Below are 117,212 nucleotides of genomic sequence, written 5' to 3' on the forward strand. Positions count from 1 at the left end.
AAGATAATGCTGTGGACATTTAAGTACCCAGTTTTTGTGTGGACATAATAGAGGTATATACTTAAGAGTGGGATGAGTTGATACAACAACTCTATGTTTTACATTTTGAGGAATTCTCAGTATATGAAGGTTTTAGTTGCACCATATCTTTTGCAACATTTTTTAGATTATATCACCCTAGTGGGTAGAAAGTGGTATCTTGTTTTGATTCGTATTTCCCTAATGATTAGTGATATTGAATATCATTTCATGAGTTTCTTGTCCATTTATGTCTTTGGAGAAATGTCCGTTTAAGTCCTTGCCCATTTTTAAATTTTTTTTTCCCTTATGGTTGAGTTTTAAGCATTTGTTTACTTGGGGGTACTGAGGATTGAATCCAGGCCTTGAGCATGCTAGGCAAATGCTCTTCCACTGAGTTATATCCTCAGCCTATGTAAGTGTTCTTCGAAATTCTAGATACAAGATCCCCATCAGATATATGATTGAAAGATTTTCTACCATTTTTCAGGATGTCCTTTCATTTTATTGTTATCCTCTAAAGCATAAGTTTTTTAATTTTTATAAAGTTCAATTTATCCATTTTTTTCTTTTTGTGTTATATCTAAGAAGGCTTTACCTAACCTGGGGTCACAAAGATTTATTCCTATTTTCTTCTAAAATATTTGTTAAAATTCTTATATTTAGCTTTCTTTTTTTGGACATATTTTCTTCTTAATTTATTTCTGTTTTGAAAATATTAACTGAGCACCACTTATTAGAAGTATTGAATATAAAGCACATGGCAAACAAAATAACAAAAGATAATTATGACTACAGTATAAATGACAGCAATACGCACAATCGTATTATAAATCATGATGTGATACTTTAAAAGAAAGAAGTACTGACAAAGAACTTTTTTGCCAAACTTCTCCTAGAGAAAAATAGGTGCTGACTTTTGATTTCTTTTTTGTATGTGACATAAGGGTCCATCTTCAGTCTTTTTGCATGTAGATAGCCACTTGTTCCAGCACCATTTGTTTAAAAAGGATTTAAAAACTGGTAAATTCTTTCTAGTGAAATAGAACCCATATCAAAAATCAATTGACTATAACATTTTATTTCCAGACTCTCAGTTTTATTCAACTGTATGCCAATATTTTTATACCTTTCTACCCCTACCACATCCTCTTAATTATAATGGCTTTATAGTAAGTTTTGAAATCAGGAAGTGTGAGTTCTAATTTTGTTCTTTTGTTCAAGATTGTTTTGACTATCCCAGGTTCTTTGTATTTCCAGATGAGATTTGTCAATTTGTGTAAAAAGAAAAAAAAGGCAGGTGGGGTTACTATAGGATTACATTAAACCTGTAGGTCAGCTGGAGAGTGTTGTAATCTTGAAAATATTTTCTAACCTATGAATATGGGATGTCTGTTTATTTATTTTTTGTTAGGGCCTTTCAAGATTTTTCGACAATGCTTTACATTCTCCATGTACAGTCTTACACGTGGGTGATTAAATTTATTCCTGACTTTTTGTATGTGTGGGTGGGTGGGGTGACCAGCTCACATTTAATTGTGACATTTTAAAATTGTACAAGTATTTTGATGTCTACCCTCCTAGCCCATATTTAGTCTCTTAAAATGATAGGTAAACATCATCAATAACAGGTTTAATAAGTTTACCCCTTTAGTTCCTATTTGCAGCACCTAATATTCCTTTGAAATACTAAGCAGACTTCTCTGTCAGTGACCAACAATAAATTTTCACCCTCCGGATTTGAAAATTTCAGGTTCTCTGAACATTCTGTGTTACAGTGGCACTTGTCCAGAACTGGCACCTCCACATAGGTGGGAAGTTTAAATGTACCAGTGAAAAAAAACTTTTTCCCCTTGAAGGGGAAAAGCTCAGCGGAAGAGTATTTGCCTAGTATGCTCAAGGCCTGGGTTCAATCCTCAGTACCCTCAAGTAAAGGCCAAGGGGAAGAAAATTACTCCTCAAAACCCAGATAGTCTGGCTATGAGGTCTTTCATTCTGTTCCCACCTCTTCAGGAACTTTTTTTTTCCTTTTTCTTATTTTTCTTGTACTTTTTTTTTTTGCAGCAGAACAAGAGAGACCAAAACCTAACCTGAGTTGTATGAAAGAAGATAGTGATGGCTGTAAAGGGAGTAAAGAAGGAACAGTTGAGATATTCCTTTACCTCCCACATCCAATTTATGAGCTTCACAGAAAAACAATAAAAATAACAAATCCACAAAATACAACAGCTATAATTACAAAATCCATTCATCTAAGAGTGCTGGAAGGCAAGAAGGAGAGTTGGGAGGATAAATGGGACAGGGAGAAAAACAAAGTATTCTTTTTTGTGGGGGAGGGATGCTGGGGATTGAACCCAGGGCCTTGTGTATGGGAGGCAAGCATGAAGTCAGGAATTGGTGTAAATATACTTTATATACAACCAGATATACGGAAAATTGTGTTCTATGTGTGTAATATGAATTGTAATGATTCCACTGCCATTTATTTTTTTAAAATCAATAAAAAACCCCAAAGTATACAAATCAGTCCAGGCTGGCAAATGCTAGAAAGTACCTGCAGAAAAAAACGTTGTCCTTTCAAGACTCAGGGTGTATTAAAAATCCACATACTGGTGCCAGGAAGATTCTGCCTTGCGTGCACCAGAGACAAAAATTCTAATTCCTCAAATAGAAGGGCATATACAGAGAACTCTTGGCAGAGGACATAGAAAAAGAGCTGCCACAGCCTCCTTCCAACCCACTCATCCCCTTGGGATGGCTGGCAACTCGGTGGCCTTCAGCAGCCTTCCTTTTGGCAGGAAATGAATGTGGTGAAGACAACTTGTTTGCAGAGGATAAGTTGCTCAGGGCAGACTGCAGGTAGACTGTCTTGTGGAAGGGTCTGGTGCTTAAGAAGACCACCAAGAAGAATATGTGCAACTGGAAAAGGTATGATTTCCCAGGGGTCTTTGCTTCATTGGTGCTGATGCTGGATAAAGAAAAGAGGATAGAGAAGAGGCAGCCTCTGAAAATATATGAGGACTGCATTGCTGTGAGGAAAGCCAAGGGCAAACCACATTTAAAGTAGTGAGGCCAATTGCTTTCTATGTTTGACAATAGCTGGTGCATTTCAATTCCTTTATTGAACCAACAGTATTCAAAGCAATATGGTGAGAGGGACATATGCAACAAACTGACCAGCTGACCAACAAGATGGATGGGAAAGAGACTCACAAACGTCCCCTGGATAAGGAAAAGTGCCTGCAGCAAAAGGTTGAAGAGCATGTCTTGCTGACACTAGGGAAAGGATGAGGCTTCCTCCCTGATACCTCCAATGCTAGGTCAGCAATATCTTGAAACCAAATGACATTTTACAACTTTGCTAAGCACAAACAGGGAAAGCACCCAAAGAGCACTGAAAATTGATGCAATGAAGAAGTCCAGCTATGACCAAACATTTCCATGTAGTTCAGGATCATCAGTAATTCAGGCTGTTACTGACTGAAGCACAAGACTAAACACATGATAAAAACAAGTGGAGACTGAACCAGAATACTCCAGTATTTCAAGCACAGCAGTGGAAAATTCTACTAAAAATATGTGGCTCACTCTCTTGCTTCTGCTCTATACTCTGAATTCTCCTCTGTGCCAAGACACTATTTGCCTTCTTGAAGTTTGCTCCTTTCTCTTTTGCTGGATTAGAGCATCTAATACAAATATCCACCTTGGAGTCTTTGATCCCCCTGCCAAGATCCTGGAGAAACATTTTGACACTGTCATCCATTTCCATTCATACTGTCAACTACACAGAAGAGCAAGAAGCATCCCAAAATCTCTCATCGTGAAGGATCTTTCCAACAATCCCCATATGGGCCAACGAGATGAAACCAGAGTTTTGAGATAAGACTAGATTACCCACTTTGCCAATTTCTTTCTTGGTTCTTGTCTTGCAAATTTGATGAATAAAACCCATGGACAAGAGCTAGGATTGTGGTAGGATTGTAGTAGAGCCCTTGCCTGATATGTGTGAGGCACTGGGTTTATTAGGTCTATTAACAACTAATAAAGGTCTATTAACAACTAAAAAGTATTTTTTTAAAAATCCATGGATAATCGAAAGGAAGATTAAACAGAGGAGGATTTATTTAAGTGAGAAGAGATAGAACTCCCACCATGTGGGAGGGATCTGGATAGCAGAAAATTTATTTTATTTTTATTTTTATTTATTTATTTTTTTTTGAGAGAGAGAGAGAGAGAATTTTTTAATATTTATTTTTCAGTTCTCGGCAGACACAACATCTTTGTTTGTATGTGGTGCTGAGGATTGAACCCGGGCCGCACGAATGCCAGGTGAGTGTGCTACCGCTTGAGCCACATCCCCAGCCCCAACTCCATTTATTTTTAAAAAGTCATTTTTGTTTGCTGTATAAATTGAATTCTTTTATTATTGCCTTTTAGGATTGTTCATTGCTGGTGTACAGCAATACAACTGCTTTTGTATATTGTTCTTATATCCTGCAAACTTGTTGATATATTAGTTTTAGTGTGTATGATATGTGTATTCCTTAGAATTTTATGTATACAAAATCATGTCATTTGCAAATAGCATTTACTTTTTCCTTTCCAACCTGGATGCTTTTTCTTTCCCTTGCCTAATTGTCCTGAGTGAACAATGTCAACTAGAAGTGATGAGAACAGACATCTTGTTTTGTTCTTGATGAAGTATTTAGGGGGAGAGAATATCAAGTATGATAGGTGGAGAATTTGTTGTTTTTTGTAGATGCTCTTCATCAGGTTGAAGAAGTTTCCTTCTATTCCAAATTTTTTGAGCATTTTTACCATGAAAAGAATTTTATCAAATGCTTTTTTTGTGATCAAGATAGCCATGCAGTTTTTGTCCTTTAGTCTGTTACTATGACTTATTACATTGCTTGATTTGGGGATGTTAAACCAGCCTTGTATTCCAGATTGCAAATAAGCAATTATAACATCTGCCACTTAATACCTAAAGCAAGCACAAATCTTGCTTCAAATATCTTTACATTCTCTTGAGTTATCATAACACTTAATGTTTCCCAAAAGTCCCCCCAAATTTTAAAATTTCTAAAAAATAATAACTGTCCTCTAGTAAATCTAATATCTCACAAAAACTGGAGTTCAGGAATATAAGAGGAAAGCAAGGTCTCTTTCTGATAAATTTTCCTATGGTAGAGAAAAATAGTATGCAGCATACTTTAATCAGCATTCAATGGATTGAATGAGAGATGACTGGATTGAGAAATCTCAGGCACCAAGAGAATCAAATCAGAAATTGTATTGTTATCGAATAAACCATTAACAGATTTTAAGCACTTACTAGTATGAAATACTATTAGAAAGATACAAATATTAGGTCCCTGTTCTCATGGAAACATACTACCCTAGATTAAAATATAATATAGTGAATGAAATGCAACTCAGGGATTTAATTGTTCCATAGTGTTATAGTTTAACTATTCTGAAATGTTAATGCTGATTTAAAAGTACTGTGTTCTGCAGAAGCTGAGTTTATTATGCAGGTGCAGGGGAGGTGGAGAGAGAAAGCACATATGGCAAATTAACAGCTGTGGGATCTGCTGCAGCCCGGCTGGCTGGGCAAAATAGCAAATAGCAGGGGCGGAGGGTGAGAACAACTTGTGTACATGGATACAGCAGGAGTGGGAGCCCTTTATTGTAGGACAACAGAGGTATTTATACATTTCACACAGCTTATCTTAATTAACATAAACTCGATACAGCAGTCAACCAATTAGGAATCTCCACACTTAATGGCTCCCTGGCACTTCACAAACCACTTCCTCTGGCAAAATGCCAGGTGCCATCCAGACTTGTTTACAGACTCTAACAGGATCTAGATATGTATTAAAATCTTCATAACAAAAAATGAAAAAAAAAAAGAAATTTTTAAAAATTTTAAACTTTCTCTTACATTTTATTCCTAGGCATCTGATAGAACAATGATGCCAATATACGTGGTTATACAAGGTTTGCTTTAAAAAAAAAAACAGCTTTATTGAGGTATCATTAATATACAATAAACTGGGGCTGGGGATGTGGCTCAAGCCGTAGCGCGCTTGCCTGCCATGCGTGCGGCCCGGGTTCGATCCTCAGCACCACATACGAACGAAGATGTTGTGTCCGCTGAGAACTAAGAAAAAAAATAAATAAATGTTAAAATTCTCTCTCTCTCTCTCTGTCCCCCTCTCTCTCACTCTCTCTCTTTAAAAAAAAATATATATATACAATAAACTGAATGTTTAAAATGTACAATTTGTTTTTACATTTGTATAGATCATTATAAAAATTTTCATTTTCTAACTTTTTGCTAGATAATGGAACCCAATTTTTGTACAATGACTTTGTATCCAGCAACCTTGTTGGTCACTTATTAATTCTAAGAGTTTTTAGATTTTCTTCATATAATCATGATGTCTATCTTCCTTTTCCAATCCTTAAATTTTTCATTCTGCCTTACTGTACTTGCTAAGACTGCCAGTAAAATGAACAGAATGGTCATACTGGGCATCCTTGTCTCAATTTTAGTCTATGGAGAAAACTGATTACAATTTCATCATTAAATCTGATATTTGCTCCAACCAGGCAATAAAATCCTACATGAAAACTTCTTTGTCTAAACTTGTCAAAAAATTCTAGACAAGCCAGGTGCAGTGGCATATACCTGTAATCCCAGTGACTTAGGAGGCTAAGGCAGGAGAATTGCAAGTTTGAGACCAGCCTTAGCAAGTACTTCAAGTACTTCTGGGTTTAATACCCACTACTCACCCCCACCAGCCTCCCACACAAAATGCTGGATTGACTCAATACCAGATAGAAGTAACTGTTGGGGTTAGTTGAGGCATGAGTCTGAGATGTCTAAGTTGGAAGAACTGGCATAGTGACCAAAAAAAAGTACTTGATATACTAGTGTGTAAGGGATGGGAAAAATGAATTCACACCAGAAAGTGATACCATGTTATTACTTTGGGGATACAATTTAAGATAACCAACAGAATTACAGAAATGATAAAAATGTCCCAAAGATACAGCTATTTTAAACTATTACTTTTTTTTTTTCTTTTTGGTACTGGAGATTGAACCCAGGGGCACTGAGCCATACCCCAACCTTTTTTGTATTTTATTTAGAAATGTGGTCTTGCTGAGTTGCTTAGCCCCTCACTAAATTGCTAAACCTGATTTTGATCTTGCAATCCTCCTGCCTTAGCCTCCAGACCTGCTGAGAGTGTACCATCATGCCCAGCTTAAGCTATTGTTTAATAGAATTTTTTTTGTTAGAATGTATAGTGTTGTATTGCATTCATGGAGAAGATAAAAAATTGAAAAGCAACAGTGGACTGTCTGCCTTTTCTTGAGGTATTGCATAAAGGATATAGAAAAGTTAAAAATGAAAGGTGACTGTTATTACTAATTTGTCTCTATTTTAAAAATGTATAATGGTTAAAACACATGGTGTTAAAGCTGAAAGGAATTTACAAATGCAGAAACTGAATTAGCCAGGATCCTGACAGGGAAATGTAAAAGACTTTTAATAAAGAACTATATACAAAGGAATGAGCATGGTTTAAGAAAACCAACAAGGAGTAAATGGTGTAGTATGCCACCTAGCCTAGCCTGGAGCTATTCCTAATCATAAACCCAAAGAGGTCAGGGAGAAGGTCTAGTTATTAGAACCCAGAAAGGGTTTAAAGAGGAACAACTGATAGAATCTATGACCTTAAAAGGGATGCAGCCAATTCACAACAATATGGAAGAGAAACACCTTCCCATTCTCCTGCTGATACTTTCTATTGTAAAGGTCAGGCGGGCAAGCGTAGGAGGAAGAGACCACCAAGAGACTGTCTCATGCAACAGCAAAGGGTTTATTGGGGGTCCAGCATGCTGGGGCTCAGAGCTCACTTGAATAGAGCAAAGAGCCCTGAGCACAAACAGCTTAAGCAGAGCTTATATACTTTCCTTGGAGAGGGCAGGGAGGGAAGTTACATTTTGCAGTTTGGCAGTTGGGGACAGCACATTCTGGGAACAAGATTAGCAAACAGCTTGCAGTTGGGGACAGCACATTCTGTTAAGCATATAGAAAAACGGAGTGACAAGTACCTATTTTATTAACCTTTCACTATTGACCAAGCCCCACCAAAATATGAAGGTCAAAGGAGCCATGGATGCTGATCATACGGGTATGATCTGTTCTAGGATACAGAAGAGACAAAAGTAGAGATGGATTTAGAGGGGAAAAGAGAAGAAATCTAGCAGTTACTAAAGTCAATGATAAAGTCAGGATTAAAACCTAGATCTTGAGTTCCAATTCAGTACTTTTTCCACTAGGCAAAGTAAATGTCACTATGAATACACAATTTCTCAGTTCATCAACTAGTTTCATTGAGGACAGACTAAGCCTCTCTGTAGATGTAGTACAGAACAGATTTAATTACAATGTGGTAGTTGTGATAGGGGATACAAAAAAGTAAGAAGATTTTTGGTATTTTGGCCTCTATCTTCAAAAGAGTAATAATATTGTTGAGAAGAAACTTACACATATGAAATCACCAGTAAATATTTTAAAACACAAATAAATTATAGAAAAATCATTGTAGGGCAGGGCGTGATAGTGCATACCTGTAATTCTAGCAACTTCAGAGGTTGAAGTAGGAGGATCTTGAATTTAAGGCCAACTTCAGCAACTTAGTGAGACTCTAAATAAAAAATAAAAAGGACTGGGGTGGTAAAGCATCCCTTGGCTTATTCCCCAGTATTGGGGGAAAAAAAAGAAAGAAATGAAAAATATAGATAGAGATTACCTTATTCTGCTTCTTGTTTTATATTCATAGTTAAGGGCACAAAGTTAGTGCTGGTTTCAATACTGGGTAACTGGTTTTAAGCTCTCAAAGTCTATTCCTAGAAAGCTACTTTAGGAGAAAAATAATTAATATTTAACAAGTACTTTCTGTGTGCCTCAAACTTTAGCATGTCATGTAATGAGAAAATATATTTTAGTTATTAATCCTAAATCTTAAAGTGAGGCAAAGTTCAAAAATTAAGTAACTTTCTCGTGGTTAAACTAGGAGCTAGGATACGATACCAGGAGTATTGCCTAGAAGTATTGCTCTTTGTACCATATTCACATACCAGAAGCAGCTTAAAAGCCGAAATCTTGGAAAGTTAGGAGCCTAATGTTCATGCCTCACAAGGAACATTAATTCATTGTTAAACTTGAGCAACTCACATCACCTTCACTAATCTGTATAAATAAAATAAAGATGACAAGGCCTGCTTTTGTCTCTGGGAATCACACAATGAAGTCCAACTATATTTTTGTATGTATATATAATACTGAGCCCAGTGTCTTTTATACCTATTTCCCAAGTCTTGGAATTTTTATACTGTCCATTTCACTTTGCACCCTTATCTTCTTGCTCCAAGGCAACATCTCCAGTGAGCACAAAATAAAAAGAGAGAATGACAGAAAAAGTAAAATGAAACACTATCTTCCCTTTCACATTTGGTACAAATTGTATTAAATTTAAGAATAAGAGACTGATATCATAATAGAATGAAATTTTTTTATTTTATAAATGAAAAGGCAAAATACTACAACTATCAAATTAACCCTGAAGCCACGCTGAATTCATATCTTGCAGATGAATTTTCTCAGTTCATCAACTAGTTCCATTGAGGATAGACTAAGCCTCTCTGTAGATGTAGTACAGAACAGATTTAATCATAATGATGGCAAAGGCTGGAAAGACTAAGCAAAGGAAGTGACTGTATCTGTTTCAATTTCTTTTTCTTCTTGGAAGCATACTTCATGGCCATGTGAAACTTGACTAACTGTCCTAGCCAAAGAAGGTTAAAACTTTGTCTCAGAGAATCGTAGATTATTCTTCTTTCTTCATACTGCAATATCCATGTCTCATGGAGAGGTCTGGCTAAACTAGGATATTCTTTGCAATAGCATTCAAAGTCCTTACTTTGGTCACATCTGTTACCTTTAGAGAATATTCTGAATTAGAAAGTGAGGCTCCCATGGCAACAGAGGAATTTCTGCAATAGAAATAATAATGGAACAGATAAGTTGTTCAGTCAGTACTCCAACTGGCACTTCACTTTATGGTTATTTCATGATTCAGAAACATGGGAAGGTAAGGACTCTGAACTACCATATTCCGTAATAATAATTTTCATTAATTAATTACTTGAAACACCTAGTAGCTGAATCTAAAAAACAGTATACTTGATTTTATATCTGGAAATGTAAGTTTTAAGCTTCTTCCTTCTCTTACATGCATTTTCCCAAATTATAAATAGAAAGATTCCCCTAGTAAGTTATAGGAATCCTATATATTTAAAAAAATCACATAATAGTTTCAATTTCTTAATGGTAATATAATTTCAAAATAACTGAAAGAAGAGAGCAAAGGGGAGGGAAGAATGACTAAATGGCAATGACTGGCAAGACTATCAAAGACTATAAAAAGGTTTAATATGTGCAAAAGATCCTGCTCATTTAAGACAGAACAGGAACCATTTTAGAAATGTTTTTAAACTGCAAAAATGATGACAGTACTTATGTATTAATCACAACATGACATTCATTCATTGATCATGGCATCAACAAACGTTTTTCTATTTGGGTAGTGAAGATTAATCTCATCCCTTCTTGTATGAGTCCAAGAACATTTTTACCGAAACCTCATTCCTGAGTCTCTGGAAGTCCGAGCAGAACAGTGGAATTCTGTAGCACCAGAACCCTCAAGGATCCTTTGTAGATTTCTGTCTGTTATGCCACCTCCTATTGAAAAGAACAAGTAATAGATTAAGAGAACAGAATCTTGCATAAAATTTAAAGAATAACAATGACTGCTTATTCTATTTGAAAATCCCATTCTGAAATTTCTCGTTGATTCAAGAATTACTCTTTCCCTAGGCTAGAATGAAATTAAAAAGTAATGAAAGATGTATACTAGACTCTGGAGAATTGTTAGGGATAGAGCCTATGTGATGAAATTACATGTATTGGTTGGTTTATATGAAAAAGCTAGACATTATTAAGTTTAAAAAGACTGCTCTGGGTCAAGGAAAAAATCATTCATTCCAGCCCTGCTCTTCCCTCAAACAAAATCAAATTAAAATGAAAGGTAAGGATAGCTTTGAGAAAAAAGATACAAAAGCACAACCGGAGAGATGCGTCTAAAGAGAGAACCCGTAAGATTTTCTCTCTGGCCAAGACTGAAAGCACATACCGTGACTTCATGGGAAATGTCAATAAGGCAAAGTTTTACACAGTTTACTCATCACAATATTAACTTTCTGTTTCATTTCACAGAAGAATCTGACTCCATTTTATTATGATTACATGTTTTGATAAACAATCTTTAAAATATTTATTTATAAAAGTCATATTCTGAATTGGTACCAATAATTGCAAATATGAAGTTAGCTTATTCATCTTTATATTCATGTCTTCTGATATAGCGAATGTATTCAATAAACATTTCAAAATGACATTGTACTTTGTACCTCAAGCTATTCAAGTTGCTGAAATAATCTGTTTTTATATTTATATACTCTTTCAAACTTGTTAACTCGGCTTTTTTGTTTTTTGTTTGTTTTTGGTTAGTGGTCTATTCATATTGCTGAACCCTAGGAATTAGCAAGAACACAGACTAAGAAGTCAGTTGTAAAGGAATACTGGCTTCACTTCTGTAGCTATTTGGAGTTGGGTGATCTTAAATAAATTATTTAAATCCACTTAGCCTCAACTTTTTCACCAACAAAAAAGGATAATACAGGGCTGGGGATATAGCTCAGTTGGTAAAGTGCTTGCCTCAAAAGCAAAAGGCCCTGGGTTCAATCCCCAGTACCACCAAAAAAAAAAAAAAAAAAAAATCACAAGGAAGGATAATACTGCCTACCTCATGCGCTTGTAAGAATTAAAAGACAAATTATTTCCCTCTAACAAATAAAACTGAAACACAACACTCAATACATTCTCCAACACATAGGCTAACAGAGCTTTACAGTTAAAAGATACCTCAAAGAATAATTAGTTCAATATTCCCTTCCTTATAAATGAGAAAACCAGACCCTAAATATGTTGCAAGTTTCATTATATATGTCTTACTTATCTTTATATTTCCCAAGGATGAAAACTCATTAGGCTTTCGGATTGATTTATCTAAGAATTTTTTACATGAAATGTAAAAAATTTTTACATGTACTTATTTACATGAAATTCTGTGGGCTCCCCAAATAGAAGGATTACTTCATATTCATTCTATTTTCACATCTAACAATACATGTATAATTATAACTGACATAATTAATACTTCCTTAGTAAGGTTTGTTAATCTAGTCACAAATATTTCTGTACCTAAGACTATCAATTTCTAGAATAGTTGCTCATTTAACTCTATATCCCACATAATTCCTTACACAAAGCAGATAACTTAATAATTACATATTCATCAAGCACTTGTGTAAAGAATTGTCTAAATCTGGTTATTAGTTGTCAAGGCTAAATACATTTAGCCTTAAACAGAAAAGCATCAGACAGACTCAGTAAGTTTCTTTAATATTCCCTGATTAGTCTATAAAGGGTCTCAATTTGACAGATCATATATGCTTTCTATCTGTTTGTTTCAGGGACTTACTGCAAGTGAAAAACTTCCTACTAACTGTTAATATCTTTACCTGGCCTATTTTAAATCTTGCCCTTTATCTGGTTATCACCATTTTGAACCCTGGTCAGTCTTGGCATTACTGCTAGTAAGAGTCTAGAGACTGAATGCTTTCTGATGTGATCAACTGTGAAGTACCCATTATTCTTACCCAAATATTTAACCAGAATCTAATCAAGTCTTATGATTTAACTACCAGTTTATAGGGAATTTAGAAGCTACAAGAGCAAGCATTAGCTTTGATATTGTTTACAGTATCAAAAATAAACAATTCAATAAATATAGAAAGTAGAACACTCTACAGGGTAAGTATCCACTTTTTAAAAGTCATTTTTTTTAAGCTGGGCCTGGTAGTGCATGCCTGTAATCCCAGTGGCTCGGGAGACTGAGACAGGATGATTATGAGTTTAAAGCCAGCCTCAGCAATGACTAAGCAACTCTGTGAGACCCTGTCTCTAAATAAAATACAAAAAAATAGGGCTGGGGATGTGGCTCAGTGGTTGAGTCCCCCTGAGTTCAATTCCAGTATCCTGCCCCAAACAAAGTCATATTTTTAAATAAGAAGAAAAGGAAAAACTTCTATATTAAAAGATACTATAGAAAACAACCAAATGTAATGCTTGTTCCTTGACCAGATCCTGGTTTGCACATATCAGTTATAAAAACCATTTTGGGGAAAACTGGAGAAAGGCAAGTATGGACTGGGTATTAAATGTTATTAAAGAATTAGTGTTCATTTTGATAGACATATTATGTAATACTGAAATTGTGGTTATAGTAAATGGGTCTTTTATAGAGATGCATAAAGAAAAAAATGTCATGATGTCTTTAAAATATCTCGGCGGACAAGAGGTATGGTTCAGTGGTAGCACTCTTGCCCAGAATAAGGCAGGTCCTGGGTTTGAGCTCCTGCACTAAGGGTAGTGGTGGTGGTGTTGGGATTAGTTCAGGATTAAAAGAAAAAAAGATGAGACAAATGTGGCAGAATAGTAAAATCTAGGAAGTGACCGTGACTATTTATTATGTTATTTTCTGTTGCTTTTATTTTGAGAAAATAATAAAAGAAAAAATTAAGAGCCTTTATATTTGTTTCATGCTGATTTGGGGTTGCTTATTCTAATTCTTTCAAAATTGCCTCATCTGTTCATTTCTAATGAGTCATTATGCACTTAATTGATTTTATGGTTATCTTCAGGAGAGATGCTCCAATTATTTTGTTTAAAACAAAATATTTTGATGATCAGAGACTTTTCAGGAATTGAGGAAGTAGTATTAGTCCAACCTGGTATACTTCACCAGGGATGAACATACACATTCATAAAATTCTATATACTATAGGGAAGCAAACATGGGAGAAACCAGTCCTAATCTATTTCCTTATTTGCTCCTCAATGAGGTCATCCCTATTAGAGTGTTCTCCTTCCCCTAAAGTTTTATTCTAGCACATATCTCCTAATCTTGAACATTTTAATCAAACTATTTATTCTTCTCTCTGAACATACTTTCAGATTTTCGTGCCCTTTTTGCTTTTCCTCCACTATAGTTTGGTGTTAGACTAGTAGACAAAGAGATAAATAAATACCTGGCATTACCACAATCCTGCCTTTTGCCTGAAAAAAAGAAAAAAATAAATAAGTAAATTGTAATATCTTTCTCTTTTTTTGGAGGGGGTACTGGGAATTGAACTCAGGGGCACTCAACCACTACGACACATTCCCAGCCCTATTTTGTATTTTATTTAGAGACAGGGTCTCACTCTCAGTTGCTTTGTGTCTCCCTGTTTCTGAAGCTGGCTTTGAACTCGTGATCCTCCTGCCTCAGCCTCTTGAGCCACTGGGATCACAGTTGTGTGCCACCATGCCCAGCTATATCTTTTTCTTAATTGTGATAATAAGGCAGTAAGAAGAGAAAGATTTGAGTCAAGTATATTATTTTTTTTGGGGGGGGGATTTATTTATTTTTATTTTTTATTTATTGTTTTTAGATATACATGACAGTTGAGTGTACTTTGACATACTATACATACAGGAGATACAACCCCTTACAATTTGATCCCATTCTTGTGGTTGAACATGGTATGAAGTATATTCATACTGGTAGTATAATTTCATTTTTCTTCATGTCTGAGTAATATTTCATTGTTTCTATATACCTCTTTTTTTTTCCTATCCATTCATCTGTTGAAGGGCACCCAAGTTGGTGCCATACCTTTGTTATTGTGAACTGAGTTGCTATAAACATTGATGTGGCAGCATCACTGTTGTATGCTGATTTTAAGTCCTTTGGGTTTAAGCTGTCAAGTATATTATTTTTAAAAATTACTATTAATGTCTAATTGTCAATAGATCTTCTCTTGGGGGAAGAATCTTGGAAAAGTAAGATGTCCAGCATAATAAGTTCTATCAAGAAAGATTATTTTATTGTATTACTTTATAAACTCATACTATTATGAACACAAAGAATAAGAGGTTCCAAAACAAATACTGAATAATCACACCACCTGAAGAAAAGCCTTACTTAAAAAAAAAAAACCTTATACAATGGGATGAAAGTAGTTGAATTTAAACAAGATTTTATTAGAAAAGAAAACATAATTTTAAGTTACTGGGGGAAAATCCACTTAAATCCTGTATCAACTAAATTCTCTAGGTCCATTTAACTGAGACTACAGGAATTAATTTAATTGCTGACCATTCTGGAAAATAGGACCGAAATTATTATAAAACAATCATATCTCCCATATTTTCTCCTAAGGGCCTATTTGTCCTGCCATATAGTCACTTTTTCCACCATAAGAATCTTCTCTTCCTCCTTTTTCACCTATTAAGATGGTTTATAATATAACCTCCAAATTCTAACCATCACATTGAGTTATATTTCTTTGATAACTTCCACATACACATAAGAATATATACACTTAGGTATGCAATCCAGATTCATTATTTCTCCTGCTAATCTGTATTTAATCAGTTTAACTTGCAAGCCCCTGGGAACTAAACACAAAAGAGTACAAGAATTTTTGCCTTCCTGATATGGAATAAAGTTTCTACTTTCATCTTGCACATTTAAGGAAGATGGAAAACAGATAAATACATTTATGTACTAAAGTTTCAGGTAGCAGTAAGTACAATAAGGGAAAAATAAAGCAAACTAATAAAATAGAGAGTAAACAGAAGGGGCTATTGCACAGAATTTAATAACTGTTAGAAAAAATCAAGTGGAAAAAAGATGTTTCATACTCTCAAATGTGCTAAAAGCAAATCATTCATAAAACATTTACTCTTTAGAAAGCAAAAATAATTTGAAGAGGGAAAAAGTCACATTTACCTGTTTTTCCAAATGAAGACTTTCCAAAATAATGACAAATGATATTTTAAAGATATAAATTCTTTCACTTTTTTTTTTGCCTTCCATAAAAGATTATATGCCTAAGGCTATCACTATGATTTAACAATGTAACATACTTACTAAGGGTCAGACATTATGTTATTATCTGAAGCAATCTCTCATAACTATTCTGGGAGATGGTTGCTATTATAATACATCCTAATTTTGCAGATGAGGAAACAAATGTTTAGGATGGTTAGTTAATTTGACTCATATCATTGTTAATAAGTGACAAAACCAGGAGGTAAACCTGTAAACCAGGATTCTAATCTTAAATCCTATGGCTTAACCAGTATATTATACTGCAAGGTAGTAACTTCAAGAAGGAAAGGTAGTAATATGAAATATCTAACCCAGCTCCCTACCAACCAATGATTAACATCTCACACACATACACACACACACACACACACACACACACACACACACACACTTTGAAATGTAATATAGGATCATGACAATTATATATTATTCTCTATTCTTAGTAACCTTTTAAAACTATTTTAAAATGCTTCACCCTTCCCCAATGCACCAAGGATTAAATATAATAAGGTTTTCAGAACTTTGGATATCATTCTTCTCTTCATCTTCAACGATTCGGTCACTTTTCAGCATCTTGAGTTATGCTTGCTTTTGTTTCCAGGACTTTGCATATATAATTTTTCCTGCATGAAACAATTCCTCCACTCTGCCTACTTTAAAATGTCCTACTTTAAAATGAGTAAGACATTGCAGTTTGGCTACCTTTTCTTCTGGGAAGTTTCCCCTAATCACTGCCAACCTCCCTGCTGCAAAAAATCTGGAGTTAATTGACTTTCTCCAATGTGCTCACATAACACCTTTTGTTATAGGTCTCTATTAAAAAGTACCTATGATCACTAGATTGTAAGAGCAGTGACTAACACACACACACACACACATACACACACACACACACACCCCTACCTCGTGATCACCACCAAAGTACAAATAACCTGCATCTAATATATACTTAATAAATAAATATCTGTAAAATCAGTATGTTCCAGAGTAGCAGAATCACACCAAATCCATAGATGAAATTGCTTAAAGTTATTTTTATGGCTATAGATAAGTAAAAATAATCAGATATCTACACAGAAATGCTAAATAATATTATTAATAAAACTAGTAATAATAATGGAAACTAACATGTAAACTGCATGCCTGTAATCCCAGTGGCTTGGGAGGCTGAGGCAGGAGGATTACGAGTTCAAAGCCAGCCTCAGCAACTTAGTGAGGCCCTAAGCAACTAGCAAGACCTTATTTCAAAATAAAAATAAAAAGGGCTGGGCATGTTGTTCAGTGGTTAAGCACCCCTGGGTTCAACCCCTGATACAAAAAAATTAAATTTTTTCAATTTCACACATAAAGAAATGAGGATTTTAGGCTAGTAATCTATTCAATGTCATGCAGCAAACAAGTGTCAAACCTGAGTCTCAAATATAGAATTCTCTCATCTCAAAGTCGACATTCATTAGGTATTAGAATGCCTCTGGAATGATGTCAGAAAAACAGAGACATACTTCAATTACAAAAGCATATCTGACTACTCTAAAAATGAAGACAGTTCGTCAGGAAAACTGGGGCAAGAGAAAAATATATTTCTTCCTATACTGATAGATGGAGAAAAGTGAAAGAAGAACATAATTTTAGTTTTAAAATTTACTACAGATAATAATTATTTCATAAATTTATGGGATCCTCTGGTATATGGGCTGGCAATGAAAAGATGTGGCTTAAAACTAGACAATGCTGATGGCACAGAAAAGATAAACTTTGCTATGGTTATCCAAGTTAAATCAGATTTGTAGACACTGTCTACAATTTGATCTGAAGAAATTTGGTTATTAAGTCCACTTGTGAAAGCAGTACGAATCACATAAATATATCACTGTCTGTTTGCTTTTTCCTATACAGTAATCATAAAGTCGGTAATATTTAATTTCACATCCTGACAGAATGTTAGAAGTAACCACAATGGTCTTAGGAAGAAAGAAAAGAAATCGTCTGTACCTGATCTATGAGTCGCTTTATTAGAGGTAACCCTTCTAATGCTGAACTGTCACATCCACTGGTCAGTACTCGTTCAAATCCCAAGGATAAGAGAGTCTCTAGAGCTGCCATTGGATCATGAACCATGTCAAAGGCTGAAAGAAATAAAATTAATTTGAATTTTAAACACATATTTTCAAATGCAGTGTTATTTAAAACACAGTACAAATATGGTGGTATGCTGGACCTAACTAATTCAGGCTTTAAAGAGCCAACTGTCAAATAATCAGGAATTTTGCATATCAGATCGTTAGTCCACTGGCATCTTGAAATTACTCAAGTACTCAAACCACAGAAATCAGAAAATGCAAATTGGAGCTTTTTTTCCCAAAGAGCCAATTTACCAACATACAGGCAGTATATACTGCATGACCATTTTACTAGGATACATTTTAATAGGTATATTTACTTAAATGCAAAAGTGAAAAGTTTCAATTTTCAATAATTATAAACTTTTTCCTTAACAAATTTACTTAAGATTTTATTTAAGAAAGTTATTAAATGAATTTGCACAGGTAAGCATTCAGATATTCAGATATGTAAAATTGTTAAGTGCAATAGATAAGTGACCAAATAAGGACAGTTGCTTTCAATAGATTATATGAAGTTTCAATTTCTCTTTCTCTCTCTCTCTCTCTCTCTCTCTCTCTCTCTCTCTCTCTCTCTCTCTTTCTTTCTTCTCTCTCTCTCTCTCTTTTTAAGTACTAGAGATTGAATCTAGAGGCACTTAACTACTAAGTCATATCCCCAGCCATTTTTATGTTTTATTTTGAAACCGGGTCTAGCTAAGTTGCTTAGGGCCTCACTAAGTTGCTGAGGCTGGCCTCAAACTTGTGATCCTCCTGACTCAGCTTCCCCACTTGCTGGAATTATAAGTTTGTGTCATCTTGCCTGCCCAGTTCCATTCTGCTTTCTAAGAAACCTCTCTCCTCAGAACCCTCTGAGAGGAAAATGACCTAGAAACCTCAAAACAGAAAAGCTACTTCAGCAAAATCTAACTAGAAAGATTTTCTTCTTTTGGTGGCAGCACTTTCTCACCTATGATTATACTCTCATAGTCTTATTAAATAAATGAATGAAAAAATGTAGAATGAGTGAGAAAGAATGTGGAATAGAGGAAAATGTAAAATTTACATAAATTTTTGAAAATATTACTGGATAAAAGAAAAAGTCACTGTCTTAGTTTAAGAGCAGAAAAATATATGTGACTAGTTTACTTTCTAAATTATTTGGCATGTCAAAATTTTAAATATATATTTTTTCAGATGAATGTCCACTAATTTAAAATGCTTTTCATGTATTAATAACTTTTTATTATGTGTGTTAGCCTCAAGGTGAAGATTTTTAAACACCCTAACATCTTTAAGTTATTGCTAGTTTAGAAAAAGAATTGCTATAACATCAAGTCAAAGAAAACAGTTTTCTCATAGTGTTATACATTTCAAAAACAAACAAGAATAACAAATACACTTTATACTTAATTTCTATAAATGGATACAGATCCTGATATTCACTTTAAGCCTAATCTCTGAACATTTACTTAAAAGGAAAAAAAGCACTGAAAAACTTCTCAAATATATCAGGTAAAAATATAAAATTACAGTTTTTTTTCCTTTGATTAAAGGCTTTTTTTTCATGTGCAAGGGCAGTGCCCTCTAAGGTAAAAGTGACCCTTATATCTCCATTTCACCAACATTTAGCCAAAGTACACTGGAATTATAATCACCTGAATTTTAAATAGAAAACATTTTTTAAAATGATGCAGACAAGATATTTAACATGAAAAGTAATTTCATATATCTTACTGGACATCTGTTTGTTGACCATTTAGCACCTATTTCTTCTTTCCTCTTTCCAAAAAGTATCTAATTCTTCTTCATATATTCTCCCTCTTTCCCCACATGAATTCTCTAGAAAGTTGACCTCACCCATAGCTTCATTTTTTCTGGTTTATGCCAGACAGTACATTTTATTTCACCGGCTAACAATGATTTATTCTTTTTAGGACTGCACATAACCTAAGATAATCTAATTAAAATGAATCTCAGAATTGTTACCCAGATGGATACATGCCCTTGTAGGTAATAATTAGTATCTCCCTCGTCTCTATTATATTCTACAACCACCTACTTTGTTTTTTTAGTTGTCAATAGACCTTTATGTATTTATATGTGGTGCTGAGAATCGAACCCAGTGCCTCACAAATGCTAGGCAAGTGCTCTACCACTGAGCTACATACCTACTTTTAATAATTTTTATAATTGGGCCTTGAAATTATGTAGACATTGTATATCTATAAATTTACAACTTTTCATTCTAAGATCTGAGTAACACTGTAGAACTGTGATCCATAAAAAGGTTGTAGCTTCTAGTGAAGTTAGAAAACTGACACTATTCAACAGAGCTTATAAAATGGAAACTACTCACCTCGGTGGAAAGTAACTGGCAGAGGACGGCAAATAGCTATAAAAAGAAAGTCACATAACAAGATGAATAGAAAAGGTCAACATTCCTAAGAAGTAAGAGATAGTGAACTCAATGATAATAAGATGGTAGCCTTCAAATTAAAAATCCTAATTTTCTAATAAATTCTTGTTTTATGTAAAATATAATCATCTACAACTCAAAGGCATCAAATAAAACTGCATGTTTGGCAACTATAAGGACAGCATTATATCTATTATTTGCCCCTCTAAAGATTCTTCAAGAAATAATGTTGGCCAAGCAGCATAGTAGTTTGCTTCTATTCTTTCCAACTCTCTCTATCCTCATTGAATGCAATAACTTCTGAAGGTTTTGGTGCGGTGGTTAAGAAACTAACAGTAAATATCACTTAAACCTAATGAGAACAAGACCAGAACCAGACCTACAGCAACTGAGGAAAATTAGCTGGGTTTTGTCACAGATACTCTCCACTATCTCCACCATAAACATTTAAATAAGTACTGTTAAATTAGGTGGGTGCCTGCAAGTATGACTGAAAAGTTTTGTGATATTTTTCTGTATCAGGAACATAAATACAACCATCAGTAGAGATTTATTCCTCTCATTATACAAATTCTTACCTACAAGGGACATGCACAACTCTTTGTCAATGTGTCCATCTTCAGTCAATGCCCCAAATACCAAACCATCAGCACCATAAAGCTTGGCAAGTCGAATGTCAGCCTTCATCACCTCAATTTCACGATCTGAATATAAAAAATCACCTCCTCGTGGCCGAATCATCACAAAAACTGGGATCTGGACACTCTGTTTCACTACTTGAAGGACACCTATAAAAACAGAAAGCAGACTAAAATTTAAACATGAGCTTAAAAGCTCTAGGTAGAGCCAGGCACTGTAGTGCATGCCTGTTAATCCTAGCAACTCAGAAGGCTGAGGCAGAAAGATTCCATGTCTGAGGTCAGCCTCATCAATTTAGTGAGGTCCTAAGCCACTTGGTGAGATTCGGTCTTAAAAAGTTAAAAGGAATATAGCTCTGTGGTAAAGCGCCTCTGGGTTCAACTCCCTATACAGAGAGACAGAGACAGAGAAGAAAAAAAGCTCTAGGTAGTCAATAAAATAGTATTGGTCAAGTACATCTGTTCTGTGTATTATTTCTGAAAGAAAAGGAAGAGTTGACTGAGTATATAGAAAGGTCTTGCCTCAGTAGTACAGTGGGCCATAATAAACTCTTAGAGTGATCACTGCTCTAGAATTGTCTAACAGACCTTAACAAGACCTAGAAGTTCAAAACTGTTTCCAAATAAACTATCTGTTCAAAAATATTTATAGGAACATACAAATTCCCAATAACAAAGTAAAATTCATAACATATTTCATGCAATAAAAAATGACCAGGCAAGAAAATAAGACAGATCACTAAGAGTTAAATTAATCAAATGAAACCAATCTGATATAGATGTTAAAATTTGTAGCCTTATTACAGGTCTTATAACTCTATTCCATATGTTCAAAAACAGACTAGATTTATCCTTCTTCCTTTAATAATAAAAAACGGACAAAATATTTAAAACAACAGTTTGTAAGACACTAGACATCAAACAACAAAAGATGATGATTCCTGAAAGAAAACAAGTAAGGTGAGCTCTATGATTGACCCAGTTTAATGCCTCAGTTTCAAGGCCTCAGCTCAGGGAGGAGGAGCCTAGGTGGAGCCTAGAATATTTAATTTCTAGATGAAAAAACTACAGTGCATGAGATGAACAATATACTAGGCAAGATTAACAGCAGATTAAATATTGCAAAAGATAAGTAAACTTAAAAACAAAACTATAGGAACTGTGTAAAATGAAATACAGAAAGGAGATATATATATATATATAAAAGGATATATACATCAGAGAGTTATGGGACAACTTCAAAGTACATACTTACATAAGTATAACTGAAGTCTATGAAGGAGGGAAGTGGAAGATTAAAAGTACAAATGTACAGGTCCAAGAAACATGAAAAAAATACAATCTAGTACATCATAATCAAACTGTTCAAAACTAGGAATAAAGAAAACATTTTAAAAGCAATTTAAGAGATACATTATATAGAGAAAAATGAAGATATGGATATAGATTTCTTATCAGAAACAACACAAGCAGCCGGACCTGGTCGTGTACGCCTATAATCCCAATGGCATGGAGGCTGAGACAGGAGAATTTCGAGTTCAAAGCCAGCTTCAGCAAAGTCAAGGCACTTAACAACTCAGTGAGACCTTATCTCTAAATAAAAAATACAAAAATGGGGCTGGGGATGTGGATCAGTGGTTAAGTGCCCCTGAGTTCTATTTCCAGTACCAAAAAGAAAAGAAAAGAAATAACACAAGCAAGAAGACAAAGAAAAAAAAATCTTCAAAGAACAGAAAGAAAGAAAGACCCTGTCAACCTAGAATTCTACACCCAGCAAAAATATCTTTCAAAAATAAAGTAAAGCTGTGTGCAGTGGCGCTTGCCTATAATCTCAGTGATTTGAGAGTCTAAGGCAGGAGGATCTTAAGTTCAAGGCAGCCTCTGCACTGAGACCCTGTCTCAAAATGAAAAATAAAAAGGGCTATGGATGTAGCTCAGAAATAAAGTGTCCCTGGCTTCAATCACTAGTACAAAGAATAAATAAACAAACAAGAAAGAATTCTTTGTATTCCCAATAACTCAGGAGTCAGATGCAGGAGGATTGCTTTATTACTTTTATATCTTTAAAAGATAATTTTTTCAAACAAAAAAATACAGCATGAGGTTTTTGATAAATGTAAGTAAAATGTATGAAAACAACAGGACAAAAGACAGGAAGGAAGAAACAAAGACAAAAGTCAATATATTCAGAGTGCCAATATAGAAAGATTTTTTAAAGTCTGACTTTTTTTTTTTTAGAGAGAGAGAGAGAGAGAGAGAGAGAGAGAGAGAGAGAGAGAATTTTTTTTTTTTTTTTTTTTAGTTTTCAGCGGACACAATATCTTTGTTTGTATGTGGTGCTGAGGATCGTACCCGGGCCGCACGCATGCCAAGTGAGTGCACTACCGCTTGAGCCACATCCCCAGCCCCAAAAAGTCTGATCTTTGATGCTACTGCAGAATAGCTGAATCTGTATTAATAGCAACTACCAACCTTCCAACTTTCTGATGTTTGAGAAAAAATTTTTTAATCAAATCTTTTTTTGTTTGTTTTAGTTGTAGATGGACACAATATCTTTATTTATTTTCATGTGATGCTGAGGATTGAACTCAGTGCCTCACATGTGCTAAGCAAGTGCTCTACCACTGAGCTCCAACTCCAGCCCCTGATCAAATCTTTGATAGTGTTATTTACAATCATAAACATTTCTAACTAGTACAATATTCACAACATAGTAACATGACATTAGTAAAAGACCCCAGTAAAACTGATAAATAGTTGCCTCTATTTATTCTATTGCCTCTATTTATTCTTTCACACAGAAATTCCTGTGTGAAAGAATTGGGTTATGAAGTTGACCAAATTACTCTATATGCACAAATGAGTATATCACAATGCATTCCAATTTCATTCATAACTATAATTTACCAATTAAAAATAAATGAATAGAAGGAAAACTAACAGCCAGGTGTGATGGTGCATGCCTGTAATCCCAATGATTTGGGAGGCTGAGGCAGGAATACTGCAAGTTTGAGGCCAGCCTCTACAACTTAGTAAGACCCTAAGGAACTTAGCAAGACCCTGTCTCAAAATAAAAAATTAAAAAGATCTGGAGATATGGCAGTGGTTAACTGACCCTGAGTTCAATCCCCAGTACCAAAAAAAGGAAGGAAGACCAAGAAAGTAGAGGAAGGGAATCAGAAGGTGGGAGGAGGAGAGGGAAGATGGAAGTCCTGGACACTGAAATGGAGCAAACTATGCATATGTGCTTATGAATGTCGAAATGAACTCCACTATTATACATAACTATAATGCACTAATAAAAACATTTTTTTAAAAAGCCTCCTACAAGAAGTTTGGTGAAAAACAAGACACTTACCCATGCTGGGTGTGGTTCCGCCCTCCAATAAACCAGAACATAATTCAATCCGACCAGCACCTGTGATAAAAAAGCATTGCTCAACAAAGTTTTCTTAAAGCTCTTATTAAATAGCAAACTGTTTACAACATTTATTCCCAAATATAGAAGAGTGTTAGAAACTGTCTACGAGGAATCAAATTATAGACTAAAACTCTATTTTTAATTTCAACTGTATTGTGCAACCCAGCTGTGTTATGATGGTAAAATTTAAGAGTTTTTCAAGCTAGTTCTCTTAAAATTTTAAATTTTAGAGTTGCCATGCCCAGGGAAATGACTTAGAATAAAGATATTACCAGACCATAGTAAAATGTTGGCTTTTTGTTGATAATACCATAATCTTTTCCAAAACAATCTATTATTCTAAGCTTTAAAAAACAGTTATGCTACCCCAATGATTCAAATGTATGAACTGCCAAGATCATTGTAATGTCATGTGAAGATAATTAAAAAAAAAAAAAAGTTATGCTGGGTACGGTGAAAACTATAATAAAGAACTGAAACAAAAACAAAAAGAGTACTTCTCAGGAGGCTAAGGCAGGAGGATAGCAAGTTTAAAGTCAGCCTTAGCAACTTTGTGAGACCTTCAGCAACTTAGCAAGACCCTGTCTCAAAAAAATAAAAATAAAAAAGTTAGAAGGGGATATTGCTCAGTAGTAAAGACTTCCTGGGTTTATCACCAGTCTCCACCTCCCCCCTCAAAGAGTCCTTATCTTCTAGAGATATATTCTTAAATATTCAAGGATGAAATTACATGATATATAGGGTTTTCTTCAAAATAATCTGTGGTTGGGAGAAGTTCAGCAGGTATACAGATCAAGGGTCAACAAACGATGACTTGCAGGCCAAAGGCCAATAGCTTATTTTTGTTATTCTTAGCCATAAGAGCAAAGAATGTTTTATGGGTTTTAAAAAATAATACCTTTATTAACATGTAATCTACATGCCATATAATCCACACCCCTAAGGTATACAATGCAGAGTTTTGCAACCATCACAATGAATTTTAAGACACTTTCAACATCCTCCTAAATAACCCCCACCCTTTAACAGTCATCTCACCTTCTCCCCATGCCTTTCAGCACTAGGCAATCATTCATCTATTATCTGTCTCCATAAATTGCCTATTCTGGACATTTCATATGATTGGAAATTGTACAATGTGGTATTTTGTGATTGGTTTCTTTCACTCAAAATGTTTCAAGATTCATCTGTTATAGCATGTATCAGTAATTTATTGCTTTTTATTGCCAAGCCAAGAAGTTTTTACATTTTCAAAGAATTATCATTATTTTTTAAAATTAACCTTTATTTGTTTTTATGTGGTGCTGAGGATCAAACTCAGGGCCTCACCAGTGCTAGGCAAGCACTCTATCACTAAGCCACAAACTCCCACCCCCCACAAAGGATTTTTTTTTTTTTAAAGAGTAAGTGATAAAGACCAATGTGGCCAGCAAAGCTGAAAATATGTACTATGTGGCTCTTCACCAAAAAAGTTTGCTGATCCCCGATATATTGAAAGAGTGGCCATGTGTTAAAAATGATTGAAGTAATGGATACACAGGATTCATTATTCTACTCTATTCTTGTAATGTGTGTTTGAAATTTTTCCATAATAAAAAATTTAAAAATTGTTCTGATTCTGAGATAATGGAAATGTCTGTGCTTCCTATTTAAACAAGTTCAGAGTACAAAAGAAACTTTGGATACAAATAAATAATGTTTCTCAAACCATCTTAATTTTTTCCCCCCAGTGTTAGGTTTGAACCCAGGGCCTCATATATGCTAAGCAAATGATCTACCATTGAGCTACTCCCCAGACCCTTGTGAAAGCATCTTTAAACCAAAAGTTAGAAGTTTTAGATAAGTTCAATAAAATATCAATGAATAAGCATTACTGTGGACATCTGTCTCAAAATGTGACCTGCTTGAAAAGGAGGGAAACTAGATTATAATTTTCTAGTAGGTTTTCTAGTTTGTTGTTTTCAAGAGGATTATCAGCCCTTGGAGATCACAAGGGCTTCTGAGATCAGTTTACAGGATTTATTTTCAGACTCTTAAAAGGGTTGCCAACTGTTATTCATATTCTAATTTTTCTTACCTCCTCTTTCTGCATTCACAGCTGACTCTACTGAATCAACACACACTTCCATGAGAAATCCATTTGTTGCTCCTAAAATTCATGGAGAACAGAAATTCGTGAGGATACTGTCCATGTGGACCAATCCCCCACAAAGATTTTATTTATTTTTTAAAGCTTTCTTTGATTTTATTTATTTTATGTGGTGCCAAGGAGCAAACCCAGTCCCTCACACATGCAAGGCCAGTCAGTGTTCTACCACTGAGCCACAACCCCAGCCCAAAACTTTTAATATTTTTTAAAGTATTTTATTTTTCTGACAATGGTAGGGAAATAGATAAGTACAATAGGGCCTATGAATACAGTAAAATTCCATGTTTATTATTAAATTGATATCTCTAGACTGTGAAATACATTCAGAGTCATATGCATTAAAAATCATACTAAGGAAAATATATGCTGAATCTAAATTAACTTCCTAAGACAGATTTCATCATTATACCCCAGCTCAGATTCTTACAATGCAATGCTCTCATTGTCTATAAAATGTTTAAACATCTTTATAAGGAAAATATGTTTAAAAGTGGGAATGGACTTCAAATCCTGATCCCATTATTTATTTATTGTGTGATCCCTGACAAGTTAACCAAGTTTCCCATAAAACAGGGTAGGCTTTAGTACCTACCTCACAGTAGTGAATATCGGGAAACAATTTACATAAAAGGGCATTCAAAAAATATTCACCACCACAAATAAACTACACATTATTTCCTCTTTATGCCTGCAGTCCCCTCCAATCTCGACCCTTGGTATTGCTTATGCCATCTCCTTAGCCTACAAAATCCTTTTAGCTTCATCTTTAAATGACACAAGTTTCCAAGGCATTTATCATATTTGTCACATTTCCATGACTTTTTTCTCTCTCCCAAAGTAAGGAAATACATCTTTTAACTCACATAACTTTGTGTGTTACACATTCTTCTTATTTATCTATTTTTGGTACTAGGGTTTAAACCCAGGGGTGCTTTACCACTGAACTACATCCCTACTCCTTTTTTTTTTTTTTTTTTTTGAGATAGTCTTTCTGAGGTGCTGAGGCTAGCCTTGAACTTGGGTTCGTCCTACCTCAGACTCTAGAGTTGCTAGGATTACAGGCATACACCTACATTCCTCTTTTTTTTTTTTTTTAAGAGAGAGAGAGAGAGAGAGAGAGAGAGAGAGAGAGAGAATTTTTAATATTTATTTATTTTTTTGTTCTCGGCGGACACAACATCTTTGTTGGTATGTGGTGCTGAGGATCGAACCCAGGCCGTATGCATGCCAGGCGAGCGCGCTACCGCTTGAGCCACATCCCCAGCCCACATTCCTCTTTAAAAGACTAATTACAATTATATTCTACCACTTCTTTATGCAGATAAGTATCTGATCACTCTTAGCTGACCTAAAGTTCCTAAGGTTTTTATGTAAGAAATCTTTATCATCACTGACAGCAAATATATGCTACACAACAATCCCTCAAATATTTATTAAAATAACTAACATATTCATAGAAAGTCATATATTGATACTAAAAATATGATATAAACAGAGTTTTGAGTTTTTCCTGTAGGTTAAGCATATAATTTATTTTTTAATTAAAATATTGAATGCATACTTTATACAAAGATGTCTGGAATAATGTTCATTACATACTGGTAATGGTTACCACTGGGTGGTGAGATTTGAAATTCTTTTTACTTTTCCATGATGCTTAAATTTTTCTACCCAATGTTTTTATAATAAAAAATAAAACGATTTTACTTTGAAAAGCAAACAAAACAAAAATCTATCATCAGCTAACATCACATTTCAATTGTATCATTTATTTAAAAGATTATGAGTCCCTAACTGTGAAAGAGTTAAGTGTTAATCTATTCTCTTAATCAACAACATTGCTTTAACTCCCTAAGTCTCCTAATGGCTACCACATCATTGTCACACAGATGGAACTGGACAATGCTGCAGTATTACCATTAGCCTCACACCAGAAATGACCCTGCCAGGAAGGGTGGAGATGCACACAAAAGGCTATGACAGCAGGTAGAGTAAGGGAGGTGTACTAAGCAACAGTTATTTGTACAGATCAAAGGAAAAGATACTTGTTTGAAGCAGTAGTGCTCAAAATGAGGTAGTTCAGGACCTCTGAAATTCTTTTAATTTGTGGAGTTAAAATCATTTTTTATAATAAGACTTTAGTTGCCTTTTTCGCTCACTCTTACAAGTGAAGTTTTCAGGGGGGATACTTGACACATCAGATTGAATGCAAAAATAGGTATGAGAATCCAATTGTCTTCCATGAAGTTGAGTTAATATTTGTAAAAGAGTTTTGAAAAATCTGTAACATAGTCACTTTCTATACTTTAAGAATATTTAATTTTCATAAAAGTTACGTTTCCATGTAACGGGTTTATTATAGTTATTTTCTAATTAGTCTGTCGTTTTTAAAATGTTTTAATTTCCAGTATGATCGAAGTCGACAGCTATAACCCATATTAGAAACCTCCAAGGAGCTCTATAATTTTTAGGATAAGGGAATCCTGAAACAAACAAACAAAAAAAAAAAAATGGAGATAGAACCAAGAATTCACGGAGTAGGAGGAGAAGACACCTGGAAAATCCTGCAGAGCCCGCTCGGTTAGCCAGCCCTGGAGCGGAGGGAGAACTAGGGATTTGGGGCCACTGCCACCTGGCAGCAGTGACTCTGGGAACAAACGGCACGGCCGCTGTGGCAGCTACAAGCTGCTGAGCGGCCACCACAGATGAGGCCTGGTCCGCTCTCCATGGGCTCTCACGGCGATGGTGAGGGGGAACTGGGTGACGAACGGCTGGGACGAGCTAACCAACTCGCATTACTGTCGCACGACGGAGCGTGCTGGCGCCGGGATTCGAACCCATATGGGCGGCTCCAGCACCAGCTCACGTTTCCACACCCTTAAAGCCGTAAGGCTAGGACACGCCGCGCCAGGGACTGGGGAAACGTCTCCGGGAGAAATGGTGACAGGCCAGGCCCCAAGCCGGCCGACCGCCCCCGGCCCCACCACCTTCCGCACCCGCCTTCCCCGACGCTATCCACGCTGGTTTCCGCTCGGAGGACGCCCCCTGCCTCTTCATGTTCTACACGTTTCTCCCCCGGGTGCCTTCGGTTTCCACTACGAGCCGGGGTTGCCGCGCGCGTGACCGGATAAGCGCGTCCTCCACGGCGGCGCGCGCCGTGCGCGCCCCCAGCCCCGAGCCCCAGCAGCCTCTACGGAAGCAGAATCGCCAGCACACGTGCAGTCGCCAGTCTCGCGCGAATAAGAAGCTGGTGTTGCCTGACCCGGAAGTGCTTCTGCTTTCTGTGGCGGAGAAAGGAGACTGTGGAGCGCTGGCTTGTGCTGCTGGCTGTCGTGCGCTGGTGTAACTATGCAGCGGTTGCTCTTTCCGCCCTTGAAAACCTTGCTGGGGAGCCAGAGTGTCCGGCTTTTGGTTCCTAGGGCGGCGCCTAGAACACAGGTACCGCACCTCCTCGACTCCGGAAGCGGGAATGGGGTGAAAAGGCCAGAATAAAGATAATAGAGCCCCAAGTCATGTTACTTTAGCTCCTTCCATTTCACTCTGCCATTTTGTGTATTCAGAGTACCCGAGTTCGGATCCGGACATACTGCTTGCTGCTGTATGTTATCGGCCAACTTACTTTTCTGTACCACGAAGTCTTTGTAAACAATACCTACATCTTAAGCTTGTTGTGAGGATTAAATGGTTTAATTACACATCAAACATTTAGTACATGGTAACAGCGCAACATTTTTACATGCACACTTAATTTTTGCCAAAAAAACCCCAAAACAGTAATCATAACTCCAATCTACACAGAGGGAAATTGAGGCTTAATTCAAACTACTCGTCTAACGGTGTTTAATTAGAAGTAGGAAACTGAACATGGATCTTTTTACTCATAGGGATACAGCCAGAAGAGGGCATGAATTCTCTTAACTGATCATCGTGGGGTAATTATTTTGTGTTAGGAAGGGGGGGGGGGAGAAAGATAAATACTGCAAGATTCCTGCCCTGGAGGAAATCACAGGAAACGGTGTTAGATATAAAGGTAGCAGGAGGGAAAGAGCAAGCCTGACCAGATTCTGCCTTCCAGAGCTCATTGTAATGAAGATATATTAAGATGTTTTAAGGGCTGTGATAGGAGAGGTACAGTATGCTATGGGAGTGACCCATTGCAGAAAGTCTGGGAGCACTTCCCAGAGGAAATGACATATAAGCTGAGATCTGCAGTAGTTAAGCAGTCAGAGGAGACTTGACTTGTAGGAGACTCTTGTTGCAGAGGAGAAAGAAAATAATCCTTATCTAGGTGTATAGTGAAGTCAGAGGCAGGGGCATATGCAGAGAACTATTAGAATGAGGCAGAAAAACCAGTGTTCCACTTAAGAGATGATGATTTACCAGGGCTATAGCTATGGAGATGTATGTGGTCTTACAGCTTACTTTGGCCCAGTCAAATTGGGATTGAGTGTGGCTAGCAGCTGTTCCTCATTTCTTTAGTTATAATCTATCCATCTTGGTCCTTAGTGTGGTTGCAGCTGTGGCATCAGACGCCCTCTGAGGTCAGGGCAGTACAGCACGGTCTCTGAAGTGGCTTTGCAATCTGGAAGGGAAACAGCGTCCCTTCCCTCAAAGGCTGCTGATCGTGTGGTGGGCCGATGGCTCCTGGTCTGCAGTGGAACAGTGGCTGGAGCAGTTATTCTTGGTGGAGTAACTAGGTGAGTAGTTTGCTCATAGTGAGTCAGGTATTTGGGTTTTTAGTAGACACACAGGATGACTGAGGGGAAAGGGACCTTAGGGATCATATAGTCTAGCTCTCTAATTTTACAGATGCAGAAACTGAGGTCTTAAAGAAGGAACATGTCTGATGGTTTTCCCTGCCATAAAACAGGTCAGTGTTTTATTCGAAGGAGCCTATCACCAAGACTAATTTAGGTCTTAACTGTTAGGTGCGCATTGTTTGTATATATTTTCCTCTCTCGTCCACATTCAAATTTATCTCAAAACTTTTCACTGTTTGCTTGTGTGAATTAAACCCTTAGGAGTTCCATATATCAGAACTGGTTCATATGCCTTAGTAAGTTCTCTTTAAATCTATGAACAAACATTGTAGATTTAGACTTTCTGTTCCTGATTTGCAGGGGTTTTTTGTTCTCAAAGAAGCCCACATCATTTGTCCTATGGTTATCTATAGTCTGGATTTTGCTGACTGTTTGTGGTGATGTTTAACATGTCCCTTCATTCCCTATGTGTCCTGTGGATGACTAGTTGCTTGATCAGATTCAGATTGAGGATGAAGGGGCAAAATACCAAAATACTTTATAGGCGATTAGAACATTCATGAATAATAAAGCGTTTGTGTAAGTATATAATAAGTATAATTATTTGCTTATGGATTTAGACGCATTTGATATGTTTTAGTCCCCTGTGATGATGGTGTTGATGATTTGCTTAAGCTGTCCTATAATGATAGCAGGTGGGACTCTTAAAAGTGTCTTTTTGATAGTTTTAGTTACCTTTGATAGACTCCTTGCTTTCTGATAAGAGAAAATATTCCAGGCCCATTTTGTATAGTTCTTGCTCCTGGTCTAAAATCAGACATTGAAGAACCCTGCCTGACTCCTTTTGGTAAAAATATTTTCTGGTTTTAATAAGTGTGTATTCCTCAAATTCTGTCCATATTCCCAGTGCCCTTATATCACAATGCCTGATATGTTAATAAGCTATTATGGGAAACTACAACAAATTTGAATATTATTGTCTTTAAATTCACAGAAGAACCTAGACCTGTATGCCTATAACAAATTTCTTTTTCCTGTGTAAATAATGTTCATTATGACTGAGGATGTAGCTCAGTGGTAGAGTGTGTGCTCAGCATGTGTGAGACCCTCTGTTCAATCTCTGGCACTAAAAGAAAAAGAAAAAAATGTGTTGGTTATACATTTAAGATATATTTCTTTGGTCTGAAGATTGATTTGGGCTGTCAAGGAAGGCTAGTGAATGAATTAAGGGCGGAGAGTTCAATGAAAAGATTGAGAGAATAAGAGGGTAAAGAAATGGGTACCTGATGGGAGCTGTTTCTTACAAATTCTAAGCAGTAGAAGAGAAAGGTGTCAAAAGAGGAAACAATGAAACTGTGGGTTTACTTTTAGTGGGGTTAATGTTAGATTTGCTTATTGCTATAAACTCTTTATGAATAATCTAGCATCATACCCACACTCAAAATTTTATTTCCTATCCTAAGGCTGACAGAGTCTGGCCTCTCAATGGTAGACTGGCATTTAATAAAGGAGATGAAGCCACCTACAAGCCAAGAGGAATGGGAAACTGAATTCCAAAAATACCAGCAATTTCCAGAATTTAAAATGTAAGTATTAGAATCAGGTAAACATCCCACTAACCCCATTCTTTTTTTTTTTTTCCCCCGGTACTGAGGTTTGAACTCAGGGTCACTTAACCACTGAGCCATATCCTTAGTCTTTTTTGTATTTTATTTAGAGACAGGTCTTGCTAAATTTCTTAGAGCCTTGCTAAGTTGCTGAGTCAAGCTTTGAACTTAGGATTCTCCTGCCTCAGACTCCCAAGTCATTGGGATTACAGACATGTGCCACCATGCCTGGCAGCCATTCGGTTTTTTGCTGACTTTAATTCAGTAGATTCCTTGATCTTTGGTTCAGTTACATTTAGTGAGTTACCTAATCTAAACTTTTAAGTCCAAACTTATCCTGAGGTTGCTGATGAGGAAGCAGGCTCAAGTTTGAGAATCTTTCTGCATTCCATAGGTAAATAAAATCAGAGGGATGTTTCCTCTTTCTTCATTTTTGACTTCCCATTTCACTCAGCTTGAATCACAACATGACGCTGGCAGAATTCAAGTTCATCTGGTACATGGAATACTCACACCGGATGTGGGGTCGCATTGTAGGCCTTGCATACATCTTACCTGCTGCTTACTTTTGGAGAAAGGGCTGGCTTAACCGTGGCATGAAAGGACGTGTTCTTGCTCTCTGTGCCTTAGTCTGCTTTCAGGTAAGATGAATTTAAGATTGGGACATCAGAGAGGCTCCAAGGACCTTCCTAGTTGGTATTATTTTTAAAGAAGTAATCCTTGAAACACCGCAACAGTATGGTTAAGAGTATGCATTTTGTATCACAGGCATTAAACCCTGGCCCTGCTACATAGTAGGGCACATTGTCTGACCTTTGTAAGCTATGATTTCCTTATATGTAAATGGGGATAATAATGAGGCCTGTCATTTAGGTTTGCATGGATGGTGTACATAAAACACTTAGTTGAGTGTCTAGAATTGGCTCAGTAAATACCTTTTCATGTGCCACAAAAAGTAGAGTTTATTTCCCATTGTGGTTCTCCTACTGAGTTCTCTTCTCTTCCCTTTGTCTTGCTTGCTTGCTATATTGGAAAGTGGGATCCCCATGTTAGAATGGCTATAGAAGCAAATAGGAAAACATTTTATGGGATGAAGGATCTTAGAATACAGATGTAGCTGAGAGATATTTAAGTATAAATGGTGTTTAAAATCATATAAGTGGAACTCCTCCTAAGGAAGAGAGTGTTGAAAGACCCCCACAGTTAAGAGGTTAGGTAAAGCCGAGAGCCAAGAAAATGAATCATGAGAGAAGACACTTAGAAGTATTTGGGTAGAAGTGTAGAAGTCCTAAGGGATGGTATGAGAGAATCAAAGAAACATCATCAAAATTTGTTCAGGAGAAAGCTATTGGTTAATTTAACTCAGAAGTGGTAAAAGTACAATCCAATTACAAGGGATTAAGGAGGTAATAGAAACAGAGGTAGACACTTATAAAAGTTTACTAGTTAACTCTTAAAAGTCAAGTGGAACAAAATGAAAGTAAATATTTTAGAATTAAATAGACACTAAAAACAGACTCCCGGGGAGGGAGAAATTTAAGATGTTAGGTAGGTTTATGGGAAGAAGAAAGTGGAGGCTGGTGAATCACAGTGTGTGTACCTTCATCTTCTAAATGTCACACAGATGAAATCAAGGTAATTAGAATAGCCAGGTAGCCTTAAAGGGGAAAGAAATGTCCAAGAACATTTCCTGAAGAGTATTTATTTAAAAGGAGTAGTAGAATCCCCCTTCTTTGATCTGGCTTCTACTGGCTTGAGAGTGTGGGGCTAAAAGGGCTGTGTCTTACCAGATATGATTGAAACTGACAGTTGTTTGATTAATTGAAAAAACCAGTTAGATTAGAAAGTTATAAAATATGATGTATACTGTAGATTTAAACATGTACTTTCATTACCAACTTTTTTTTTTTTTTTAATCAAGGGCCAATGCCTTTTGACTGGAATTCAATTTCAGAGCTCATAAACTGGGATCTTCCGTTTCATTTTACTTAGAGTGGGAATTTACATATTTACAAGCAGTTAGATTTGTATGACTTACTCCAAAACTTTTATAATTGTCTTATTATCACTTAACTTGACAGTAATTGTTTTTGGCTGTTGCCTTTTTTTTTTTTTTTTTTTTGGTGAGGGGGTACCAGGGATTAAACTCAGGGGCACTTGACCACTGAACCACAGCCCTATTTTGTATTTTATTTAGAGAAAGGATCTCATTAAGTTACTTAGTGCCTCGCTTTTGCTGAGGCTGGCTTTGAACTTGCAGTCTGCTTGCCTCAGCCTCCCAAGCCGCTGGGATTATAGGCATATGCCACCGCGCCTGGCTACCTGTTGCCTTTATAAAGTTCTTCCAAGGAATATAATCTGGTTTTTATGAATCCTTTTTGTTCTGTTTCACTGATTTGTATAATGTTAAACTCCATCAAGTATTTGTAAGGTTTTTCATACAGATACACTTTTGTGTACTTTGTTAGATTTGGATGATACTTCATTAAAACATTAAATGATGGTTAAGCACTAATGGTGGTATTTGTGGTCTTGGAATGCTGGGTATGTAGCAAGGTATGGAAAGGAAGGGTCAGGTAGGGAGTCTTTCTGATGCTGCACTTAGTAAAACTGTACAGTTTCAACCTTCTTAGATTTGCCTCTTCTTTGGGGGGTTCTAGGGTCTGTTGGGATGGTACATGGTGAAAAGTGGATTAGAAGAAAAACCGGATTCTCATGATATCCCTCGGGTCAGTCAGTACCGCCTTGCCGCCCACCTAGGATCAGCCCTTGTTCTTTATTGTGCCAGTCTGTGGACCTCACTCTCACTGCTACTCCCTCAGCACAAGGTCAGTATATGGATTATTACCACATCTGCATGGATGCTGACAGGGTCAGGAAAATGGAAATTTTGGTTCTAATAGGAAATTGTAAATCAAAATTTAGATTCACTTAAAATGACATCCATCAATTTACCAAAAACTAGATTGTTTTTTTTGTTTGTTTTTTGTGATGCCAGGGGTCAAATACCACTGAGCTATGTCCCTGGCCCCATTTATCCATTTTTAAATGTACAATCCAGTAATGTTAAATATATTTATAGTATTGTGCTACCAGTCTCCAGAACTTATTTATACCCCTTAAATAACAACTCCCCTCTTTTACCTCCTTCTAGTTCCTGACAACTATTTTCTATTGCTATTAATTTGACTGTATACCTTATATAAGTGGAATAATACATGTCTTTTGTGATTGGCTTATTTCATGTATGACTGTCCTCCATGATATAACATGTGTAAGAATTTCCTTTTTAAGGCCTAGTCATATTCCATTGTATGTATACATTACATTTTGTTTATCTGTCTAAAGACACTTGAGTTGATTCCACTTTTTAACTATTGTAAATAATGCCACTTTGAATGTGGGTATGCAAACATCTCTTTGAGATCCTGTCAGTTCTTTAGGATGTATATCCAGAAATGGAATTGCTAGATCATATAGGAGCTGAGTAGTGTTTCAACACTGTCTGTTGGAAAGATAAAAGAATGAATTTGGGGGAAGAAAATAAGTACCAACATTAAGATATATCCCAGCCACTTTGACTGTAAGAGCTATAGATGTAGGCAATTTATTTTAGAAGTCTGACTTTCTAAGTCAGGAATTATTCAGATGTGGAATGCCTACTATGACAGTGTTTCAACCATCTGACTCCCCTGTGGGGTTAACTCCCAAGTTAACATCTCCAGTCCTTACCTGGGATCCAGGTCACTAGTTTCAAATACCCATTGGATGATTCTACGTAAGAATCTTATGTCACTTCAAACTTTACTCCAGAAGGGATAGAGTGTGGAAAAGCAAGGGAGACCAGAACGAGAACTACATCAGAACTTTGGTGGTATACAAGAGCCATATTTTGCGTGTTAAATGGGGACCTATTATTCAAGTCTAACACTATATTAAACCTTAGTGATTTTGGCTAAAAGGGTGTTTCTTTTTACTGATTTCTTTAGGGAAATTTGTCGCGACACACGACTAAGTCATTCAGGTTCACTCCAGATGAACTGGGCTGGCACGAAATAATCACACCAAGACAGAGAAAATACCTTTTCCTTGAGATTCTTCAGCAACATCCCCTCTCCTCCACCTCCCACAAGGGAGGCAGACAAAAAAAAGAGGAGTAGGACATTCTGAAGCCCCTTTTTATTGAAGGGAAGACACTCTGAGAAAGTTCCACCCCAGTAAGGGGGTCAGGTTTCAGGAGGTTGAGTCTAGCTTGGCGATGTCTTATGGTCAGCAGATTGACATCATGGAAGGCCACACCCATCTCATGTGCTTTGTGGGGATCATAGGCAGAGCAAGCCCAGAGAGGTATCATCAGTCCAGTCCACTCATGTACTCATAATTCACACACAAACAGCCCATGGCTGGCTTGCTACAGAAATACAAGTTTTTACATTTTATGCTTTGATTTTAAAACAAGGTCGGACTCTTTGGGAGACGCTCATTTATGATAGAGGTCTTCAGATAGCACATTCCTAGAGGATATTTTTTTTTCTAGTATTTAAAAACAGTGATTATTATATTAGGTTTTGAAATCCCAGATTCACCTGGATAAACTGTTCATGAAGAGAAGTTTGAGGTAAAATAGAATCATCAGTAGGTATTTGAAACTAGTGACCTGGATCGCAGTTAAGGACTGGAGATGTTAACTTGGTAGTTATCCCCACAGGACAGGGGAGTCAGATGGTTGAAACACTGTCATAGTAGGCATTCCACATCTGAATAATTCCTGACTTAGAAAGTCAGACTTCTAAAACAAATTGCCTACATCTATAACTCTTATTTCCTGATAACCCATTTTTTCTTTTCAGTCCCTATAATCTGGCTTCCACACTCACCATTACACATACACCCACTTAGACATATACCCACACACCATCTACTGAAATTGAACTCTTAAAGGTTACTGATGATTTCCTAACTATCAAGTATTTTTCCCTTTTTATTTCTTTGTATTCCCCTAATTATAGAAATGATTTGAGATGGTGGTCAATTAATTTTATAGTGCTATGCTGGAGAGTTCTATGGGGCTATTTCAATTTTTAGTTAACTAATTTAATTAAAATTAACATTATTAAAATAAACTTTTCACTTAAACTTTATGTTAAATAAAATTAACTTTATTTAATACTGGTCATGTTTCAAGTCTTCATTAATCACAGATGATAAGACATAGCCATCATCATATAAAGTTCTACTGGACAGTGTTGATATACTGTCCTACCATACCTTACTGCTAACATAATTTTTTATATTCTACATTGTAAAGCACTTGAGGGCAGCACTCTGACTTCTTTTTTGTATCTTTATAGTTACCCATTCATAAAGTTCTTTTTTTCCTCCTGTTTTTCTTTTTGTTGTTGTTGTTTTTGATTTTTTGGTACTGGGGATTTAACCTACAGGTTTGTACTCTTGAGCTACATCCCCAGCCCTTTTTGTTTTTAGTTTTAAGACAGGGTCTTAAAAGTTGTTGAGGCTGATCTCAAACTTGTGATGCTTCTCCCTCAGCCTTCTTAGTAACTGGAATTACAGACGTGCACCACTGTGCCTGGCTCATGAATTTCTTAATAAATATTTGTTTATTTGTATCAGGATTTGGCTATAGTAAAACTAAAAAACAAATTTTGACCTTACTATAAACACTGAATGTGAGAACTTCTACTCTAGGCATTTTATATAATTTTGATCCTGACCTTATTTGTAAAATACTAAGTATCACACAAAACATGAAAAGCCATGTCATTTGAACCATGGTAAAGCATTTTCCCCTGATGAATGTAAGTCATTCAGTCCTCAACAGATATGTAGTTGAGTACCTTCATGCCAAGCACGAGGCTAGGGTTACTCTACTCAGACAGACAGCAGTTCCTGCTCTCACAAAACTTTCAGGATAGCAGGGAAGACACATGGCAAATACATAATTAAAATTAAATATGATGCTTGTCAGAACAGAATATCTGCTTTGAGTATTTAGCCTAGTAGAGGGTCAGAAAAAAAATCTGACCTTAAATTGTCACTTGGGTTTGACCTTGGAAAGCTTTGCTGTCTTTCATAGTTCCTGCAGTTCAGTTTATCTGAATGATTTTCTTTCTTTAGTTGCCTGAAACCCGCCAGCTCCTGTGGTTGAGACGTTTTGCTCATGGAACAGCAGGTCTTGTGTTCCTTACAGCTCTCTCAGGTAGGATTCTTCTCATCAGAGATGGCCTGTTTTCATTATACTTTCAAGTAGAATTCTTGTCTGATGCTTTGCCCCTTCTTCCTGCATCATCTTACTTCCTTTTCACACCTATCTATCATACCCACCATCTTTATCCTCTATTTTCTGTTCCTTCCTTCTTCCTTTTCAAAAATCCTGCTATCCAGTCAGTTAAATAAAAATATTGTTTATCTGCCTAGATCCAGACTTCCCAGGTTCAAATTCTGGCTTTACCATCTATGACCTTCCTAAACTTGGCAAGCTGTGGAACCTCTCTGGTCTTCAGTGACCTCATCTATAAAATGGAGATGATAGCTCTAATATGAACAATATATTTGAAGTACATACAGTAGAACCTGGCATATAGCAAAGTCTACAGAAGTGTTAGCTGTTAATATTATGGAAGCATCATTGTTGTTATTGTTACAGTACACCAAGATGGCTCAGACAAAAGGCCTGCCCTCTAAGACAGTCAAAGATGGAGAGTGCTCTGGGACAGTGAGACCAGTACAGTTTTTAATTCTTTAAATCACACCTCCACCTTTACCTCTCTCACTGTAGAACTGTACTATTTTAACAGAGGAATCAGTAGCCATCTATGGTTATGAAAACTTAAATTAATTAATATTAGATAAATTTTAGAATTTAATTCTTGGGGCTGGGATGTGGCTCAAGCGGTAGCGCGCTCGCCTAGCATGCGTGCGGCCCGGGTTCAATCCTCAGCAGCACCACATACCAACAAAGATGTTGTGTCCGCCGAGAACTAAGAAAAAATAAATAAATGTTAAAATTCTCTCTCTCTCTCTCTCTGTCCCCGTCTCTCACTCTCTCTTTAAAAAAAAAAAAAAAAAAAAAAAAAAAAGAATTTAATTCTTTTTTTAAAAAATATTTTCTTAGTTGTTGATAGACTATTTATTTATGTGTGATTCAAACCCAGTGCCTCTCACATGCCAGGCAAATGTGCTACTGCTGAGCCCCAGCTCCAGCCCCGGAATTTAATTCTATAGTCACACTAGGCACATTTTGTGGGTTGGTTTATTTTAGAGATGGGGTTTTGGTATGTTGCCACACTGGCCTTGAACTTCAGATCCTCCTGCTTCAGCCTCCCAATAGCTGGAAGTATAGTTGTATGTTACCATACCCAGCCATTCACTGGCTATTCTTTGAGTACTCAATAGACATGTGGCTCACATCAATTGCATTGGATATTGTAGAAATAGGATACTTTCCCTTATCACAGAAAGTTCTATTGGAAAGCCCTGCTCTAAAATGAAAATAATATTGATTGAATATTTTTTTCCAACATGAGAGAATAAATTTTAACTTTATGAATTGTATTCACAAAAATGAGGACTGTGATCCATGTTTCCCTAAATCATCTTTTGATCATGAATAATGGATCAGTCATCCACTAATTCAGATGCCCTCTTTATGTGTTTATCCAAGATTTAGTTTATAAGTTTTGGGGGTTTTCAGATCTCTTATGTTTATCCAACAAACATTTATCAAGCACTTGGGGAAGACAGATAATGCAGAATAAAAACCATGTGTCAGATAGTCTTCAATGCTGTGAATAAGAAAAAAAAGAAAAAGGCAAAATGAGGAGATATGTGAGGTAGGAAAGCACAATTTTGCATAGGATCATCAGAGGAGATCTCTTTGGTAAGGTGACATTTGAGCAGAGACCTGAGGAAGTTAGGGAGATTATTGGGAAGAACATCTCCAAAAAGATCAGCATACTCAGGTGGGGACAGGGAACGTATCAGAATCACTAAAGGAATCCTTCCAAGTTGATATGCCTCTCCAGCCAGAACTTGAAGTTCATTTCTGTAGGGGAGACATGCAAGAATCTTGGGGCAAAAGCAGGCAAAGGGTACAGAGCTGCTGTTCAGTTCCTGTGGTGATTATAATATATTCCCTGTTTGAGCTCCTATTATAGGTCTTTCTGTTATTCTACGACTTGACCCTTTATCTGACTCTGGGATAATAGGCTTTTTTCTGTATCAGAATTAATGTTTGGTTTCTTCTTCCTCTCATTTTAATAAATCTCATTTACCTTGGAACACAGGGGCTTTCGTGGCAGGACTAGATGCTGGACTTGTTTATAACTCCTTCCCCAAAATGGGAGAGTCCTGGATCCCGCAGGACCTCTTTACCTTTTCCCCCATCCTGAGGAATGTTTTCGAGAATCCTACCATGGTGCAGTTTGATCACCGGGTTCTGGTAAGTGTAGAGATGGGCTGCAGAGCACAGGGAGTCTTGGGAAGGCTTTGGAATGTCTGTGAAGCAGTGACGGCAACAGTCAGAAGATAGGGAAGAAACTGTATTTCCTATTCTTTTTGGAAGAAATTCTGGAACCAGTTTTCTGATTTTTTTATCGTAATTACTCACACCCCTTCCAGATAAATTCTAGCTTTCCAAATATTGCAAGCTTCTTAAAGTTCAAATATGTTTTTTACTACCTGGAAAATGATAACCTCCCTCAACCCTGAATATACCTACAGACGTTTCAGCAGTCATGAGATTGAGAGGGCAGAGACTGTGATTGCTGAGTGCATAGCTGTCAAAGAGCCCCAAAGAGCAGAAGCTTCATCAGCACTTTTTGGCTTAAGTTATGATAGATTTTGAAGGCCTGCCATGGACCATATTAAGATTGGCTTGGCAGCCTGGGCATGATGACTCGATGCATTAAGGAGAACTGAGAAGCAGTTACTGTGGCATTGATGCAGGCCTGAGTGCCAAGGAACAAAGCTGTATGATGGGAGATGGATTTAAAAAGAATAGTGAATCTGATCTGAGGGAGGTTTTAAAGGAACAGAGTTAAGATTGGCTTTTAGGGATAAAGGTGAAGAAAGATCAAAGGCAATTCCAAAGTTTCTTCTACAGCATGCTTAAAACAGGACCCACAGAAATGGAACCATTGGAGTGAGCATGGAGCTAGAGATAGGAGATATCATATGATAGAGCCATGTTGATTGTGAGGTGATGGTAGTACATCCAGAAAGAGGTCTAGAGGACTCAGATATCCAAGAACTCTGGGGCTAGAGCATGGTACCTCGTGTGGGTTCATTCCCCACCTCCACACAATATTTTGGCATAAGTAAAAATCTGGTTGTAATTATCATTGTGGACAGCTCTGAAAAGGAAAAGGAAAATAGATATAGAAATAGAAACATCTTAGATGTAGGAGGACGACCTTATTCAGTGTTGGACCTTTGTTCTGAAGGATAGGAATGAAAATGAGACTTTTGATCTTGTTTAGTGCCAGCTGGCAATACTACCACCTCTTCTACTCACGGCCCTGGAAAACAATAACCCTCATGTGTTGGGGTCAGCCTACTTTAAATAAATATATAGGATTAGTGATAAGATTAGGAATAGGTTGCAAAGATTATTTAAAAAGTGAGGGCCACACCTGGGGGACAGCCACATGGGAAAGTGCATAAGTGTGTGTATGAAGTGATGCACCCAGAAACTTGGGTGTAATCCTAGGTAACACTAACATTTAAGTTGTAAGCAGAAGAGGACCATGGAGGAAACCTGAGGAGGAATGATGGAGGTGGAAGTAGAGTGTGGTTCTCTGTGACTCACACAGGAAGTATTTCATGGTTGCTTAGTGGTCCAGGAGAGACACATAATGTAAGTGAGACTCTAGCACTTGTGATAAGAGTCTTTTGTCCCCACAGGGAATCACTTCAGTCACTGCCATTACAGCACTCTACTTCCTCTCCCGAAGGATCCCCCTTCCTCAGAGGACCAAGATGGCAGCAGTGACTCTGCTGGCTTTGGCATATATGCAGGTATAAAGTACTTTTTGGTCTGGGTATCCTCAAAACAGTTATAAAGGAAGGTGATAGACTAGAAGAAAATATTTTAATATTTCTAGCAGATTTAAAAAGATTGATAAGAAAATAAGTAAAGGATATCTATACCCTGTTCCCACAAGAGGAATGATGAATGGCTAATAAACATGAAACATTCAGTGATTGGAGAGGAGCAAATTAAAACAATGAGTACTATTTTGTGCCTGTCAATTTAGAAAGAAATGAAGTTTTTTTTGTTGTTTTTTTTAAAAGGGAAGATAATCAGTTTTTGGCATGGGTGTAGGAAAATGGATACCTTCAAATATTCTTAGTGAGCACCTGAATTTGTAGTTTTTTTGGTTTTGGTACAGATTGAATGAAGGGGCACTTAACCACTGATCCATAACCTCAGCCCTCTTTTGTATTTTTATTAAGAGACACGGTCTCACTGAGTTGCTTAGGGCCTCCCTAAATTGCTAAGGCTGGCTTTGAACTCGTGATCCTCCTGCCTCATGCCTCACCTTCCAGTCCACTGGGATTATAGGTGTGCACCACTGCACCCAGCTTGTATAGTTTTTTCCAGAGGCATCTTGGCAATATCATTTAAAATGTTAGGCATATAATCCTTTGGACCTGAAAACTGACTTCTTTGTGTCTGCCATAGAAAAACCCCATTGCACAAACGTCTTTGTATAAGGAAGGAAATTCCTTATAGAATTGTAATGATGGAAAAACTGGAAAACCATGGTACCTCAGTACCATGGAATACTGTACAGCAGTTTAAAATATCTCGAGACAGATTGTTAAGTGGGAAAAAAGTGACAGAACAACATATTAACAGCACAAAACTATCTCTATAAAGGTATAAAAGAAAATACAACTGTGTAGAAACTGGTAACTACTTTTTAGGAACTACAAAGGAGTAGAGGAATAACTAAGGGAAATTCTAGGTTTATTCTCTTTGAATTTCTTTCATTTTTAAGTATGCTTGCTTGTGAAATTTAAAAATATGTATATTTTTTAATGTTGTGATGGGAGAATGTGGAGGTTTATGTATCTAGTTATCCAAGCCCAGTCATTTTCAGTCTTTGTAGTTACTACTTTTCTTGTATTTTTATAACAGGCAGGCTTGGGCATTAGCACTCTGCTGATGTACGTTCCAACTCCTTTGGCTGCCACTCACCAGTCAGGTTCCTTGGCTCTGCTCAGTGGTGCTCTTTGGCTCATGAATGAACTCCGAAGAGTCCCAAAATAATTCTCAGAAGATCAACTTCCTAGGCTTGAAACTACTTGAGAGAGATCATCAGAGAGCACAGAACTTGGCTTTTCTGCAAGGATGATTTTGGATGCCAACTGGTTTCCAAATTGGTCATTTAAAACTCTGCCTGTTTTGAGACAGTCACTGGATCAAAAATGTCGTTAAGTATGATTGCACCAAATGTTCCTTTTTAAATCTTACTTTTCATATTGAAAAGTAGGATAATCGTGTAGAGAGAAATATCTTGCCATTTGTGGCTTCTTAACAGGTTATGTTTCAATTTTTCTTGGTTTTGGTAATCTTCTGGTTATAGGTACATGATTTCTGTGTCCTTGTGTTCCTATGTCCTGCCCTCTGGTAGAGGTCAGGCTGGTGGAGATGATAGTCATAGACTCTAGACTCCAGCTAAGGGGTTAAACTGCTACTGAGTGCTGGCCTATTGCTAAGGCCCAACATTGTCAGCTGTGTTTTTAAAAGAAGCCACATACCTGGATTTTTATGTGAAACTTTTTAGTTAAGTGTTGAAAAGTCATTTTAGGTTTTCAGAAATGTTTTGCAGGCTTAACAAGTTTGGGATCCATCCATGACCTGAGGTTGCCATTTGCAGTTTCTGAACTAGATGATCTCGGTTCCCTTTCAACTCAAATATTCTATGAGTTTTAATGGGACCTGTATTGTACCATTTTCAAACGTTTTTAGCAGAACAAAGATAGGCAGACTTTGCGAAACTCCTGGACCTTTGTGGGCTTAAGCTATTACTTAGACTTGGTCCTGAACTTCTCTTGCATTAGAATCTTTTAAAAACCTCAAAGCCCAAGACTAATCTAAGACCAATTAAATCCCATCTTCTTAGAGTTTTTTAACTTCTTCAGGTGATTCCAATGTGCATATAAGCTTGGGAACCACTGACTTAGGTCCTCATAGCCTAGTTACCTTAGGAAGTTCTGACTAGCTTATTCTCATTCCTTCTGAATTTCCACCCTGCCCCCATCTCATTTAATCTGCTATGTTGACCCTATTAGTGTGTGGGTGTGTCTTTTTTGGCTACTGGGGATTGAATTTAGGGGCACTTAGCCACCGAGCCACATCCCCAGCTCTGTTTTGGATCTCACTGAGTTGCTTAGAGCCTCACTTTTGTTGAGGCTGGCCTTGAACTTGAGATCCTCCTGCCTTAGCCTCCTGATCCTTCTAGATAGAATTCTTTAATGGGAACTTCGGTCACTGGCCCAGATTCCCATACAATTATCTCCTTGTCAGCAAACCCAGCTTGTCCTTAGTTAATAACTGAGACACCAGAAGACAGAATGATCCAACTCAAAGAACTATATGCTAATCTTTTACAATTTACTACAAGAAAAGTGACAACCCAGGAGTAGTTCAAATCTCAGATGTTTTACTTCATTTTTCTTTTATTACAGATGATGAGTAAATTTGGAAAAAACATATCTGATATTTAGCTATATAACTGCATTGTGCTATTTATAAACAGAGATTACCTTGTTTTTTGTATTTGTGATTCTCAGCGCCATCAGACAATGAACCGAATATTGAATGAATGAATGAATGAATGAATGAATGCGTGCATGAATTAATGGGAGACAAATGATTACTGATTAATGTCCCAAATGCCTCTTTGGAAATAGTCAACACATATGTATAGGATTAAATGAATTTCCCTAAATATTTTAAAGGTCTCAATAATTGTTTTTAAACCTGAAGAAAATTAAAGGACATATGTTCATCAGTCAACCAGAGTATTGTGTCTTTAACCCATATTGACATATGCTGTCCTTTGTGGTAGGGATGATTAGCAGCTGCCTAAAGTGATGTTGGTTGCAAAGAACAATGCTGCTGATCATGGTTTTAGGATAACCAGTTTGCCTGCAGCTATCCTGTGGACCTGGGACAAATGATGAATCATTTGGGCATATATAACACATATGCCCGTGTCCCTGCATGGGGTGACTGCATCACCGCTCTAACACATATTGTACATTTTCCTCAACACTGACTGTCTTAATGAGAAATTTAAGAATTATTCAGCAAAACTTTCTTAGTTAATGTGAAGCATTAGAAAAACATAGTTTTCACAGCCCCCCAAATCAATGCAATATAAGCAGCCTTTGTTTTATTCATGTGGAAGGTCTAATTGTGGATCATAATAAAAAGATGCTTTGGGGCACACTCTACAGAGGCCATTCCTCCAGGTAATTAATGGAGGTAATATAGCATTTACCTCAGAGCTTCAACTAAACGGGAATTGTGCAATGAGAATTTTAAATACAATGAAACAACAGAAATCTAAGTATTTGGGGCCCTGCTGACAGAGAAAGGCTTATGAAACTAATGAGGGGCAGAGTTCATAGGCAGGGCTGCTTAGGAAAGTACCATGACTACCTGAGAGAGTTACTAGATTTGAATCTGGAATGTCCCTCACAGCCCATGATTAAAGGCTTGGTCCCTAAGATGGCACTCCTGGCAAGTGGTAGGCTCTTTGGAGAAGTGGGGCCTCATTCAAGGTCCTTATGTCTTTGTGGGTGTGCCCATGAAAGGAACCGTGGGACTTGAGCTCCCTTGACTGCTTGCTGGTAATGAGGTCAGCAGTTCTGTTCTACCACATACTCTTGCCATGATGTGCTCAAAGCAAAAGGGGCTACTCCAATGTGGACTGGAATATCTGAAACTGATCCAAGACAACCCCTTTATAAGCTAATTACCTCAGATATTTACTTATAGTAAAAAGCTAATTAACACAAGTGGTGGGGGAAGAATGGTGAGCCACTGGAGGGACTAGTAGTGGCTGCCCTACTTACAAAGGACAGGCTCAGGAGCAGACATGTCTTCAGGTTGCCTGAGGTCACATGTGCATGGCTATAAACATCCTGTGATTGAGAACATTTTTTAGCTTTGGTATTTATGAAAATGGGAAGCAATGATTGATTATATTTTTAAAATGAAAGCCCTTATAGTATGAGCAATAATTCAGTTTTACAGATAAAAGGACCCTCTTATTGCTCAGATTTCTAAGAAGCAAAATGGTCAGCTGGTATATTATGCCTTCTTTGTCCCTTTAATAACAACAGTATCAACAAACTGGGAAATAATGAAATATTAGAGCAAAAAGGAAATGTGTAAAAATGCAAGGACAGTCTGTTAACATATTAGAAGAGGAGAAAGTAGACAAAGCAGGCTTAAGATAAAACTTTAACAAGACACCTGCAAAATAAGGAACCAGAAGATTAATGGGATACAAGGTTCTACAACTTTTCAATTTAGGTCAGATCCAAGTTAATCGAGACAACCAAGGAGAACATCACCTAAAAAAGGTATATATATCAGCAAAAATGCTGCTATTCTACATTAATCAGAAGTATCAAAACTTGGTCTTGAGTTTTCATTTTTTTTAATGGTGACTTTTTTTTATAACACTCTACAAAATCTTCACAAGTTTGACAGAAGCATATTACCCCAATGGCAAGACTGAAGCTAGCATTTAATGTAAAAGCCTAATTTTGGAGAATTTTTTAAAAAAACTTTGTTGTAGTTGTAGGTGGACAGAATACCATTATTTTATTTGTTCATTTATATGTGGTGCTAAGAATCGAACTCAATGTCTCACACATGCCAGGCAAGCGCTCTGCCACTGGGCTGTAGTCCCAGCCCTGAAACATCCATTGCTACTTCCTACCCTAATTCTTAATTCCAGCTGAAATGAAGTTGTATCACATACCAGAGCAAAAAGGAAAATTTAGACACTAGTTCTGAACTAGTTTGAAAAGAAGTTTACCAACCAAGAAAAATAATAAAATAAAAACCACCCAGTACTATGTTCTTTGTTCCATAAGGAAGTCTGGAAACTGCCTAAGAATTACAACCAAGTTCTTAATGAGGTAGATTTGGTAGGCATTTATATCTTCATTTGGATTGTAATCATCATATTAATTGCTTGGATGCTGTGGTTAATAAAATTGTGCAAAGTAATCAAATTGTTTAAAAGAAACATCTAAATTTTAAAATATTTAAAGAAAACTAAAAATATATGCAGTGGAAACTTAGCACTATTTCTTTGAAAGTATATTTCTGAGAGTGAGCAAAGAAGTAAAACATGAGTATCAGAAGCCTTTATAAAGATCTGGCACAGGGGCTGGGGATGTGGCTCAAGCGGTAGCGTGCTCGCTTGGCATGCGTGCGGCTCAGGTTCGATCCTGAGCACCACATACAAAGATGTGTCCGCCGAAAACTAAAAAATAAATATTAAAAAATTCTCTCTCTCTCTCTCCTCTCTCTTAAAAAAAAAAAAAGATCTGGCACAGTTAGTTGCAGCCAGCTGTACTAAAATAGGTTCTACTAAAATACATTTGCAGAGGGCTGGGGATGCAGCTCAGTAGTAGAGCACTTGCCTAAAACATGCAAGGCATTGTGCAAGGTGCCCAGAACTGGAGCAGCAGTGAGACCGACTGCAGAAAGATTCCATCAGTGAGCATTCTTTTGTACCTGTCAAAATGATTGGCAGGGAAAAAATGGAGAAACTTGGTATCTAAGAGGCTACACACTGTGAATTTACCCATGACTGTTGTGGGCCTCAATTTAAACATCAAAAAATCAAGGGGGGTTGCCCGGAAGACCTCTGAAATCCCAGCTTCATCGTTCTCATCATCTGATGCCTCTGCCATGTTATGATGCAACAAAAAAACAGCAGATGTTGGTACCATGCTCTTGTACTGCCCAGCTTCCAGAACTGTGAGCTAAGTAAATCTCTATTCTTTGTAAATTAAAAAACAAAAACAAAAAGCCTTTCATCTGTAATTTATTTATAATGATTGCTACTGGAAGTCCCATTCCCATCAACCTTAATGTCAGGGCTATGGGTAAAATGGGATGCTCTTTAGAACAGCCTGGTCCTCTAAACCAAAGGCCAAAATCCTCTTCCTGAAGTCATGTGACTTTTTTTAAACCTTGTCTCCTGACTCTTTATCTTGTCACCTTGTTTTACGAATGAAAACTGAACCAGAGAAAGCAAGTGAAATTGCCTGGAGTAATCTGAAAGTAAACTAAAGATAGGAGTAGCATCCAAACTGGCTATTCATTAAATACAATGTTCCTTCCCTTAAATCACGCTGTCCATTTGTCTCTCACCCAACAGAAAACAAAATACAAAACTAGGAGACTGTGGGTTAGCGGGAGGCATCTGTTCAGGTAATGCCAGTAAGAAGCAAATATGGATGTGACAGCAAATGTTAATGTCGTAGGTCAATCATCTCAATAGTTACTAACTAAGACTTAAACGTTAAAGGAAGCTCTTAGGCAGAGAACAGGGAGGGGTAGAATACTTCAGATGACATTTGGAGAAAATAAATAAATACGTTAGTAGAAAGTGAATAAGATTTTCTAGGCCAAGGAAAAGCAATTCAAGGAGATGAAGTACAGAGAGAGGGTATAATTTGCCTTAGAGTTAACTGCAACTAAATGTAATGCCACAGAAGTGGGTATTAAACACATTTTCAATATGTTCTAATGACAATTCATGGAAAAGTGACAGGTTATTCCATCATAAGATGAATAAAACATCAATACAATAAGCCACTGACTCCAAAGTTGACATCTGTGACCTGTCTCAGTAATAACAAAAGTTCTAAAACAGCTCAAGTTCATTATTGCTATTACAAAGAACAACTGTAAGATTCAAAGGAACCACTGGAATATGAAATTTATGACACCTTAATTATCTTCACAAGGAAACCACTCAAACATGCAGAAGTACAAATAAGAATCCTGAAAGAGTACAGGTTAAAAGAAGATAAAGGGTATGTATGGCAAGATTGACTTCTGCTCCTATAAGCAAGAATATTTCACTGTGAGGAAGCAGTATATAATTGGCCTTCAGCAAAGAATAAATGGCTTCTGTTTCTAGCTAATGGATTTCATTTAAAATCTACTAATTGGGAGCAATGGAAGAAGAATAGGAACCAATACCAAAAGCAAATACTCAGTTCTTCTGAAGTATAGTATAATAATTTTTCCTTCTTATTTTTGTACTATGGAATTTCAGGAAGTCTTATTCATGGTAATAAGGATAAGCCTAGATCCCATAATTTTAAAATAATAAAGAGGCTATAACGCACTGAACAAAAACTAATAGAAATAAATTAAGAATAAGAAATTTTTTTATATTCAAAAAAAAAATAAATGTAGGTATCCTGAGATTCTCAACTATAAAAAGAATATAGTAATATCAATCTGTAAGGTTATGGTAATGATTAAAAAACATACATAAAATTTCTTAAGAGTGTCTGGTAATACTAAGTGCTTAATAAATGGCAGCTGCTTATTTTTACAACCAGGATGAAGAATAATCTCACTATTAAGAGCTTTAAGGGCTTGGGATGTGGCTCAAGCGGTAGCGCACTCGCCTGGCATGTGTACGGCCCGGGTTCGATCCTTAGCACCACATACAAAGATGTTGTGTCTGCCGAGAACTAAAAAATAAATATCAAAAAAAAAGAGCTTTAAAATTGAACTAGTCACTATGTTCCTGCTTCAACTTCAGTTTGAGCACACAAATATGATTACTGTTCAATCGCATAGATTTTAAATATATCATTGACTAGATCTCCCAAGAAAACCAAAAGTAGTATTTGGAATCAAGGTGGAGTTACAGTTAACCTAAATAGGCACTGGCTAGCAAAAACATTTTGACATGATTTTTAAGGAGCATCTGTAAGGCAAGGGCTCATTCACAGGGCATAAAAATAAGAAATAAAGAAAATCAAGGCAATTAAGAATTCTTAAAAATTAAAGGAAATTGCTGTGACATAATCCCTAATGAAAGAAAAAAGATATTTTCAAAGGAAAATATCTTTGCTAGATTCATGTTTATCTAATTAGAAAACAATTCAAGACTTACCACCCTTTCACCTACCAATCAATCATAGTATACTTATTTGTAGGAGAATCTTAATTTCATCTTCTCTGTTCTGTGAAGCACCTAATTCCTTACTACTCCTAGTAGGGAATTTAGTTTAAGAGATCCATTTCCATTCTTTAAAGTCAGAGACCATTTTTTTTTCTCTTCATTTAATTCTAGAAATCAAAGGCAATGAAAAGAAAGTTTCTTTAACCCCAGAAGCATATCTGTGGACTAGACACTTAACAGCTAAATATAGAAGGTAAAGCATAAAGAAGACTCAGTGGGGAAAGGCAGGAGGTGATGAAAAAGAAATGTTCCTGCAACTGAAAGGCTAAACATGGAGGAGAAGCGAAGCTCCTGAAGGACAGTGGATGGAAATGGAATTGTATGGCTTTCCCTCTCACTAATGGAAATTCTATTTGTGACTGAGCCACTCTTAACAGAGGTTCTGCAAGCTGCCATATGGCTCCTGAGCAGATTAATCTATTTTTCCCAAAGCGTAGAATTTGCTTTCTTTCAGATATTCTGAGTCAGGAATTGGGAAAATTTTTATTTTTCAAAAAAAAAAAAATAGTAAGAGCTTTGAGTTTATTGCCTTTGCCCACTCACATGATGACAACCTCAATATATTCCTTCCCAAACTAGATATTGATCTGAGTAATAAAATGAAGGAACTCTTGAATTCTCCCTATACATAAAAATATACCTAGGGGACAATGATTCATGAAACCAGTCAAATTCAGGTCCTCATACCCCACTAGTTTCTCCATCTTAGAAACACACTTAAGACTCAAAAAATAAAATTAATGCCCAAACAGCCTGTGAGGCACATAGACAAGAACAAGAGAAAAAAAAGTTTCTATCCTGGTCAGACCAGCCATCAGATAAAATATTATAAAATCTTCAATGGGCCATCCATTTAGAAGAGGTTCCAACCCTTTAAAGTCATATTCTAACATCAGCAACATTGTCAGGAATCTTGGATCATATCCACAATGGCTTCTTTGTCAAGTAAGCAAGGAAGTTGTATCATTTTGGTTGCCTGGAAATTCATATCTGGTCCATTAAATTGCAAAGATCTTGGATCCATATTAAAGGTTGTGGATCTCCACATAAACAATATCTCTGTTACAGAGAAAGAAGGGGCTGCTGCACTTGCTAGAATGTCCCCAGCTTTGTATCAGATGCTCCAAGTTTGGTTTCAACCAGGCTTCCAGTGTGCCCAATGCCAAACTTCATGCTTTAGCAAGGGGAAAAATGGCTAGGTCCAGGAACACACCAGACCTCTGAGAGCATGCTTGGTCCCCTTGTTAGCACCAATGTCTTGTCACTTAGTTCCTCACAGACTAAATAACAACTTCTCTCTGAGAAGAGGACCTGGGTACTAAGAAGGAATTAAAATGGAAATTAAAGTAGAAATTCCAAGGTCAAAGCAGCATCTGAGACCAGTACAAAAGTGAAGAAATTCAATGAGCAGCAACTCTGGGGTACTCAAGTTTCTCCAGTCCTGGTCCATCCTCATGGGCCCACCTGTACCCCAATCATCGGCACCACCTCTTCAATCCACAGCAAGTCCAATGGAGCTGAGGCTCGAGTTTGTCGGTGGTGAATTCGGCGGAGTCGTAGAAGGTACAGGATGATGGCCAGTAGCACCACCAAGATACAGGCAAAGAAGAGATAGTGATTATAGACAAAGGAGAGACGGAACCAGCTACCATGGGTTTGTCGGACACCTTCCTGGCGAAGATCCCTAAGGAAAGGTGGAAAAAAACTGTTAGTTTCAACGAAAAATGTTTGTTCTGATCTGAAGGTGTTACCCCATATTCCATCCACAGAAACATTCTACTACAATCCAACCAAGGAACCAGAGTGTCTAGATCTTTTTTTAAAAAGTTGCTACATTTCCTTAGGAGCTAGCGTACCTAAAGAAAGCTGTTTCCTGACCATTATATTACAACCTGGGGGAAAAAAGTAGTCTAGTGGCCTGGCCAGAATAGAAGCCACTCTTTAGTCATTCAGATACTAGATCCACTTTTTGTTTTGTTTACCCTGTAGTGTTCTTCTGTTTGTTTTGTTTTGTTTTGTCTTTTAATGTGAATCTCCAAACTGAAAGACTTCATATACAATATGGATATCTGCCTTTTATGGACAAATGAGACCAGGCAAATGCTCAGGTAGCAGACACCAGCACTTTAGTTGGAGCACAACATCTGGTTCCCACAACCCCCATGCAACCCTCTTCCTTCAATTCTATTAACTGTCTGATTCTTCATGGCATTGAATTTAGAGGAACAAGCACCAAAGATTAAGAATTTATCTGAAATAGTCCAAGGGAAAGAGTACCTAAAAATTGTCCTTACAGAACATGTTGGTGAACTAATAAAGCTGACTTTCTGAAATGGCAAAGATAGGAATGGACTCTAGCCCAATAATTTCCAATCTTCTTTCTGTTTCAAATGCCTTATTAGATTAAGGAAGTGGGGGGGGGTATAGTTTTGGGGATGTGGAAATTGGGGGGAGGGTCACTGAAGAAATTTATCCTAAGCCAACAACAAACATTGTCTCTAAGCTCAAGGTACCAGCTTGGTTGGTCTCTTTACCTGAGTGGTAAGAATCGAGTTTTATACAGAATGGCTCCCAGCGTCCACTGAACCTCTCGGTCATACACCAGCTGGGCTGTCCTCAGGTTTGAGTAGTCGTAGGGAAAGTGGAATCCTTCATGCAGGACTTGGTACATCCAAGCTGACTTAAAACACTGATATCTGAGTTGTGATAAAAAACATTAAATAAATAAATAAAAAGAATTCTAATGCTTTCCTTTACGATAAGCCATGTATGCCCACTGGATGTCAATAGATCTACCTCTTCCAGATTCACCTTCCTCACCTCTAGGTGAATCCAAATTTTAATTTATCTTACTACAAATGATGCTGTGGCTGGGTTTCTCTTTGTTTGTCTTCCTACCTTTCCTCCTTCCTTTCTTGCTTCTTCCCTTCCTCCCTTCCTTCCCACCTTCATTTTTTCTTTCCTTCCATTCCCATCTTCAGAGAAGCTGTTGAAATATCTACAAATGTAACTGTATGCTCTCTAGCATTTGCTTCAAAATAATTCAGTTGTAAGAAGCAGGTAGAGGAAGGAAGACAACATTGGCCAGGAGTTAATAACTGTTAGTAAAGAAGTGGGATGATAGATGCATGGGAATTCATTACACTATTTTTGTTTGCATTTAAAAGTTTTGAACATTTATAAAATGGGAATACCAATGAGTCAAATTGGCACAATGCCGAGAGTTATTAAAGCTGGGTGAAAGTTACATGTTACTATTCTAATTTTCTGCATGTTTGATAGTTTCTATGATAAAATGTTTAGAATAAAAAGAACTGCCCTTTTGATATCAAATCACTTGGAGAAAACTCTCTTTATTTTTTACTTTTACTTACTTAGCTATCAATTAATTTATTTAGCAGAACTGTGCATTAAACTGAGGGGTTCTCTACCACTGAGCTACTTCTCCATCCCTTTTTCTTTTTTATGTTGAGGGGCTCACTAATTTGCTGAGGCTGGCCTTGAACTTAAAATTATCCTGCTTTCATCTCCCAAGTTGCTGGGATTATAGACATGCACCACTACACACTGACAGAACTCTATTTAGTAACCCCTGGTTGCCTTTGGCTTTGCCCTAAAACCTCAGAAAATCAAAATCTGAAATAATCAAATTCTCCTTCAACATAAAATCCAATCTATACTATTGTTTGATGGCTCTCCATTATAATCTGCCATCCATATTCTAAGGCCATATCTAAGATGAAATAAAAAATTACTTACTTGAGTCGATGCTCATCTGCATGTGAAGAAAAGAGGCCATTCTTGAACCTCTGAGTTAGTACTGACCAAGCCATGCCACAGTAATCCTGGAACAACCACAGAGAAACAGTACAGCATGAAATAGGAGGCAGACTCCCTAATGTCCCCAGGCACCATTGCTCTACTCCTAGAGTTACCTGTGAGCTACTAGCTGACCCAGGAAATGGCAGATTCATTCACTGAACACTGTGCCAAACCTCTCTTTATTCCCATTGCCTCCAAGTCTAGTATAAAAACAGTCTGAGCTGGATCCTGAGCCTCTTAGGCTTCATAGAGAGTTAAGGTTAGGAGAAGGAAGAGCAACATCAAAAGCCAAAGGGAGCTTCACTCTACTCTGCAGAGCTGACATGAAGAAGGAAGACAGCTGGAGCAGAATGGTCAGAAACCTATCTGGAGGCCTGCCTCCACGTTGTGATTCTCACCAAAAGAATTATTTCTTTTGGTTTGTTCAGGGAACAAACATTTGCTGAATGTCTACACTGTGTTATGTGCTATCCTAAGTGCTAAGGGATTGAGCAGTGGAAAAAAGAATTCCTGTCCTCATGAAGCTTACCTTTTAATAGTAAGAGAAAAACAAACATAAATATATACATGCATGCATATACAGTATGTAAGATGACATAAATGCTCAGGGGATAAACAAAGCAGGAAAGGGCAGAGAGTCATATGGGAAGAGTTGTAATTTTGGAAAGGGTGGCCAGGAAATTTGGGACTATAACATCTAAGAGTAAAAAATGTCAAGGAAAAAAACAAATAACCCAATCAATAAATGGGCCAAGGAACTAACAGACATTTCTCAGAAGATGATACAATTAGAGAAATGCAAATAAATACAGAGTTACTCTAAGATTTCAAGAAGGGGAATGGGAGTAGGAAAGATAAAGGAATAAGATGGACATTATTACCCTAAATACATGTATGAAGAAACGAATGGTGTGACTCTACTTTGTGTATAACCCGGACATGAAAAATTGTGCTCTATATGTGTATTATGAATTGTAATGCATTCTGCTGTAGTATATAACAAATTAGAAAAAATAAATTTTTTAAATGTCAAGGAAGCAAAATCTTCCCTTTTACCTTGGGAAGGGAATTTATTGACATTAGCAACTTGGGTAAGCAATGACTTGAGCCCTATGGTGTTCAAGAGAATAGGATTTGAAGAAGTTTTGAGATAAGAGAAAGACTTAGGTCATGGACAATCAGGGACTCTTTAGCTCTGGAAAGGGAAGGTAAAAGAGTGTAGTCCCAGGGTCTAGAAAGGAAAGAAAAATACAAACCAAGTGTTCCACAATATTCCTTGGGAACTATCTTTTGGGGATATAATAGCACAGATACTGCAGATATTATTATTTTGGAAGTCTTTTACTAAGACAATCCTTGAGAATTTTAAGAAAGCAGAAAGAATAAAATGTACAGGAAGATGGATTCTTATATATTTCTTTGACAACAGAGATAAAGCAGAGTTATACAAAAATCAAAGATAGGATTCTACTAGTTTGGATGTAGAATGTCTCCCAAAGGTCTATATGTTAAAGGCTTGGCCCTCAGGGTGGCACTTTGGGGAGGTGTTGGAATCTTTAAGAGGTGGGGCTGAGTGGAGGTCTTTAGATCACTGGGAGAATGTCCTTAAAAGAGACTGTGGGACCCTGGCTCACTTCTTGCTCTCTCTGCTCCCTGGCTCATGATGCAGTTTACTCCTTCATATGTTCCTTCCATGATGTGCTATCTCACCCAGGCTCACAGCAAAGTGGCCAGTTGATCTTGGACTGGAACTTAGAAAACTGAGCCAAAACATACCTGTTCTCTTTATAAATTATCTCAGGTAGTTAGTTTTAGTGAAGTTCACTAACAAAGACTCTAAACTAAGGCAGGGACCTACAGAAAGTTGGCTAAACTTTTACCTACCCAGGTATCTAATTAAGCCTATAAGATGCTTAAATCCTATATATGTGCATTTTAAATCTGAATAATACTTCTATCATCATTGCTTTTCACATCTTTCTAATAGTCTCTAAGTGACCCCATACCAATCTGTCCTCTTAATAATTCCAACCAAGAAAAAGAAAATGGACCTGCCCTGGATCCAGTATGACATCATCTCCGAAAGCATATTATATCTGAGACACTCAGCAAAGGGAAAAATAAATACAATGACACTTTCTGGTCATAGGCATTAACAAGACCATTAGAAAGTTGGAAGAAAAATCATTAGCAATCACAACAATTTTATATCTGGCTGATAAAATGTCCATGGAAACTTAAACTCAACTAATTAATTAATTTTGCAGTGTTACAGATTGAATGTAAGGCCTTCTGTATGCTAGACAAGTATTAGAAGGCTATTTAGCATAGCAGGTCCTTAACTTCTCTGAGTCTATCTTTTCCTCTAAAATAAGGGCTCATGGGGCCCCACCTAAGAATCAAATAAGCTTTCGCATACAAAGCTCTTTGCACAGTGCCTGGCACAAAGTTAGACGCCCAAAGCATGGCTGCTGCAAACATGAGTCATTTTATCATTAATGATCTACCTGAGCAGCCTTGGCAAATGTTGGCCCATGGTAGCGGCCACCAATGCGCAACACATCCTCTGTACAGTAAAAAAATTCAGAGAAGCCGTAGAACTCGCTGTTGTTGAAATCAATTGGTGACTGGTAAATGCCATTCAGGGAAGCTTTGCTGGTGTTGGAGCGAGCCAGCAGGGGGCTCAGCATGGCCCCACAAGTGGCCCAGTCCCCTTTTCCTCGGATGTGTAGGACCTGGTTATTTCTTTCCACCACGTCAGTGAGTCCCACAGGCAGGCAGGGATCCAGAAATGGATTGTCAGGACTCAGGCCCGTCTTCTGGCCAAGCAGCCTGTCCACATGACAAAAACAAAGCATGAGACTGCTGAGCTCAAACACTCTAAGAAACAACACTCATCACGTACATCTCAGGACTGTTTTTCATGCCATCCCTAGAAATAAGGATGCAGTGGACTATTACCATGCAGGAACATCATATGTAAATTTAATATAAACAAATTAAATTCAGAAAAAGAAGAAGGAAAAAATATGCCAGTGATCAATTTTAGTCAAGCCTGTCATCAGCATATCTCATTCCCAGAGCACAGAAAAACTGGAGATAGGAATCTGTTGTCCTCCATCTGGACTTCATTTCCACATGCCTCCCCCCAATACAAGGATCTTTCCATGCTGAGTGTGGTTCTGATGTTTAAAAATACAACTGCAAGGGGGCAAAGTGGGAAGGGCTGGGGGAGGGTTTCTGAGGAGAGGACCACAGCAGTGGGATCATGGCAATGACTGGCTTGGAATGAGCAGTGCTGGAACAGAACAGACAGAACACCAGCTCCGGAGAGCAACCTGCAGGTCTGGGAGTCTTTGTGTGAATAGTGGAGGGACAGGATTTGATTCCCTCCATAACCATCGCATGATTCTAGTTCTTTGGTCTATGCTTATCTAGTAACTGTATTATCAATTACTATAGAGATTAACAGGCAGAGCTGTCCAAGGATGGAAATTTCATGGAGACCAAATAAAATTTCCCAGTGCAGTTAATTTTTCATTAGTTCCTAAACAGGTAGATGTGAAAGAATGAGTTTCCTGGAATGAAGATGCACCCACAAGTATAAAGACTGAAGGAGAGACTGGGAAGGCGGCAACATAACAGAATACTTAGGAACATATGGAATTTATTTTAAGACATGTAACCAACTGAAGAAAACTCAGAAAATTTTTATTCAGAAGACAGAACCATTAAGTTTCACCATCCCAGGAGGCATAGGTTTCTCTAGTAGATTGGCAGCCACAACAATATATACCTTTTACTCCTCAATCTCACATGACTTAAGACACTTGACCAGAAAATAAACAATGCATAAGAAGAAGAAGAGGCAGGCTGGCAAGAAGTTCTGAGGCAGCAGAGAGCAGCAAACAGGAAAAAAGAACAACAAAGCGGGGGGTGGGGGCACAGTGGCTACTGAAGTAGGAACAAATCAAAATGGGTATGAAACCTTCATAACAAATATTCTTGAAATGTGATAGTGCCCAGAGGAGAAATCAGTACCACAACCTAAGCAACACCTGTGTGGACCTAAGAGCACATTCAGAACAAAACACACTGCCTGATGTGACTGCAGTCAATCATCCTGGGCACCCCAAACTCTTGCTGACTGAAACGCAGAAAATTTAGAAAGATTTAGGAGACAATATTTTCTTCAACATGCTCTAAATATAAGATAATTGGTTGTCAGGGAGAAATTATTACAAATGGGATACTACAGTAGTTTTTCAAGCTAGTTTTTCTAGCTAAATAAATGAGTGCAAATAATTTTATGGTGGAAAAGAACTCTGTTGTATGCTTTCTTTTAGTATGCATAATAATAAATAATTTTAAATACTCCAAACAATCACTTCATAATTGTTTATTATGGTCTACTTGGTTCATCTGGTTCTCAAAAGAAGAACTGGTGATCTGTCCAATGCTGGAAGAAAAACTGGCTATTTGGGGACTTAACAAGAAATCATTTTAAAAGTTAACTGTAATTATATATGCTTTTTACATTTTGTGCACACTACAAACCTGACTCTCATATGAGATGACTTACTCCACTGTAAGTCAACAATCATGTTTTGAGCACCAGTATGTAAAAGGAACTGCTGGGAGGTACATTATACTACATATCTTAAATTAGACCTTTATTAGCCTCACTTATCCCATGATACCATGTCTGGAGGTAGAACACAGCAAGAAACCATAACAAGCTATTGTACCTTTTTATGAGTTCTAATAACAAAGAACACAGTGCATCCTGGAACAGGCCAGGTGGGGCTGCTGATAAAAGGTGTCTTAGTGAGAGATCTAGCTCACTGGCAGGTATGATTGGAAAGGAAAGAAAGAAAGGATGTGAATATTTTTGGCCTGATGACATTGTTTTAGAAACTTGGATCTCATGTCCAGTGTACCTGTTTTTGCTAAGAGTTTCATTCAGCACTAGGTCTTCATAGCGCTGCCGGGCAAAGTTGCCTCCAAAACCCAGAAAGGTTGTGACATAAACCCTATACACATGTTCGGTGTGTTGCACATCACAGCCCAGGTTGAACTCAGCCAGCAGAATCTTGGCAGCTTCTTCCTATAATACAATGTTCAAAGAAAAAAGGGAATTTTAGTTTTCATTGCTTTCTAATTTAGATAAAGACATAAAATGATAAGACTGCACCAAAAAGTACAAATTAGAGGCCAAGTTGGAGACTAAACACCAAGTTTAGAGATTAAAACACTATCTGCAGTATAGGAGGTAGAATTATTACAGTGGATGTCATTTTCTGATATGTACTTTGTATTTTCTAATTCTCCACAATGGCAATGGGCTATTTTCATAATAAGAAAAAATCCTTTAATAAAAAAGGAATTTAGAGAATCATCATGAGATTTATTCTATGGTCTTTTCTAAACTACTCAAGAAGAACTAATATTCTTTGTGACAAGTTTGGGCACTGGAAAATTTCAATCTTATTTTACCTCCAAAGAAAAAGCGTACTCTTCTTCCTCTCTCCCCCCACCCCCCCTCTCTTAACCTCAAGTGCAGAGGTTAACTTAATCACATACCTCAGCAGATGGCACATTATCATGGCAAAGCCTCTCTTCTGCTTTATTTGGTCCCATTTATGCTCATATCCATTCCTATTCCTACTCCCTGTAATAGGCAACCATTCTAATGTGCTTAATGTGTAATTTTTGTTTGTGTATTATTGAAAAATGGAGATTACTGATTCTGATTATATTTGATTGTGAAAATGCTACTACACCCAGCAATTCTGCTCCTAAATATATACTGAAGTGATCTGAAAAGTATGTCTACATAAAAATGTGTACATAAATGTTCACAGCAGTATTACTGATAATAACCAAAAGGTGGAAGCAACTCAATGTCCATCAGCTGATGAATGGATAAACAAAACACGGCATGGGTGTACAACAGAATGTTATTCAGCCACATAAAGCAATGAAGCACTGACACATGCACAACATAGATGAACCTTGGAAACGTTCTGCTAAGTAAGAGGCAGACCCAAATGGCCATAGTGTGTGATATTATTTATATGAAAGACCCAGAATAGGCAGATCCACAGGACACAGGAAGCAGACTAGTGGTTGTTGGAGATAGGGAATAGGAAGAATAGAAAATGAGTGCTAAGGAATATGAGGTTTCTTTGTGGAATCCAAAATGATGATTAAACAACTCTGTGAATGTGAATAACTCTGTGAATTGAACTGTTATAGTTTGGATCTGAAATGTCCCCCAAAATCTCTTGTGCTTTTTCCTTCCTTTTTAACTAAGCACTACGATCCATCTTTAAGAGCCATTATATTTCTATGCATACATCTAATTCATTGCTTGCTATACTTTATGTACTAGTATTACTTTCTAAACATGCACAAGAAAAGCCATTTGTTTAAGACTTTTTGTTTCACAGTGCCACTTGTTACCTATTCCTTAAATCAGAAAAATGTATTCATTTTACCTATAGAATACATACTAACAAATACAGACTAAACAGTTTCTTAACGAAGTTATTTCCCCAATCTCCAACTCTAGCAAAGAATATCTCTGTGGACTCACATTTCCAATAGTCCTATGGAAATTCTGACATGCATGTTTCTTGTATATCTCACACTCAACACACCCAGAAATAAACTCATTGGTCTTAGTACCAAATAGCTAGAAGACCAGACAGATGCTCTCACCCACACCTCTCCTGACTTTACTGTTGGTTCAGCATCGACCCTGCCCTTTCCACATGTGCCTTCTCTCAGCAGTGGAGTTCCTCAGCCTTATAGTTATTTATCTAGGACCCTCAGCATCGATGGCCTCCTTTAGTCACACACCACTACAACCCATCACTCCTTGAAATCTGTCTCCTCCTTTCCATTTCTACTTATACTGCTTAGTTCAACCACTTACCACTTCGCACTTAAGGGTCCCTGACCTACATTTCTTTCTCCTACTCACACCAAAATTATTTTCCTAAAAATCAGATCAGGTCAACATGGTTACAAAACTCAGAGCTCAGATGAACCCCCAGAATTTGTTTCATGATGAAACAGGCCTATATGACTGCTCTACTCAAAACTTTTGCTAGTTCCCCACTCTATCTACAGAAATAAAAACCAAGTGCCTAGGATGACACCCAAGACGACTCATGGTATAATCCATCTTATCTTCCCATTATCACACCTGAAATCCCATGCTGCAGCAGGCTAGTCACCATTCCCTGGACATTCTGGTTCTTTGCTGCCTTGTCTGTGCCTTTGTACATACTGTTCTATCCATGTAGATGGCCTTCCCTCAACCTCCATTATGCAAAAGCCTACTATCATGCTATACCCATCCCTCATCTTTCATGTGGCCAACATGGCTCCATTCAAGCCTTGAAAATGGGGCTGACCCTGCCAGTCCCCATATGGCCACAGCTCTGTTTAAACCAGCGGGCCTCAACCAGGGGTAATTTCCACTTCACCCCCTCAAGTAGACATGTGGCAATGTTAGGAGACACTTCTGAATGTCACAACTGAAGGAGCAAGGGTTGTTACTGGCACCTGGAAGAGGCCATGAATGCTGCTAAACATTCTAGGATACACAGCCACCCACAACAAAGAATTATCAGCCCTAAAAGTTAATCGTGTCATGGATGAGAAACCCTGGTTTGGCTAAGATCATTAGTTGTCTCCAATGACAAATTCAAAGTTTTAGAAGGAAGTATAACAAAGATGTCCTATTTCTTACACATAATAGATGCTCAAAAAGAGAAACTGTGTTCTCTTTTCTATGATGAAACATCTCCCCAAAATACATTCTCTGCATTCTAAATTGGGTAAGGAATAAAAAAGGACAGGAATAGAATCATTAGTAAGAAGAAAGGAGATAGCATTTACTGAACAACAGACATGTATCAAATATTGTCTCTAGGATTTACATGCATTGTATTTACTCCTCAGGCAGCCTTGGAAGATGCTTAATGGTAACTGCTAAAATGTATCAAACACTTATCATAAGCCGGGCAGTTTGCTAAGTGCTTCACACATTCTTACAACTTTATGAGGGAGATACTATTTTCATGCCTCCTTATACATGAGGACACTGAGGCTCAGTGAGGTAACTTACTCAAGATAACTGAGCTAGCAAGTATCTGAACAAGTATTTGGACCCAGGCACGTTGGCTTAAGTCCAAAGACAGTGTTCTTCATTTTCAAATATTGGCATTTCTAACTGAATTTCCATTAAATGCAAAATACCTGTTTTGGAGGAAGGAGAGAGGTTGAGGTAGGAACTTCATAAGCAATTTGAAGAGAGGCTCCTCCCATATCTAGTATCCCTACAGTCCTTCTGCGTCCTACTGCTGATTCCTGGGAAGCATCAGCATCTAACTCTGAAATAATAAGAGAACAGTTACAAAAACCCAAACTTAAGTTGAAAAGGAAGAGAACCCCTCAACATAGCATTCTCTTAAAAACTTTAAAGCAAACTAAAATAAATTAATCTATCAACTACATATTATAAGAGAAGAGATATTTCAAGTGACTTAAACATAGTTGGACTATTTTTACATAGTAGATTATACCCTAAAAACAAAATATAAACATCTTAAACTGCATTCTAGTAGTCCTTATTATTGGTATTATTATTTGAAAACTATCAAATCCATACTATAGAATAAAGCAGTATGTTACTATCTTCAGGGACAAAAATTTAGCGTATGAGAAAAAAAGAATACAAAGAAATTAAATACATTAAATATTTAAGTATAAAATCAAATGAAATAACCTTATAATTTTAAATATGAGTTGGAAATATCACTATGAATTCATGATTTATTTTTCTCTTTCTTAAAAAAATAGGTATTTCCTACCTCTATTCACTGAAAAGTTTATAAGTAATGATTAACCAAGAGCAATAAGCACTTCTGGTATCTAAACCAAAATCTTCAAATATCATTTTCTATCTAAAAGAAACCAGATTTCCTCAAAAAAGTGCCAATGCCAGATCTAGGGTAGAAAGTATACAAAACAAGCATGGAAAGCTTGTTAGTAAGGGAAATACTAGAGTGTTGGAATCATGTTAAAAGGATACAGGAGGTTGGGGATCTAGCTCAGTGGTACAGGCAAATGCTAGCTTAGGCAGGGTCCTAGGTTCAATCCCTGATACCACAAAAAAAAAAGGAGATACGGGAACCTGGGTCCAGCAGTGCACAACTGTAACTGTAATCAGTGACAATGGAAGTTGAAACAGGAGGATCACAAGTCCAAGGTCAGCCTTGGCAATTTAGCAATACTCTCAAAATTAAAAAAAAAAAAAAATTATAAAGAGTTGGGGATGGAACTCCATGGTGGATTGACCCTGGGTTCAATCCCTAGTAACTAACACACACACACATTCACACACAGTACACACCCCGTACAGAAGCCAACCTAAAGATGCTTTTAAAGAGAACAATGACATGATGGGCTGTCTTTCTTCATTTATTTATTTTGGTGGTGCTGGGGACTGAACCCAGGGCCTCACATGGACTTCCATCACTGACCCACCACATTTCCAGATCTGAGGTGATGAGCTCTAATAGATCAGATACATTGAAATCCATAGTTTATGACAATTAAGACTAAGGATAGAGCTCAGTTGGTAGAGCTCTTGCTTAGCATGTGTGAAGCCCTGGGTTTAATCCCCAACACCAAAGGAAAAAAATTCATTGATTACCTTTAGAAGTTGCTAGAACACCAAGTCATTATTCAAAAACTTTATAAATAAAGGAATCAATGATTTAGTCTAACTTTCCCATAAAACTGTATTTCAAGATAATGAAAAGATATTGATGAAGAAAAAGTTCATCATGTAAAATCTCAGCTGTTAAATGCAAATAAAATGACATGAAACCGCTATTTTGCAACCTCTAATGAAAACACTTATATAAGCAATGGATAATATTGGCTATAACAATCATTAGGTGAAAGGCAGATGAGGAATTTCTATAACAGATCAGGCTGACAATATCTCATTAGTCTGAATGAGACGAATGGTGGAAGAACCAGACATGATGAAATTCCTGATGTGATGTTGTAGGAAGCACAGCACCATCTTTGATTTTTTTTTTCTCTGATTTATTCTTAGTCTAATCAAGCTTCTGTTCCTAACCACCAATAGACAGGACAGACATGGCAGGGGTGAGAAACATTTCACAAAGATGCAGTTAACCAATCCAGACGTGGAAATTCATTCAATCAAGTGACCCAATTTTGTTTTGTTTTTAATGAATGGTTTGCAAAAAGGTGGAGGAGTGGATGATAAGGTTAATTGTTATAGATTAAAAGAGACTACAGAAGCATATTAATCAAATGCAATATTTGACCCTTGATCAGATTCTGATTTAAGAGGTCAAATTACAAATAAACATTCTTGAGAAAATCAGTAAAATCTACCTGGGTATTAGATGGGTACTGCACCCTATCAGGAATTGTTACTTTTGTTATGTTTTAAAATGGCATTGTGGATATGTGTATTTGTTTTGTTTTGAAACTTTTTCTGTCAGACATACTTACATATGTGAAGACAAAATGATATGGCTAGGGTTTGCTTTTTAAAAACACAATGAGGGGGCTGGGGTTGTAGCTCAGTGGTAGAGTGCTCGCCTAGCATGTGTGAGGCACTGGGTTCGATCTTCAGCACCACATAAAAATAAATAAAATAAAGTAATTGTAGCTATCTACAACTAAAGAAAAATATTTTTGAGAAAATGTGTTATGTGGAGGAAGAATGGAAACAACAAATGATAAAATTTTAGTAACTATTGTCTGGGTCATGGGTCCATGGAAGTTCATTTTATCATTCACTCTCCTTTTTATGAATATTTGAAACTTTTTATATTAAAAACATTTTACAGGGGCTGTGGTTGTAGTTCAGTGGTAGAGTACTTGCTTCGAATGTGTGAAGCACTGGGTTTGATCCTCAGCACCACATAAAAATAAACAAATAAAATAAAGTTATTATATCCATCTACAACTAAAAAAATTTTTTAAACATTTTACATTAAAAAGAAATAAAAGAAGGCAAATTTGGACTGGAAAATAAAGCACCTTAAGTTTTAAAAAAGAAACACAACTGAAAATTAGTACTTATAAACAACTGACAGATTATGACTTAAAACCTTCAGCCCTTAATGAATTATGCTAAGAAGAAAATTTTACTCACCATCCTCATGGTCAAATCTTCCCAAAACAAAGTTGATTCCAATCCATGCATAAACCCCTAAGTAAAAAATACAAAAACTTAATTCTCTACTGCTACATCATGTATACACCTCTCCTTAGGGCAGCTCTTTCCCTATTTTCTTAGGAAAAAAAAAATAATCACAGTATTTTATTCCATATTCTCAGTGCATGAATCTTAAACCTTTGCTTTGTGATTTCCCCCCCTTTTTTTTTAAAGAGAGAGTGAGAGAGGAGAGAGAGAGAGAGAGAGAGAGAGAGAGAGAGAATTTTTAATATTTATTTTTCAGTTTTCTTGGCGGACACAACATCTTTTGTTGGTATGTGGTGCTGAGGATCGAACCCAGGCCGCATGCATGCCAGGAGAGCGCGCTACCGCTTAAGCCACATCCCCAGCCCCTAATTTCCCCCCTTTTAAAAGTATCTGTATCTTCCAAATTCCTATAATTAATAAGAATTAACTATAAAAATGAGTGTTGAAAATGTAAATCCTAGAGTTCTGAATCTGGGCAAAATGGAGTAAGCACACCTCATCCTCTCTCTCCACTGGATACAAATATACACTCTGGATGGAGTCGATGGAGCAGCTTTGTGAGAACTCTGAAGGTAAAAGATAGTGGGTACAATGAGAAAGAGACCAGAATTTAAAGTACCCCAAACCAGTAGTGGTTCTCCCATTTTTTTTCTCCTTAGATATTGCTTGACCTGGACTCAAAAGCAGCTTGAAACATGAAAGTATGTACCAGGTGTGGAAAAAAAGAACTTTAAAAAGCAGAAAAGGGGATTCCTTAGGTTCAGAGAGAGTAGGGAAAATCTGCTGTTTGCTTTTTTTTTTCTTTTACTGTGTTTCCTCCTAACTCAGGCAATCATGCAACAATAGAGGTGCACACATATGAAACAAATTCATATTGCTTATTTTTCTCTCTGTGTCCTCCCATCACTTTGCTCTAGAAGCACATGCAATTACAGGAAGTGCTTCACAGAGTGGACAAATTAAAAGCCTGATTTTCTGACAGAGGACCATGAAAATGAGCTCCAAGGAAGCATAAAGTGTCAGGGACGTTGTGAGAGTAGCAAGTAAAGTTGTGTATGAAATACACAGGATAGGCCACTGTGCTAGACTGCTGCTGGCTGACACACATGGGACAAATCCAAATAGCAGTGTCAGAGCTCTGAATATTGAACTAATTGGGTCACAGCCCATAGAGGGTAAAAAAGAATTTGAGCTTGAACTTACCAAGTTGACCGCCTACTAAAATTTAAAAAAAAAAAAAAAAAAAAAAATCAATGTTTTCATTAGGATTTAAACAGGACTCAAAGAGTCTCATAATATTCAAAATGCCCAAAATACAATAAAAAATAAATTGGCATAAAAAGACCCAAGAGGGCTGGGGTTGTAGTTCAGTGGTTGAGCGCTTTCCTCACATGTGTGAGGCACTGGGTTTGATCCTGAGTACCACATACAAATAAGTAAATAAAATATTGTGTCCATCTACAACTAAAAAAAAAAAATTAAAAAAAAAAAAAGAGATCCAAGAAAGTCTCAACTCATAAGGGAAAGAAAAGTCCAAAGATGCCAACCCTGACATGACATGTGCACTGGAATTATCAGCCAAAAGCATTAAGGCAGCTAGATAAACAAGAAATATGAGTAGTCTTACAATGAAGAGAAAGACAGAATGTCTCAGAAAATAATAGAATATTAAGAAGAAAATGTAAATTTTAGGACTGTAAAATGCCAATTCTGAAATTTAAAAAGGAAAATCTTTTCCCTCCTCCTTGTTAAGAAATGAAGACAATTCATCATACTGCCCACATCTGGACAATTTTGCCCCAAAGTACAAACCAAATAACATAAGTATATAGGGTAGTATAAAAATTGCACAGTAACTTCAAATAAGAGAAAGTCTATAACAAAACAAAAGTAACTCATCCTGATCTTTCTCTGAAATTAAAATCCTCCCTTACTTTAGTCTAATAATTTGCTTTCCATCTGAATTTGGAAAACTCAATACAACTCCCAGAACTATATATGTTTTCACAAGTACAGTTAATTAACCAAAGATTCATTTGGAATTATCATTAAATGCTAATAAAGTCTAAGCACAGTGCTTAGTACTAAATTAAAACCAGATATAAAGCTATGATTTTGAGAAACAGCGGTCTAAAACGGATACTGATGCAGAATATAAAATAAACTGTATAGCACAATAAGAAAATTTTAGACAGGAAGATAAAAATCAGATATATAAAGCAGTCCTAAACACCAACAGGAGAGCCTCGGCTATGACTGGCTGAGAAGTGACGCAGCTGTACTCCTTGAGGACCATACCTTCCTGTTTCCCAGAGATCACTTCCGCCTGAGACTGCGAAAAGAGGAAGTCAAACTCCAGTGGTAAATCTTTCACTAAGTCAGCCAAGATAGCCAACTGCTTCCTGCAAAAAAGAACAAAAATCCAAAAGTTAATCATTAATTCTCTTCTCAAGAGGCTGAGGTAGGAGGATCACTTTAAGATTTCTGAGCCCAGGAGTTTGGGGTCAAGCCTGGGCAACATGAGAAGATTTCATCTCTTAAAGAAAAAACAAAACAATAAAATCTCTCTTCTCACACATTGCCTCAACTTGTCCTTCTACTTAGTCTTGTATGATGTTGCTGTTCACCCATCTCATCCACAGCCCTGCTTCTTTTTGGTACCTCCTTGATTTCAAAAGTTTAAACTGCATCCTAAGTTAGCCCTCACATTAAAGGCAATATAGAAATAGTAATACCTTCTCCTTATTTAACATTACATATAACATTAAATGGTGCTAAAAGATGAGACTATGGATCTCTGTCCTGGAGAGGGTGAGTATGAATAAGCTACAGGAAACTGTGGCAGTTTCATGTGGAACCAACTTAGATGCCTGCCAGTAGATGCATGAAGAAAGAAAATGTGGTTTTTATACACAATGGAATATTACTCAGCAATAAAAGAGAATAAAATCCTGACATTTGCAGGTAAATGGATGGAGTTGGAGGAATATAATGTTAACTGAAGTTAGCCAATCCCAAAAAACTAAATGCTGAATGTTTTGTCTGATATAAGGAGGGTGATTCATAGTGAGGTTGGAGGGGGAGCATGTGAAGATTAGACAAACTCTAGATAGGGCAAAGGGGAGGGAAGGGGAAGAGATGGGGCAAGGGTTGTAAAAAAGATGGTGAAATGAGATGGACATTATTTCCCTAAGTATCTGTATGAAGACATGAATAGTATGAATATACTTTGTGTACAACCAGAAATACAAAAAAGTGTGCTCTATATGTGTAATGTGAATTTTAATGCATTCTGCTGTCATATATAACAAATTAGAATAAAAAATAAAATTTTAAAAAATAGATGTAATTACATTTTTCCTAACTATTATGAAATATATTAAGGACCAGCCTCAGATCTGACACAATACAGAAATAAGGCTTACACTACCACCTAAGAAGTACTGTTAGTTCCACAGGTTTTTATATAATCCTTAATATATTAACTTTTTAATCTCCTTTTCCATATTTCATCGATTTTTTTTCTTTATAAAAATCTTGTCGCTGGAAAACATAGATCAGGTTCAAAATACAAAGTTCATAACATTTCCAATTGGAGGATGACATTTGAAACAGTATCTATAAGGTTGTTTTTCCTCTCTTAAGAATGTTATCATTATTATAAGGCAAAGAAAAGCAAAGAAACAAAGCAGATAATAATAATGTGAATATAGGGAAACTGCTAGTGAAAAAAATGAGACCAATATCTTGTGTTTTCAAAATTATTCATTACAAAAATATTCTAGACTCAGATATTAAAGGATGCTGTAAGCACTGAAGTGTGCAGAATTATACTTGAGTTAATAATCATCTAATATAATTCATTTATAATTTCTTTAAAAAGTTCACTGTTAAAATATGTTAAATTCTTTTTTTAAAATTAATTAATTAATTTTTTACATACATGACAATAGTGGAATGCATTTCACTCATTATTACCCAAAATATGTTAAATTCTTATAAGAAATTCACATGGGAAACGAGGAATTATTTGTCCCTCCCTATTAAATATGCTTCTAAACTAACCAAATGGGAGGACTTGCTGGGTTTGGTACTGATATGAAGAATGGGCACCAACCCACACTGCTGTTTGGAATGTAAATTACCAACACCACCTTTCTAAAGAGCAATCTAAGACTATTCCAAAATTTTACATGTGCTTAACCTTTGATCCAGCTGTTATACTTTTAGAAATTCATCTCAAGAAATAAAGATAAGAATATAGCAGCATTATTTGTTTGTAGCAATGACTAACTGGAAATAGCATAATAACATAGGTGTTGGTTAAATAACTTATGGCACATCCTTACAATGTAATACTATACAAATGTTAGAAGAAATGAGATCAATATATATCTATACATATTCACACGAAAGGAAGTTCAATATATTTTGTTGAATTCTACTAGGGTACAAAATAGTACATATTATCTGATCCCATTTATGTTAAAAACAAAAAACACTCTTCCTATATTGTATAGAAATAAAACTCTCATTTTCTAAAATTCAATATTATTTTTGCTATTTAAAAAACTTAATAGCAAAATGTTGGTAACTGTTGAAGTTGGGTGGTAGTTAAAATGGACTTATTGTACTGTTCTCTCTACTCTTATATGCATTTGAAATTTTCTATAATGTTTTTATTAAACCCTGTATTACCTTTGTAATTTTATTATGGGTATTTCTACTAGAAAATAAAAGGGAAGTAGAAAAAATTCTATTAGGTTCTTAGCAAAGAAATAAAACCAAGTACTAATAAATTTAAAATAGTCCTCATGATTCAACTCTACATTGAATATTACCCACAAATGCTAATAAAATAGCAAAACATTAATCATACAAAACAGGATCTTGCAGTGATATCCACACTTGTGTCAATAACTAGCTTGACCTTACAGGCAGCAATGATCTCATTAATCCCAAGACAGATGTATGAATTATTGAGAGAAGTGATCAGAAAACAACAACAAACAAAAAGAAATTTTTTTAAAAGTTCTTAAAAGAAAATAAATATTAAAATTTAGAACTTTCACACTGATAGCTAACATCACAGATAGACAGTAAAGTTAAGCTACACTGTGGGTTTTGTCTCAATGGAAACTTCTTTGACCAAGGCAATACTGATGCCAGGAGAAGAGGCAACTGTCTCCTTTGCTCCAGACTTACAAAAGGTGGCCAAACCACCCACTACTTTCTGCTACCTAGCCCTGCTGGCTCTGCCTTTTTGATCTCTGAGTCAGCATTTTTCTCTGGCCTTCCTCCTACTTCTTTGGTTGTGAGACCTCTGGTCATTCTCAGATTCTGTGATGTGGCATTACCATTTTGTGTCACCTAGACTCTTTTCACGGTTTCTAAATTTTTAAACAATTTTAATATTACCTGTGTCAAAAACAAACATTCTAAATTGCATGCATAGGATAATTACAGCTTCACAGGAATTACATATAGATGTACGAAGAAATTGGGACAAAATGAAATAGTTTTGACAGTAAGATTGTAAAGTTTTTGTTTGGTTTGATTTACTTTAAAGATTTCCTTTAGTGATGTAAGGTTGTAGCTACAATATTTAAAGATTATTTTTATTTAAAATTAAATAAAATAAGATGAATCTCTTAAAAGACCAAGATTTATGGTGAAATCTACAAGGAGCCAGAAGACCTCTCGAGTTGACAAAAAGTTATATAAATAATCTGCTTCTCAACAGTAAATCAGACAGCAAACCACTTATTATGAGTCTAAACAAAAGGAAAGAAGTCCACCCAAAGGAGTGTTGACACATGTTATGTAACCTGGCAGGTCCAACATAAGCAGCATGAGCCTTACATGTATGCTGAGGTTTTGTTGTTGTTGTTTTTAGAAAAGAAAGGCCAAGTATAAAATTGAAATTTGTGGAAAAGGGAATCGCTATTTACAAACAGAAAATATTTAAGCTAATGATAAAAGCCTGCCGTCCATGAGACTACAATATTCCTGGAGCCTGGGTCCTAAAGTTAAGGCTGGCAATGATGGCATTAGTATGACACCAAAAGCACAGGCAACAAAACCAAAACAAATAAGCGAGACTATGTCAAATTAAAAAGCTTTTGCACAACAAAGTAAACAATAAACAGAATGGAAAAATACTTGCAAACTACATATCTGGTAAGGGGTTAATCTTTATTAAAGTGCTCTTAAAACTCAATAGCAAACAAAACAAAACCAACTAATAACCTGATTTTAAAATGAGATAAGGACCTGATCAGACATTTCCACAAAGACAAATGAATGAATAACTGGCATAAGAAAAAATGTTCCAAGTCACTACTCAGCAGGGAAACACAATTAATACCACAATAGGACAATCACCTCACACCTGTCAGAATGGCTATTATCAAAAAACAAGACAACAAGTGTTGGTGAGGACATAGAGAGACTGGAACCCTGGTATACTATTAGTGGGAATGCAAAGTGGTGCAACAGTCATGGGAAACAACATGAGGTTCCTCCAAAGATGTAAGAAGTGGGGGTGCTTCATGATTCCAATTTATCACCATCACCACCACGCCCAACTCTCAATCCAAATTAAGAATCACTATGGCCCTCTCAGATACTGATCCCAAATAAGCAAATGACATGAAGATGTGAACAGCTGATCATCAACAACCAGCCTTTCATCAAAACTGGGTATAGAGTGGTTCTGCTCTATTTCTGAACAATGAATCTTCTCATGCCACCTGTCAATTCTGCGTGTTGTATTCACATCCATCTCCAGACCAGAAACCAAAGGGCAGTGAGTGGCACTGGCCTTTCATCCCTTTCATCACCCATTTTTCTGTGTCTCTCAAGACCCAGCATCGCACCTCTCAGGGAGAAGCCTCATGCCTGCTGTGCAGAGGATGTAAAGGGGGGTCTCCTTGTGCTTCGTCACAGGCACATGAGCAGCAGCAAAGCTCAGCAGAGGACGAAGGTAGTCACTGGCATGTTCTGGAGTGTCTGCCATTGCAGAGATTCCTTAAGTAATAAAAAAAAAAAAAAAAAACACTTTCTTTAAAAAGTAGATCACATTAGCTTCAGAAAACTGATACCCCATAAGGTTCTGCTTAAGACCCCATGTTTTTATTTATTTGAAAGGAGGGCTACGATGAATAAAATATTTCTCTCACTACCCAGACTCCCACAATAAAAGGAGGAGATTTTCTCCCCCCCTTCTCTTCTCTTTCATGCCTACAAAAGATAAAAGAGATCAACAAAAGACATTCTGATTAGTACCTGGCTTGATTTTTTTAACCACAGGTTGGCTATTGCGGTCTCTCATCTGTTTGATATCCAGCAAGTCATGGGGGTTCCCATTATGTCTTGGCCAGAAATAAACAAAAATCCGGGAGCCACTGCTACCACAGTCCACCACAAGTCCATAATTCAGATTTGGATCTTCAGTATCTGTAGCTTCAAGTTCTCCTACCCGAGCCAAATACCTAAACAAGGCAAAAAGAGAGAGTAGCCAGGTCCATGAGAAGCATCACCATCTGTTCAAGAGTCTTCATTAATTGCCTAAATGAGCTAAGCACACAGGACTATAAGTCCTAATGAAACAATGAAACAATACTGGCCATATTTACTATTGTATATTCAGTGACAGCTGGTTGACTTGCCTAGAGGCCAATAAAATTAGATAACTAATGCTACTCCCCACCCCACATGTTTAGGGCAGTTCTACAATTGGCTGGGCTAACAAATCTTTTACCAAACACTAAAGAATTTGTAGGTCAGAATAAACTATTGAGTTTTGTTGTTAAAAGCCACTAAATTTGGAGGTGATTTGTTGTACACTTTAGATAACTATGTTAATCATTTCTTTTCTATTTATCTTTTGAATATATAATCACTATTTATCTTTTGAATATATAACCATCTATAAAATAAGGAGAACTAAAAGGATCTATCAGGGGCTGGGAGTGTAGCTCAGTGGTACAGTGTATGCTTAGCAAATGTGAAACCGTGTTTGATCCCCAGCACTGCAAAAGAAGAAAAAAAAATAGTATCTATCTTCAGAACACATACCAAGCAGCTAGGCAGTGGTTTGCTGCACAGCTGCTGCTATTATGACTGACTGGATAAATATTAGGAGAGCAAACAGCAGAAGACTCCCTGGAGAAAAGGGCTGAAAAGTCCAGAAAGAAAAGAAGAATTGATAAAATGCTTCTGAGCACTGAGGCTTTGATTAATACTAAAATTCCCTCAGAACCTGAATGCCTGAAAACTATAAGTATAGCTAACTCTCATTCAAAGGCTTCAAATGACAAAGATGACATACTGTGCGGGTACACAGATCATAATTTTGAATAAGTATTACTATGCATTGAGCTAAGACAATTATTATTATCTGAATACATCCCCTGAGAGTTAGGCTCTATATTTTTCCAAGTATTATACCTAAACTCCCTTCCTTATCTATGCCTTGCTCATCTAACATTGTCTTTGGAGTTAACTCCAAATATATAGATCCCTAACAAATATATTTTGCAAAGCTTTAAGGGGAAAAAAAGATTCAAAGTTATAAACACAAAAGGGGTCCATGCAAGTGACTGGCTTGAAGTGTAGGTATCATTAGCTTCATTGTAAATCTACTCCTAATCAGAACATATCACATCCCTCAGATCAATCTAGCCTGTGTTTATTGGTGAGTCCACATTGCTTTTCAGACCATATAGATTCCTTGCTGTTGAAATAAAGCAAACTTAAGGGGGGAAAAGGAGCATCTAGAGATAGTTCTATAATCAAAAATAGATACTGAGCACCTATTCTATCCTATAATGCAAAATACATATTTTAAAAATGAGAACATACATTTGTGCTTTAACATAATGCCATAAATTACTGCATAAGGCAAGGTAAGATAGAAGTTTTATCTGGACCTAAAATAGGAGTTTCTGGAAATAAAGCAGGTGGTACAAATCTGTTACACATAAGAAAGTTTACAATCCTCAAGTTCCCATTTCACCAAGAACCTACCCAAACTAATCAAATTACTGGGCTTGTCCTGGGTTCAGAATCCAATGATCAATTCACAACTCACTCCTGTCACATGAAAGCTGGTCAAAGTCTAGACTCAAGTTACAGAACTCTTGCAAGTGCTGACTGCAGGATTATTTTAGATTGAAATGAAAACAGGAAAGATAATGCACCTCCATCCCAAAGTGGCTTCTTATTTCCCATCACAGTGGTCTTTTTACTTCACATGTTTCACAGGTCTTTGCTTTCCTCCTATGATAACCACCCTCTCTGTCTCCCTTTGCCAAGATTCTAGATCCTACCTCTTCCTGTTATTGAATTACTTTTCTGTAGAACATTGGTTCTCAAGCTTTAGAGTATCAGGACTCTTTTATATTCTTAAAAATCATTGGACACCCAAGAACTTTTATGTGCATCTATCTGCATTTGATATATTATAAAATAAAACAGAAATTTTTTAAACATTTGTTCATTTAGATAAAATAAAAACTTCATTACATATTAACATTTCTATGTAAATAGGCTACATTTAAAAAAAGCATTTGCAAGATTAGAAGAGTGGTGTTATTTCACAGTTTTACAAATGTATTAAAGCCTAGATTAAGAGATAATAGCTAGATTCTCATGTTTGCTTCTGTATTCAATCTGCTAAAATATATTGTTTTGGTTAAGTATTTGAGAGAAAATCCAGCCTCCCATATGTTGATGGAAAAGAGAGGAGTATTAAAAAAAAAAAAAAAAAAAAAAGTTTAATTCTGGGGCCTTTAGGCAAGTACTCTACCATTAAGCTACATCCCCAGACCAAGGAGGAGTATTTTAATAGCACTTTTGAAATCACTGGGAATATTCTTTTGTTACTATCCTATAACTCAAAACAGGTAGAATTTCTTAAAGATTAGTTGCAGTGGGAATCTAAAACCCTATTCAAGAACTTTTCATTTGGTTTTCAATCTCTTGGTTTATTGGGGCACAGTGTCTCAAGATTGCAAGTTCAAAGCCAGTCTCAGTAACTCAATGAAATTCTGTCTCAAAATAAAAAAAAAATTAAAATAAAAAGAACTGGAGATGGATCCCAGTGGCAAAGTGTCTCTAGGTTCAATACTCAGTACCAGGGGAAAGAAAAATCTACTGTTTTATCTTGCACTTTGTTTTTGTTTTAAATATTTTTTTAGTTGCCAATGGACATAATACCTTTATTTACTTATTTATGTGGTGGTACTGAGGATTGAACCCATTGCCTCACACATGCTAGGCAAATGGTCTACCACTGAGCCACAAACCCATCCCTTAACTTGCACTTTGTGTGGCTTTTCCCTAAGCATGATTTTGTAACATCATATACTGGAAAACATTAGTTCACCAAAATATGCAAATCTTCCTAATGTTGACACATAGCATTCTATAGTGTCATAAACTACATTCATTAATATAAGCACCAATCTTGCTCAAAAATTTTTCAACTCTTGGAAAGTTACCAAATTCAAAACTGCAGCCGTAGTTTTCCAAAATTCTAATTTTTCCTTGCAAGTTCAAATTTTATCATTGGCAATAAATTCTGACAGTTGTTTTCATTTCGATAAGATTTACTTCATACACGTTCTTTCCCCCCCCTTCCCCCCTCCCCCTCTCCACCTCTCTCATTGGTAGTAGGGTTTTAATTCAGGGGCAATTTACTACTGAGCTATATCCCCAGTCTTTTCTATTTTTTATATTGAGACAGAGTTTCATTAAGTTGCTGAGGCTGGCCTCAAACTTGCAATCTTCCTGCTCCAGCCCCTGAATCACTAGGATTATAGGCATGCATGCACCCATGCCCAATTACTTCATTTTCAAGAAAATGTCTAGGAAACCTCCAAGTCTGAGAACTTTAATTTTTCTGACATTCCTTCTTTCAAGTATAAATTGTGTTCCATAATAAAAGCAACTAGGTTTGGCTCATAACCAATTGCATAAGCGATTTTCATCAAGACAACTATTGTATGCAAAACTGCTTAATACCTACTCTCATCTCACCCCAAAATATACTACATGGAACTGGATTTTTCCCATTATTATCGTATGACAATGAAGAATACAATAACTACTAGTATGATTTGGTGCCTCTACTTTGATTTTACTCACCACTGCTTTTATACCATCAGAACAGATGCCAGTTGAAAAAGGCAAATACAATGGCAATGGTCAAGGGGTGGAAGCAACCAAAGTGTCCAGCAAAAGATGAACAGATAAACAAAATGTGGTATGAACATACAAAGGAATGTTATTCATCTTTAAAAAGGAAGGAAATCCTTTCATACACCAACGGATGAAGCTTTAGGACATTATGCCAAGGGAAATATGCTAGTCATGAAAAGATAAATACTGTACGATTCCACTTACATGATGTATCTAAAGTAGTACAATTAATAGAAACAGAAAGTAAAATGGTAGAGACAAGTGGCTGGCAGAAAGGAGAAAAGGGAAGTTGTTTAATAGTGTAAAGTTCCAGATTTGCAAGATGAAAAAGTTCTGGGAACTGTTTCACCACAATATAAACATACTTAACTCTGCTGAACTGCACACTTAAAAATGGTTAAGATGAGTAGGGCATGGTGGTGATTAAGAGGCTGAGGATGTGGTGCAGTGGTAAAGTGCCACTGCGTTCAATCCTCAATACAAAAAAAAAAAAAAAAAGGTTAAGATGATAAATTGTATGTTTTTTACCACAATAAAAAAGTAAATAAGATCTTAATATTATTATGGGAATAGTTTTGGCCTCACAAGCTCCTTGAAAGGGTCTCAAGTACCCCCAGGAGTCGATAAACACTTGGCAATTTTATTTTTCTTCTTAACATCCATCAGCTTTTCTAACTATTCCTTCCCCTTTTCCCAGTCCTAAGGCACTTCTATTTAACAATGCTGACTCTTTTAATATCCACAACAATTTGAAAAGGCCTGTTTCTTCTGTTCAAAATGGCAGCATGTCATTATTCCCTTTTAGTAGTCAGTTTATATTGCAGTATGAGCCCTGAAGATTTCTTTCACATTTGTTAGACCCTCTCCTAGAGGTTTCTCAAGATCAGGTACCTTATCTGCAGAATCTTGATATTTGCCACAGTGTTCCTCACATTTCTCTGCCTAAGACTTATCAATCAATACTCATTGTGTCCTAGAGCTCACAACATGATGCTGTTGGTTTCTTGGTAACTCCTCCCTGTCTTTGAACAGCTGGTATATTCAAAATCGATTGGTCTTTTAGAACATTTCAGTGACTTTCCAAAGTATCCTGTTACACTTTCTGATTTCTGCCAAAATAAGCAACTTTATACCTCTAACTTTATACCTCTATACAACTTAACTTTGCTTTCTCTTCCCTTAGAAGTCTTCATGTATAATGGCAAAAAAAAAAAAAAAATCAGCTGTCATTAGATTACAAGGCAGATAGAAAGAACCAGATGGCATTTCTGCTGTGTCCCAGATGATTCTTTTGATAAGTCACTGCAGGAAGCAGAAAGTCTCCATTTTTCTTGTTTTGTGTACAAATGAGTAACTGAAGAACAATTTTCCCCTTTGGGAGTTAACAGAATTACCTCTTTCTGGAACTCTGCCCTCTTTAGACCCTTTAGTCTCCTTATACTTTACAACCACCCAACAGTCTTCATCTCTGTATGGATCACTTATCCTTTCCTGGATTTTTCTATTTATGATTTGCAGCCCACAACTTGGCCATTATAGTCAATTATTTGAACTGCTGGACCCTCTTGCTTTCCTAATGCTGCACTAAACCAATCTATAAAGAAGACTTATAGCCCAGGAGAAAAGTTCCAAAAGCTTTGCAATCCCTCACATCCACCTTCCAAAGAGAGGTCTGATCCACCATCATATACTCACCCTCCCCCATGTCATGTACATATACATACATGCACTCTTTCCCTTTGAGAAAAACAATTTTCCATTAGTCACTGCTGAGTAAATTAAAAGAAAGTTATCCATCCACAAATAATCACCCCAAGTAGAACTGGAAAACAAAAGCTTTTCGCTGCCATTATCCTAAAAACATTAACAGCATTAGTGTTGTAACTGACCAAACCATTACCTAGCTTACAAAATCAACATTAATTATATCACTTTCAGCGTTCCAATAGAACTCAGTGATGTACCAAAAGTCAATAAATGAGTACCCCATCAGTGTGGGTCTACCAGCTCTTTGTTAAATGTTATACTTTTCAACCACTATTCAGGACTTAGAACCAAATATAATGACATTAGTACTAAAGTAACTGCACATGAATGATGACAGTAATACACATCCAGAAAAACATCTTGTAAGGTTACTGCTTACCTCCTAACAAGATTAATCAGAGCAGACAGGAACATTTATAATTTAAAGCCCTGCTTATAAACTCTAAAAACACCATTAAGATCAAGTAAATGAATGAATGTGAACAGATGCTTTCTGTCATGCCAGCAAAAAATCTCTAAATTGCTCTACATGAGAACACTTCCAGGTGCAGTGGTGCATGCCTGGAATCTCAGCAACTCAAGAAGCCAAGGCAGGATTATCCAAGGCCAGCCTCAGCAACTTAGTGAGACCCTGTCTCTAAATAGAAAAATAAAAAGGGCTGGGGATGGGGATGTAGCTTGGGTGTTAGAGAACCCCTGGGTTCAATCTCCAGTACACACACACACACACACACACACACACCAAAAAAAATCTTAATTTTTATCTGCGTATCCTAAGCTTATCATTTTTATCCTAACCAAAAGTAATGCCCCTTTCTGACTTTTTTAAAACAAAATTAAAGAAGGCTGGTACTGAGCCAATCACAGACATAGAACCTCTCACTCAGTTATTCTCAGATAGATAGCAAAGGAAGATGAAGGTACAATTTTTCCACAGCTACAAAAGAAAGTCTTCAGACCAATAGTTCAACCAGACAAAATTTTACTCTCTAATGAAGACAGTAGTGAGGCTACTGAAAAGTAAACAATATTAAATATTAAGGCTTGGGCTGGGGATGTGGCTCAAGCGGTAGCGCGCTCGCCTAGCATGCGTGCGGCCCGGGTTCGATCCTCAGCAGCACCACATACCAACAAAGATGTTGGGTCCGCCAAGAACTAAGAAAAAAAAAAATAAATGTTAAAATTCTCTCTCTCTCTCTCTCTCTGTCCCCCTCTGTCTCTCACTCTCTCTTTAAAAAAAAATAAATAAATAAATAAACATTAAGGCTTAAAAAATGTGCTAAATATACAGAATATTTGGTAAGAATAATTTACTGTTTATTTAATATATATTACATGTGTGTTGTATATAATATCACTATATATGTATGTAATATATATTTACACACACACTAAAAGTGCCCCTTACACTAAAAATAAATTTTAACAATTAACCCAGCACCTAGGGCAGTGCCTTAAATATGGTAAACCTAGCACTGTCCAACAGAACTTTCTGATATGATGGAAATATTCTCTATTTACACTGCCCAATAGGATAGCCACTAGCTACATGTAGTCACTGAGCACTTGAAATGTGTTTAATGCAAGTAAACTGAATTTTTTGTTTATTTCAAATTCACTAATCACCTGTAGGTAATGACTACTTATTAGATAACCACAGCATAGCTATTTAATAATATCTGTTGATTAAGTGAGTAAATGAATGAATATACAAATGATAAATATGTTATTAAGTCTGAATACATCATTGGATCATGTCTGGATTAATCTATAACACATGCTAAATAAATAATTGATTTAAATACACATTAACACAAAAAAATCTATTTTTTAAATTTTTTTTCTTTTAATATTTTTTTAAGTGTCAATGGACCTTTATTTTACTTATTTATATGCAGTGCTGAGAATCGAACCCAGGGCCTCACACATGCTAGGCAAGCACTCTACCACTGATCCACAACCCCAGCCCAACACACACACACAAAAATCTTAAAAACATAACACTTCTACTTATATGGGGGACAGGGCATGTATGAGAAATCTTTGTACTTTCAGCTTCAAGAAGCTGTAAAACTAAAACTGTTCTAAAAAGTAAAATCTTGGCCATTATAGTCAATTATTTGTATTGAAAAATACAAAACAAAAAAGCTTTAGATTTCTAGGCTTACTGATGCCCCAAATTGCAATTCTGATGCAAATCTCTTGCTTCCTTCTTCAGAAGCAATGTGGTTTTTGTTCACAATTAAAAATATATATATATGATTTTGAAACTACTAAAGGAAAAAACACACAGGCTTCTAAAGTCATGAATCATATTACCTGAGAAGAGATTTGCTAAATTTCACCAATATCTGAAAAGAATTCAAATAAAAATGTTTTTAATACAAAAATAATTAAATTAAAATATTTTTAAACATTAACTTCTTTCACACATATTAAAACACAAAAATGCAATGTGCAAGAGAAACTATCACATCTAACTAAATAAATGCCTTATTTATCAAAACCACAGAAGAATGAATGCAAAATTCCTCTGGGCACATTTTCATGATCTAAGGTTTTCAAACTTGCATCTGTGAAGATATTTGTAAGCGTGTTCCTGGAAGCATAGCACATTCCATGCATCACCACAAAATACTGATAAAAATTTAATCATGTGAATTCAGAACAGTTTAAGCAGGAAAAAAATGGTTATATTTGTAGTAATACAAAAATCAAAACTATAAGCACCTGCCTTAAAAATATTTTAAGCTGTTGAACTAAGGTGATAGGTATTTCCATTAATTCCTAGTTACCTGCTTGATCATTTGATCATAAGCTAGTGTTCCCAGTGCTTAAGCAGTAGCAGATGCCACAAAAAATAAATTAGTCAATCAATGTACTAGACAGTCCTAGATGTTATCCTCTTTTAAAAATACAAATGACAGGAGTAAGAAGCAGCTATTTTTACTCCAACTTCATACATAAAGAAAATGAGATTCCAGAACTTGTAAGGAGCCCCCTGTCACCAGACTAGCAAATGATTAGGGCTAATTAGCTCTAAACCAATCTTCTTTCCCCTACACCACAATACCTCCTCCTTACAGCAAATGATTCTCAACCTAGGCTGCATATTAGAATTCCCTCAACAAAATGCCCTACTATTTTCATTTGGTAATGGTCCTCAAATGATTTAGATATGCAAAGATTAAAAATCAATTATTTAATATCAATATTAACATAAATTATTAGACTATGTTTAACTGAATACATAGAACTACTTACCACTACAGAAATTGTCTGTAGAAATTGGGTTTCCTCACCCTCAGGATATCAGATATTACTAACTGTTACCATCAGTGTGCCTACAGCTATTGACACACCTCACCTCACCTGCATATTCCAATGTGATATTATTCTGTTACATTAAGAGAGAACCATATGAATAAAACTGTGTGTACAAGAAAAGTAAGCAGGTTTTATGTAATATAGACTATCTTATCAGTAAAATACATGTACTTTTAGGACATGAGCTTAGTGATATCAAATTTGGTTCCTCATGGGCCTCTTCTGACAAATTTCTGATTCTTAACTTTGTTCCCGATTCCTACCTATGTACACTTTCTAATTCTTTGCTCCTGATTCTACACAGCTGCATATAAACTATTATCTCACTGGGAAATAATTATTCCTTCAAGTCTGTCTCTGTAATTAGATCATGAACCATGAGTTCAGAAGCCACGTTTTATTCATCTTTGTACCCCAGTGCCTAACAATTTCATGCATATCAAGCTGTCAGCAAATGTTTACCTCCTACATGATTCATGAGTGAAGTTTAATGAGATATGGTAATCTGTGACAATATGTACATAACCTTTCATTAATAACTGACGCAGTCTGGCTGGGCACAAGATCACGAGCCACTCACAGCTTTGTAGATTCAAACAGCAATTCTTTATTCCCGAACTCACACCGGCCCTCTACAAACATGTTCTGGGGAAATCCAAGTTCTGCAGCCAAATCCACCAGGCTTTGAATCCCAAATACTTTCTGAATTCCACGAGAACTCAACGGGGAACTCAGGCAGCAGGATATGCCCTATTCCCAGCAGGAATAACCTTAAACCTGGAACCGCCCTAAACCCAGATTGTCCTAAACCGGGAACGCCCTGAACCAAGGAGCGGGATACTCCCTAAAACCTGCAGGATACACCCTAAACCTGGATCCGCCCTAATCCAGTAGGATCCTCCATAAACTCGGATCCACTCTGATCCTTGAGCAGGGTCACCTTTCTCAAACATACATGCAATGTCACTTCAAATGTCCATTTCCACGAGTCCTTCCTCTAAGCAACATGGGGTACGCTGGCAAGGGAATTTCGATGCGTCATTCCTACTTGGCAATGGCTCTCAGCAAATAACAACGAGTCCTAGGCTACGTGGCTGCTGGCTGCTGGCTACTGTGCAAGAGTCTTACAGGATATTAACACTTGGATAACGACATTACAATGTGCAGTCTGTGTGCTCCTCAGCTCTGCAGCTGTTTCAGTTAATTCAACCTAATAAGTATTTATTGAATCTGGTCACTTGGCATACTGTGGAAAATAATAACTATCAGATCAGGGTCCAGTGGCATGGCTCAGCAGTGTAGTGTCAGCCTACAATGCACAAGGCCCTGGGTTTGGTGCCCAATACCACACACACAAAACAAAACAAAACAAACAAAAAAACCTACTGAATCACTCTTCCTCCCACTTGTGGTTCAAATATTTTTACTTCTCTCAATCCATGTTTCTGCCACCCAAGTTCTGGACACCATCATCTCTATTGAAGTATTCCAATTAGTCTCTCTGTTTTATCTTTTATTCCCCTCCAATTCATTCTTCACAATGCCACCAAAGTGAGCTTTCTTCAAAAAGCAAGTCAGATCAAAATACTCTCAAAAATCTTTTAGAGCCTCCCCTCTATCCTTAGGATGATATCTAACCCCCTAAAATGGCTTAGGAGACCCAGCCTGATCTACATCTCCATTTATACAGCTCACTACTCACTCCCTAATTGTCTCTCTGGCCATATAAACTAATCTATATGGAATTCCATAATTAGACCATGTTGTTTTCCTGTGAGAAAATGTACTTAGGTTTGTCAAGAAAATCCCAATAAGCATTAAAGAAACTAAACTTATGGATTTAGGTCTCCAATGTTAACAGGTTTCTTAAAGCCAACTGTTGAGTACTATAGTCACCCAAACAGTGCTTCCTCTTCAGGAAAGGAAGATTCAGACAATACAAATGAATAGCGCTGCTACAGAAGGAAAGGTGGGAAACATGAGCTTCTTGAGGAAAGGTACCAAAGTCTCCCTGTCCTCATGTCTATTATCACCTCCACACAGTGGCTGCTCAATAAAGTTTTATTTAATGAATTAATGACAAGAATTAATAGAAAACACATACTGGGGACAGATTCACCCAAAAACGAAAAGAAGAGTAGGCATGTGTCTCAATTCTGACCAAAAGAGATTCAAGGAAAGGGTTGCTCAAGGTTTATGGGAAGGTAGTTCATTCTCAGAAGAGGGCCATGGAGCACCTGTTCCTCTCGCCCACAGGACATGAGTGAGGATGCATGTTGCTTTGCTTGCTACTGACTGCTGTTTTGCAACCATTAAACTAGCTGACTTTGTGGAAAATAGAGAGGAGACAGAGATTCCCATCTTGCTAGCCAATGTTGAACTTGTGGTCCCTCTATCCCTGGACTTCTGGTTTTGTAAGCCAATAAACTTTTTTATTATTTAAGTCAGTTTTGGCTGTTACTTGCTGCCTGAAGTCTCCTGATACATATCTGAGGAGCAATAAGGAAAAGAAAATTCTAAAATAAATTAGAAATTCATTTTGAAGATGATGAACACAACATGCCATCATTTAATTTTGTAGCTTCTGCAGAAACTAACCACAAAAAAAAGACAAATAAATAAATCACTGTTATAAAAGAATGCAAAAAATAAAAAATAAAAGAATGCAGATCTTCTGTGCAATTGGTATGGCACTGAAAGAATGTCAAGTAACTCAGATGAGTTTTCCATGAAAAAAGGTATTCAGTTTTCACCAGGTAGAATTAACAGTAGATTAGACTACAGAAGAAAAGTGCTAATGAACTTGAAAACACAGCAATAAAATATCCAAATCAAACACAGGGAAAAAAAACCCTACTGGGGGGGAAAAAAGATAATCAGTGAGCTGTGGAAAATATTACATGGCTCCATATATATGCAACTGGAGTCCCCAAAGGAGAACTGGGAGGAAAGAAAAATATATTTAGAAATAACTGGCAAACTTTTTCCAAATTTGATTAAAAACTACAAATCCGTAGATCCAAAAATCCAAGGACCACACTTTATCTTTGTATCACCATGCACACAGCAAGTTCTCAGCAAATGTTTCTCCCAAATAAGAATCACAAATTATTTAGGAAACTATAACAAAGCACATCATGATCCAATTGCTTAAAACCAGTGATAAAAAGAAAATCTTAGCCGGTCACAGTGGTGCACACCTGTAATCCCAGCAGCTTGGGAAACTGAGACAAGAGGATCACACATTCTAGGTGAGCCTCGGCAACTTAGTGGGGCCCTAAGCAATGTAGCGAGATCCTGTCTCAAAATAAAAAAGGGCTGGAGATATGGCTCAGTGGTTAAGTGCCTTGAGTTTAATCTCTGGTGCCTATAGAAAGAAAAGAAAATCTTAAAAGGCTGGGCACAGTGGTGTACACATGTATCATAGTGACTTAGGAGGCTGGAGCAGGAGGATAGCAAGCTTAAGGCCAGTCTCAGCAACTTAGTGTCTCAATATAAAAAAAATTAAAAGGACTGGGGATGTAGCTCAGTGGTAAAGCACCCACCCCTGGGTTCAATCCTCAGTCAAAAGAAAGATGGAAAAGAAGGAAGAAATAAAGGGAAGGAAAAGAAAGAAAATCTTAAATGCTGTCAGAGGAAAAAAAACATATACAGAAAGATGAAAGACAAAAATGACAGCAGACTTCTCCACAAGAAGAATGCCAGCCAAAAGTCAAGAGAGCATCATCTTTAAAATAATCAAAGAAAAAAACCAATTGACCTAGAGTTCTACAACCAATGAATATTTCTTTTAAAAGGAAAACAAAATAAGGATTTCTTCTGTCATACAAAAATTGAAGAAATTCATCACCTGCAGACTTACTCTGCTAAAAATTGAAAGAAAATTCTTTAGAAAAAAAGGGAAATGACACCAGATGGAAATACAGATCTGTACAAAAAAAATGAAGAACCCAGAAATAGTAAATACATGGGTAAATATTCAAGTCTTTTTTTTCTTATTTTTAAAAATCTCTTTAAAAGATAATTGACTGTTTAAAGCAAAGATAATAACAACATATGTGGAAGTTATACGTAAGAAATACAATGTACGACAGCTGTAGCACAGAGACTCAGGGGAATGGAGGAATGAAAGTATACTACTGTTAGGTTGTTATAATATTTGTGAAGAGGTGTGATATTACTTTAATAGACTCTGGTAAGTTCACGATGTATACTATAAAACCTAAAGCAATCACTTTAAAAAAGAGTTATATCTTTTAAGAAAACAAAAGAGATAAAATGTAATCAGAAAAAAATATACACTCAATTTTAAAAAAAGAAAAGAGGAAAGGGCTGGGGCTGGGGCTCAGTGGTACAGCATTTGCCTGGCATGTGTGAGGCCCTGGGTTCGGTTCTCAGATGCTGAGGGCCATTGCCAAGTAGGAATGACGCATCGAAATTTCCTTGCCAGCGTACCCCATGTTAAATGGAAATTTGCTGTGACACTGCATGTGTCTTTGAGAAAGGTGACCCTGCTCAAGGACCAGGGTGGATCCAGGTTTAAGGTGTATCCTGCAGGTTTTAGGAAGTATCCTGGTTTAAGATAATTTGGGTTTAAGACAATCTGGGTTTAGGCAAGTTCCAGGTTTAAGGTTATTGCTGCTGGGTATAGGGCGTTCCTGCTGCCTGAGTTCCTGTGGAATTGAGAAAGTATTTTGGGATGTGAATTGACGGGCAGAACTCGGATTTCCCCAGAACGTGTTTGTGTAGAGGCCGGTGTGAGATCGGGAATAAAGAATTGCTGTTTCAATCTACAAAGGTGTGTGGTAGCTCGTGATCTTGTGCCCAGCCAAGACTGAGGCACTCAGCACCACATATAAATAAATAAAATAAAGGTCTATCAACAACTAAAAAAAAAAATTGAAAAAAAAAGAGGAAACATGAAAAAAATGTGACAAATAGAAAACAAACAGCAATACAGATTAAACTCAATTAATAATTAAGTGTAAGTGGCCTAAACACCCCAATTAAAAAGCAGAGATTGGGGCTGGGGTTGTGGCTCAGTGGTACAGCACTTGCCTAGCACATGTGAGGCCCTGGGTTCGATCCTCAGCATCACATAAAAATAAATAAATAAAAATAAAGGTACTATGTCCAACTACAACTAAAAAATAAATATTTTTTAAAAAGCAGAGATTGTCAGACTGGATAAAAAGTGAGGCTGAACTAAACAGTAACTAGGAGCAGCCCACTTTAAATACTAAGACAAATATAGGCTAAAATTAAGAGCACAAACTAAAGATCAATCATGCTAACATTAATCAAAAGAAAGCTGAAGCAGTTGTAATAATACCAGATTAGTAGCTTTCAGAGCAAACAATATAATCAAGGACAAAGAGAATCATTTAACAGTACAGGGATCAATTCATCAAGGATGCACAAAAATCCTAAACATTTATGCACCCAGTAAGTCAGCCCACCAAAACAAGAAAACAGAAAGATGCCTTTCATGATTAAAAGGCAGTATCAGCATTTCTGAATTAAAACTGAACACAGACAAAATGGAGCCTAAGATTTTTCTTAAATAATAAATAACATGCAATCTTTACTATTAAAAGTACAATATCCCCCCAAAGGGCCAAAGGTAGTAGTATGTTAAACAGCTTATCAAAATGTCAATGACTTCAGTGCCAACGCAGCTCAGTGATGTAAAGCTGACTCACCTTTCATACTGCCTATCTCTTGGTAATGATGCACCCCAATGTCGAAAGTCCATGATTAACATAAGTAAAAGGAGACAGGATATGAAGAAGAGCCCCAGGAATGCTACCCGCTGACGGAGAAATGGGCTCACTGTGGGCACAGTGAAGTACCAGGAAGCTGGGCAGAGGTAGGAAAAACTGATCCTGAAATGAGAAAAACATAAATTAAGCCTGAAAAGTCTCCAAGATTGAGTGCTTAAAATGGGTTTTAAATTGGATAAAAGCCCTCCTAATAAAGAAAAAAAAAGCCAAGAAAAAGTCTATTGTTTTAATCTCAAATTTTAAAAAAGGACCTATATTGTTCATGGTGCTTCTATGCAAATCAGAAAAGTCTTATCTTCTCTTTCCAAACTCTGTACTTTTGTGTGCAATTCAAAGAATTAATCTCATATTAATGAAAAGATCACCAAGCTCCTGTAGGAACTTATAACACTGGAGAATCAGACCAACTACAACATTACCACCAGGGACGCTGACAAGAAACTGGATAGTCAGAAAAATTACTCAACTTACTTTTTAAATGTTTTAATAAGTTATATATTCACGTGGTAAATAAATAAATAAAACAGTTCAAAATTTAGTGAAAAGTGAATCTTTTGATCTGACTCTACCACCTCTCTCTCTAAGAGGTAACCACTGCTACGGCCTTTCAATGTATCTTTCCAGGAATAGTCTATGGCTACACAGGCATAAATACATAGCAATACATGTGGTAATATCTGTGTGTGTGTGTGTGTGCCCATTCCCTTGGTCTTACAAAAATGGTAGCACAAAAAATGGTTCTGCTTCTTTCCTTCACTCTCTTTTGCAACCGTCCCATATTGGGTTATGTAGATCTACATTTATCTTTTTTTAAAAAAAAAGTTTCAGAGAATTATAATATATGGATAACTGTGTTCAATTGTGAAGTTCACTTTCTATAGTGATTCAAAAAACAATGCCAGTTTAACTTCCTCAAGGTACATTTAGCTTCACTCAGATGGAAATCTGAAAGAATATTACAATCTAGCACTTTTCAGAGCTGAGAGAACAAACTCCCTCTACAATCCTAGCGTCACGGGATGAAAATTCTCTATTGCACCTGCCTTCAAAAAAAACACAGCTTTGACCATCTTTGCATACTCTTGGACAGGAAGCAAAGTCCAGGTGCAGCCTCAGGGCAGACCTCATAGATAATTGTCTCAGGATCCCCTCCCCACGGTCCTCCTGCCATCCTCCATTGAAGTCCCCAATCAGGGAGAAAGTGTGCAGCCTTACCTAGCCATGGGTTCCCTTCAGTGGTCTGTCACCTCCTTTTTCTTTTGACCTGAGAAGGTGGATTCCTTGTCCCAGGCATCTCCTATGTCTGCAGCCTGGAAAGAGTTGGTTGGGTTTCAGGCTTACCTCCAGCAGTGCCCACGAGACTAGACCCTCACGAGAATTCCACATCTCCCACCCATTCCCCGGCTCCCACTCCGTGTCTGTCCTCTCTCATTCCTCAGGCCCAGAGGACCCCCTATCCGGGTAGATCTGGAAGTGGAGCGTTCCCGTGGGCCAGCTCCGTCTTCGAGGAATTTGCAATCCCCAAGAAGAGAGGGTCCCCATTTCCTCTCCCCGTCTCCCCCGGTCCTGCAGCTCTCCCGCATTCCCACTCACGGGATCGAGCGGCCCGCCGGTCCCTCTGCACCGCTCGGATCCGCCGTGTCCACAGCTGCTCCTACAGCCTCCAGCCCAGCCGGAAGAAGGGCCCGTGCCGGCGGCGGCGCCACGTCCCCAAGGAAACCGCACGGAGCCAATGAGTGACATGGGACCCGGGAGACGGGCCCGCCCCCTACGCAGCCAGAGCGAAGGGCGAACCCGCTGCGCCGGCAGCACGTCCATCCGCCAGAATGGCCAATCCCCAGGAGCGCACAGCATCTAATGCCCGCCCCGGGATTTCCAGCCACGTCCAATCGGAAAGGCGTCGTGTTGAGTCTCCGCCTGGAAAGGCGGGCGATGGGCGCACAGGTGAAAGATGCCGGGAGATGCTGTGTGGCCTGCCCTCACGGTGGCGCGAGTTCACTACGGGTCACTCTCCACAGCTGTTCCTAGGACCTAGTGCTCGGGTTGGTGGGTCTCAGGGTGTTCGCGACAGAAGTGCATCCCATGCCCACAACCCATTGGAGGTTTCGTGCCCACCATCCTTCCCTGACAGAATGGCTGTTCTCCCAAACCTTCCCTATAGCCCACCAAAAGTGATGTCCTGTCGCATGGGAAAACATAAATCCTAGACGATGTCTTCATTAAAGTACTTGTGGTCATCCATTCAAAATGCTTTCAATACGTGTGCCACCCATTACGAGCTTTTGGGTCTCTGCCCTCCTGGAGCTTAAGAATCTAAATGTTTTTAGTCTTCTTTGCTTTCCCCAGTCCTCTCTTATTTCCCCGAAGGAGTCGCTTGGACAACATAAAGACTTAAGATTTTCGCAACCTGACATTTGAAACCCTAATTGTGAACTTATTTTTAGTAGTTATTGAAAGAATGAAAATATTTAAAGTAATGCACAATGTCTTAAGTCTTCCTAAATCAAGATTTTGGTTAAAATGCTTTTAGAAATATTAAAAGCAAGAGTGAGTCTTTTTTAAAAAAACTAAAGCATAAAATGGTTCTAAATATAAAATAAAGTCATGTAAAATAAAAAATTTTAAAAAAAAAGATTTTCGCAACCTGTCACGTTTTCATCCTTCCATGACCCGGCCCAATCGCATCTTCTGCAACCCGTCGCCTACCTTCAATAACTCTCTCCACGCACCCCTTCTCTGCCTGTTAGCCAGACCAACTCAGCTTATCCCTTGTCATTTGTCTTAAGGGTCATCTTCTAAAAGACTTACCTGACCTACACTTCTTTTATACATACCTATGGTTCCCCTTACCACTTTGAATTACAATTATATCTATGTGTCTGTTTGTCCCGATAGCCAGAATATCCTTAGGGGCAGGACTGTCTGCCTCTTCATATTCCCAAAGCTGGCCACTATCTGGCATATACAACAGGACTAATGTATAATAAATGAAGAAATAAATGTTTTGAGGGGTGAAGAGCACTCAAATGAGAACAAAGGGTATTTTACTCAAATTTGGCCATAATCAGGAGTCTGTCACTGTCACTTGAATTTGGCAGAGACTCAAAGGCTATCAGGGAAGTGAGGGAGCTTAATAGAGAAGGACAGGTGGAGGGAGGTGTTCATGTATAACTTTAATTGGGAGCATTAGTATGGGGAAGCTGAAAGCTAACTAGGAGCAGGCATCTTTGTGATTGGTTAGGGGGAGCATATTTGGCTGTCTCTAGTTGGTCCTAAGTTAGAGGTGAGAATGGCAAAAAATAAAAAGAAAATAGAGAAGCTGACAGTCATTGATCAGGTTCTGCTGCCAAGTGTGTGGGGCAGGTTCTAGTTGCTATTTATAATCTGCCAGTTTTCTAGTTTGTAGATTCAGTCTCTCATGACTATTGCTTTTTCCCTCCACTACAGTGTTAATATAAGTGGTTTGCTAACTTGTCACTTCTTCTTCTTCTATTCTCATTTCTGTTTTTTCTCTGTCTCTAAATCCTCACTCTACTTCAAGTTGGGATTGACCACAAAATTATACAAATATCAGATATTTTTATTATTTGACAGCCCTGCTCAATGATTAAAATAAGGTAGAAATGGAAAGAACTCAACAAATATTTTGGAATTTTTTAAAAAACTTCTTGAAATTGTCTTCTGAGAGTTCTAAATCTATGTATATTTCAAACTTTGATGTTCTCCAAAAATGTGTGCTTTTGAGCAGAAATAGAATTACTACTATCACTATTTCATAAACTAATAGTTTATGAACTATATTACAACTTATAATTATAACTAATTATAACTTAAAACTCAAAAGTTCATTGAAACAATCTCTAAAATTAGAGGATGTAAATAACTACTGTCATAAAACAGAAAAGAAACCTACATTTTAACCCCCAAACTTTCTCATTGGTATTTTCTTGTAAAACTTTCTTTGACAGTTTCATTTGGACAATGCTTCCTTTAATAAACCCATATGCCCTCAGGCATTTGTTAAGCAGGATTCTTTACAAAAACTTGCAATGCTTATCTGATTAATAGCTCTCAGGGCTAAGTTCTGAGGTTTCCAGTCAGCCGGTCAAATTGAGACCATTTCTCTCTTTTTATTTGCTATATCTCAATTTCATGTTGAAGCAAATATAGAAGTCCATATTCCAAAAAACATTTTAACTGCTCTTTAAATGCTTGTCTACAATTACATTCAAATTTTTCTCCAGATGCACTTGATGCACAACCCTGAGCAAAATCAGCCAAACCTATTCATACTAGGTTTCAGTAACATGCATTACTTCATTTCCCCTTATCAATGTTCCTTCCTCCTACACTTCAAGTAAGATGATCTTCACTCTTTCACGCTTACTTGTCTCTCTTCATGTGTTTTTAAGACACCTCATTATTCAAAACTAAACTTATTCTCTCTCCATTCCCACCACATCCATCCAAACCCCCTCCATCCATATTTCCATGTTTGACAAAATATCTTGATTCACCCAAGCAAAAACCTGTGTGAGAGTTATTCTGGAATCCCTTTCTTCTACTTTCTTTCCCCATTTCCATCCAGTTGGTCACTAAGTGTTCTTAATCAAGTGCCTGAAATCTTTTTCAATGTCTTCTGATGAAGTCTTCCAACCCATGTTCCCCTAAGTGTCCCTCCATTCATGGAAATCCATTCATGCTGTTTCTTGACTTAAAATCCTTCAGTGGACTATATCCTATTATTCTAATAGGATATAGTCCAAATTCCTTAGAATGGTGTAATAGATTTTGCTGACTGCCTGCCCCCAAAACCAGTACTCTCCCTTCTACCCTGTTGATTTATCAAATAACCACTTTCTTATGCATGGCTGTGTGTTTGAAGAATGCTGAGGCTCAACTCCAGACCCAGGGAGTAAGCTATGATGGATATAAGTCTATCATGGTGGGCCCATACCCTAATCAAAAATTAGTTTAAACATGAGCATATGGTGGAATTTTAGCTATTGATACTGAATGGAAGTCATCTTTTGCAGGGAATGATGGAGGGGAAGGAAACTTTATAGGAAAGGTTTTTTCTAAAAAAGAGGTACAAGTCAATAAAATTTTTACAAAATGAGAGAGAAATAAGAGAAGGCTTCTTTTCTTTCTTCCTGGTATAATCTTAAGAATATTGGGCCTAAAGCTGCTATAACCATCTTACAATCCTGGGAAGACAAGCCCAGGAATAACAGAACACAAACACTGTACAGACTGAAAACTTAGGTCCTTGATTACATCATGGATTAAAGTTAGCAAAAGCTAAAGTGTTTAATAGTATAGCACACACTGCTAAAAGGTAAAAAGCACTTCATTCTTTCAGATGCTGAGGCCCAGAATCTTGGATTCATCCTCTCTTCCTCTCACACCCACATTCAGTCCATCAACAAAGCCTATTGGCATTAAAATGTATCCAGAATCCAGCTATTTCTCTCCAACTTCATTGCTACCATCCTGGTACAAACTGCTACCATTTCTTCCCTGGATTATTGCAGTAGCCTCTGAACTGGTCTTGTCCCCTCTGCAGTCTGTTCAGAATTTTGTGATCAATATGAATCTTTCAAGTCCAAGCCAGATCATGTTGTTCTTCCAAACCCTCCAGGAGTTTCTCATTTCATTCGAAGTAAAAGTCCTCATGATCTACAACCTGCAAGGTGCTATGTCATCTGCTGACCACATGAACTCTTACCTCTCTGACCTTATTTCCTACTGTTATTTCCTTCTCTCAATTTACTCCAGTCACACAGGCTTCCTTCCTCACTTATTTCCAGAACATGGCAGAACTCCTTGCCTGAAGTCTTTTGTGCTTTTCTTTCCTTCCCCAGAGACTCTATGTGTCTGTTCTCCCTACCTGATTCCAGGTTCCTTGACAAGAATGTGGTACTATGTGCTACCACATCATGAGGATATTTAGGCAGCTCCCTGGAGAGATCAACATGGAGAGGAACAGAGACTTCCTGCCAATAACCAGCATCAACCGCCAGTCATGTGAGTCAGCCCCAGTTGAGCCTTCAGGTGTCTGTAGCCCCAATCAACTGTATCAAATTTTTCACCCACAGAAAGGATAAAAAATGTTTATTGGTGGGGGTAGTGTTCATGATAATAAATATTAATATCTATTTTTAAGTCATTATGTTTTATGGTAATTTGTCATGGAACAATAGATAACTAATGTGCAACCATGCAGGATTAAACAGAATAATGTGTAAATTTGGCTGGCAATAGAAAGCCCTTCAAAATAATTAGCCGTTAGTTACGGTTGTTGCCTAATGCATGCGTGTCTTTTTTCACCAAAGATTGCAAGTCTCTTGAAAAGGAGGACTGCAACCCATTCCTTCCTTTTGTTGTACTCTCTGCCTCTTCTCATCCCTCTCTCCTACTTAACACAGTGCTGGGCACACATATAACTGAAGCCTTTATCGGTAATTCTTAAGTTGGCTGAATTAAATCTAAAGGTGATTTTTTTTTTGTCTTGTCACTGTGAGGATAACTTCCCACTTCCTAAAATATTTGATGATCTCTTTTTGTGTAATTGATGTGTTTCTGGGCTTTTATGTGCTAGTTTGTAATGAGGAAGCTGTAAAGGCAAGGAAGATGAAGTGGTGAATAGGAAAGAACTGACTGGCTAAGAGAAGGCAATGAAGAAGTGAACATTGGACAGGACAGAAGACCAAGCAAGAGGGGCAGGGATGTGTCTGTAACAAAAACGCAGTAAAAAAAAAAAAATAGGAATGGGGGTTGGGAGTGTAGCTCATTGGTAGAACTCTTGCCTAGCATGCATGTGGCTCTGACCACCACAGAGGGGTGAGGGCGTGGGGGAAGGACTGTGACCTGGAGAATAGCCAGAAAAATCACAGAGAGAATATGGGGATTCAAGACTCATGGGTTTGAGACCTACATGTGCTGACATAATTAGTTTTTTGTTCAGATGGTGGTGTTGTGATTGTTGATGTCCATGACCCTGGCTAGTTGCTTTGATTATAAACATGTCCCATGTTTATAAAGGATTTAATACCACAAAGTATTAAAAGCATAACCAAACCAAACATCATCCCCTGCTGATAGCTTATCTTCTTTGTATGTCAAGGACAACAGACCATTACATTCTTTGATAACACTCTAGGAAAGATTTGTAATTCTAGCCTTTTTATTTAAGCATTTATTCTGTTCTTTATGATACAAATTTCATAGAATCATGAAGGCCCCACACAACATGGGCCTGGAATTCAAGGATGTTATTGATAGGAGAAAAGTCCACTTATTTGTGAGATATTAAAAATTTGGAGTTCAGCAACAAGATAATTGCGTAAACAAGCAGAGGACAGTAACCAGTCATGGTCATTTTGGTTTCTTGCTTGGGAATAAAATATGCTGACACCATTGATTTCTGTGATGGCAGATGGGCATTCAAAACGGAAAATAACTGCAAATAATAATCAACATTAGTTGAGTTCTAACTATATGCTGGAATGTACTAAGCACTTAACATTCTTTTCCTAATTAATCCTCAAAAAATCCAATTAGGTACCTGCTATTATTATTATAAACACCATTTTACAGTTGAAGAAGCTGAAACTTAGGTCAAGCTAGGGAATCTCAGCAACCCTGGGCTATCCTCTTCACTCTCATTTTCTGATGGAGAGTCATGAACTCAAGCTAGGATGGAATGAGTTACATAAGGCTTTCTCCTTCTTTCTTTTCTTCTTTTAGTGTTTTTTTTTTTAATAATTTGGACTAACTCTCTTGGCAGTTGATTACAAACCTGATCCAAGAGATAAGAGACTGTGTATCAAAGAGTTCATCCTCTGGAGTCAGGCAGACCAGTGAGTGAAACCTGGCTCCATCACTTCCTAGCTATGTGACCTTGAGGAAGTTATGTTTCCTACAGCTCATTTTCTTATCTTAAAATAAGAATGATGGCCCAACTTGTAGGGTTGCTTTCCTCAATCTTTTTCCACAGGAACCTAAATGACCTTTTCAAAATGCAAAACTGACCATGTTGCCCAACTCCAACTTAAAATTTCACCATGAGATCTCATTGTTCTTAAAGATATAAACTGATCCCCTTCATGTGACTTTCAAAGCTTTTCCTGGTATGGCCCCTCTCACCTCCCAGAACTCATCTTCAGTAGTACTTCCCCTGGGCCCTGAACACTAGCCTATCCTGTCATTATAGGACTTTTGCCACATAGTGTTCTTTTTGTCCGAAAAGTTCTGCCTCCCTTCCTGGTCCACCACCCCTCCATCTCTCATAGCCTAAATACATGCTCCCTTCATTGCACACATCGCACTTATAATTTTACACGTTAATGTCTCTCTTCCCCAACAGACCCAAAGCCTCACCAGGGGAGAGACTATGGCTCTGATGGCTCATCTTTGTATCCCAGCTCCTAGATTAGGGCCTGGCACATAACATTTAGAACAAATAATGAATTGGCTACTAGCATTGTTAAGCTTTGCTGCTTCTACTGGGTCATAAATTTTAACTTATGAAACAAGACTATATGGAGATAACATAACAGAATTTCTCAATGATCACCATGTCAGAATAACCTACTGCTTTCCCATGCCTCACTCCCAGAGATAAGATTTGTTAGGTCTGGGATAGATTCCAAAATTTTACATGTCTAATAATCTCACCTGAGTAATTTGAGAATCACTGGTAAGGAAAGAAGAGGAATAAACCTATTTACAGTCTCACTACCGGTTAATAAGCTCTCACAGGTAGTGGTAGGGGCTCCATTTCCAGTGCTGGCTCCTGTACTCACTGTAGAGCCTATTGCTTCTAAGAGAATTTCTTAGAATTAAGGCCAAGATTAGGAAAGAAATGACTCTTTCCCCAGCTCTCTGCTGGGTGATGTTCCTGGCTACAACTATAAGATACCTAGGATGTTAGACCTAGGACTGAGGGGAGAGGGTAAAGAAATTGGAATTCAGTAGACAAGCTATCGAGCCACATGGTGTTCTATTTGTCCAGAAGGTTCTGCCTCCTTTACCCCTTCTACCACCTCCCCAACCAAAATAGCTTAATTATGCCTAATTATGGAGGTCCAGGATCCAGGAGTGTCTCATTCATTATTTATCAATTCAAATAAACTCTACTTCAAATATTTCAAGTACCATGCTTTTTTTTTTTTAAAGAGAGAGAGAATTTTTTAATATTTATTTTTTGGTATTCGGCGGACACAACATCTTTGTATGTGGTACTGAGGATCAAAGCCGGGCCGCACACTTGCCAGGTGAAGAAGAGCATGGTACATCTCCAGCCCCAAGTACCATGCTCTTCTAAAGATACAATGGTGCAGGAGGAAAGAAAGTTAAATGGATGCTTCCAGCCTACTGGTGAGGCAGTTACCATCTATTGGCAAAATAGATATTAGCGAAATGATTTTATAAACATATGCACAATTATAACTATCTAAACCCTACAAAAGACAAGACCTGCTGGGCTCGGTGGCGCATGCCTGTAATCCCAGCAGCTCAGGAGGCTGCAGCAGGAGGATTGCAAGTTCAAAGCCAGCCTCAGCAAAAGCAAGGTGCTAAGTAACTCAGTGAGGCCCTGTCTCTAAATAAAATAAAAAATAGGACTGGGGATGTGGCTCAGTGCTTGAGTGCCCCTGAGTTAAACCCCTGGTATCCAGAAACAGAAAGGCCAGATCTGAGGCATGTGATAGGGGAACTGAACAATTGGGATATGAAGACAATATAACTATAAATAAGATTTTTATAAAGAATTACCTACATAAAAAGTAAAATTGTGATACACTGCACTCTTAATATATGGGTGGAGCTTTTAAAAACATTTAAAATTACATACATCACAAATTATTAGATGATTATTATATTTTGCTAAAGTGATATAGAGTTCATCGCCAATTCTATTTCTATTTTTTGTTATAAATGTAAGTGTCAGGGCTTTTTCACAACTAAGTGAATAGATGAGATTTTTGTCAAATCATCATCACTCTATTTTTCCATCTCCTTACATTTTGTGAGAGGATCAAAAACCCTCTCATTTGCAAAAAGATGTGCTACTCATGAAGTAATTACTTTATCTCTGAAAACATCACCACAAAGATTTTACCAAATTTATCAAGTGCTGATTAATTGTTCTTTTTACTTTTTCACTTAGACACATCTTTATTTTGGAGCTAAAATTAGATGAAATTGTATTTTTAAATTCCATAAAAGTTGAATTTATGCATTTCATTATAGTTTTTCTTTTTCTTTTCTTTTCTCTGTGTGTGTTGCTGGGGTTGGCGGGGGGGGGTGTGGGGTGCGCTGGGATTGAACCCAGAGGTGTTTTACCATTGGACTATATCCCCAGCTCCCTTTATTTTTTATTTTGAGACATGGTCCTGAAAACTTGCCCAGGCTAGCTTCAATCTTGCAACCCTCCTGCCTCAGCCTCCTAAATTGCTGGGATTACAGGTGTGTGCCACCACACCTGGCTACAATTTTTCTTCTTTATTGAAAACAAAGTCCTATTTCAATTATTTAGACCATTTTAAGTACCTTAAGAAGATATTACAGATAAGCAGAAACTGGTATTATAAAATATGCAGATTTGTAATTTCATTTCAAGATTAAGCAATAAGTTTACAATTATATGTTGTAAATTGAATTAACAGAACCTATCAAAATCTGAGAAAGAGAAATTAACTCTAATGAAAAGAAATGGTTTCCTAAAGTCCATAGCATTATATCTCAGATTACATTTTGGGAACACTTTGTTTTTCCAGGTACAAAAATGAATGCTTTTAAGACAGCAAATTTATCTTCTTTATAAAGCAAACAACAAAAAGAAGATAATGTATTATATGATTAATAGTTGTAGGACTTACAAAGGTATAAAAATAACTGGGGGCATTATTTATAGAATTCAGATATAGTTCTATCAAGGCAACAAGGATATGATAGAAATGAAAAATGAACAAAATGAGTGTCAGTGAGATTCATGCCTAAAGAATGAACATGGATTTCCTATAGCATTATTACTCCTAACTATATCTGTTTCAACTTAACTTGAGTGTGGTTATGAAGTGAACTGAAACTTCCTACTGAACAACAACCAGCGAAACTAATTTTCCTGGATTTTTTATTCTGTGAGCCCAAGATAACATCAAATTTGTTTCTCAGACCAAAACTGATAATTTTTCTTGTGACTTTTTCTTTTTTGAAATAAGATCTTCTAGGAGAAAACTTTTAAAAAGAAGGTGGTGGTGGTATGATTGCAGTAACCCTCTCCTCAGCCAAAAAAAAAAAGATGTGCAAAAGGAAACAGTTTGTTGCTTAAAAAATAATGAAACTAATGTTTCAAGAGAGATACTTTCAACGTATCCCAAATAGACCTTTGCTTTAAAAAAGAAAACAGCTTTATTTAATTTTAATACGTATAACAAAATTCATCCAATTCAATAGTTTTCTTTAATATGTTCACAGGCTTATACACTACAATATAACTTTAAAACCTTTTCACCCACAAAAAAAAAAAAATTAGCAAATTTTTCCCAGTCTTTCACTTTTGTCCAGGGTAGATTTCCTTGGAGTCTATGTGAGGCAACCCTGAGCGATATAATGACTGGTTAGAGCTGTTCTTTGGAGTTATAGAGGCATCAATGCTTGAGAGGATAATGAGATTCTAGCCTATTCAGCTTATCTGTTTAGTGCTAGCCAATCTTTTCTTTTTTAAAATAGAGGTACAATTCACATAGCATAAAATTAGCCATTCTAAAGTTGATAATTCAGTGGTGGGGCTGGGGATGTGGCTCAAGTGGTAGCGCGCTCTCCTGGCATGCATGCAGCCCGGCCCGGGTTGGATCCTCAGCACCACATACAAACAAAGATGTTATGTCCGCCGAAAACTAAAGAAATAAGTATTAAAATTCTCTCTCTCTCTCTTTTAAGGAAAAGAAAAAGACAATTCAGTGGCATTTAGTACATCTACAATGTGTAACTACTATTGCTACCTAGTTCCAATATATTTCATCACCCCAGCAGGAAACCTTTTACCCATTCAACAGTTATTCCCTTGATGCCCTTGGATCACCAATCTGCAATCTTACAGAGCTACCTATTCTGGATATTTCATATAAGTGGAATTATACATAACCTTTTGTATCTGGCTTGCTTTACCTAACATAAGATTTTTCAGGTTCATTCACATTATAGTATATATCAGTATCTACTTTGTTCTTTTTATAACTAAATTATTTCATATATATTCAACTTGTTTATCCATTTTTCTGTTGATGTACTATTTCCATTCTCTCCCTCCTTTTCCTTACACACACTCAGCACTGAGAGCCTAGCACAGTTTCATGACCTATTTTTAAAATTTTTTTATTTTAATTTGTTATATATGACAGCAGAATGCATTACAATTCATATTACACATATAGAGCACATTTTTTCACATCTCTGGTTGTACACAAAATAGAATCATACCATTCGAGTCTTCATACAGGTACTTAGGGTAATGATGTCCATCTCATTCCACCATCTTTTTTACCCCCTTGTCCCCTCCCTTCCCTTTCCTTCCCTTTGCCCTATCTAGAGTTTGTCTAATCTTCCCATGCTCCCCCTCCCAACCTCACTATGAATCAGCCTCCTTATATCAGAGAAAACACTAAGCATTTGTTTTTTGGGATTGGTTAATTTTACTTAGCATTATATTCTCCAACTCCATCCATTTACCTGCAAATGCCATGATTTTATTCTCTTTTATTGCTGAATAATATTCCATTGTGTATATATACCACATTTTATTTATTAATTCATCTACTGAAGGGCATCTAGGTTGCTTCCACAGCTTAGCTATTGTGAATTGTGCTGCAATAAACATTGATGTGCTGTGTCCCTGTAGTATGCTGTTTTTAAGTCCTTTGGGTATAGACCAAGGACTGGGATAGCTGGGTCAAATGGTGGTTCCATTCCCAGTTTTCCAAGGAATCTCCATACCGATTTCCATACCAGCTGCACCATTTTGCAGTCCACCAGCAATGTACGAGTGTGCCTTTTCCCCAACATCCTAGTCAACACTTATTCTTGTTTGTATTCTTAATAGCTGCCATTCTGACTAGAGTGAGATGAAAAAGAGTAGTTTTGATTTGCATTTTTCTAATTGCTAGAGATGTTGAACATTTTTTCATATATTTGTTGATTGATTGTACATCACATTCTGAGAAGTATCAGTTCCGTTCCTTGGCCCATTTGTTGATTGGGTTTTTTTGTTTGTTTTTGGTGTTTAGATTTTTGAGTTCTTTATATACCCTAAAGATTAGTGCTCTATCTGATATACAAGTAGTAAAAATTTGCTCCCAAGCTGTAGGCTCTCTATTCACTTCACTGATTGTTTCTTTTGCTAAGACAGTTTCATGATCTATAACAGAATGAAGGAAAAACAATTGAGAAGCCAGTCAGGAAACTTTTTTTTCTTTTGTACTGATGATGAACCCATGGCAATCTACCACTGAGCTACATCCTCAGCTCTTTTTATTCTGAGACAAGTCTTGCTAAATTGCTGAGGCTGGCCTTGAACTTATGATATTGATGCTTAGAGTTGCTGGACTACAGGCCTGTGCCATAGCACCTGGCTTATGATTAACTTTTTCATTATTTTTTTAAACATATAGATGGACACAATACCTTTATTTTATTTATTTTAATGTGGTGCTCAGGATTAAACCCAGTGCCTCACATGTAAGGCAAGTGCTCTACCACTGAATTACAACCCCAGCCCCTTATGTTTAACTTTTTGAGGATGCACCAAACTGTTTTCTATAGTGGCTGAACAATTTTATATTACCATCAGCAATGTATGAGAGTTCCAATTTCTCTACATTCTCACTAATGGTTGTTACTTTCAACTATGATTGTGTTTTTTATTATAGCCATCCAACTAGGTATGAAATGGTATAGTCAATAATCTTTTGACAAAGGAAAAATGAAAATTTTTACAAGCCTGAATAAACCTTCATTAAAGCTAGGCACAGCAGTACACACCTATAATCCCAGCAACTTGGCAGGCTGAGGTAGCAAGATCTGAAGTTTGAGGCCAGCTCAGCAACTTAGTGAGACCATCTCAAAATGAAAAATGAAAAGGGCCAGGGATATCTAGAGATAGAGTGCTCCTGGGTTAAATCCCCAGTACACAAATACAAAATAAATATTCAAGAAAATGTAAAATGCAAATTTTCTTTTGACATATTTTCTTGAAGGTGTGTTAATCTCTGAAAATATATAAACATGTGCTGTCCCTAGCACATGTTTACAAAATATAAAATTGAGACCTAAGGTGAAATTGAGACCTATAATACAAAATATAAAATTGAGACCTAAGGTGAAGTTTGAGTGGATGAAGAGTGCTACAGAACTCTTTCTGACCAAAGAAGAGCACTGACTTCTTGCCCATTATTATTTCCTAACTCAAAAATAAAGATGATAAATATTTAATATCCTAGCCCAAAATAAGGTAAGCACAGAAAGGTACTACCACCTTTAATATTTCACATTACACTCTTTGATTTCAGGGATTACAGCAATGGATTCTTTGACAATAAACAGAGATTGGAATAGGTGACATAGTTAAATTAAAAACCCATGGCTCTGCTGTACAATATATAAGTATACAGAATATCCCACAAGGGCCAAAATAGCTATTCTTAAAAGCATGGCTTGCCTTTAACAGAAATATATGTAAACTAGGAAAGACAATCTACAAGTGTATCTTGATTAAAAGAAGCCTTGCCAATCAATACTAGGATTGTTTGACAACCTGGTTTTTATGCATCTGGGGAATGAATCATAGCAAGATGAAGGATGGGTGAGGTCAGGAGTACAGATTGAGAAAGGAGGGGAAGAAAACTGCCTCAACTGCTTTTTCAGGAAGGTAAGTTTTAAGAAAGAATACATGTAGATGAGAAATGATAATTGATTCCCTTGAAATTTCATTTTCCACATATTCCCTGGAAAATCTTCCTGTGTTCATTCTCCAATTTGAAAACTGCTGAAATATGTAATGCTAGCTCTTCATCCCTTTAATCCTCAGTGATTGCCCATCACTGATGGCCTATAAATCCCTACAGCTCTCATGGTCTGTTCTTCTTTTAGGAATCAGTTTCTCCTTAAGTGACTACAAAGCAGTCAGCTTTATTTTCATGTGTGGCTGCTGGAATTTATCTCATTTTATACTCATACTTCATGCCAGGTACAATAGCATTTCAGGAAAAGCAATGAAAGTTTTAAACCATTAAGAATAAGAATTTTGATTTTTAAAAAAAGGAGGAATACATTTTAGGGAAGAGCATATGTTTATTAGGCTATAAGTTCAGCTGTTGTAACCAAAATTGTTTAAACAAGCCCCTTTGGCCTTCTTTCTCTTTCTTAACATGCTTACCTTGTTCTCACCTGAGGGTTGTTGTACCTGTTTCTTCTGCTGGAATGCTTTTCACCAGGTCTGTTCTGACTGGCTCCTGCTTGTCATTCAGAACTCACCAGGTCATCCCCTCAGGAAGGCTTTCCTTGACCATGCAAAAGTAGCCACCCAGTCATATTTTACCACATAACAGTGCTTGTCTTAGCCTGCATGAAGCCCTAAGTCCCATTCCCAGCACAGCCAACAACAACAAAAAAGTATGCAAAAAGGAATAGGGTGCCAATGAGGAAACCAGGTTTGACATGGCAAAGTTCCTCAAGGTGGCGGGTAGAGACAGATAAGAAGCATCAAATCTCTATGAATGTCCCACCTAAGTGGTTAGAGAAGTGTAAAAGACCTTATAAGGAATCTAAAAGGTTGAATAGAGTGGTTCCTGAGGATAGGAAAAAGTTTCAGTGAAGGATGGGTCAATGGGGAGCAAGTGTTCTCTCAGGAAAAAATGGGATAAGAAAAAGGAAATTGAATCTAGAAACAGTATTTGTGACCACTGAATAAAGGAGTGAAAATGTAAAGCTTAAGGAAAGGACACAGTATGTATAGGTCATTGCTGGAGGAATTTGGCAATAAGGGGAATTTGTAAATACTCTAGTGGGATTGAATGGGCTTCTTTTTGTGAGACCTATTCATGTCTTAAGGGAAATGAGCTATAGAACAGGGAAGACTGAACCGTGCTGTAGCTCGAAATTAATGGACCTCTAGGGAGTGCAAGAGTCACCTTCTGGGACTTTGAAACTCAGAAGTTATATGCAAAATTTTATGCACGCATCAGGGGTTATAGAAACGGATTTGTAGCGTTACCATTTTCCAAAAGGTGGCGACCCAAAGGTTACTAACCACTACTGTACAGGAAGAGAACAGGCGAGTTGGCGGGGGCGAGGGGGGCGCCCAGAGAAACCTAAGCTTTAAGAGAAAATGGAAAACCTCTTCCTGATCGAAGGAAATGCTATAAACAGATGGAAGGTTAGTTCATAATTACTTCATCATCTCATTAAAATAGGTAGTAAAGACTGAGCTGGAAACTGGGGAAACTTGTGCAAACACGTTCCAGCAAAGGAATACTGAGGAAGCGGGGCAGACGGAGTGAAAACAGGGCCTGCTGAAGTCTAGAGTTGTTTTCTTGCGCCTTAGTGCAGCACAAGCCTCTGTGCAACTTCTTGGCGCTGGAGTAGTCCTGAGGGCTGGGCATCACTAACTTTGTTCTACAACCAGTACACGCCACTCTCAAGACTAGCCGACCCCGACTGGGAGCAAGAGCGGTCTTATCACAAAAGGCAATCAACACGGACCCTGAGGTTTGTCAGTGAGTCAGCCCGAGGGCAAGAAGCTGAAGTTTCAGACTCGGTACAAGCTGTATGTCCGAACTTCCCCATAATTGCCATACTTTCTTTGCTTTAAACGCTGCCTCCAGTCGACCTCTCCACCTGTCATCATCTCTGAATCATCCCGCCCTATTTCGACATCTTCTTCCCCAGCCTTTGGCTCTCGACCTGGCGCAGAGCCCAGCCACTGCCGAGGCCCTGGAGAATTCATTCATTCAACCACTGCAGGGTTTACTGAGATTGAGTAAGGCTCAGTGCTAGAGATTGGGGTCTCGGACCCAACGGGTTATCCAGACCCTTCATCCCCGCGGCCGGACAGTCCAGAATCGACCCTGGCCTAACGGGCCGCCGCGGTCTTCCCTGGCAGTGGGGAGGGCCCCTGCCCACATGTCGCAATAACTTCCCAGACGAGCACGCCGGCACTGCCAGGATGATGCAGGGTCCAGGCTGGCTCCGCCTCCCGCCCTCCACAAGATCCCGCGGGAATAGAGTTCTCGGTGCCGGGAACGCATGTCTAGGAGCTGCGCGTCTGGGCACTCGGGTCGCGCGCTCGAGCGCCTACCGTAACGGCACCCGTCAGCGGTTGGACCTTGAAGGCCTGGCACCGCCCCCACCCTACGTTCCCGCCCGCAGTGCTTGCAGCCCCTTAGGTGCCAGTCTGGGCCCCAAAGTCAGTCCCTATCCTCTCCCAGCGCTTCGCTCTCTTTCTTTAGCCAATCGGAGACAGAAGTGGTGCGAGCCAATGGCCACATCCAAAGTATCTAGAGTGGTGGAGCCTATCAAAGTTCTACCTTAAGTTTCTCCCGCCCCTGAAAAGTCAGAGGCGGGCTGATCTTACATGTCGGCCAATCAGTGACCAATAAACAAGAAGCTTCCAAGATCAAAGGGGAAGGGGTGGGATCTAGGCGGCAGCAACGCCTCGGAGAAGAGGAATGACAGGCAACTTCGCGAATACCGCAGACATATTTCCCCTACGTGAGGAAAGGGGTGGGGCTAGGGTGGCGCCTTCACCAATGGTTGGTTGGGGGGCGTATCCGCGGGCCAAGCGGGAGCCGGAGGCCCGGGGCTCTCTGGGCCGCGCCTGAGGCGGAGGCAACGGGGCCGGGGGGCGGCGGCAGTAGTGGCGGCAGCGGCGCAGGTGTGCGCCGCGGCTGGCCCGGGTGGATGGAGTTGGAGGGGCGGAGTGCAGGCGGTGTGGCGGGGGGGCCGGCGGCTGGGCCCGGGCGGAGCCCCGGGGAGTCTGCGCTGCTGGACGGGTGGCTGCAGCGGGGCGTGGGACGGGGGGCCGGCGGTGGGGAGGCCGGGGCCTGCAGGCCCCCGGTACGGCAGGATCCGGACTCCGGCCCGGACTACGAGGCGCTGCCGGCTGGAGCCACTGTCACCACGCACATGGTGGCAGGCGCCGTGGCAGGGATCCTGGAGCATTGCGTGATGTACCCCATCGACTGCGTCAAGGTGAGACCTGGACTGGGCTCGGAACCCGACCTGGGGCTGACCCACCTTAGTCCCATCTAGAGCCAGGATCCTAGCTGAGAGCTGGAGTCGACGGGGTTCCTTCTTGGCTCCAGGCACTTCACACGATTCGAACCGGTACTCCGTGCAAGCAAGGTCCGGGCTGGGAGTTGAGCCCACTCAGGAGCCAGGACTTATTTCTAACCATCAGTGAGATCTGAATCGGGACTCATGATCAAAAATCTGTCAGCCAAAGTCGGAGATCCCACCTGGGACTAAACAGGAATAGGGTGGGATTGGGGATCCCGAAGCCCAGGTAAGTGCTACTAACTCGATTAAGGTGAAGCCAACTGGCGTGAATCAGATGGTTAACTGGATCTGATGGCTTGAGATGTTCTTCGGGTAGGTGCTTTTACCAGCTTCTTGCTGTGTCTTTCCTTAGAAGTGACGAGGCAGGAACCGGAATCTGGGATCTCTCAGCTAGATAAAGGACGTATTAAATCTTATCCCGTGAGTGATTGGAAGTCGTTGTGCAGTCAGAAGTCAGAGTTTCAGACTGAAAGTAATATGGGAAAGATCGTGTTCAGGAAAAGGTTTCGATTTCTCTCTGAAGCAAGCATGATATCCCACCCATTTCCTGAACATGAAAATTGAACTGGGATTAAGATTGTGTATGTGCTCCAGGGAGCACATCAGCCCCCACACAAGAGAGGAAACTTAGTGTATTTCTTTGGGCGCCTGAAGTTGACAAAAAGGGGAAAGTTGCCTAGAAGGGAAGTGTGACGGTATTAGAAAGTGGATGTAAGTGTGAAGAACGTGGAACAAGATCGACACAATTAGTGTGAAAGTAAAACTAATTGCATCCACAACCAAGCAGGACGATTAATGGATCCAGAAGTTGAGATCCTTCTGAAGAAAGCTGTCTCCCATCTGAAGATGGGAAAGATTGTTTTTACAGTTTTTATTCTCCACCCTTAGTAAAGATGCAAACCACTAAACTTGAGATCTAAATTGAGGGGGAAGTAAATCCGAGGAGACTGTTGAAAAAAATATGATCGAGCCTTGTGCTTCCTTTACACTTTAAGGGTAATAGTCAACAATATCCTGGCAGTTCTTTGTATGTTTTCTCCTCAAATTAGGAAAATGTTGTGTATTCAAAAGGAGGACAGTGTCAATTTGGGTAATGCAAAGCAACCCTTTTCTGCTTGCTGCTGGTTCCAGTTACCATATCATGTTTTCATAGTAATATGGATGAAGAAATAGGGAAAGAGCTCATGAAGCTTTGTGAATGACACTGAGTTGGTTCTAGTGCATTGCAAGGTTAACTCCTAACAAGGACCATAGCCACTGAAAATGTGGTTAAATGCACTTAACATGATTAGAATTTTAAATGCCCTTGTTGATTGAGAGAAATAAACCAGTAAATTCCATGAGAAAGAAATATAACCATTGAAATGTAAAATGAATAAATACTAATAAAAAAGAACCAACATTTATGTAGTGGACTCTAGGTTGAATGGGAGTTGACAAAAAGGGGAAAGTTGGATATGCTGCATATCCAAAAGTTAATATGATCTGGCTGCAGAGTAACCTCATTCTACTCAATCATGAGTAGAGTGCAGGATTTATGTTGCTATTTCAGGATGAGTATCAAATGGGAAACAGATAAGTGAAAGCAATGAAAATTATTTAATGGCTTGAAAAATACAGTGTAATAATGTGATAAAAATATTACTACAGCTTTCACCCTTATGCCATAACATAATGGGAGACTGTCTCCTTACACTGTATATTTTCATAATGCTATTGTTGCTTTGAACATTTTATAAATTCCCCTGTTAGAAATACCTCCAGAATCTTTGTATGCATATCCTTAAAGATAGCAAATCTTTTTTCTGTACACACACACACACACACACACACACATACACATACACATCTCAAAAGATTGATTTAGGGGCTGGGGCTGTAGCTCAGTGGCAGAGCACTTGCCTAGTGTGTGAGAGCACTTAGCACCACATGAAAATAAATAAAGGCTTTCTGTCCATATACAACTACAATTTTTTAAAATAATTGATTTAGTAGAAACAGAGACCACTCAAAATCATATACTATGAATAGGTGAGAGCTCACAATGGGAAGTACCTCTTGGGGTACTTAAAGATTAGGTGGAGCTGGAAAGCCAGGAGATTGATTTACTCCTTGAGACCTGTGTACCCACTGGTTGTGAACAGTTGTGAAAGAGGAGTTCGAGAAATGCTTTGCATAACCACAGCAATACTGGAATAAGTCATTTCTAGCCTTCCAAGGCAGCTATTTGGAAGAACTGTTCTTATTCATTTACATGAACTTTGGAATTTTTGTTTTTGAAAAATTAGTCATGAAGGGATGGGGATGTAGCTCAGTGGAAGAACCCTTGCCTAATTTGCACAAGGCCCAGGGTTCAATCCATAACAACGCAAAAAAGAAAAAATTAGTTAGTCATGCAACATTATAGTCACGCCTCAAAATCGTACATCAAGGAAGTAATAATTTGATCTGAATGAAAAATATTCAGGAGTCTTCAAAAATACCAAGTCTTGTCTTTGAAGAATAATTTTCATTTGCCATTAATGCTGGGATTTAAATGATTAGAGAGGAGACCAATATGAGTTAGTGTCCATATGTCAAATGCTGTTGTGCTTGCATGAAAGTAAAATTCAAATCCCAGCCTGCCCGGTTCACTTGTCACCTGGCAGTTTTTCTTTTTACCATAATGCATGGTGGAGAGGAAAAGCAGGTCAATTTTACCACAAGACTGGAGGCAGGTATCCATGTTGCAGTCAGGAGGGCAACCACAGTGTTTGCAAATGAAAGCTAGTGTTGTTTCTTGGCATGCAAACCTGTGTATCCTCACTGACTTATCAGGGTCAAGTTGACTTAAAATATCCTTGGGAGGGACTATGGGAAGTCAACACAGCCTTGCTAGACCATGGCTATCCACCCATTTATTTCTGTGGTCATAATAGGGAGGTTTGGGAACCCAGATAAATCCCAGTTTCCTTTTCTAGGCCTCAGAAGCAAGCATCAGTTTTTAACTATAGGGATAGGCTCTGCAACCCTTCTCAGAACCATCTGGCTAAGTCCCCACCTGCTTCCAAGGTACTGTTTTTGGTTCTGCAGTGGTGAAACAAGTTATCAACTTACATAACAAAGAGGGAAAGAGCAGAGGGAGAGAAATCTTTTCCATTCTAGATGTAAATTGATATCTATACACCAGTGAAAGGTTAAGAAATAGAAACAATGACATTTGATTTTCTTGCGTCTAATACTGATTAGTTAAGCGTTCAATAAATGCAAATTTCTTGTGTGCCAAGTACCTATCTCTTGTGTCCCACATACATTTAATCTTTGAAACAACTTCATGAAGTAGACACCATTTTCATTATTTTATAGATGAAGAAAGGAGGCTTAGAAGGCAGTTAAGTAACTTGTCCAACATGGTAGAATGTAAGAGGCAGGGACATCATTTGAATCCAGTCTGTGTGACTCACAAATCTCCCTTATAGCCTCTCAAAAGAAGATTTAAAGACCCAAGCAAAGCAAACAATCTCACAATAGAGCTCATCTCTGAATATGTGACCTTCAGATTAGCAGCTGAACATGTAAGTCATTATAGCCACATAGAAACCTTAAAATAAACTTTTAAAAATGCAGAATTAAACCGGACTTATTAGGTTTAGGACCAATTGTCAATGCCTATTTCTGAAAGCTTTATACAAGAAACAATGCTGTCATAATTCTGTAAATTCTTGGATATAAGTAAATATACCTTAGCATATTACTAAAAAGCCTTTACAGCACATTGTGAAAATTACCAGTGGTTTACATGTCTTATTTTTTTAAATTCCTCCAGCAGTCCCAAGAGCCAGCCATTCTTGGCCTCATGTTACAAATGACAGTTTTGAAGCTCAGAAAAAAGGTTAATACTTGGGACAACACATCTGGCAAACTGGGACTCAAACTCAGGCTTGCTTTTTTTTTTTTTTTTTTTTGTACTAGGGATTGAACTCAAGGGTGCTTAACCACTGAGCCACATCCCCAGCCCTTTTTTGTTTGAGACAGGGTCTCACTAAGTTGCTTAGATCCTCAGTAAGTTGCTGAGGCTGGCTTTGAACTCATTATTCTCCTGTCTCAGCCTCCCAAGCTGCTGGGATTCCAGATGTACACCACCACACCCTGCCAAACTCAAGCTTTTGTCTTTTACCAAACCACTTAGCTCCCTACTAGTTTGTTTTTCTTCAAAGCAAAGCATTCATAAATTCTTAAGAGATTTTATCTTTCTAAGAAAAGTAGATTTACTGGCTCCCAAACTTGGGTATCCATATTCATTTTTATATTTAGCATAGCTTATTCCCAGATCCTCTCCTTAAGGGAGAAGCATTGAGTAGAACCATTGTGTTAGATCTAGATGTGTATGTAAAATGTTCAGTGTAACTTACCCACAGTCTAGTTTTCCTCTGTCTCTCACTGGGGATTGAACCCAGGGCCTAGCATGTGCTCAGCAAGAACTCTACTACTGAACTACACTCCCCGTCTTTTAGGTTTGTTTTTGTTTTAATCTTTATTTTTACTTATTTATTCTTATGTGGTGCTGAGGATCAAACCCAGGGCCTCACACATGCAAGATAATTGCTCTAGCACTGAGCTACAATCCCAGCCCCAGCATTTTAGTTTTGAGACAGAATCTAAATTGCCCAGACTGGCCTTGAACTTGTAATCCTCCTGCCTTAGTCTCCCAAGTGGCTGCATTTGCAGGCATTCACCTCCTGGCCTGGCCCAGGTTTTTTTTTTTGGGGGGGGGGGGATGGGGGTAAAGAGTTCCAGGTTTCTGAGATCAGACCTTTCAGGACTGGCTGCCAAATAAGCCAATGACTGAAGCAGAGCAATGTGATTTCTAAATGTCTCTCCTGTACAAGGTCAGTTTTACACAAATTTTTGGAAACACATAATTGTTAAGCTGCCAGGCCAATTTTAAAACATACCCTTTGATTAAAGCAACCCTTTATTGTAGATTCATGGGGTCTTTTGGGGAAGTGGGAAAGAATGTGTCCTTTGTGATATCTGTATTTCTGATTGAACACCAGTAATTAGCCTTTTTAAAAAAATATTTTTAGTTGTTGATAGACCTTTATTTATTACTTTATATGTGGTACTGAGAATTTTACCCAGTGCCCCACACATGCTAGGCAAGCACTTTATCACTGAGCCACACTCCCAGCCCTAACCTTTGAAGTGTGAAGTGTTTTTGGTTATTTGTTTTGTTGGTGGTGGTGAAGACAGGAGGCAGGAAAAAATAACTCCAGGAATGTGGTTTACTTGTGGCTAACCAGGACCTGTTAATCTGGTTAATTTCTTTTTCCCATGCTCTTGAGAAAAGGCATTACTCTTGGATTCCAGATGACCAACAGGAAACTTCAAGCTTTTAAATCCAGACTGAATCTAGTGATTGGAATGAAGCAAGATTTTAAATTGTACTTGGACATCAGTTACCCATTGTTGGTTCACCAGTGGCTATACTCATTACTTTCTGACCTGGTGCAGACATGGCTATGTGACAAAAGATTCATTCATTCAGCAAACAAATCATAAGTGCATTCTGTATGTCAGGCACTAGATATTAATTTTATTAACTTATTTTGAGGTACTGGGAATTGAACCCAGAGGTATATTACCAACCACTCAGTTATATTCTTAACCTTTTTAATTTTTTTTTCTTTTAATTTTCAGACAGGATCTCACTAAGTTGCCCAGGCTAGCATTGAACTTGGATCCTCCTGCCTCAGCCTTCTGAGTTACATACATGTGCCACCATACTCAGCTAGACTGATTTTAAACTGTTAGTCTCTGTGCTACTTTAACCTGAAATGGTTCATAGACAAAAGAAATTTTTGTGGGAAGGCACACAATTCAGAGAAGGTCTGATTTGAGGGAGTGTTTCAGATGAGATTAATTACCCAAATTTCAATAAAACTGTCCAAGAACATTATGCAAGTGTTTATAATACACTTTTCATTCCAATCATTGAATCTTTTTAGAAATTCCAACGATTGTGTCATAGAAACTGATTTGTATTTGCTGATGCCGATTTGGGGATTCAGTCAATTTAGATGAGAAATCTGAAAGACTCTTGAGTTTTAGAGACTTAGGTTGGCGTCCAGCTAGACTCTCCCCACTTTCATAGTTTCAGGGCAAACTCTTTCCCAGGGAGTTGCAGCAGCCTCTGTTAGGAATGCTCATTCTGCCAAGACTAACTTCTACACCCAGTTGCCCATGCCAAATAGTCTGAAAAGGTATCAAAAGATGAGCACCCATCTCATTAATCAGTGTGTTGGGGTCAATAAGCAGCGCCAGGATAGGTCTTTAGAAATAAATGCAGTAAATACTTGAATTTAGAATTCATTTGTAAAACTGTTAGCCTGAATTTATTAAGGCACAAAAACAACTTCTGAATCAGAGGCTTGATATTTATTGCTGGGGCAATGAATCACCTTGGAGTTCTGGGTAATTACCAAGTGGCCATGTCCTTGGGGAAAGCCATGATGTTCCACTCTTGGGGTCATCAATGACTAGAAGAGGAAAGGTTCAAGACTTGGAGAGATGGGACACAGATTTGGAAAGAAGTAAAGCAGGGAGCTATGTATTGCCTCCACAAATTGGCATGGTTGCCTGTAGAAGACCAGTTCAGTGCCCAAAGCCTGGGTATTGATGTGGGGCAGGATGTTGGCCTTGCTGACATTGCACTTCTCCTTGCTGTAATTTCAGACCCGGATGCAGAGTCTACAGCCTGACCCAGCTGCCCGTTATCGAAATGTGTTGGAGGCCCTCAGGAGGATTATAAGAACGGAGGGCCTCTGGAGGCCCATGCGGGGGCTGAACGTCACAGCAACAGGCGCAGGCCCTGCTCACGCCCTCTATTTTGCCTGCTACGAAAAGTTGAAAAAGACATTGAGTGATATAATCCACCCAGGGGGCAATAGCCATATTGCCAATGGTATTGAGCCTTCATGTGCCAGTTCCCCCATTTTCCCAACTCTTTGCACTTTGCCGCTTCAGTGCTTTCCAGAATCAGCTTGGTTTGGAGCTGCAGCTTTGGGCTGGGGTAGGCCAGTTTATAGGGGAGGGACTTCTAAACCTGATGTTCTCAGACAACGGGCTGCTGCAACCCCACCCCTCCTCTGGGGCACCTCAACAAAGGGTTACAGCATCCTCCCTTACCTACCAGCTTGACTTTTTCCTCATCTTCTCCCTGGCATCAACTTCTAATGCCTGGTATGGAGACACACACTGAACTACCCCTACTGTATACTTCTTGATAGTTGGGTGGTATATTGCTCCTCAGGACGGGATTGGAGGTGGAGGTGACCCAGCTATGCAAGGAAGACACTCACGGAGCCCCAGCTCTTCGCCTCACCTTTTCAGGATCCCAGTTGACCACAGGCACAGCCTTGACAAATGAAGGGGGGAAGGGCCAAGGGTCTGTGGAGAATCCAGAAGGTTGGAGGTTGGGTGGAATTAAAGGAAGAGATAATAGTCCAGGGTTTCAAGATTGTCTGAAAACCAAGTTGAGTGGGGAATATAGTAGTTCAGGAATGAAAGAAGGGTCTGGATGGACAAATGTTGGGATCTGGAGATGGGCGAGCAGCACAGGGGCAGCAGGATGGAAGGCAGGATTCTGTGGTGAAGATCTGACCACCTGGCACCACATTCTCCCTGCACTGGTGGCAGTCAATATACTGGCATCCCTTGGCAGCAGAGGGTTTGCTTCCTAGCTGGGGCATAAGCTGAGGTTTTTCTTAGGACCATCTGTATTGATAAAAACTGGGCTGGTTTTGCCTCTTCTGAGATAGATGTGGAATGTACATTGATGACCTTTCCTAAGTTTGTGAGAACAAATATCTTTGTTGAAGCTGAAGTTTAGGAGCAGCGGGTGCCCTCTTGGACTGGCTCCTAACATTCCCTTTCCTCACTGCTTTAGCACAGCCACTCGCCTTCACTTGGGCCTCAGTGAATTGGTCAGCCTCTCCTGGCCTTAAATGTGGCAGTTGTTCTCTAATTTGCAGGTGCAGCCGGGTGTGTGGCAACATTACTTCATGATGCAGCCATGAATCCGGTGGAAGGTAATGATTCCTCAACCTATCTCTCTGGGTAGCTGCAGCTGCCTGTCTGGGTTTTTCCTTTATTTCTGTTTGCAGAAAAAAGCAAGAGAGCATTTCAATTTTTGTGAGAAGTCCTCCCATTTTACTTTATTTTACCACCAGAGGGCGCTAACTCCATATGTTTAGTCCTCTAGAGGAACCCCTCAGACAGGAAACATTCATTGGGATTTAATCCATCTTTGGGGCTTCCCTGCAAAAGAAATACCTCTATCCGCTTATCCCTGGGCTTTTCTGGAAGTCCCTTTTGTAGTAAATTTGATCTCTTCTGAAAGTTTAGCAGATTATTTAATTTTTCTTCAAAGAGGTGAAGATGGATTCTGACATTTAAAATTCTTACCTTTCTTCTTGGAAGGAAGAACATAGTTGAGATAGGAATGAAAGATTAAATTGTAGAGCTCAGTCTCTGCATTTCTACCTGGCTCTTGGCTTCTCCTTTGGAGGGAAATTCTCCAAAAACTGCACTGAGAGCAAGAGATAGTCAGACAAATAAGAGAGAATAGCATCGTTCTATCTTTGACTGGGCAAGGCCATGCGTGGGTAAGGGCCAAACCTAAGCTGGAGACTGACAGAACTCAACCATGTTGTCCGCTTGAGGAAGTAGAAGATGTCTGGAAATGAAATCCTGACTCTTTTTGGCTAAGAATCTTGTTTTCTTTTTGGTAGTACTTTTCCTTCCTCCCCTCAGGGAGAGTAACCATCCTCATGTTTAAAGAGTAAGGTGCTTCTGATACCTGAGGATTAGGATTGTTGGTGTTCTGTGTTCATCATTACATCACTGCCACTGAGTCGCTCCTTGCTAGACTTGTGAAAGGTCAAGATTCTGATAGATATGTAGCCATTCCAAGGAGACCCACTAGAGGTATTAAGCCATAGATATATCTTGCGTTCTAACTGGTTGGTTTTAAAGAAATCCTGCTGGGAGTGGGCCCATTATTTTTTGACCCTTTGCCAAGGCTTTGCCTACCTCCTGGCCTCAAGAGGGAAACATAAACTTATCCTGTTAACTGGTAGTTAGTTCATTTATACTGTCTTCTCTCTCCATTTCATTGGCTGATCTGCTGATTCGGGACCCTGAATCTGGATACTCTCGGTCACCGGCTGTTTGCTGTCTCCATTTTCCTCCTTGTTGATGGCACTCCCAGTGGTCAAGCAGAGGATGCAGATGTACAACTCACCATACCACCGGGTGACAGACTGTGTACGGGCAGTGTGGCAAAATGAAGGGGCTGGAGCCTTTTACCGCAGCTATACCACCCAGCTAGCCATGAACGTTCCCTTCCAAGCCATCCACTTCATGACCTATGAATTCCTGCAGGAGCACTTTAACCCCCAGAGACGGTACAACCCCAGCTCCCATGTCCTTTCCGGAGCCTGTGCAGGAGCTGTAGCTGCCGCTGCCACAACCCCACTGGACGTTTGCAAAACACTGCTCAACACCCAGGAATCCCTGGCTTTGAACTCAAACATTACAGGACACATCACAGGCATGGCTAGTGCCTTCAGGACGGTATATCAAGTAGGCGGGGTGACCGCATACTTCCGAGGAGTGCAGGCACGAGTAATTTACCAGATCCCCTCCACGGCCATCGCATGGTCTGTGTATGAGTTCTTCAAATACCTGATCACAAAACGGCAAGAAGAGTGGAGAGCCGGCAAGTGAAGGAGCGCTGTGTGCAGCCAGGGGTAGACAGCACCGCTGCGGCCTGCCCCCTCCAGCCGTGTTCTGCCTCCTGGCACACTCCAGCCTTGAGTGGAGTTGGGAGGAAGGGAGAGGGTTCTCCCTGGGCTCTCAGTGTTGTGGCTAACACCAGTTCCCGCCAGCCTTGTTGCCTCATCACCTCTCCTCCCAGGCCTTGGGCAAGTGCAGCAGAGCACCCCTCAGCACTTCTGTCAATCTCCGTCATGGGCCTGGTGACCCGCTCTAGACTGTTATAGAGGGCTAAGCAGCACATTCCCCTGGTTCCTAATAAAAAGCCTTTAAATGAAATGGTTTTGTTGGGTTTGTCTTGTCAAAGGGGAAGTGAAATGCTGTCAGCTTTTCTTTACTTGGCTTGAAGCATAAATCAGGGAACCCAA

At 37.9% G+C, this 117,212-nt stretch overlaps 4 protein-coding genes, 1 non-coding gene and 1 pseudogene across 11 annotated transcripts; 3 read left to right on the forward strand and 3 right to left on the reverse strand.

Annotated features, from left to right (window-relative positions):
* Positions 1–2,587: 2,587 nt before the first annotated feature.
* On the reverse strand, positions 2,588–3,781 carry LOC101958322 (etoposide-induced protein 2.4 homolog; annotated as a pseudogene).
* Positions 3,782–9,591: 5,810 nt separating this feature from the next.
* On the reverse strand, positions 9,592–30,095 carry Cutc (cutC copper transporter). Of its 3 annotated transcripts, none has more exons than XM_013362833.4 (9): positions 29,880–30,095; positions 26,812–26,883; positions 24,672–24,731; positions 21,254–21,463; positions 20,616–20,651; positions 18,150–18,283; positions 14,311–14,338; positions 10,741–10,840; positions 9,592–10,092 (listed from the first exon to the last, which is right to left on the reverse strand). In XM_013362833.4, the coding sequence occupies exons 1-9, from the start codon at positions 29,938–29,940 to the stop codon at positions 9,978–9,980; spliced, it is 816 nt and encodes a 271-aa protein (XP_013218287.1). In that variant the 5' UTR covers positions 29,941–30,095; the 3' UTR covers positions 9,592–9,977. The 3 variants fall into 3 exon arrangements, with proteins under 3 accessions (XP_013218287.1, XP_005335289.1, XP_077884679.1); XM_005335232.3 differs by having other exon boundaries at positions 10,735–10,840; positions 29,880–30,093; XM_078028553.1 differs by having other exon boundaries at positions 10,735–10,840; positions 29,884–30,091.
* Trnal-caa (transfer RNA leucine (anticodon CAA)) lies at positions 11,845–11,917 on the forward strand. The gene has a single exon. It is a non-coding gene; the product is annotated as a tRNA-Leu (tRNA).
* Positions 30,096–30,135: 40 nt separating the features above from the next.
* Positions 30,136–46,295, forward strand: Cox15 (cytochrome c oxidase assembly factor COX15). Of its 2 annotated transcripts, none has more exons than XM_005335234.5 (9): positions 30,136–30,321; positions 31,390–31,580; positions 33,107–33,229; positions 33,705–33,891; positions 35,911–36,078; positions 39,386–39,467; positions 41,554–41,708; positions 43,172–43,285; positions 44,412–46,295. In XM_005335234.5, exons 1-9 carry the CDS (start codon positions 30,232–30,234, stop codon positions 44,541–44,543), a joined length of 1,242 nt encoding a protein of 413 aa, XP_005335291.1. In that variant the 5' UTR covers positions 30,136–30,231; the 3' UTR covers positions 44,544–46,295. The 2 variants fall into 2 exon arrangements, with proteins under 2 accessions (XP_005335291.1, XP_021588863.1); XM_021733188.3 differs by lacking the exon at positions 30,136–30,321 and adding an exon at positions 31,693–31,753 and having other exon boundaries at positions 31,441–31,580.
* Positions 46,296–51,983: 5,688 nt separating this feature from the next.
* On the reverse strand, positions 51,984–90,436 carry Entpd7 (ectonucleoside triphosphate diphosphohydrolase 7). Of its 2 annotated transcripts, XM_078028143.1 has the most exons (13): positions 90,286–90,436; positions 89,908–90,002; positions 88,612–88,794; positions 73,898–74,103; positions 73,489–73,639; positions 68,909–69,012; positions 66,560–66,616; positions 63,613–63,746; positions 60,282–60,448; positions 57,849–58,173; positions 55,279–55,364; positions 54,054–54,215; positions 51,984–53,203 (listed from the first exon to the last, which is right to left on the reverse strand). In XM_078028143.1, the coding sequence occupies exons 2-13, from the start codon at positions 89,913–89,915 to the stop codon at positions 52,972–52,974; spliced, it is 1,815 nt and encodes a 604-aa protein (XP_077884269.1). In that variant the 5' UTR covers positions 89,916–90,002; positions 90,286–90,436; the 3' UTR covers positions 51,984–52,971. The 2 variants fall into 2 exon arrangements, with proteins under 2 accessions (XP_077884269.1, XP_077884335.1); XM_078028209.1 differs by lacking the exons at positions 89,908–90,002; positions 90,286–90,436 and adding an exon at positions 81,902–81,933 and having other exon boundaries at positions 88,612–88,752.
* Positions 90,437–106,521: 16,085 nt separating this feature from the next.
* Positions 106,522–117,123, forward strand: Slc25a28 (solute carrier family 25 member 28). Of its 3 annotated transcripts, XM_040272284.2 has the most exons (6): positions 107,161–107,254; positions 109,989–110,079; positions 110,487–110,582; positions 113,743–113,971; positions 115,041–115,097; positions 116,279–117,123. In XM_040272284.2, exons 4-6 carry the CDS (start codon positions 113,749–113,751, stop codon positions 116,794–116,796), a joined length of 798 nt encoding a protein of 265 aa, XP_040128218.2. In that variant the 5' UTR covers positions 107,161–107,254; positions 109,989–110,079; positions 110,487–110,582; positions 113,743–113,748; the 3' UTR covers positions 116,797–117,123. The 3 variants fall into 3 exon arrangements, with proteins under 3 accessions (XP_005335292.1, XP_021588864.1, XP_040128218.2); XM_021733189.3 differs by lacking the exons at positions 109,989–110,079; positions 110,487–110,582 and adding an exon at positions 106,800–106,941 and having other exon boundaries at positions 107,055–107,254; XM_005335235.4 differs by lacking the exons at positions 107,161–107,254; positions 109,989–110,079; positions 110,487–110,582 and adding an exon at positions 106,522–106,941.
* The last annotated feature ends 89 nt before the right edge of the window (positions 117,124–117,212 follow it).

The sequence above is a fragment of the Ictidomys tridecemlineatus genome, chromosome 1, assembly GCF_052094955.1.
Source record: "Ictidomys tridecemlineatus isolate mIctTri1 chromosome 1, mIctTri1.hap1, whole genome shotgun sequence".
Taxonomy (NCBI): domain Eukaryota; kingdom Metazoa; phylum Chordata; class Mammalia; order Rodentia; family Sciuridae; genus Ictidomys; species Ictidomys tridecemlineatus.

What these genes read in the sequence shown, in the direction of transcription:
- Cutc (XM_005335232.3), bottom strand. Translation starts at nt 29,940, where the DNA reads ATGAAGAGGCAGGGGGCGTCCTCCGAGCGGAAACCAGCGTGGATAGCG. An exon ending in GTTGTGCATGTCCCTTGTAG is followed by an intron (nt 20,652 to 21,253) that starts GTAAGAATTTGT and finishes TTCTTTTTATAG; the next exon opens with CTATTTGCCGTCCTCTGCCA. An exon ending in CAGGATTGTGGTAATGCCAG is followed by an intron (nt 10,841 to 14,310) that starts GTATTTATTTAT and finishes TCTTTTCAATAG; the next exon opens with GAGGTGGCATAACAGACAGA.
- Entpd7 (XM_078028143.1), bottom strand. An exon ending in AAGATTTGACCATGAGGATG is followed by an intron (nt 63,747 to 66,559) that starts GTGAGTAAAATT and finishes TTATTATTTCAG; the next exon opens with AGTTAGATGCTGATGCTTCC. An exon ending in CTCTCCTTCCTCCAAAACAG is followed by an intron (nt 60,449 to 63,612) that starts GTATTTTGCATT and finishes ATTGTATTATAG; the next exon opens with GAAGAAGCTGCCAAGATTCT.
- Slc25a28 (XM_005335235.4), top strand. Translation starts at nt 106,651, where the DNA reads ATGGAGTTGGAGGGGCGGAGTGCAGGCGGTGTGGCGGGGGGGCCGGCG. An exon ending in CAATAGCCATATTGCCAATG is followed by an intron (nt 113,972 to 115,040) that starts GTATTGAGCCTT and finishes TCTAATTTGCAG; the next exon opens with GTGCAGCCGGGTGTGTGGCA. An exon ending in AGCCATGAATCCGGTGGAAG is followed by an intron (nt 115,098 to 116,278) that starts GTAATGATTCCT and finishes TGGCACTCCCAG; the next exon opens with TGGTCAAGCAGAGGATGCAG.
- Cox15 (XM_005335234.5), top strand. Translation starts at nt 30,232, where the DNA reads ATGCAGCGGTTGCTCTTTCCGCCCTTGAAAACCTTGCTGGGGAGCCAG. An exon ending in TGCTACTCCCTCAGCACAAG is followed by an intron (nt 36,079 to 39,385) that starts GTCAGTATATGG and finishes TTCTTTCTTTAG; the next exon opens with TTGCCTGAAACCCGCCAGCT. An exon ending in GTTCCTTACAGCTCTCTCAG is followed by an intron (nt 39,468 to 41,553) that starts GTAGGATTCTTC and finishes CTTGGAACACAG; the next exon opens with GGGCTTTCGTGGCAGGACTA.